Below are 143,005 nucleotides of genomic sequence, written 5' to 3'. Positions count from 1 at the left end.
GGTACTGTATCCTCTATCTCCAGAGAGGTACTCACGAAACATTTTTGAAATGAACAAACCAAGGAAATGCTTGTAGCTAAACTTGTCGCCAAATTCTGAACATTAACCAAAAGAACAGAAATATTAAATACATTCCACTAAGCGCCACGCATCAAAATTACACCAACATGGTGGCTGGTCACTTGGACCTTTTTGGAAATGAGGTAATCTATTTCTGCCCAAGCACTCAGGGAATTACACTCCCTTGAGGGGGGACATCTGAAGCAAACAGGACACCTCAGGCTCCTGAGGGCGTCATGACTGACTCTGAGGTAATGTCTTCTTTATGCAAACATGGCTGTTAAAAGCAAGAAAACATTAAGGTAACTGTTTTAACATGTTTTCTAATAATTTAAGACCTACTGGACCCTCCATTCTGCCCGTGTCACTGACACCTGTAATCTCGCTCAAGGAGAGGGCGGTGCTCTTCCAGAGTCACGTGGGCTAGGCTTTCTTTGCTTTTTAAAAAAAATTTTAAGCATTTCTTTATTTCATTACCTTAATATCTGAAAAGATTTTCCTGAGAAACAACATAAAATGAAAAAATTCACACATATAACAAAAACATAAATTTTTTCTTGCATTAGTTTCTATCATGATGCCTAAAACACCAAGAAAGTGATGTCCTAATATAATTTACATTGTATTAACTTTACTATTTATAATTTTTTTTGAGAGTGAATGACTTTATTTCTTTTGTTAATTTTAATTTCTTATTTTGAAATTAAATTTAACAGGGTGACATTGATCAAGAAGTGTACATAGGTTTCAGGTGAACATCTATCTCTATAGCATTTGAATTGCTGATTGCATTGTGTGCTCATTATCCGAAGCCAAACCATTTTCCATCACCGTATATTTGTCCCTCTTTAGTCCCATCCCCCAGGTAACCATTTCACTTTTATCTATGTCCATGAGACTCAGTTTTATATCCCATCTATGTGGAATATATATTTGTCCCTCTTTATTCCCCTCCCCCTAAACCCCTCCTCCTGTTAACTACTTAACTTTTATCTATGTCCATGAATGACTTTAATGCTAAGGTAATAAAAATTAACAATTTAATTATGGAATAGCTAAAATACCACAGAGCCTTATTAATTTAGAGTTTATTAGTACAGTATTTGAACAGCAAGAGTGCTATTTATACAATTTATGGATAAACAATATTCACAAGTTAAGAATAAACAAGATTTTATAGGGACTGCTTACTATTTTTTTCCTTTTTTTAAACTTTTTAATTGAATTTATTGGGGTGATATAATTTGATAAAATTATATATAAGTTTTAGGTGCATAATTCCATATTATATCATCTGTATATTGTACTGTGTGTTCACTGCCCCAAGTCAAGTCTCCTTCCATCACCATTTATCCCCCCAGCTAGGTTTTATTTAGTTCAAGCTTCACAAGCTTGTATCATTTAAAAGTCAGTTCTTAATGATGGAAGCAGTGCCACCAGATGCTTGGTTTGGTCAGGGCAGGGACAGAAGCAGAATGACACTGTTTAACAGAGGTGGGTTTGTTTCCAAAGAAAAAGTCTGAGGGGCAACTGAAGTGACCTAGGAGAAGTGTCAGAGTTGCACAAAAAGCTGGGCCAGACATATGTATGGCACCAAGCTGCCAAATACATATTTATAGATAAATGTGCATCCCACTCTGATTACTGCCTGCCTTCCTCATGGGCCTCCTGCCTGTTGTAGGGATAGGCAGACACTGACACAGTATTTCTGTCTTCAGAATGATAGGCTGGCATCTAGGGAAATGACCTTGATAGACTGAACTATAAATACAATATTAATCAGAGCAATTTGCTCTTGAATTGTGCCCCCTTTCTCAATATCCCAAAGCAACTCTAGGAGAGAGGCAAAAAAGCATAATAACTAGTCATTTAATGAGTGTGCAAGGGAAGGTCAAATACTCCAACACAGCGGGAAAATGACCTGAGTCCTGACTCCGGAGAGAGTTATTTCCCCAGATTGGCTGAATCTGAATAGATTCCACAGGCACTGCCTCTGTGTCTAATGGCCTTTTTTCTTGGTGTCATAGAGCAAGGTACTAAGGAAAACAAAATTAGGGATTTAATCCACATATAACCCATCACTTTTGAAATGGCTGTCCTCCAGAATGTCTGGGGCAGGGGAGGGCTGAGAATGAGGACTAGCCTATCGTCATTACTGGGAAAATGAAGCAGCAACTCACAAGAACAGTGTATTACAGGCCTGGCCGTGTAGCTTAGTTAGTCAGAGCATCATCCTGATACTTCAAGGTTGTGGGTTCGATCCCCTGTCAGGGCACATATAAGAATCAACCAATGAATACATAACTAAGTGGAACAACAAAGAAAGAATAGAGCATTACATTAATTCGTTCTAGACTCTCATTGGATGTGAGCATCATTTTTCAGGTCAAATAAATGCTTGATTCCTACAAGACCAATATTCTAAACATCCTGCAAATAAACGCCAGCAAAAGAATATTCCAGCCAGAGAAAAGAATATTCAGCAGAAAGGTTGAGCACAGAAGGGGAATCCCTGGCTCATCCTTGCGGAAGAGCCTGTGTGGCCACCTTGGCTGCTGTTTTACAAGTCAAAGGTGGCCTTTCAACCGCCAGCCCTGCTCCCACCACGTGAGACTGGAGAATGGAGGAGCTGCTCTTGCTCTGCCATCAGTGACCTGCTGAGTAATAGAGGTTTGTGGAGTTGCTTTGTTTCTTTGTTTTGTTTTGTTTTTAAATCAGAACTGAGCTGCCAGTCCTCCTGACGATGGGGAGGGCAGGGACAAGTTAAAATCCACCCCCGGCTCCCTCCGCTGGGGAATGAAGACGCTGAGGCTCAGTCCTGTCAGCAGGTGTGAGTCAGACACACAGGGAGCAGCCAAATTGAGCAAGAAGGTGCCATTTTGTCGTCCATGTTCCCACCACCACCGCACAGAAATAAATGGTTTGAGAAAATGATCCAGGATAAAAGAGCGATCGGGCCAGGAGTCAGACTGAATAGAAGGTTCCTATTGAACGCCACTTCATTATGCAACTTCTTTCACTGAGGGATTCCAGCTCTTGGTGGAACCAATTGTGACGGGGAAGTGCTGACAGCCCTGGGAACCAGCAAAGCTGGCCTTTGATTTGTGACTTTGAAGCCCAGGCCTATCACCGAACTGTCAGATGAGTGTAAGCAGGTGAACTTGGCCTTGCATCTCAAATTTAAATCTAAAAACTGGGATCTGTAAACTTTACTATCAGATTCTTGTGTATAAACAAACAGGCGAACTTTGGAGCTATTGTGGGTTTGGTCCGAGACTACTGCAATAGAGCAAGTATTGTCATCACGTGGGGCGCGTAGATTTTTTGCTTTACCAGTCCATATGAAAGTTATGTTTACGCTAAACAGTACTCTATTAAGTGTGCAATACTATTATGTCTAAAAAAAACAATTGTACATACCTTAATTAAAAAATATTTTATTGCTAAAAAATTCTAACCATCCTCTGAGCCTTCAACGCATCATAATCTTTTTGCTGATGGAGGGTCTTACCTTCAATTTGTAAAAGAAACAAAAAATGCAGTATCTGTGAAGTGCAATAAAGTGGGGCCCAATAACATGAGGTATGTCTGTATACTGCCAGAGTTAGAGATACCATCGTGCCCCTTGTTAGCCAGCACCCCAAACTTGCCCAGAGATGTTCTTATTTTCCTGTTCATTTTACACAGGTTTGCCTTTCCATCTCTTCTCTGTTGGAAAGACAGTGATTAGCTTGATGTTGAACATCAAAGGTACCTAATACACTTAGGACATAAGTGTCCCATAACCAATTTTCCAGTGACAGAGACTGGAAGTTAACCTAACAGCTTCATTCTACATTATTTATCATTTCTGTATGCTTAAGCTTTAACCGTTCAGTATATGCAATTCATTTGGAATACATTTTGAAAGGAAGACCTGCAGATACCCTAACAGTCTTTTTTTCTATATAGCAGCCATGGTGATTCTGTTCGAATTTGTCTAATCATTTCATTTCTTTGCTCAAAACCTCCCATTGCTCCCTCTTTCACTCAGAGTAAAAGGCAAAGTCCTTACCATGGCGTTTGGAGGGCTGCCAACCTAGAACCTGCCACCTGTCTGCTCCCTCCCCCCATTCTCTGGGCCTCTGGACACAGTGGCTTCCTTGCTGCCCTAGGCACGTTCTCATTGGACGTCCTTTGCATTGGCTCTTCTCTCTTTCAGGAAGTTGTCCTCCATAGACATCCACATGGCTAACTACATCATGTCCATCAAGTCATTGGTCAACTACCACCTTCTCTGGGACACCTTGTGACTACCCTGACCATCCTCTTTCAGTCACGGTCTCTCTCCTTCACTCTAACTCTCCCAATTGTTCTTATTCTGATCTACATTTTCTCCCCCCCAAAAAATACTTCTTATCTTTTATATATTATCTATTGTACTTTGTTTATTGTTGTTCATCTTCCCTGGCTAAATTATAAGCCCACAGAGTAGGAATCTGCATCTGTTTTGATTCTTAAGGTATTCCAAGCACTCAGAATAACACCAAGCACATAGTGAATGTGCAATAAATATTTGTAGCATTTAATAGCTGAGGATACTTGACTCTTCCGAGAGAGCAAACCAGGTAAGTGATACACCTTGTAGGATGCTGCCCCAAAGAAGCCCACTCCCAATTGTGTTTGCCACTGTGGAACCAATCACAGCTTAGGTGGTATGTTAAGAACTTTGCAGGGCTGAAGCCTACAAATGTCATAAAATTCACCACTCCTGTTTTTCATATCAAGAACTAAGAGCAGTTCAACTATTTCTATGCTGATAACCAAACAGCTCTATCAAAATAGTAGCAAAGAAAGTTCACTTGAGCTGCATGCCTGTGTGTTATTACATAGGAAATGGGGTGAAACAGGCTTTTGTCCTGTGACCCCTATGTGGGTAGGGGTCAAAATCAAGCCATCGGAAGGTCCTTTTCTGAAATGAGTTGGTAACATAAACTCAATTCATTGCAGAGAATGTGTTAAGAGAAAAATGGGAGAGAGAGAGAGAGATTTCACTTCACATATTTATTTTTATTTTATTGGACTTTATCACAATTTCCCCCAAAACGGTTAGCTCAGCAGGGCAGAGAGATCAAGGACATCATAACAGTGATCAGAGGCACTTACACTCACCACTGGGGGAAACACAGCCTGCAACACGTCCCCCCTCAAAGGACAATGATCTTAATTAGCCACACCATACTTCCCAGAGAACAAAAGCTCCCCACCCCTCACAGGAAAAGCTTTTCCAGGAGATATCTCGTTGGGGAAGCGCCAGGCACACAACAGGGAGAAGGGAACATACAGGCTGTTCTGAGCTCTGCAAAGAGACACAAACTCTGCATTCTCTAGGGAGATGCAGAGGTTAGCTGGCACATTTTTCGCCACGTGACAAACATGTGCTTCACATACCCCCGAGGTGGCTGAGTTCTGAGGGCCCCTTTGCTCCTCCCTCTCCCCAGTCACTAGCTGGGCTTAGGAACCTTGGGGGTGGGCAAATAAGCCGGAATAATATTCAGAATTGAGCATCTGGGGAGCAGGAGGGAAGGAGCGGGGAGTTTATTTCAGGTGACAGACATAGAGCAGGCTCCTATTTTTTTCCTGAGACTATAATAATATTTCTGGAATGGGGATGCTTGAATCATATGTCTCTTCATATCACTGTGTGGGAAGTCTCAGTTATAAGCCCAACAATGGCAGAGATATGGAGCTTTTAGGACTTTCTGGGGGGCTTGGAGGAGGCATGCAAAGGAGTGTGGAAGCATGCCGGGGGTGGGAGGTGGAGTGCAGGCAGAAAAGAAATTAAAGGGGAAAAAGACATCCAGGCTGTGGGGAACAGAGAGAATGGGGGCTAAAAAGTCTTCTCTCCACAAGTTCTGCTCCCCCTCATTCAATGTGTTTTTTGAAAAACACAGAGAGAAAAAAAATCTTGTTTAAGTGTTTCTTCCTGAGTCAGTCCACTGTCAGGAAAGGAAAATCCAAACGCTCAAATATTCTATTCTTTTTTTTTTTTTTTTTTTTTTTTTAATTTTTCTGAAGCTGGAAACAGGGAGAGACAGTCAGACAGACTCCCGCATGCGCCCGACCGGGATCCACCCGGCACGCCCACCATGGGGCGACGCTCTGCCCACCAGGGGGCGATGCTCTGCCCATCCTGGGCGTCGCCATGTTGCGACCAGAGCCACTCTAGCGCCTGAGGCAGAGGCCACAGAGCCATCCCCAGCGCCCGGGCCATCTTTGCTCCAATGGAGCCCCGGCTGCGGGAGGGGAAGAGAGAGACAGAGAGGAAAGCGCGGCGGAGGGGTGGAGAAGCAAATGTGCGCTTCTCCTGTGTGCCCTGGCCGGGAATCGAACCCGGGTCCTCCGCACGCTAGGCCGACGCTCTACCGCTGAGCCAACCGGCCAGGGCTATTCTATTCTTGTGCCCAGAGGCTCGAGGCCCTGCACACAGACTCTTCCTTACTCTGGAGGGGAGGAAACTGGACGTCAGGCTCCCTCGTCACAGAGGTCGGAACTGAGGGACCCGGTTACTCGAAGGTCTGTTCTCCAGGCGGACTCCATTTTAGGAAATAAGGGTCTGGGTGCAGGATGCGTGGGTACTGGCCTGAGGGTGGAGTTAGTAAAAAAAGAAGAAAGAGAAAGAGAGAAGAAAAGAAGAGAGGAAGAGAGAAAGAAAGGAAGGGAGGGAGGGAGGGGAGAAGGGAGGGAAGAAGAAAAGAAAAGAAAGAGAAAGAGAAAAGAAAGAAAGAAAAAGAAAGAGGGGAGAGGGAGGAAGGAAGGAAGGAAGGAAAGAAGAGAAAGAGGAAAAACAGTGCTTCTCTGATTATTCTCAGGCAAACAATTGGGACCGAGGCTTTAATTGGAAGCTCAGTCAGCTGCATTAATATTGTGCTTCTCCTGGTCATTAAGGTTTACTGCCATCACCTGCCTCTCGGCTACCATGTCGATAAGGATGGGAGGCCTGATTAAGAGTTTTATGTATGTTTTGATGTGTGGGCCAAGGAAGAACCATAAATTAGTAATAAAAGTAATAGAACAGCAGTTATCTAGGTAGGTAAGGCCTCTCTGTGTATTTTGTGCATTGATTCATAAGTTGGTTGTTTCCTCTTTGTATGGCCTTTAACCAGTTGGGGGTGGGGGGCGCCAAGGGAGGGCATCTCACCCAGGAAATGGGGTTTGGACCACTCTTCCTAACAATCAGGTGTAGCCCTGCCTCCCTCTCCACTTTGCTAGAGATGGCCTTTTATGAGGACCACAGGGTACCCCGAGAAGGGCCATCCAGCTTATGACAGTCACATCTTTTAGGCTACTCCTGTCCCTATGCTATTTGGCATGTGAAGCAGACCTTAAAAAGAGACATAATTTTTTTTTTTTTTTTTTTTTGTATTTTTCTGAAGCTGGAAACGGGGAGAGACAGTCAGACAGACTCCCGCATGCGCCCGACCGGGATCCACCTGGCACGCCCACCAGGGGCGACGCTCTGACCACCAGGGGGCGATGCTCTGCCCCTCCAGGGCGTCGCGCCTGGGGCAGAGGCCAAGGAGCCATCCCCAGAGCCCGGGCCATCTTTGCTCCAATGGAGCCTTGGCTGCAGGAGGGGAAGAGAGACAGAGAGGAGGGGGGGGGGGGCTGGAGAAGCAGATGGGTGCTTTCCTATGTGCCCTGGCCGGGAATTGAACCCGGGTCTCCCGCACGCCAGGCCGACGCTCTACCGCTGAGCCAACCGGCCAGGGCTGAGACATCATTTTAAAAAGGGTTTCCCGCCTGACCTGTGGTGGTGCAGTGGGATAAAGCGTTGACCTGGAACACTGAGGTTGCCGGTTCAAAACCCTGGGCTTGCCTGGTTAAGGCACATATGGGAGTTGATGCTTCCTGCTCCTCCCCCTTCTCTCTCTCTCTCTCTTTCTCTCTATCCCCTCTCTCTAAAAATCAATAAATAAAATAAAAAAAAATATTTAAAAAATAAATAAATAAAAAGGGTTTCCCTGAGCAGCTGGTGTTTGGGGATGGAGGAAGGAAACTGTAGGGATCCTCTTAAAGGAAAAGACTGATTCCTTTGGCTATGCTGGTGTATGAATATACCAAGGTAGCACTGACCCTGGCACAGGCAGATCCTTCTAAAATGCAGCTCTGATCATGGTACCACTCCTGCTCACAACCCTTCAATGGCTCCCCAGTGCCCGATGCCCAGATAACCCCGTGAGCATTTACAATGCTTCTCCTGAGCTGGCCTCTGTTCCATGTTGCTTAACACACACTCCCTCCCCCCACCCCCACAACTCACTACCATCCACCAGTTCTACCGAATTTCAGTTCCTCAAATATCTGCTTCCTTTCTTCCTCAACTTTCAAACACGCCTCTTCCTGTTGCTCCTAACTTATCCTTTAAGTTCCTCCATTAAACATTTCTACCCCAGGGAAGCCTGCCTTCACCACCCTGACTCTGGGTGAGGTTACTCACTCCTATAAGCTCCCACAAACCTCCTGCTTAACCTGGCACTTACACACTACTGTGTCATTACCTGCTTATTTGTCTGTCCCTCCTACTGGATTGTAAACAACTGAAGGCAGCACTGAGGCATCTGTCCTGCCCACGGCTGTCTTCCCAGTGCGTGGCTAGTCCGTCCTTGGCACACGGTAGCTCCCTGTAAGTATTTGTTCAATAAATGGGCTCCAGGCCATTAGGCCGTTCAATCTGGTGGTAATTTCCAGGCTTGCAGTGGCCCGGTTCATTTTAGCTAAGTGCCTGAGGAGACATGAGGAAGGGCCCTGAATTAGAAAGGTGCATTGCGGTCAGGCTGCCCTGACATCCCTTCTCCCTTCCCTCAATCTTTCCCAGGGATCCCGAGGTGCAGGTACCCCAGTCAGTCGGGGCTCCTGGGGGAGGTCCTTGTCTGTGCCTATATTGACACCTGTCTGTGTCTGATTTATTAATTTATTCTATTTTCTGATTGATTTAAAATAGATTCACTATTAATTATAATTATTTTCAAATGATTTCAGATTTATGCCTTAACCTTACCACGTTTCTCGAAAATAGAAAGAATGTCTTATCAATCGTTTTAATACCTTATGTTGTTGCAGTATACAATGTGTAAGGGTTCAACTAATAAAACCTAACAGCGCTCTGTGGAAATGCATGCTAGATATATCTGATGATGTGGCAATTGGACTGCATTTCTTAAAGGAAACTGGTTCCCAGAGGAACTTGGAAACTGTAGCCCAGAACTATGTGGGCGCTGCAGCCCTGGTCGGCTGGCAGAAGCAGGGAGCCCGCAGCTGGGAAAAAAAAATGTTGTTCCAGGGTGCCCTCTAGTGATCCACGGTACCACTAGGTCAGAAGCTGGGCCAGAGGCTCTTGAACTTCAGGAGGAAGCAGGATCATGGAGGGAGCCTGATAAAACTATATAGATGCCAAGATGCCAAGGCAGCCAGGAGACCAATCCTTTCAATCAGCATCTTCCCTGATCTAACACACTGTCCTTAGATAACACTTTGTGCAAGAGTGATACTCATCATACAAACAAACAAAAAATAAAAGAAAAGAACATTTTAGCTAATGTAGTTTGAGAACACCCAATCTCATTCTTCTGTTCATAGGGATGGGCCAGGGACTCCTTGCTGACTACTCGAGGGTGGACTTAAGTGACAGAGAGACAGACAGAGAGAAGACCTAGGTCCTCCGGTATGAAGTGCAGTCCAGGCACATAAGAAGAGTCAGCAGCATAAACAAGCTGGACCATTTTGCAAATGTATTAAGGAGAACTGTGTCACCTTCTCTCGATAGCTATTTTCCAGTGGGGCAGCCCTACTCCTCTGTTTGTACCTTTCCTGACAGTGGGCACCTGGTTTCTACTGGGCACATACACCATGGCCAACACTGTGTGTCAGACTGTTCTCAACTATCACTGCTGGAAGTCACTGGAATCATCGCAAATAGCATTCCCTAGCCTAGGCCGTACAAGCAGGATTGCTGGACAACCATTTCGAGCATAGGCAACAGCTAGAATTTGCTTTTGTGCATTCTGTATTTAATGTTCTGTTAAGCAGACTCACAGGAAAAGAACTAAAGCAACAACCTCATCTTTTTCTCTGTTGCAGAGAGAGCTGATTCCTGTTCAGAAACCCAATGGACAATGTCCATCAATAATTTAAAAAAAGAAAACGCATCTCTGAATCCACACCATACCTTTCTTCCTCTCACCTGCTCATTTCAATTGAAGACCGGTGCTTTCATTAGGGGCTGTTAGCACATTAAAATGTTTGTTGACTCTTGCAAGGTGATAAATACTCTGATTTGCAGTCTATACTCAGGTCTAATCATTTTCTTTTTCGTGTACTAATAGCACCTAATGAATTCAGTTAAACGGTGAAATCACATTGACTGTGTCAGGCTGTGGAAATATAAAGGAGGCCAGGTAAGGCTGAGTACCTCCCTCACGGGGTCAGAGCGTAGAGGACATTATCTCTGGTGCAATGTGATGAGTGCCCTAGCAGAAATATGAACCCAGGGCTAGGATAGCATGGGGCAATTACCTCTCTCCATGGGAACCAGTGAATAGAGAAATGCTATCACAGATACACTCTAATATTCTAATAATTCATGAACGTCACTATTTTTCAGGGGGATTGGGGAAAGCCACATCATTTATTTTCAAATTACTTTGGACGAAAGAGTTATCAAATCTGTCTTGCAAATAACAACGTTTTCTTTCATACCTCCCCCTCCCCATTACTGTATCTTTAAAACCAAACAGGAGGTGCTGGCCTGATGCCATTTGAGTTCAGTCCTGCTCATTTGCTTGTCCGGAAAACTTTAAGTATCGGCTCACAGAGTCCTTAATGAGAAAGCTCGTTAAAAAGCCCTCTGAAACGGGGAAACAAATTACATGCACAACACAGCCCACTCTTTTCCTCTTCATTTCCTTCTCCCCCTCCCAGGCACAGCATTACAAATGACAAAGTGAGTCATTGGGTCGGAAAAAGGCACTGCCACATGGTCTGTCTGTCTTTACCTTGCCACTTTGATGGACATTTATCTTGCTTCGTTGCAGCACTAAAATGTTGCCCCAACAGCAGGAGGGCCCTGTGCACTTAATGATGGCCTTGGTAAAGCCTTTGATTGTGTGTATTTGGATGGAACTTGAGCTTGCAATTGCTAAATGCCCACATTGTCTGATTTCAGAGACTCTCGCCAGAAAGCTTGCTTACTCCTGGGGAAGGAGGCAGCCTCTTTCCTTCCGGGTGTACCTGTGGTCACTTTAGGAAGGTTTCCTCGGGAGTATTACTTCAGGCTGGTAGTGATCCTATTCAGGGCTGGCCCTTCTATCAAGTGTCTTATAAGGTCACTCTTTACTCCTCTCAAGCCCGGGATATCGTGAGCCAGGGTAGGTTTCCTGCCCCGGCTCAAAAGGAAATGATGGTGGCATTGTCCACTGGGAGGAAGAGATGGGAGGTGTTTGTCTCTTTTTTCCTTCCTTCTCTTATCCTGGAATTTGCAAAAGGAAGGCTGCAAATACCAAACAAACCTTCCACACCTGGGAGCCAGGGAAATATCTGTGGGGAAAAGGAAATCCTTCCTACCACTTTAACCCTGGATTCAAACAGTCCTCTGGGGTTGAGGTACTTAAAATGAAATACTTGCAACCTGTGGTGAGTGAGGGAGAGGCTCTACACCCTTTAAGTCTGAAGACTAGGGTTTAGGCCTTGCCTTCGTCACTTGCTAGCTGTTTGACGCTCAAGGCTTTGCAAAGCACTTCTAAATCACAATGCCTACCATGTGCCAGGCTCTGTGCCAGGTACCGAGAATAAAAGAATAGAGAAGTCACTGGATTCACCCTGAAGTTTTTCATAACCTCCCGGGAGACAGAGGCATAAACAATCACAGCGTCATGTGAAGGGTGCTTTGCTAAAGCTACAGAAGAGTCACCGGGAAAACAAAAGGAAGGTAAGGTAGTGTAAGTTCTGGAGGTGGGGGCGGAGAGTGAGAGGGTGAGAGGTGGGGAGACCTAGTTATCAAAGGCCTCTTCAATTAGAAGATTGAACAGGAATTTGAAGAAAAAAAAACAAAAGAGAATTCACTTAGAAAGAGAGAAGGTAGGCTGCCTAGCCTGTGTTGGCACAGTGGACAAAGTGTTGACCTGGAATGCTGAGGTCACCAGTTCAAAACCCTGGGCTTGCCCAGACACATATAAGAAGCAACAATTACAAGGTAATGCTTCCCGCTCCTTACCACCCCCCTTTCTCTGTCTCTCAAATCAATAAATAAAATCTTAAAAAAAGAGAGAAAGATAAAGTAGAGTGATAGAAAGAACTGTCAAAAAAAGTTCCCCAAAAGAATATTTGAAAACAGAGAGACTTTAAACAGTTTGCAAAACAGGAAGATGCAGCCCCTGGCAGAAACTGAATGTGTGCTCTGGGAGGTCTCCTTTTACACAGAGCGCTCTGTCCAGGTTTTGAGTCTCTCAGGGTTTATGCAAATGAGGTTTCCAAACATGTGTAGTTCTACACTTGATCTTAGCCAAAGGCCCAGAGGTGATGCAAACTTGTACAGTTCTGATTTGTCCAAATCATGCAGCCCTGCCTGGTTGGTATTGTGTATTCTGATTGGTCAGCATAGATGCAAATGATATATCATTGTGCAGTTCTAACTGGATGGGGCAGGTCTCAGTCCATTGCTTGAAAGACAAAGCCAGGGCTTCTAGCAGTAGACTCCTAAACAAGCAGGGTTTAGGGCAGGGCAGGGCAGGGAAGTCCACAGTTTAGTCTGAGGTTCTTCCCAGTATACAGAGTATATGAGGAGCCCCTGTCAACAAATGGTCCCGAGACTATTACTATTTAAAATATTTGGGCTTTCAGTTGATCAGGGGAGTATATCTCAGCAGATAAATTCCTTCTTGGAGTTTACATCAAATGAATCTTTCTTCTCAGGGTCCATAGAACCCTGGCTGACATCATTAAAAGGGTGACAGAGGATGCAGAACTTTTGGACGAGACTGAGAAGGAATGGGCTAAAAAGTAGAAGAATCAGCAGAGACTGGCTTCAAATGCTAGAGACGTCAACAATAATGGGGACTGGCAAGCATTCCTTGAACTGGGCAAATGGGACATCACTGGTGACTTCAGCAAGAACAATTTCATGGGCATTTAAAGGAGAATCACAGTGGAAAGTGAATTAAAGGAAAGCAAGGGAGCTAACAAGCATCTTCTTAACCTTCAGTAGGCGTGGCTGTGGGTAGGAGATGAATTGGGTGTTGGCTAGAGGGGGATGAAGGATTACAGGAGTATTCTTGTTGTTTTTGTTTATGATTGAAATTTAGGCATAGTTTTTATACAGAGGCAGTGGATTGGGAGGAGTTAATTTAAAGGAGATGGGATTAAATGAAGTTAAATCCTGCTTTGTAGAGCCCTTTAGAGGATTAAATGAGAGTCCCCAGACAAACCCCTTGTTGTAAAGAGATATACATGTGTGAATATGATTACCCTGCTATTGGAAGAAAACCTGCATGCATCACAAGGTATTTGAGCTCACTTATCATTTGGCTGCTGAGATAGGCAAATTTCCCTCTCCATAGTGTTTTTGTGCACGCTGCTTTCCTATTTCCTCTCGCCATTACTTCAGACTTAGAGCCCAAGAATAAATTGAGCCCTCCTTGACATTTCTTCCTGCCAAACAACACAACTAACCAGCTCCCCTGGATCACAACAGGAAGCTGGGGGTTGATAAGTGAGAAGCGATTAAGGAAGGGGACGAGAGCCTCCTCATTGTTAGGATGTGGGACACACATCCAGACCTCTTGGAACTTTGCTCTGTCAGTATATTAGCTTTTCATCAGATAAGCATGGAGCCGCATGGGCTATGAAGTTGACTGTCCCCCCATGAACCCCAGTGGCTTCTTTTCTATCTCAATTCATGAACTGCATGTCCCAGCAGGGCAGAGATTTTTGTCTGTATTGTTCACAGCTGTATCCCCTGTGACTAAAACAGTGTCTGAGACATGGATGGCAGCTAATAAAAGTGTGAAGTGAACGAATTCACCCACTCATTCATTTTTACATTGACTCAATCCCAATGGGTACATACAATGGGACAACTACCAAGCTCATCCTAGATAAACAGAGATAAATAATATTTGTTACCATTTTATTTATTATTTAATTTTTTATTTATTGATTTTTTTTTAGAGAGAGAGAAACACCCACTTATTGTTCCACTTATTTGTGAATTCACTGGTTGATTCTTGTATGTGCCCTGACCAGAGATCCAACCCACAACCTTGATAAATGGGACGATGCTCCAACCAACTGAGCCATCTGACCAGGGATACCTGTTATCATTTTTAAAAAGCATATTCTGTGGCAAGCACTTTACATACATTTGTTTGTGTAATCACAATAATTTTATAATCGGGGAAACTGAGACTCAGATTGAAATCACTTGGTTGAGGATATATGGCTGGAAAGTAGTGAAGCTGGAATTCTCATTGCCTGATTCTAAAACTTATGCTCTTTCTACACTGCCACCTGCTTCTGCAGCCTCAACCCTCATCATTCTCCAGCTCAAACAGTAACTTCAGTTATAACTGACCACTTGCCGTTCCTTGAACATGCCACATTCCCTCTCACACACCCTTTGCCTGGGACAAACTTAGCTGTGACCTCTGTCTGGCTAATTCTTCATCATCTTCCCTCTGGGAGGCTTTCTTGAAATGATGTTCTCCCAATGGAGTAGGCTGACCTTCTCTGCGTTCTCATAGACCCCTTTGCAGCCCTCTATCATAGGACATCCCAAGCATTTTAGATGCCAATTTGTGTATCTCTCTCCACTATATGGGAGAGGCTCAAGGGCAGCAATTGTCTTCATGAGAGTTGCCATTTATTGAGTGATGCAACGTACTTACTGTTCTTGTTTAATTCTCAGTCATCACCTCAGATGGGTATTATTATACTTGTTTTACAGATAAAATAACAGAAGCACAGAGAGGTTAAATAACTTTCCCTAGATCATAATGAAGTAAATGGCTAAACCAGAAATTGAACATGGAAACATTTCATTCTAAGGCCCAAATTATTTTCACTTCATCTGAACCATCCCTAGTGCTCACAGCTGTGCTGCTGGGATAAACAGATAAATACTACCTGAACAATGAGCTTAGTGAGGGAATACAGGTTTACACAAAGTTCTTTGGGGGAACACATGAAAGGGAAGAATTTGTTCTTTCTGGGGGAGGTGGGTTTGGAAAGTCTTCATAATGTTCCCAGAATGTTTGGGACCTTGGAAACTGGATCCATAATGATGGTTCAAGGTAGAAAATAGATCTCTGTACCAAATACTGGTGGTTGGTTTTGGAGGCAACAGCAGCCATTGACAAGGTCACCACTGTTTTCAAATTGGTCCCTCTGGGTGCTAGGAATTTAGCCCAAATGCCTGCTTGTACCTGCTTAAGTCATGACTGGTAACCAGGCAACCCAGTCAGCAATTGATTCATTAAAATCACATGTGTGTGTGTGTGTGTATGTGTGTAAACTACTTTACATAATCACAGTTTAAAAATTATATACTATACTTTAAATTTAAATGACATCGCTACATTTTCAAGCTCACTACATGAAATAAGGTAGTAACTCCTAATTAAGTGCTAGCTTCTCTTCCTGCCCTTGTCCCTTAACTGTACAAGCATCCCTGAAGGCTGCTTTCTCTATATTCTCTCCCTCAGGGAATTCACCTATATTCTAGGCTTGAACTACTGAAAAATTCTTATAAAATTCATCTGAAAACTACAAGTGAAGCATGGCTTTGAAATGTAAGGTACAATACCTTCTTTGTCTGTTCCAGAAGGGTGTTTGTGAGGAAGGCACGGTAGGCGGCCGGATACTGTCGGGGCTCTGGGCTCTGGCATCAGGCAATGAGGAAACTTCTGAAGTGATCCATTTCCTAGCTCTGTGGCCTTGGGCAAGTTACTTAACCTCCTTCCAGCCTACATTCCTGATCTAGAAAAGAGTGAAAATAACAGCATCCGAGTAAGAGGATTATTGTGAGAACTAATGAACTAATGCAAAAACATGCAGTGACTGGTTTGCTATAAGTTGCCAGCAATTGCTAGTTGCAATAATTATTATTACTCTCACCTTTGGCAGGATTAAGCAATTTAGGTGACAGTGATCTTAAGTATTACTATTGTTGTTGAGTGAAATCCAAAAAGCTTGTTAGAAAGAGACACGAACAAGAAATAAGAAAAGCCAGATCCTAATGGTACTCCTGACACTACTCCTCAGTGTCATCTTGGGCCAGGTTCTCTGAGCCTCCACTTTCTACTTGTAAATGAAGCAGTTTGAATAATTATCTTTTTGGTGTAGGGGGGAAGCAAGAGGTTTTTTTTTTTTTTTTTTAACATTTTTTAAATTTTTATTTATTGATTTTTGGAGGGGGGGGAGGAAGAGAAAGAGGAGAGTGAGAAAGAGAGAGGAGAAGCAGGAAGCATCTATTCATAGTAGTTGCATCCTGTATGTGCCTTGAGTGGGCAAGCCTAGGAATTTGAACTGGCAACCTCAGCGTTCCAGGTCGACACTTTGTCCACTGTGCCACTACAGGTAAGGTGAGGGGTTTTTAACTTTTTATTATTATTATTATTATTTTTTCATTTTTCCGAAGCTGGAAATGGGGAGGCAGCCAGACAGACTCCCGCATGCGCCCGACCAGGATCCACCCGGCATGCCCACCAGGGGGCAATGCTCTGCCCCTCTAGGGCATCGCTCTGTTGCATCCGGAGCCATTCTAGCGCCTGAGGCAGAGGCCAAGGAGCCATCCCCAGCGCCCGGCCATCTTTTGCTCCAATGGAGCCTCGGCTGCGGGAGGGGAAGAGAGAGACAGAGAGGAAGGAGAGGGGGAGGGGTGGAGAAGCAGATGGGTGCTTCTCCTGTGTGCCCTGGCTGGGAATCGAACCCGGGACTCCTGCACGGCAGGCCGCCGCTCTGCTGCTGAGCCAACCGGCCAGGTTTTTAACTTTTTAAATTGCAGTTTGGGGCTTTATCCCCCCAGCTCTGAAATTCTATACTTTGATTCTATGTTGGAGCAAATAAGTTATGGAGCAAATCTTACACGGTCTTTGGAATAGGGGAAGTTAATATGTACTACATATATCAACTCTAAGGTTGATAAAAGTTAATCCCAACTGCAACAATCAGACAGAGCAATCTGGGGGAATTCAATGGAAAGGCAAACTACTTCAACACACCCCAGAAATCCTGGAAGACAACTTGTGGCAGAAGAAAATAACATATTGATAACAGCAATACAGAAGTCCCTCTCTTATCTGTGGTTTCGCTTTCTGTGGTGTTACTTACCGTACCTGCAGTCAACTGCAGCTAAAAATGTTAGGTAAAAAGCCCAGAAATAAACACTTCATAAGGCTTAAACTGCACCCGTTTTCTGAGTAGCGGAAAGAAATCTCGCGTTGTTTTGCCCTGTTCCGCCCATACGAGAATCATCCCCTGTCCAGCGTCTCCACGCTGTGTACGTCCCTGTCCCCGGTAGCTACATATGTACTTATAGCCATTTTGGTTATGGGAGCGACTGTGTGGTGTCACAGTACCTGAGTCCAAGTAATCCTTACCTTATGAATGACCCCAAAGCACAAGAGTACTGATGCTGGCAATATGGATACGCCAAAGAGAAGATGTAAGGTGCTTCCTTTAAGTGAAAAGGTATGAATGTATAGGAAAAAACAAGGAGATATAGGGTTAGGAACTATCTGTGGTGTCAGGCATCCTCTGGGAGCCTTAGAACGTATTTCTCATAAAGAAAGAGGGACTACAGTACTGAACTAGTCCAAAAAAAAATATCCAATTATGCTCAGCAGGAAAGGGAGTGCAAGACCCCTTAACATTTTTTGGTTGTGGCTTTGGACAGTACCGTGCTGGCCGCTCCCCCACATAGCTTGCAGGGCTCCCTGCTTCCTACCTTCTGGATATACTGAGTACCTGCTCTGTGCAGGTGTGGTGATAAACTGGGCCAACGACAGTCTTTTTCTCAATGTGCTGACAAACTTGGTTACTTGTTGTATGTGACTTGACGGGGCAAGCCCAGGGTTTCTCACCAGTGACCTCAGCATTGCAGGTCCACGCTTTATCCACGTCATTACCACAGGCCAGGCGAACTTCAGGATAAAGCATTTTAACTGCGGGTAATACCTTTATACTTTCTGCATGCTCCTGTATGGTACTTACATTGTTCATATGCTATTGTCTATTACTGTGTGAAAACATAGCTGCTTTTATAAGGTGACCAATCGTCCTCCTTTAGGGAGGACAGTCTTTCTTTTTAAGTTCCATCCTCCCTCAAAAAGTGTCCTCCTACATTCCTCCTTTTTGATATTAGAACACTAATCTGTAAATGTCCGTATTCGATCGATGCAGAGTTGATCCATTGCATGTGATATGACGTATTTGTATCTAAATGAGTACTTTTTTCTTACAATTATTATTAAAAATTAATAGGCATGTAAGCATAATTATAATATAAAATATTATAAATGTTTTTATTATGCATTTGTCATATTATAGTGTATTATTGCAATGAATAAAATGTTTTTTTAATTTACAATATTGTTTTCTTCAATTTATTTTTGTCCTTTTCATTGTAAAAAAGTTGGTGACCTTAGTATTCGGCTCTGGGTTGCTTTACCACCCTCCCCCCTCCAGCAGCTTCTGAATGTTAAATATTATTTGTTTGCATGAGTTGTACCAGAAGGAAGAGTCATCTGTCACTCTTATACTTCCTAATGAGCCCTTGAACTGGTTAGCAGGGCAGTTCTTATTTCTCTTTCTTCCCAGAAGACTGATCAGTTCAGATTTAGCTGCTTGGTCTTATTCTCCTTCAGGACTCAAATTTTATTCTTTCCACTTTTTCATTGTTTCCCCAAATAAAACAAAATAACCAGAAATAATAACAAAAACTAGACAGTATAGTATGGTGGCAGCACTTTGAGGGAGAGGCTAAATATTTCTTTTGCTACTACTATAGCAAGTACTATTAAATGTCTTTGGAAATATGAAAGCTATTTTACATATACTGTTTATTTGTTTACTTTTTAAGCTTTTTTTTTTTCATTTTTAGAGAGGGAGAGAGAGAGAGAGAGAGAGAATGAGGTGGGAGCAGAAACATCAACCCCCATATGTGCCTTGACCAGGCAAGCCCAGGGTTTTGAACCGGCAACTGCAGTGTTTGCAGGTTAACACTTGATCTACTGTGCCACCACAGGTCAGGCTGCTGCTGCTTCTTCTTTCAAGTGTTTCAAATTACTTCAGTTACCTAAGATACTTTCATCTCCCTCTAAGATTCTTCTGGAAGGAACTTTTATTATTTTCTTCTGATACTCTTATAAGTGTAGAATTCAGTATTGATTAATTTCTCCAAACTCACTGATTCTCATATTCCCTCAGCATTAAGGACATTATGAAGACCATCATAGGAAAAGATTCCCTAAAAAATATTTAATAAAAAATAAAACACTTGATGCTTAAAGATACTTCTAATTATCTGGAGGATAATGCAGGGCTCATTCAATAATTTGTTAGAGAAGCAGGTATTAAATTCCTGAAAGTGTTGCACTGTGCCAAGTACTGCAAACACACAGAGAAACATAAGGAGATGAGGAAGCAGTCGCTGCTTTCTAGGAGCTCCATTAAAAATTGTTCGCTTTATATCTTGTATATAAATAACCAATATTCTACAAAACATGTTTCGTGTATATAAATAAGGTGACCAACTTTTTTTACAATGAGGAGGACAAAAATAAATTTAAGAAAACAATATCGCAAATAAAATAAACATTTTATTTATTGCAACAGTAATACACTATATAATATGATAAATGCATAATAAAAACATTTGTAATGTTTTATATTGTAATTATGCTTACATGCCTATTAATTTTTAATAATTGTAAAAAAAAAGGTACTCATTTAGATACAAATACTCCACGTCACACGCAGTGGATTGACTCTGCATCGATCTAATACGGACATTTATAGATTAATGTTCCAATATCAAAAAGGAGGACATGTAGGAGGACACTTTTTTTTTTTTTTCCTGAAACTGGAAACGGGGAGAGACAGTCAGACAGACTCCCACATGCGCCCGACCGGGATCTACCCGGCACGCCCACCAGGGGCGACGCTCTGCCCACCAGGGGGCGATGCTCTGCCCCTCTGGGGCGTCGCTCTGTCGCGACCAGCGCCACTCTAGCGCCTGGGGCAGAGGCCAAGGAGCCATCCCCAGCACCCGGGCCATCCTTGCTCCAATGGAACCTCGGCTGCGGGAGGGGAAGAGAGAGACAGAGAGGAAGGAGGGAGTGGGGGTGGTGAAGCAAATGGGTGCTTCCCCTATGTGCCCTGGCTGGGAATCGAACCCGGGTCCCCTGCATGCCAGGCCGACGCTCTACCGCTGAGCCAACCGGCCAGGGCCTAGGAGGACACTTTTTGAGGGAGGACCGAACTTACAAAAGAAGGACTGTCCTCCCTAAAGGAAGACGATTGGTCACCTCAGTGTATAGCAACTCATTTTATCCTCAATACAATCCTGTTTTCACCCTTCATAAACTTGAGTTTTCTTATTGCTCACTGTTATTTGGCAACCAGAATGTTCACTGTGATGATGTTAATGGTAGTATTTCTTCATTGTTGCTGGTTTGATTTTATGTGCCTAATGACAAGTTTACAAAAAGTGTCTCACTGGAAATAATTGTTTTTTTTGTTTTCTCACTGTCTAGTCCTTGTTCCTCATAGGCATGAATTTCCTGCTGAGAGAGACAGAGGCTAAACTGACTTTCCAAATTTCCTGAGAGTGCTCTTAAGATAATGGTGGGGACCTGGTTCTTGGAGTTCTTTTCTTACCAAAGCTATAATCTCAGAAGTTCATTTCTCCTTCATACTTGTTCTCTTTCCTTTATTCCACTCCTGATCATTCCTTCCAGATCATTTGCTATCTTGGACTATTGTTTCCAGCAACAAATAGAAACAGAATTTGGCAAGTTGGGGATTGTCCTGCCCAATTTTATGAAGGAGGAATCTAGGGCCCACAGTCATCGGGTATCAATGCTGAAGCCACACAGATACATGGTAGAGCAGGGCTTGAACCTGAGAGGCTATAGTCGGACCAGGTGTGTTTGAAAGACATCAGGCTGCCTTTAAAGGTACCTGTCAAAGGAAACATACTTCCCCGTATATGTTTCTCTTATATAGCTATTTGGTTACTGTTGCAACAGAGGTCTCCTCAGTTTTGTAATATTTCACAGATTATTTTGTTATGTTTTCAGTTTTTCCAGAGTGTACACATTCATCTAGGAATTATGTGCTCATAGAATCAATTATTTACATCCAGTATGTGCCAGGCATAAAATAGGCATTGAAAACGAACAGGTTTTGGCCTGACTTTAATTGGAAATACTCTTTGGATTTGTGTAGGATCATTCCACATTGGTTTACTATTGTAGTGACCCTATAGTTTTTTGTTTTTTTTTTACAGAGCCAGAGAGAGGGGATAGACAGGGACAGACAGACAGGAACAGAGAGATGAGAAGCATCAATCATCAGTTTTTCGTTGCGCATTGCGACACCTTAGTTGTTCATTGATTGCTTTCTCATATGTGCCTTGACCGCGGGCCTTCAGCAGACGGAGAGTAACCCCTTGCTTGAGCCAGAGACCTTAGGTCCCCTTAGATCCAAGCTGGTGAGCTTTTTGCTCAAACCAGATGAGCCCGCGCTCAAGCTGGCAACCTCGGAGTCTCGAACCTGCGTCCTTCTGCATCCCAGTCCGACGCTCTATCCACTGCGCCATCGCCTGGTCAGGCATGACCCTATAGTTTTAATGTAAATGGTCCTGTTAGTTTGAGAAAATTGGTATTAAGAATTGAAGTCTAATAAAGGTGTTGAATACAGACATCAAAGCCTTTACCTATGCAAATAAGATTTCACACGTGCAGAGGACCCAAGAACCATCATTTAAATGCCGCCAAGTGTGGTTTTAAAGTCTTCCAAACTTGCTACAAAAAATGCAAACAGATGGGTAATCTTGGGTAATCCATTTCCTTTTAACCGCTTTCTTTTCTTTCCAGTGGGCTCCACCTCCAGGAAGCCTGCCAGACAAAGGGCAGCGTGCTCTGCGTGTGGGCTGGTCCAGGGCGTGGTCCTGGCCTCAGCAGCCAGCCTGGAGCAGCCAGCCTGGGGCAGATCGTGTCCCTGGACTCGTGGTCAGCCCCACTTCCGTCTGTGGGCGTGGCAGGGTCGGGGCTGGGGTCATCTGCTCTTCCTGTTCCTCTGGGACTTTTCCACTCTCGTTACTCCCTGTGCAGGGCTATGGCCACAGCCTTTTCGGGACGGTGTATCCCTCGGATATGGCTCCGCAGGTGAGACCGCGACTCTTTCCTAAGCCCCCAAAAGCAGCCGCGCGGGTCACTCTGAATAACCCAATCCTTGTCCTGTATTTAGGAGGGCCACGCTGGGCGGTGGCCGCCAGTACCGCGTTGCACTGTGCACCGAGTTGAAGCAGCCCCTGGTCATTAAGGAGGTCGCTCCCCGCCCTGTCCGGCCTCATGAGGTAGGGTGACTGGCCTATTTCGGGACCTCTTGACACCCTCACTCTCCCCTCCCCACCGCTCACTCACCGCAGGTTCCATCCTGGGTCAAATTTCCAAGCATTCCGCTAGGGGGCGACCCGGACTCCTGAGCGCAACTGCATCCTGGGCTACACGGGCCCCTTTAGGTTTCACAAAAGGGCCAAAGAGGCTAAAGAAAGATGGTTTCCCAAAGACACAAATGGAGGCCTCTTTCTGAAAGCCCCAGAGCTGTTGCCTTAGAAACAGAGAATTCTGATTTGCACACAATTCTGCCTAACCACCTGCAAGTTATTGATTTCATGAAGGTAAATGGACCCCATCCTTTGCCTCCTCTTCAGGGGTCAGTGTCTAAACATCCGCCCTCCCTCCTCTCCAAACCAGTGGGGCCACGTCCTGTATTTTCATTGGCATGTGGGCTTTGTGCTATCATCTGGTGTAATGTAGGGCTTGGGGATTTAGGGTTAAGGGCATTTCCATTGAAATGTGAAGTCATTTTGGCCGCTTGGGTTGACTACTCTCATGACACATGTCAGCTGCCGTGGAGAATGAGAACTTCTGACAAGGTACAGCAGGCAGCAAGCCTCAGTGTGGGGGACCACCGGTGAGAGGGAGAAATGTGGCTCCCATTCTGAAGTGCCACTGACAGGGTCCCTGTGGCTAAATGGATTATTTGAGTGAGCACGTGATGGCAGGCTTGCAGCTTCCCTGGACTTAGGTACTGACAGACATTCATCCTTGAATGATCCTGCATCAGGGTAGAGTGGCTTGAGGTCGTGTGTGTGCTGCATATATTAATAACTAACAGGTCATGCACACAAAGTGTGCAGGCTGAAGGCTGACTCCTTTGTTCTGTTATTTGCCCAGACATAGCTTCGGAAGGAGGTACCGAGTTTACCCACCATGAAATCTCCATAGCCTGGAATGGTGTCTAGCAGTTGGCAGATGCTTAAAACATTGTTGAAATGTCTTCTCACCAATATGGCCACCTCTACACTAAAGTGGAAATTTAAACAAACAAACAGAATGTTACCGACACTATCAGCCTTCGTCCCTCCTGTAATTCCCAGCCCTGTTGAGATGGGTTGGTCTATGACAAAAGAGCTCTAAGTTTAGCCTGCCTCATAATCACTTGGGACTTGTTAAAACAGTTTGCTGGGGCTTTGTCCCCAGAGTTTTTGATTTAGTAGGTCAGGATGGGGCCTGAGAATTTGTATTATTAACAAGTTCCCAGGTGATAACTAATGCTGGCAGTCTGGGGACCACAATGAGAAGAACAGGCTTACAAGGTCTAGAGAAACTGCTGGCTATGCTGCTGCAGGCCTGCCTCAGGTTCAGCACTGTCATGAAATACAGAAACTGGTGATCTAGGACTAGCCTCCAGGATTTCTGATTCCCAAGACAGCTGATCATGTTACTCTCCTGCTTAAAATTGTTTAACGGCTTCCCATTACTCTTACTATGAAGACTAAGATGCTCAATCTTAGTCTATAAACCCTTGCCTGGTGTGGGCCCTGCTCTCTAACCCCATTTCTTTCTCCTCTTTGTGCTCCAGACTTGCTGATTTTTTTGTCCTCACCACAGAGCCTTTGCATATGCCATTGCTTTTGACAGTGTCAGGCTTCTGTCTCTATTTTGAATAGTTAACTCTAGCTGTTCTTAATTCAAGTGCCCTAACCAGGAGTTCAAGTGCCCTAAGTCAGGAGAAATTCTCAAGGATTTCTCCTGACTCCTCCAAAAGGTCGTCCCCCATTATATGTTTCATAGTATTCATAGTACCTTATCTATCTATCTATCTATCTATTTTTTTTTTTTGAGAGAGACAGGGAAAGAGAGACAGGAATATTGAGTTTCTCCTGTATGTACCCTAACTGTGGAATCCAACTGGCAACCTCTGTGCTCCAGGATGACACTCCAACCAAGTTATCCAGCCAGGGCTTACTTAATTAATTTCTTTGTGACATAAAAAGAAGGGGGGGAGTGGGAGGGGAAAAGGAAGCATTAATTTGTTGTTTCACTCAGTCGTGCATTCATTGGTTGCTTCTCATGCGTGCCCTGACCGGGGATCGAACCCAGAACTTTGTTGTTTCAGGGCGACTCTCTTAACTGACATACATTTTTATTTTTAACATTTTGTGTAGGAGTTGTGATTCAGTGTATAAATCTTCACAATCATTTGGTTAATATCTGTCTTCTCTGCCATACATTTTGCTCCAGGAAGGCAGGAAATGTGTCCATTTTGCCTCACGATTGTACACCAGGACTTAGTTCAGTACCTGGGAGGTACTAGGTATTCAGTAAACGTTTTGGTATAATTGAATTACTGTTTCCACAGATACATACTGCTCTGCTCTGTTTCCTTTACAGGTCAGAATTGATGTCCATTTCTGCGGCATTAACTTTGCTGATATTTTGTGTTCCCGTGGTCAGTATCAGTACAGGCCTCATCCTCCCTTCATACCTGGTGAGTACGAAGGGGCCAAGGAGCTGCTGCAGGAAAAGAGCACAATTTTCGGAACCATGTGCTTCATCTCCGGCTCTATCCCAATGGTGCTTGTCCGCTGTCAGTGTCATCTCAGATGTGTAGCTTCACCACTATTAAACACTAGATCGTGGGCCCCTTGAGGGAAATTTCTATGACTATCTTACCCTCATCATATTCTCCAGTGTAGCATTGTAACTGTCTCATAGTAGATGCTCAATAAACACTTTAAAAATGAATAAATGAACAAATGAATGTTGACATATCATTATGTTCATCAGAATTCTGATCCCAGTCATCATTGGTCTTATTCATTTCCTTTTATTCCTTAACATTGCTTCAATTTTGTTTTTTTGCTTAGGGATCACAACCATCTGTTTGTGGTTAAAACTCTTAATCTTCACAAACACATTCCCAAAGAAACCTAGTATCAAAGGGTCAGAAAGAAAAAGAGTTTATACATTTCTAGCAGCCCACTGTAAGATTTTCATTATACCCAGTCTGATTACATTTAGATCCCAAATATGTGGACAAATGACTATTTTTTGTTATTGAAATTTGTTTAAAAAGGTATAAGTTTAGCTCAGCTTACATATGGTACATATATAGTCTACACAAATATGTACTATTAAGTATATAGTTGCAAAATAGTTGCTTGTTTTGGCCTTAGGGTGTTTGGTTGTGTTTCAACAGATGGAACCATTTCCCTCTCTTAATATTTGCTGAAATGCTGAATAGGGGGCAGATGTCATGCTCGATTGAGTTATTCCTTTGGCAGCTCAAGTGGGAAATGTATGGTCATTAAATTCAGAAATTTCGGGGGTGGAAGAGAAAAGGGAAGATACCACCACTTTATTCGTTTGATAAAAATACTGTATGAATAAATGTGGTTCATGCCCTTGAGGGCCTCGCAGTCCAGAAGAGAAGACAGCACAACAGATAAGTACAATATGATGAACATGGTAATTAGGGTGCTATGGGAGCCCAAGCCCCCAGTGATCAGGGTCAAAAGTACCTGTGTGTACCTGTGATTCTCTGTTCTTTTGTCCATTCTTGAAATTTTAATTTGTGTGCTGGTAAGAATGGGGCTGCTTTAGCTTTTCAGGTTGTGCTCATGAAATTTTTTTTTTTTTTTAATGAGAGCAGGGGAGGCAGAGAGACAGACTCCTGCATGCGCCCTGCCTGGGATCCACCCGGCAAGCCCTCATGTGGCAATGCTCTGCCCATCTAAGGCTTGTTGCTTGGCAGCCAAGCTATTTTTAGTGCCTGAGGGGAAGGCCACAGAGCCATCCTCAGCACACAGGTCTAACTCACTAACTCGCTTGAATCTATTGAGCCATGGCTATGGGAGGGAGAGGCGGGGGGGGGGGAAGAGAGAGAGAGAGAAGAGGGGAAGGGGTGGAGAAGCAGATGGTCCCTTCTCTTGTGTGCCCTGACTGGGAATTGAACCCGGGACATACACATGCTAGGCTGACGCTCTACCACTAAGTCAACTGCCCAGGGCCACTCATGAAATTCTAAAGTTCACTTTCTTGTGCTTTGGGTACAACACTCTTACTTCTCTACTGGATGGGTGTGGGGGGCACTTAAACCCCTTCAGTTTCAGAAAGCTGGTAGGATGGCCCATGGATCAGGATTTTCTCATCTTCACGGTGCTGGGCTTGACAGATGACCTAATCTTGAAACTATTTGTTTTAGGGATAGAGTTTTCTGGGACAGTGTTGGAGACGGGCACAGATGTCAGCACAGTTAAAGAGGTAAACTCTGAAATCTAGGAAATTGATGTGTGTGAAGCTATGAGAAATGTGCTAACTCCTTTGTAGCCAAAGGGTCTTGCATCTTCTAGCCTTTGCCAGCAGACACCAAGGGGAAACTGAGATGGAAGGGAAAGAAGCAGCTTCTGAATGGGAGGCAGGAAGGCAGTAGTAGTGCCTGCCTCATTAAACTTTCACTATTAATAAAAGGCAGCACCTTGATCTTTAGTTGCTAAGAGGACCGGAAATACTCGAGTTTCAGCCTCTTGTGGAAGAAATTAACACTGAGATTTGAATTCATACCCAAATTCATATTCTGATTGATGACCATGGCATTGTTCAAAATGTGCTTGGCAACCCAGTGGGGGTATTGAAAAAAGGCTGGATTATTTATTATATATCAACTCTGAATGGATAATCGGGCAAACCTGAGTGGGTGGGTGGGGGTCTTTATGGAATCAGAAAGATGAATTTGAACCTACCCTTAATGATATTTTCCCTTCAGGGAGATCGAGTTATTGGCCTGAAGGGCCCTCCTGAACTTAGTTGTATGGCTGAAGAATGTATCATTGACCAGAAGGTAAGATCACTCCCTTTCCATATTAATGCTTGGGCATTTCAAAAGATTTACTTTCTTTTCTTTAATTTCCACTTATCCTTTATTACTCTTTCTCCTCCCTGTTCCCCCTGCCAAAAAAACCCCACCATTTCTTTTTGTATTTGTTTGGTCAGATCTTGTTTCTTAGCCAAGTACTTCTTTCTTTCAAATGCTGAAGTCCTTTTCTATATGGGGGTGACCACCCTTGCACAAAACTTTGTATGGAATGGTTTAATGAAGAAACATTTTGTTTTCTGAGTCCTGGAGCAACTGGCTGGCTTGTCCAATTGGACCACAGTTGGATAGTTTTGGTTGAAAAACTGGTTTGGGCATTGAGCTGGATGTGATGGGTTTATCTCCAAAACGAAGCTTGTGAAAGAGATAGCCCTGGGAATAGAGCCAGTCCCCCGGGGGGTGGGGGGAGCAGATCTGGTCGTGTGGGATGTGCATGGTGTCCCCTAGTGGAGAACAATGCATACTTTTCCCCACAGTTTTATTGCGGTAAAATTTATTTAACCTCCAATTCACCCGTTACATAAAGTACAGTGGTCAGTGTTCTAGTCTTCATAAAGCAGTTGGTTTCTTCCTGAGCAGATGCATCCTTAGGATTTAAAAACATTTTTATTTATTGATTGATTTTAGTGAGAGAGTTAGGGAGAGAGAGAGACAGGAACATTGATCTGTTTGTTCCTGTACCCTATGTGCCCTGACTGGGGATCAAACCAACAACCTCTGCGCTTCAGCACGATGCTCTAACTAACCGAGCTATCCAGCCAGGGCATCGTCCTCAGGATATTTGAAGACTGATGCACCCAATTTTTGAACTCACCCACAGGCTGCTTGGTCTTGACTTCTCCTTGGCTTGTTTCCCTTCGCAAACCAGTCACTTAACCAAATCATAATAATCACTAACAATCAGCCTTTATGAACAAGTACAGGTGCTCAATCCCTAAACCACTGTTAACTCTTTTGTAGGCACTGTGGCAGATTCCAGAAAAGGTCTCCCTCCGAGAAGCTGCTACCCTGCCTGTAACTTATGTTACTGCTATCTTGGCCCTGGAGCATCGGGCACGTACCCAGCCTGGGTAGGCACTGTGTAGACAACAGAGGGCTAGATAGGACCCTTCTCTGATAGCAGAAGTCCCCGAGGCCTTGCCCTTCCTTTTCCTTGCCTGACCATTAGCTCATGTTCAGTTAATCTTAGGAAAGGCTGAAGGAAGGTAGTGGCCAGAGACTGGGGTCTGGTAACGGTGGGGGTATGCTTTTGTCTGAGAGGGAATGGTAGATTGTGAACTTGGCCAGCATGAATTTGGAGAAATATCCCTCTCAAACCTGACAACCCTGGATATCACCTCCTAGAAAACCTTTACATTTGGAGAGTTGGTTTATTTAAACTCGCTTCCCTCTGGTTTTAATGGAGGCCTGTGGGATTTGTTTCTGTGAGGCTTGGTTGGACGGACCCACTCTACCTGAAATATAGCTGTGGCTGTCTCTTCTCAGAGAGCCTCAGAATCTCTCTAGAGAGATGAGTTCAGTTGAGCAGTGGCCATTACCCAAGCACCACGTTCTGAAATTTGGCAGCGTTTTGTATGAGAATGAGTTAGGATAGAATTTCTGAAGCAGAAATTGAGTGCTAGCTCAAAGGAAGAGGCTTCTTACAGATATTAAGGAATATTTTTCCTGGGAAGTTTTCAAAACTGGACTAAATTAGCACTGTTCTAGCCATCACCCAGCCCTAAAGGCTAGAGAACCAGATGTACATAAAGGGTTGAATGAAATGGTCCCTAGATTCTCTTCTTGCTTTAAAATATCTTGGTTTCAAAATAGTCATGAGATCACATTGCTGGATGATTTTTGGTTTCTGAAGTAGTGTTTCTCTCTCTCTCTCTCTCTCTCTTGCACAGAGAAACTGTTTTAGTGACAGCAGCAGCTGGAGCCACTGGCCTTGCAGTGATAGATGTGGCGACAAATGTTCTTCAGGCCAAGGTATTTGAATGTTAGATTCTCCACTTCAACAAATAATGCTACAGTACATGGTTTCCAAGCATGGAGTATATTCATTCATTTAGTAAAGACCATGTGCAAGGCAGGCACTGGGGATACACAGTCACCTAGAGGAGGGCCTTGCCAACTATTTGCTTATGGACTAGCGAGAGGACCGAGGAGTAAATCCCTGTTCCTTCTGGTTACTGGAACCTGCAAAGTCCGACTTGCTTCACAGCCTCTGCAGCTGTTACTCTCTCCACCTGTGATACTCTGAACTGTCCCTTCTACCCCGCACTTTAAACTTAAATGTAGATGCCTAGGGAAGTATCCTTTGTCCCTCAGGAGATGTTAATCCCCTCCCCTCACTATTTGTATATGGTTTCAATGGCATCCTATCCTTCTCATTCATAGTACACACCTTACACACCTCATTGTATGCTTAGTCCTTTACTTGTGTCATTATTATATTAATGTCTCCCTGTCACTCGACTGGAATCCCACGAAGGCAGGGACCGTGTCTGTTTGGTTCATTACTGCAGTTCTAGTGCCTGGCCTGGTGCCTACACCACAGTTGGCACTCAATAACTATTTCTTGAATGAATGAATGAATGAATAAACAAATGAAAGAAAGCATCAATCAGAGAAGGAGGATTTCTTGGAGAAGGTGGACATTTAAGCTGAGATTTTAAAGAACTGGTAGCAGTTGAATAGGGAAAGAAGGGAAGTGAAGGTCATTTTAGTGGTGGGAGGACCTATTGGAGGACAGAGAAATATGATGCATTCAGGGAATAATTGCGAATAGCATCTGTGGAGCAGGGGAACTGTGTGGGAAATGGTGGGAAATAACTCTATAGAGCCGGGCAGAGTAAGATCAGGAGATGCTGGAGAATTTGGAAGCTAATAAGGGTGTTAAATAGGGAAGTTACATGATCATCTTTGAGTTTGTAAAGTTAATTCTGGTAGCAGTGGGGATGAGGAATGGGCCTAGGTCAGGCGTGTTCTGCCAGTGGTAGGGCAGACTTGTGACCACTCCCAGCCAGAGGGACTGGTGCCTGAACCAGGGCGGTGGAGGTGTTTTATTGAAAGATACTAAAGTGGAAGGAAATTGAGAATTTGGCCACTGGAGAGTATTCTGATGTAGTTGAAGGAACAAGGACTTTGAAGTTAGCCTCACCTAGGTTCACATTTTAGCTCTGTCTTGAGCTTAATCGCTCCAGTTTCCTCATTGGTAAAATAATGTTCTCCTTATAGGGTTGTTGTGGGAATATTGAAATTACACATGCAACGTGCACAGCTTGTCGGTAAGAATCTCTTAAAAAAGGGATCCTGTTATTATTAGATGTTGAGTGGGAAGTAACAAACTCGGTTAACATGTGGATTTTCCATTTACGAGGATTGAGAACACAGGAGGAAATGGAGATTTCAGTTTTGGATGTTGTTGAGCAGAGGTTCCCACGGAGCGCGCAGTTGGGGTATCCAGAGGTACCGGCACATACAGGCTTGGAGATAATTGGACTGGGCTGGAACTACTGTAGGTGGCACCTCTCCTTCTCACATCCAGTCCCTTTGGGAAGGGCATGTGAGCTCTGAAAACAGTCTTAGACACCAGCTCCCTGTGGAATATTAATGCACTTCATGTCAAAAGCAAGGGCTTTTCTCTTAGCGGGGAGACCAAAATTAGTGTCATTATCCAGAACCACTGACTGTGTAATATTTCTAGGAGGATAAATTGTGCCCTTTGTTTTAAATAGTGATAAGCGGTTAAGTAGAGAGAAAAATTCAATTCAGATATCAAAATTAAGCCGCATTATCTTCAGCAGCAATAATCTTTTTATGCAAAAGCAAACAAATAATGTCATCATGTCATCTACTTGGAACAGGTTATTATGATAACGGCTTCCATTCACAGCATCTCCTGGTGCATTCACAGTGCCTCCACGGCTGTTATCTGACCCCTGATCCCCACAGAACCCCTGCGAGATGGGTAATGTGAAGTGTTTATTATCCCTACTTCTCAGATAAAGAAAGGGACGCACTGAGAGAGAAAATGATTCACACTGGTCTCACCGGGGTCTAGTGAGAGTCCTGGGATCAGAATCAGATGCCTGACTCTAGCCAGGTGTCGCCTACTGTGCCATTGAGGGCTTATAGCAGCTATTTGAGGGTAGCTTTCAGTTTCAAATAGTTATAGAGGATTTTGGATTCTTTTTTTTTTTTTTTTTTTTACAGAGACAGAGAAAGAGTCAGAGAGGGATAGACAGGGATAGACAGACAGGAACAGAGAGATGAGAAGCATCAATATTAGTTTTTCGTTGTGTGTCGCGACACCTTGGTTGGTCATTGATTGCTTTCTCATATGTGCCTTGACCGTGGGGCTACAGCAGACTGAGTAACCCCTTGCTCGAGCCAGTGACCTTGGGTCCAAGCTGGTGAGCTTTTGCTCAAACCAGATGAGCGCACGCTCAAGCCGGCGACCTCGGGGTCTCGAACCTGGGTCCTCCGCCTCCCAGTCCAATGCTCTATCCACTGCGCCACCACCTTAAGAGCACTGATGTTCTTGGGTGTTCCAATAGAAGTTCTAAATGTCACCGTGGGGCCAAAATGCTTGGGCTGGTGGCTGCTGCCCAGTGATGAGGTGCCCCTGGGCAATGCTTGAGTATATATTTGAAACTTTTCTGGAGACTTCCACACTACAGACCTCCTCATAGTATGCCCTGCAGTCATCCATGGCATCTTTGCCATGCCTTAGGCATGGTTTTCTCCCAGAGGGATGGAGTAGAAAAGCATGGGTTTTGGAGTCAGGCAGCACTGGCTTCTACCTCCTACTATCTGGTTTGCCTGAGGTTAATTACTTAACCTCTCTGGGTCTACATGTCTGTGTATAGCATGGAAGTAATTATACCTCCCCATAATGCTTTTATGATATTTGAATAGAATAAGTGATTGCATGTGTGCGTGTAACAATAGATTCAATTTATCTAACACTTTGTTTTGCGAGTGTTTTATATACAGTAGTATTCCACCGAATTCTTTGTTTAATTTTTGTTTATTGATTTTAGCCAGAGAGGAAGAGAGAGAGAGAGAGGAACATCAATCTGTTCCTGTATGTTCCCTGACCAGGGATTAAACCAGCAATCTCTGGGCTTTGGGCTGATGTTCTAACCAATGGAGTTATCTGTCCAGTACCCACCGAATTCTTAAAGTAAATCTTTTTGTATGAATGAGGTAACTGATACTTAGAGAGGTAGGCAGGCAGTATAGAGAGGTTAAAAGCATAAAGTCTGAAGATGGATTACCTGGGTTTGGCTTCCAGTTCTGTCTCCCATTAGCTGGGTGACTTTGGACAAGTTACTTAAGTTCTTTTGCCTCAGTTTCTTTATCTCTAAAATGGAGATAATATAGTGTGTATATATCCTTGTACTATTAATATAGTACATTATTGATCTATATATAGAAAGAATTTAGAATAGTGCCTGGCACACAGCAAGTACTGTGTTAGTGTTAATTCTTACTAAGTAATTGCCTTAGGTAACAGGTGGTTAGTAGCAGGGCCAGGATTTGAACTTAGATCTGTCCGATTGAATCATATTTGACCCTCTGGGAAGCCTTTCCTGATCTTCTAGGTCTAAGTTGAGTATTTGTTTTATGCACTTCGGGAACCCTCTCTACTTCCCCATCACTCTGCTGTAGCTTGCTTTCTTGACTCTAAACTTTGTATTTAGTTTGTATTTTTACTACCTGACTTAGAGTAGATGTTCATTAAATGGTGGCTTTAGTTTGCATTTAGAGAAGACTTACTGAGTGTCTTCTGAACCATTCCTAGCTAGACTCCCGTTGGGGTTCCAGGATTCTTAGAAATGTGGACCCCGTGGCCAGTGGAGCATGGAGGGGCCAGTGTGAGGGTGCCATGTGTTAGGCCATATGTTAAACGGAGGCTGATGCTAGGTCAGCAAGGTCCCGTTGGTTTCCGTGATCAGCACCCTTTGGTTGCAGGATGAGTAGGTGGTGTGAGCCCCTCGTGGTCCATATTCTGGAACCTCAGAAGCTTTGCATTCTTTGCACAGGTAATAGCTGCTGCTGGAAGCGATGAGAAGTGCAAGCTGGCCATGCAGAGGGGCGCGCAGTCCAGCGTGAACTACAGCCGGGGCAGCCTGAAGGAGGAAGTCAGGAAGCTGGTGGGCAGTGGTGGCGTGAGTGTGGCCATCGACGCTGTGGGAGGAGACATCTTTCTGGACACTCTCCGCTGGTGCGTGACAGGTCTTCCCAGAGTCGGCTAGTCCTGGGGCTCTACTGCAGCCTTGCCAGATCTCTGCCTACCTCCTGGCCTTGCCTCTCTCGTCTCTGCTGCTGGCTTCCCCTGCAGGCGTCAGCACCAATGAGAACAGCTGAGTGGGGGCGTGGAAAGAACTAGAAGCAGAGGGAAGATCAGGAAATGCTTAAATATAGCAACAACAAAATATCCAACTGGAAAATATCCAAGAAATGACTGCAGACTCTTTAGTTGGCAACATCAGATGCTTTAGAAGTTCTACATGTGTTCAGTTCCGCTGTGCCGGCCCCCACCAGCTACTTGATGTACTCGGCGTGGGTCATTCTCGAGGAGATCATTGTTCACATGGTAAATGTGCACACTCTTTTGATCTTGCTGGTTTTTGAAGTAACCAGCAGGGCAGGTATCGCTTTGATTTGTTTTATTTGAAAAAAAAAAATCACTGGAGATTTAGTGGGACTGTTGTCTCTGTACCAGTTCTCATCCTGCTTTCACCTGGGGGCTCTGGAGTGCTTTGTAATGTGGATTTCATTTCTCGTGTTATCCCGGCAAGCACAGTTTTGTGGTTTATCTCAGTTTTTAAAGCAGAAGAAATAGAAGCAGAGAGAGCAGCATGGCCACAGGGGGGACCCAGTGGGTGCTGTATCCGTTGGGCAGCACTGCAGTGTGTCCTCCGGTGCTGTGCTTCTGGAAGAAGCTACGGAGGGGAGGGAGTGGGTGGACTAAATGGAGAGGCAGGAGAGACAGCTGCTGGTACTCCCCTTCGCTGGCCTTGGGATAATAGTGTTCTGACAACAGCTTCTCCGTTCCCTTCTAAAGAAGAAAAGCAAACACCAAACCAGCATATACATATTTCATATCAAAGATGTTTACAAACTCGAATTTTAGAACTCACTGCTTAGCATGCCCTGTGTGGTACTTCTCATAAGGGGCTGCAGGAAACTTGTGTGAATTTTTGGTGATTGTTCAAAACTCTCTAGAGAAGCACCTAACTTAAGGAGTCCTAAGATAAATCTTTGTGTAAAGCAAATGATACTTCGTTAAAGTAATCTATCTTCTTATTCCTGCTTCCCAAGTTCAAGAGCTTCAGACTGAGTTGTCTCTGAGTACAGGACATGAAGTCACATTTGTTTACACCGAGTTTCCTTCCACAATGTAGTGGAATCGTTAAACAGACAGTCTTGACTCTAAAGTAGGCCTGCTTGTAGAACTGGCTACTTCTCCTGTCCCTACTGCCTTGCTTATGGCTTATATTTATATTTTGCCATTGGAGAACCCAAAGTGATAAAGGGTGGGTCACCCCTGCCAGTTTGTCAGCTCAAGAGGAGTTCCCAGCTGGAGGTTTAATATGTTTCTTTAAAAAAAAAAAAAAACTGTGGTAAAATATACATAACCTAATTTTTATTATTTTAACTATTTGTGAGTGTATAAGTCAGTGATATTAAATATGCTCAGTGTTGTGTAACCTTCCCTAACAAAATCTCTGTACGCATTAAACAATAACTGCCCCTCTCCCTACCCCCATCCCTGGTAACCTCTGTTTTACTTTTTGCCTTGAATTAATATGCATTGCTTTTTTTATGTTTTTTTCATTCTACATTTTTTACTGTGGAAAGAAAATTATTTAACCAATGTGCTATATTGGCCATTTTAAGTATACAGCTCAGTAGTGTGAAGTATATGTACTTCACTAAAGTACTTCTCGCAAAAGTACTTATACACATTGTATGGAACAGATCTCCGTAACTTTCCCATCTTGCCAATCTAAAGTTCTGCACCCATTAACCCACAGCTCCCCATTTCTCCCTCAGCACATCCCCTGGAAACCACCACACTCTTTTCTGTTTCTATGAATTTGAGTTCTTTAAACACCTCATATAAATAGAATCATACAGTATTTGTTTTATTTTATAACTGGCTTATTTCACTTAGCATAATGTCCTTAAGGCTCATTCATGTCGTAGCATGTGACAGAATTTCCCTCCCTTTTAGGGCTGAATATTCCATTGTCAGGTATAGACTCATTTTGTCAAACCAGCCATCAGTTGATGGAGATTTGGGTGGCTTGTACCCCTTGGTTATTGTAGACAGTGCTGCTATTAACATGGGTGTGCAAATATCTCTTCGAGACCCTGCTTTCAGTTGTTTTGGATATAGAGTCGGAAGTGGGATCACTGGATTACACTGAATTCTATTAATTTTTCTTTTGCGGGCCCTCCATAATGGTTTGCACTGTTTTTACATTTCTACCAATAGGACCTGAGGGTTCCAGTTTCTCTACATCCTTGACAGCACTTCCTTTTTTTCCCCCTTCTGTTCTTTTGAAGTCATTGCTATCCTAGTGGGTGTGCATGTATATTGCTTTTAAAATTTCTTTCCCTTCTTCCTTTCCCCTCAGCCTGGCATGGGAGGGCAGAATCGTGGTGCTGGGTTTTGCTGGAGGAAGCATCGCCTCTCTGCCAACCAATCTTCTGCTCCTGAAGAACATCACTGCCATGGGGTTGTTCTTTACCCGATACCGAGAGCAGGACTTTCCTGTCTTTTCGAGGAGCCTGTCCTCGGCCCTGCAGTACTGCCAGGAAGGGCGCCTCCAGCCACACGTCGGAGCTGTCTTCAAGCTAGAGGAGGTAAGATGCTCTTACGGAATGTGGTGTGGATAAGGCCAGGAAGTATTCTGTGTCAAGTGAGCAAATAGCTCAGTCTGGGCACTATAAATCCTCTTTTTACAGAACGAAAAGGTGACAATGTAATGGAATAATGGAGTCTCACAGGCTGGAGGCTCACAGGATTTCTCCCAGTCCTACGGGTTGTGTGTCCTGAGCCTGTTGATCCACCTGGGAAGCAGGATCTGTGATGGCCATGCAGGCGGTGGGTTCTTTTTTTTAGATTTTATTTATTCATTTTAGAGAGGAAATGGAGAGAGAAAAGAAGGGAGGAGCGGAAGCATCAACACTTATATGTACCTTGACCAGGCAAGCCCGGGTTTCAAATTGGTGACCTCAGAGTTCCAGGTTGACACTTTAACCACTGCGCCACCACAAGTCAGGCACAGGCAGTGGGTTTTGGTGGTTGTCTCTACATCAATGGTGTGCAAAACAGAGGGAAGTGATGATGCTTCAGGAACTAATTTATGTGTGTTGATATGAACTCTGAACTTCACAACATTCAAGTCTAAGAAGGAAGCACTTAACTTGACCTTTGATTTTAGAATACAGACACTGTAAAGTACAACCAGATGATCTAAGCTGGAGTTCTGTGAGCAAAACACAAAATCATGCCTGTCATCATAAGACTACTATTCACCCATTCGTCTCTGGTATTAATTTGTTGTTTATTCACTCTCTTGTTTCATCTCCCCACAGTCCCATTAATGTGGCTTAATCTTCACCAGAGTGTGATTGTGTGCATGCATATGCAAAATTGTTGTGAATGTGAATCTGTTAGGCATTCACTGTGAAGTCTTTTTTTTGGCTTCATTTGTTTTCATGTTAAAATAACAACTGTTTTGGTAACTGTCTTCAGCCGTGGACAGAGGCAGCGTTTGTTCACGTGCGGATGAGCGGGGCTCACGCTGTCAGGCCGGACCTCACTGCTCAGCAGCCTTCCATGTCCCTGTTTTTCTCCACAACGACGCTCTTGCTCCTCAAACCCAGTATACTTTCTCATCTGTTTGGCATGTCAGTCGAGAAGGTGGCAATCAGAGAAGCTGACTGGCCATCAGAAAACTGGTTGGTGTCTGTCCCTAGCTTTGGCCTCTTCTGTTTGCGCCTTTGTGGGAGTCCTTCACCTTTCTGATCCTCAGTCAGCACATCTCTAAAACTGAGGGGTAGGACAGTATCTGTGGCTTTTGGACTATGCTTTGGGAGCCACAGTCGGAACTTGGGGGTGGGTGGTGTAGAATTAAGTTGCCTGGGCTCTGGGACCCCATTCTGGCTGGGGCTAGGGTAGCTGTGTGTTTTTACTTCTTTCTTTATACTTTTTTTTTAAGACAAGGTGTTGTGGTTTAAAGCTTGAAAAGTGGCACTGGCTCATTGGCTCAGTGGTAGAGTGTCAGCCTGGCATGTGGATATCCTGGGTTTGATTCCCAGTCAGGGCATATAGAAGCAACCATCTGCTTTTCCACCCCTCCTCCTCTCTCTCTCTCTCTCTCTTTCTTTCTCTCCCTTTCTCTCTCTCCTCCCTTTCTATAGCTATGGCTTGATTGGTTCAAGCACATCTGCCATAGGCACTCAGGATGGCTCCATGGAGCCTCTGCCTCAGGTGCTAAAAATAGCTTGGTTGTGAGCATGGCCCCAGATAGGCAGAGCATCGGCTGCAGACGGATTGCCAGGTGGCTCCTGGTTGGGGCACATGCAAGAGTCTGTCTCTATCTCCCCTCCTCTCACTTGGAAAAGAAAAAGAAAAGAAAAACTTGAAAAGCACCAGTTTAGAGAATTTTTGGGTCACCTTCCAACTAGTGGCTTTTTTCACATGACTTGTACACTAAGGTTTGCTTTATCTGAGGCTCAGGTATATCTGTTGATAAAGAATGAAGACAGCTGGGCAGCACAGGAGTGGAAACACGTGCTGGTTTGAACTGTCTCTAGGTTGGTGGTTTTCAGCCTTTTTATACTTGGCTACTAGTGAAAATAGGAGAATTATTTTGGGAACCACTAAGGCAGAAATCGCCCCAAGCCTCAGCGAATTAGGCTAAGAGCATTTGGTCTATAATCTTCATACAACATCAGGGTGGTTAACTCGTAGACTGGCACAGAATTTCTGGCAGACTGGTCCGCAGACCGGTGGTTGAAAAACACTGCCCTGGTGGCGCTCAGGCACCAAAGAAGCCAGATTACCTACACTGAAGTTCTCTCTCCTCTTAAACATGAACTAATTATCTAACTGCTGACCTCCTGCCAGTTTCTGTTTGCCCTCTCTTTTCCCATGAGGGCTCTGCACGTCGGGTTTTTCTGGTTCTTCCCACTCTGTGGACCTTCCTGTTATCAGCTGGCTCTCTGGGACCCTGCTCCATAACAGTTTCAAGTGCCTCATTCACACACCACCCATTTACTATATATATTTTCTCTTTCCATTTCTCTCAATATCGAACTATTTAGAGCAGGGGTCTCAAACTCGCGGCCCCGGCCCGCCGAACAATTTTGTGCAGCCTGCAGACTAATCCACGGGCTTACTTAATTTTATTCAAAGTATTTTGAACTTCGTGGATTAGTCTGCGGGCCGCGAGTTTGAGACCCCTGATTTAGAGGAATGATAATAATAATGGCAGCTCCTATACATTAGGAGCTTACTGTGGGTCAAGAACTGTGCTAAGTACTTTACATGCATTTTCTCATTTGATCTTGATAACAACCCTTTGAGAAATGAACCGTTTTTTATGATGTTATGTTAGAGTAGGCAGTTAGACAGACATGGGCAGGCTAAGAACGATAGGTCAGGTACAGAGAGGGTCATCAGGGCAGAAAGCCCCAGGTGCCAAGCAATGGGCAAAACTGGGAAAACAAGTATATTGCAGGGTGGGACCTCACCCCCAGGTGACCTTCCTTCCCTAGCATATGGCTGACCATGCAACCATTAAGACGAAGGGCCCGGTGTGTACTCTCTCTCTCTCTGGAGTACGTCTGCATTTCCCCCCCTCGCCTTCAGCCAGACGCATTTTCTTTACCTTTCTCCTAAGCTCCAAGGCCCCCCTCCCCACCCCCTTTTTTTTTTTTTGCCTCTGTGACTTATTTCCTGAGTCCACGCAATCCAGCTGGCTCACTTCTTCTACCTCTGTGGCTTCCTGAATAAACCTTTGCTTATATTTGAGCTTTTGACTCTAAATTCTTTCTTAGCCAAACTTAAGGACTGAGGTCTTACTTTGCCAGTAACATCTGGTGCCATTCACCGTTAACAGTCACAGATGAAGAAATCAAGACTTGTAGAGGCCAAGGCACCTGCCCAGTACTGTGTCATAAGTCACAGACCTGGAATCCAGTCCATGTTGGTCTGACACCAGAATCTGAGATCCTTATGGCCATGTCAAACTCTCTCTTCAAACAAGGCAAGAAGTTGCTTCTTAGAAACCTTATTTTAGAGTCTGAAGTTTATCTATCAGAGAATTATCTATGTGAAAGAACTATCTTACAGTTAAAAAGACTGGGAATCTTGAATTTTCCTGAATAGTCCCAGAATTTATATATTTTGTTCTTTTAAACTGATGATGATTAAATGAATATGTAATTAATTTCACCCAATTTAAAGCCTGAGTAATATTTTTGCACATAAATCAGTTAACATATTAGAAAAAATTTTTTGTCAAAACTTGCTTGGGCTTGGAAAATGACCACTGTGTGTATGTGCATACTGTCTATATCTGTCTCTCTATCTCTGTCTCTTTACCTATCTATATGTATCTATATATCTATAGATACAGTACCAGAGATACCGGTGATTCCTAGCTTTTATTTTCTTCTGAATATGTGGACTCACAGGTTTGACTTTGATAGTTGATAGTAATATGACCACGTACCATAGCCTTTTTAGTAGGCACACACACAGGGTATGAGCTTCCATAGTCCTCTGTGTTTCTACTTAGAATTACTTGTTTGATGCCTATTATTGCCACAGAGCATAAGCCCCCTGCAGGCAGGGGCCATGTGCTGTCCCACCTCCGAGTCTGCAGATTCTGGCTAGGACTCACATATCTGTTGAATGGTGGATAGAGAGTAGGGTAGCCTGGCCCACCACTTCCCTGCCTATGGATATATTACTTACAATCTTTCTGCCTTTTTTCTTGTGTGTAATGGAAATAGTAATATACTATACCTACTAGGATAGTTATGAGGATTAAATAATCTAATACACATAAAAGCATATAGTTAAACTCTTAGTGTACATATATATTTTTAATGTTTATTTCTTGACTTTAGAGAGAGAGAAAGGGAGAGCTAGAGAGAGACAGGAACATCAATCCGTTTCTGTGTGTGCCCTGACTGGGGATCGAACCGGCAACCTCTGTGCTTTGGGATAATTTATGTATGGTAAAATTCACTCTTGAGCTTTGACAAACATATACAGTCATGTAACCACCCCACTACAGTCAAGATGTAGAACATTTTTGTCACCCCCAAAAGTCCCCTTGTGCCCCTCTGTACTCATCCCCTTCTCCTACCCCACAGTCCCTGGCAACCACTGATCTGTTTTCTTCCCTGTTGTTTGCAGACTGTCATGTACATGGAATCACACAGTATGTAGCCTTCTGCTGTGGCCCCTTCGGCTCTGCATAATGCTTCTGAGGTCCATCCCTGTTGTTGCACATGTCAGTAGTTCGTTCTTTTTTATTGCCGAATAGTATTTCATTGTATGGGTGTACCACAACTTGTTTCTTTGCTTATCAGTTAATATGATATCAGATTATTTTCGGGTTTTGGTGGTTCTAAGTAAATCTACGAACATTCATGTTTGAATTTTATGTAGGCATTTTTCCCCCCAAAATTTTAGAACTGGAATTTCTGGGTCATGTGTTAAGTGTATGTTTAACTTTTTCTTTTTAAATTTACACAGTCGTTTATTTGTCTTTACTTGGAGAGCAGAATCCCCCTCCTCCCCATTTCCAATGGTGGCTAGATAACATCATTAGATAAGAATGTGAGTTTGAAGAAATCTATGTGGCCTGACCAGGCGGTGGCACAGTGCATAGATTGTTGACTTGGGATGCTGAGGACCCAGGTTCAAAACCCTAAGGATGCTAGTTTGAGCGTGGGATCACTGGCTTGAGCGTGGGCTCATAGATATGACCCCAGGGTCACTGGCTTGAGCCCAAGGTCGCTGGCTTGAGCAAGGGGTCACTGGCTTGGCTGGATCTTCCCAGTCAAGGCATGTATGAGAAGAAATCATTGAACAACTAAAGTGCCACAACTATGAGTTGATGCTTCTCATTTCTCTCCCTGTCTCTCTGTTCCTGTCTGTCTCTCTCTCTCTTGCTCGCTCTCTCTCGCTGAAAAAGAATGAAGAAAGAGAGAGAGAGAGAATGAAAGAAAGAAAGAGAGAGAGAGAAATAAAGAAAAGGGAGGGAGGGAGGGAGGAAGGAAGGAGGGAGGGAGGGAGGGAGGGAGGGAAGGAAAGAGGGAAGGAAGGAAAGAGGGAAGGAAGGAAAGAGGGAAGGAAAGAAAGAAAGAAATAAGTAAGTCTAGGTGGAATCCTACAAGTAACTAATGTTGAAGTTAGAAGGAGCCACCTTGACTGTATCAGCAGCTGGCTCTCTAGGCCTCAGTTACTGAGGAGCAATTCTGTTGCAGTCTCTGCAGACCATGGTTTTGGAGAGGAGGCCATTCCTATTGCATTCCTACCAAAGCCTGTGGCACATAGGGTGTGTGTGTGTGTGTGTGTGTGTGTCTTGAGTAGAAATTGGGGCTCCAGAATCACTATCTGTTTGAACATTTCAGGACTTTGTACCGATTTGCCATTCTGTGTTTAACTTTTAAGGACGACCAAACTTTATCAAAGTGGTTGTCTTATTTTGCATTCCCACCAACAGTGTATGAGAGTTTTCGTTAACTTTCCATCTGTCAGAATTTATTATTGTTAGTTGCTTTCTTTAATAATAACCATTCTGATAGGCATGGAGTAGTATCTGATTGTGAGTTTAATTTGCATTTCTCTAATGAATAATGATTTTGAGTATCTTTTCATATGCATGTTTGCCATCTGTATATCTTTTATGCTGAAATGCATTGATTGACTTTTAAAGGAAGATTCAGGTCAACTTGTATCAGAACAATGATATGATGAATATAATTCAACTATGACAGTTGTATTAGTAACTAAACGTTTTTACCTTTTAAAAACAATCCCACTCAGTCCCAGATATATTCGTTCATTCATTCATGGTTTTATTTTATTCATCACATGTTCACTGGGTACATTCTGTATACCAATCAATAAAAAGTAAGACTTAAAGAATTTTGGTGTTTTGTTTTTTTTTAATTGGAAAGATCTCAGGACAGTGCTGTGATGGGGGAAGAGCTGGTTTCTAATAGGAAGTATGAATCAGCATAATATATTTAGGGAGCTATAAGTTACTCTGATTTTTCCTGCTTGATGAGCTAATTAAAAATTACAACAGCAGAACCTAAAACAGAAGCAGTATCTTCACCCTGCCCCCAGATCCTAGGTTGCATATCTTCAGAGACATATTTAATTATGGCTTCATTTACTGCAAGGCAGAGAACCAGGGTTCTGGGCACAGCCTGTATATCTCTCTGGGCCTTAGCATGGAGAGCCTCCCTCTCTGAGGGTCTACAGTACAGGAGGAAAATGTCCCCAGGCACCTGCCTGAATTAGCTGTCGAAAGTCTCTGGCCTGACGCCCTGCACTTTGCTTCTTAGTCTCTCATTTGGAGCCTAATCACTCTTACTGAGCATTCAGTTCTTACTATCCCCAGTTGTCTGTTTTCCCAGCCCCGATAGAAACCATAGGGTAGAAAGGGACCGAGCTAAGTTATTTTTAGAAGCAGCTATAATCACAGCAGAGGTGGAAGCTGGACACAAAGAAAAGGAACAGAACATCAAAAACAGCAGGTACAATAATGGATGTTCAGAATAATGAGATTCCTAACTCACGAGACAAAAATGATGCCTTCCCCCCACCATTATCATTTAAAGAGGTCAGGTAAATATGTGCTGCCTTTTTAATAAATGTTTCTGTGCAAAATGATTAGAAACACACGTTAGCGTCTGAAGTGACAATTTTCTTTTTATGTTAACATAAACCTGCAGGAGACTCCTCATTTCCGTAGCATGCCAGGTGAAAAAAGTATCAGTATCTCCAATTATGCTTGTTTGCCCAAGTATTTTTGTTGCTGGGCTCCGAGAGGTCTTTGGGAACAAGTGACTTCTAACTGACAGGGAGAGTCATGCGGCTGTGAGTCACCAGGAGATGTATCTTTGATTGATTGGCGGGGCAGGGATGAGTGTTTCAAACATCTGTCTTAGACCTCTTCCACCTCCTCCGGAGGCATCTAAATTTGTGTAGATTGGAAAGGGCTCTGTAAGGCACAAAGCCCCGAAAGACACAGGATTTTGGCACCAGCTGCAGAGAGATTGCCACGATTGATTTGTTTGCCTGCTTTTTATTTATTTATTTTTCTTAGATGCTTTGGGGAGGATCAAGTGGAACGGGTTATTTAATCATCATTCTCATTCGAAAGCAGATTTTCATCTTTGCAAGGCCCCTCTTCTGCTTTTATGTCTGCATATTTATGGATGTCTGTATTTACTTATTCCCTGTATCCTCATTCCCCATACCTTTTCCTCCCCAGAGTCAGTCTCAAATTACATAAATATAGAACAGCATAGGGTTGTGCTGTAGATCTTACTCTTTTTCTGAATGTTTCACTCGGTGCTCTCTTTTCAAGATCCACCTGTGTTGCTGGCCCTGTATCCGGTTCGTGGCTTTCCACTGCCGTGTAGGGGTCCGTGGTGTGCATTGGCCATGGCCACGGTCACGGTGTGTTTATAGAGTCCTTCCCTAGGACGAACATCAGGGCTCCCACCCTCTGTTTTGCCTTTTATGTTTACGTGTGAGATCCATTTTGAGTTGATGTTTGTGAAAGATATAAGGACGGTGTCTTAATTCATTTTTTGCATGTGAATGTCCAGTGGTTCCAGCACTATTTCTTGAAAAGATTCCCCTTCCTTCCTTGAATTGCCTTGGCTCCTTCGTCAGAAGGCCAGCTGACTGCGTCTGTGTGGGCCGATTTTTGAGGCTCGCTAATCTGTTCCATGGACCTGTTTGTCTGTTCTTGCACCAATATCACACTGTCTTGATTACTGTGGCTGCTTTTTAACTTATGTTTTTATAGCTGTACTTCTAAATAAAATGAATTTGAGATAGATGGCAAGTTCAGTTACACTGGAAATAGGACGGTTTTAATAAAAATATACAAATTATAAAATATTAAGTTATTGAGTCTCCTGCCAGTGGTTCCATTCTTTGAAAAGTTGGAACACAGATATTACAATAGAGTATGGACAGGCCTGAGGATGTCTTACCTGCAGTCGTTTGACAACATTGAAAATTATAGTTAAGACAAAGAAATCCTGAGGTTGGGTTAGTCTTTTTTTATTTTTTTTGTGAGAGAGAGAGAAAGAGAGAGGGAGAGAGACAGGGAGGAAGAGAGATAAGAAGCATCAACTTGTAGTTGTGGCATTTTAGTTGTTCATTTGATTGGCTTCTCATCTGTGCTTTTACTGGGGGGCTCCAGCTGAATCAGTGACCCCTTGCTCAAGCCAGCGACCTTGGGATCATGTTGATGTTCCCACTCTCAAGCCAGCAACCCCACAACTTTGGGATTTTGAACCTGGGACCTCAGCATCCCAGGTCAGTGCTCTATCCACTGCAACACTGCTGGTCAGGCAAGGTTAGGTTATTCTTAAATAACCCAATTGTTTTCCTTTGAGTTTGTGGTGTTTATTTATTTATTTATTTATTTATTTTAAAAGAAAGTGCTTTTTTATTTTATTTATTTTTACATTTTTTTATTTATTCATTTTTTTAGAGAGAGGAGACACAGAGAAAGAGACAGAGAGAGGAAAGAGATAGAAAGAACAGAGGGATGAGCAGGAAGCATCAACTCCCATATGCGCCTTGACCAGGCAAGTCTGGGGTTTTGAACTGGTGACCTCAGTGTTCCAGGTCATTTTTACCCACTGTGCCACCACAGGTCAGGCTGTGGTGATTATTTAGTTAGTATTACATAGTTAGCTATGTAGAGTTCATTGAAGACACCTCTTAATACTTTAGTTGTTTTAAGAATTGAACCAGCAACAAATATTTGTTGAAATATACATGTATGCAAATCTATCCACATATTTTGTTGTGTTTTTTTTTTAGGTCAATGATGCCTTCCGACATGTGATACAGCGCAAATCCACGGGCAAGGTGCTTCTCTCCTTCAAATGACTCCTCCCCTCAGCTGCAGACTCAGCGTGTCCAAAGCCAGACTCGGCTTCTTTTGAAAAACTGATTTCCCTCCCGCATTTCTACAGGCGTTACTACTTTCTGTATTAATTCAGGTTCCTTTGAATCTTTTTTCTTATTCTTCCTACTTAGTGTGATCATATACTTTACTGTCCCAACTCGGACCTGTTTGAGAGGGAGAGGAAGCTGTCAGTAATGACACCAGGAAAACCAGTGTCCCATGCAAACCACGACGTATGGCCGCCCCATTTATAATGCCTCAGTGGCCAGGTTCTGTCATCCCCACCTCTAAGATATTGCTCACCTCCATTCTGACTAATTATGTCTCATCTACTAATTCCAGAGACCTGATGGGCCCTTTGTTATACATTCTTGCCATGGTGACCTTCCCGAAGCACAGCCACAGCTACCGTGGCTCACTACTGCCACATGGTGGAGGTCAGACTCCTGGAGCTATGTTTTATTATTATGACCCACATTTCCCTCCTTTTCTGCTTTCTGGCCTTTCATTCAACAGCCACACTGGTCCCCCGGTACGCACTATGTCCTGCCTGCCCTCTGCTCTGCACAAGCCATTTCCTCTGCTCCCTTATCAACCAGGCATAAGCACCCTGACCTGCGAGACCCGTGCCTGCACTGAGCCTCTGCCTCAGGAGGGTGGTCCTCTCTTCTCTTCCCCTTGTGCCTCCCTGCAGCTTCTTCCCGGGATTTGTCACACTCTGCCTTGCACCAAAGGGAGCAGCATGTCTAGGGGAATGTACACAGGATTCTGAATCCAAGGTTCGAATCCCAGCCTCAGCTCTTTGGAGGTGGTTACTTGAGGTCTCTGAGCCTTCACTGTAGATATTACATTATCTGCCTCCCCAGGTTGTTGTGAGCAGTACGTTCAGTGATTAGGCAAAGGGATGAGCAAATTCTCCCTATTTCCATTCCTTTCTTTTCTGCTTTCCTGACAGAGCATAGGTTCTTTGAGAGCAGGTACCATGTTGCATTCACTTTTGTACCTCCCACAATGCCTAGCATAGTCAGTTAGCTTTGGTAAATACTGAATAAATCAAATTGAATTTGAATTATCTGCAAGTCTTTAATTTTTAAAAAAATTATTGATTGATTTTAAAGAGAGAGGAAGGGGGTGCGAGAGAGAGAGAGAGAGAGAGAGAGAGATCGGTTTGTTCCACTTATTTATGCATTCATGGGTTGATTTGTGTAGGTGCCCTGACTGGGGATCGAACCTGCAACCTTGGCTTATTGGGATAATGCTCTAACCAAACTGAACTACTCAGCCGGGGCTGCAAGTCTTAAATTGTAGAATTAAGATAAGACTATGAAACAACCCAAATGTCCATCAACAGATGAATAGGTAACCAAAATGTGGTATATACATATAATGGAATATTATTCAGACTTAAAAAGGAAGGAAATTCTGACACACATCACAACATGGGTGAACCTTGAAGACATTATGCTAAGCCAAATAAGACAGTCACAGAAGGACAAATACGGTATGATTCTGCTTACACGAAGAACCGAAAGTAGTCAAGTGAATAGAGACAGAAAGTAGAATGGTGGCTGCCCGTGGCTGGGGCCAGAGAACACAGAGTTAGTATTTAATGGGTACAGTGTTACAGTTTGGGAAGATGAGAAAGTTCTGGAGATGGTTGGTGGGGATGGCTGCGCAACAATGTGAGTGTACTTAATGCCGCTGAAATATTGACTTAAAATGGTTAAAATGGTGGATTTTATGTTGTGTATATTTTACCATAGTATAAAAGGTTTAAGAAAAGAATACATTACATTCACATCTAAGTGAGTCCATGTGAAGAAGAAAACAGTGAGGAGAGTGCCTTGTAGGTTGAAGTGAGCCATAGTCTCTGCCTCAGTCTTGGTCCGTGGTGAACGGTCCTAAACCTCTGCTGGGGGTTAAGCCTTGTTCTTCTACTTCATGACTACTAATCCCCAAGGAAGAGTGTGGGATGGGGATAAAAACAAACCTGATACTACAGGGGTGAGGGTACTTATAGTTATTCTTGATGAGGGGCCTCAATATGGTCAGAGTCTTTGCTTTCTGGTAAGTACCTCAGGCCATTTGAAGACACCCATCTTCTCTGTTTTCTTACCAAAAAAGCTTTTGGAGGAATTCAATGGAGAAGTAGGGAGTAACTATTTTGGGGGAAGGAATGTGGAACTGAGAAATTGGCAGAAGAAAGGGGGCAGGGGAAGATGTCAGGGAAGCCACCCACCTGTCTGTTGTGGGACCATGTAGTGCTTCTGGAAGGGTCAGAGCACACACATGCTGTGGTCTCTTCCATTTAATGATGTACCTCTCCTCACCTGCCTTCCCCCAACCTTACTTATCATTAATGTTAGCCCTTTTTGAACTTAAATGAAAGTTAGGTTTCAAAAATAGCAAGACACCAACTTGGAGGCTAATTTCAGTATTTCCTCGCCCCCTTTGGGATGATTGAAATGCTGGAAAGAGCTCAGGAGTGAAAGGGGGTCAAATTGGGATTGGGAAAGTGCACAAGCCCACCTGGGAGCTGCCTGTCCCACGGTTCAGAGCTGATCGGGTGTCACTAGTAATAAAGATCGATTGTCCCCAGCTCCCTAACGTCAAAATGACTTAGATTGAAAGAAGCAGTCATTAAGGGGAGCGAGTTTCTTCAGGTTGAACAAGTACTGGCTAGAACCCCTAATGACCTGTTCTCTGCTTGCCTACGTTCCTGCTTCACTGGGATAATTTGTTTTGAAAGCATTTGACTCATATTTTAGTCATCGTTTGGTGGTTCCACCACCTGAGCCATTAGTCTGAAAAAAAGAATCAATATAGCTCCAAGCGACAGCATTTATGCTGTGTTTCACAGACTGTCCCCAGCTCGCCCTGGTAAGCTGGCTGCTGGAAGAGTCACTCCTACACACCTGCCTCCCCCCTTCCTGTACTGGGGTCGCTCTCAACCACCAAAGCAAGGTTTTGTGCTAGTAGCTGTGGAATAATCCTGTCTACGTGACACCAGCATATCTGTCCCTGCTTCTTTCTCTGTCATCTTGCATGGCTTTAGGAAGCTACCTTTTCTTTCTGAACTATGTCAAAGACAACAGAAGGTTTGTTATTTGGCAAGTGAAGGAAAATAAAGATGTCTCCGCATAATCACTTTTATTTAACAACAACAAATATCTAAGTCAACTAAGAAACATTCACACTATTCTTTCTTTCTGTTATTTTTCCTTCTACTACTGTATAAGTAAATCTGAGAGCAACTGAGTTTTAAAATATTTGTTTTGTTTGTGAAAGTCCTGTTGGGGGGAGACCTAGGCAAAAGCACGCAGGTTCATCTAATTGTCCTCTTCTGTTTCACCCCTCTACTCCAGCTTGCTGCTAGATGGAAGAGCTGCACTGGAAATAGGCTGTTTCTTGGAAGTTTATCTTTGTCAAGGAATCATATACAAAGTAGTTTTTTTACTCTTTTTTGCTGTATTTAGAAATGGTTAGTTTCCTGAACTTAAGTGAATTGCATCATTATTTGGAAAGTGGTATTGTTAAAATAATCACAGCGATTCCATATGGTCATTCAAAAGAGTCAACCAGGAAGAAGTGTGTGAATAGAAATGGTTACCCTGTTTATCTCTCTCCTGCCTCATTCCCATTCTCCAGGGCAACCACTGGAAGCAGTCCTTCAGACCTTGTCAAACACATACACATATGCGTACACACAGAATTTGTTTGTGTGTGTGTGTGTTTTAATAAAGACATACATAGGTTTTTAAATTAACGAATCATACCCTGGCCAGGTAGCTTAGTTGGCTAAAGTGTTGTCCTGGCATGCTGAGGTTGTGGGTTCAATCCCTGGTCAGAGCACATACAAGAATCAACCAATGAATGCGTAAATAAGTGGAACAACAAGTTAATGTTTTTTTTTCTCTCTCTCTTTATCTCTCTCCCTTTCTTTCATTCTGAAAATTAAAAAAAAACTGACATACTCTGCATAATGTTCTGTAATTCACTGTGTTAAATCAGTAATATGTAATGGACATCATTTCATATTAGTAATTTTTTCCATTGATTTGAGAGAGAGGAAGGGCAGAGAGGGAGAGAGAGAGAGAGAGAGAGAGAGAGAGAAGCATCAACTCATTGTTTCACTTAGTTGTTCCATTTAGTTGTGTGCTCAATGATTACTTCTTATAAGTGCCCTGACCAGGGTTTGAACCTCTGACCCCTGGTGCACTGGGTGGACACTTGATCCACTGAACCAAATGGCCAGGGCTTTACTTCTTTCTTTTTAACAGCTGTTTAGTATTCCATAGTAAGGATGTTTATCATGTGCTACAACCGTTTCCTCATTAGTGGGCTCATTTATTTATTTACCAAACATTTACTGATGTGCAGTTATGTGCTGAGCTCAGCACCGCACAGGGGACACAATGGTGAGCAGGAGTTTCCAAGTGTAGTGGGGAGACATGTTAATTACACTCACAAAACCATGCCAAGCCAGTGCTGTGTAAACTGGGATGGGAGAATTGAACTCAGGGAGGTCGAGAAAACTTTGCCTGAGGAAAGATCCTTGAATCTCTATCTGAAGATAGAGCCTTTCAGGAATCTAATTCTGGGAATTCAAATAGGGAAAAATATTCTAGGACACGGTGGCAAAACAAACAAACAAGCATGGTGAGGAAAAGGGACTGAGTGAGGGCAGGCGGGGCTGGAGCTTGAGAAATGGAGGTGAGTATTGTGAGATGAGGCTGGAGGCGGGGACCAGATCAGACGGGGACTTATGGGCCATTCACAAGTGTTTTGCCTTCACCCTAAAAGCAATGCGATGCCATAGATGTGTCCTAAGCAGAGTGGGTTGGGGCGGCAGGACCGGAATGGCGTTTTTGGAAGAACTCCTCCGGTTATATCTAGTGGGGAGAAAGGAGTGGAGAGGAATAGACCAGTTAGGAGTCAATGCAGGTAAGTCCCCATGAGAGATGATGGGATCATGGAATAAGGTGATGGTGGTGGGGAAGGAGAGAAGTGGACTGAGCAGTGAGCTACGCAGGAGATACATGCGAGAGGACTTGGTGTTAGAGTGGGCATGAGCGGGGGCAGGAGAGGGAGAGGGAAATGTCACGGTGACTCCGAGGTTCCTGGCTAGGTGTTTGAGAAAAGGGATGTCAAAAGAGAATTGGATCGAAGCCAGTCTCTTTTAAGGGGTCTGGTGGCCTCTGCAAGCTTGCTGCGATGTGGTTCGAGATTCTCCCCGGGCTTGCCGTCATGGGCATGTGCTCACTCTTCCCCAGAATGGCCGCCACATGCATCCTCAGGGTCACTAACAGGGACAAGGAAAAAAGAGTTGCCTATTATTCCTATCAGTGGACTTGGATGGAAAGAGAGAGGCACATCTCTGGAGTTCATCATTACTACATGTCGAAGGGTTTGGAGAGTGTGGATTAAAGCAGCATTTTCCTCACTGATGAAAAATAATTCAGTTATGCTCATCCACCTCTGCTAGAAGGTTATGCAGTACAGTATATAACATACAGTGTATTATTTACTGTGTAGTAAAAATTAAAAAGTAGAAAAAGAATTGGGTTTTCGCAGTGGAGGGGAGTATGATGGGATAGGAGATGGGAGCTTTGCACATACTGAGACATAAGGAGCTATCAGGTGTGCAGCTCTGTACCTTGTCTGGGGCTCAGAAGAAAGGGGTGGGCTGGAGACACACATTTGGGAGTCATCTGCAGGGAGGTGATATTGATACCTGTGTTGTGGCAGAGACTTGCCCTTGGGAGCAGCATGTAGACAGAGAAGGGAAAAAAGAGGGTCTACTCTAGACCAACCTTAACCATCTTTTCTTTCCATTAAACCAGAGAATATTTAAAATAAATCAAAAGTGGTGATAAGGAAGGTTATGCTGCACAGTGAAGAGAGCATCTTTCTTCACTGGATGGAGGGCCCGTGACTGGGGCTCTAAGTCCAGCTGCTTGACCTTGGCTGGACCCATCTCTGTACTTTTCTCATGTGAAAAACGAGGATAATAATACGTGTTTTCATTCTTACGTGGTTCGCTTGAGGGTCCAATGAGGTCATGTATGGGAAAGTGCTTTGCAAATTGCCATTTTCATAACAGATGGTAAGGTTGCTTAGTACCAGTGTGCTCAAACTCATTTCAGAGTCGAAGCAAGACGTGTATTTTTTCAGCCTATGACATGGAACAAAATAATGTTTGATTTTTAAAAGTGTCTCTAGTATTTCTACATTTTATCTTAGCTGAAGTCACTGTGCTCCTTGATACAGAATAATGGACAAAGTGGTGGGGGTCCAGTGAGCTCATGTACCTCGAAGACATACAGAAGCAGACAAAGGCTGGAGAAAGATGCCTAGATTGATGCAGAGAGCAGAGAGAATTTTTGTGACAGAGGATAAAAGAATCAGGGCTCTTCATTCTGGAAAGACGCAAGCTAAGGGGAGAATATGATTGAAATTGATAAAATAATGAAAATCACAGGATAAAAATATGAACTTATTAAATCCCAGAGCATAAGAACGAGGGACAACTTTATCATTTTAAAGAAATAGTTTTAGGGCAAATTAAAATTAGCACTTTTTTACACAGAAATGAATGGGAAGCATATGTGACTTACTCTCAAAGTTTACAAGGGCTAGAACCAGCTATTCGGAGGGGAAGATTGAGATTGTTGGAGGGTAGATTCACGGGTGATTATAAAATGAAATTAAGACTATTTGGGGCCCTGGCCGGTTGGATCAGTGGTAGAACATTAGCCCGGTGTGGTGGATATCCCAGGTTTGATTCCTGTTCAGGGCACACAGGATAAGCACCCATCTGTTTTTCTACCCCTCTCCCTCTTGCTTATCTCTCTCTCCCCCCCTCTTTTCTTCCTGCAGCCATGGCTCAATTGGAGCAAGTTGGCCTTGGGCACTGAGGATGGCTCCATGGCCTCCACGTCAGGTGCGAAGAAGAGCTTGGTTGCTGAGCAATGGAGCAGTGCCCCAGATGGGCAGAACATTGCCCCCTAGTAGGCTTACTGGGTGGATCCAAAATGGGGTGCATGTGGGAGTCTGTCTCTCTGTCTCCCCTCATCTCACTGAATAAAATAAAAGGCTATTTGGGTAAACTTCCCTAATCTTGGAAGATGATGTCAAAGAGGTACCAAACAAGCTTTCCTGCCCTTATCTGGCACCCTTGTCCCATCAGGGCTCCTGATTGGGGTTCTGGCAAGGACAGAGCACAGAGTGTGAGCTCCAAAAACACAGGCTGCAAGTTTTACCTCTCTGACCTTAGGGAGTCACCTCTTTTTTATGTACCTGTTTCTTGTTAAAGAAATGAGAAAAGTAATATCAACATTAATATATGCTTACTCTTGTGAGAGAGTCCCATGAAGTGATATTTCTGAAAGTGCTTTGTAGTTGATGAACAGATACTATCTTTGTGAGCATAAGGATTTCCATGGTGGTTTTTGCATTTTTAGTTCTCTGCTCTCCAGGTGGGTTGACCTTCACTTTGCCCTTCCTGATCCTGGCCTCGTTAGGGAACAATGTTTTTTAACTCGGAGATGAAGAAGGGGAAGAAGGTCCAGGAATAATTTCTGGTCCTCCTGGAAGCAAGAGAGTGTGCAGGCATCCCCTTCTCTCCTCCCACCCCTGCCCTGCAAAGATCTGCTGGAGAACTGAAGGTAAGAGAGCTTTGCAAGCATCTCTTCTCTTTCGGATGCTTTGCTGGTGAGATGCCACCTGAAAGATGGATCTTCTGGTCTCTGGGTGACGTTGAGGGGTCTTGCGGGTCTTCAGAAAAACTCAAGAAGGGGCCAGTAGAGGGGCTGGAGGAGGAAATCATGGGAACTGGTTTCCTGTGGCTTCTCACAGGACTAGGATTTGAAGGAGAGAGAACAATATGACTGAGGTTTTCTTTCAAGATGGCCATTGCAGTTCTTGATGGCAGGAAAGCTGCTGGAGGTTTGGAGAGAGAGAGTTTGTCTTGCCTGGAGCACCCTCTGAATTTTATGTTGCCCTCAGGAATCTAACTTTGGCAAAGATGGGGAGTGGCAACGTCAGGAAGAGAGAACTGGTAATGGAATACCTTCTCATTTTCTCCAGAGAAAATGGGAACTGCTTCACCTGGCTTCTGAGCACTCTGCCTGACCCCGCGGCCCAGGGGGCAGAGTTCAAGGAGTATGGCCCCTGAGCCAGGCAGCGCTGAATTCGAATTTTGGCTTTACCACTAGTTTGCTGTGTATGGGCATAGGTTCCAGTCCATCAAAGGGTGATAATGGGGACCCCCTTTGTCCTTGAGTTGCAGTGAGGATCAAATGATATCTCATTTGTGAAGCACTTCACATGGTTCTTGGTAAATCATGGGCCCTGAAAAAATGTCAGCTTTCGTCACTAGCACCCACCACCCTCTATGCTAAGGAGACTGATGGCCAGACGACCAGCTCTGGGAAGGCAAGGACCAGGACGTGCTTTGCTCATTTTTGTGTCTGTGGTCCACGCACAGCACCTGAAGAAACAAATCTCTCTGCACCAAGAACTGCCATTCCCTTGCTGTACGAGGTGCATCTGCATCTATTCAGGGCCCAGCTCCTTGATCGTATTGATCTTGCTGTTCCAGGAACTCCCAGAGCGCACACTTTGGCCCTGCAATGGCCATGGGTTTGCATGGCAATCTTGATGCATCGTTTGCTAATCTTATCCTTCAGTGATGTCCAGTATTTAGTGAACACTGACTGTGGCCAGGGCCCTGGGTTAGAGACACACCCAGGGAGCAGATTCTTTAGATGTAGGTCCTGTATCTGACAGGTTTTTTTTCTCCCTGCAGGGGCCCCAGTGTTGCCTGAGACCCTGGAGAAGCCTGTTCTTTGCTGCCTTTGACATGACCCAGTGGGATGCTTTGCAGAAACCTCTCATGCTGAGGTCCTGGGAGACATATGTATTTTCTGGCACTCCTAGCTTCCTCATTCCTGGTATCTCTGAGTTGATGGGAAAGCTGGGCAGGGGGTTTGCATTATTGCTGATTCGTCTCAGAAAAACCTCAAGCAGCACTTAGAATATCTCTCGGAAGAACAGCGTTCACATGCCAAATGGTACCCCTTTCCTGGAACACGAGGTGATTGCTTAAAAGATTCCCCCTGCCTTTCCTTTTGTTCTGAAATTGCAAAAGCCAGTGGTAGAAGCTGGAACAGGTCCCCGAGTTTCCTTCTCCCTTTCTGCTCTGAACACAGGAACAAAGGCACAAAGCAGTGCCATTTCACAGGCAGGTATGGGGAAGGGTGCCAGCCCCTGCATGCCTCCTGCCCTCGGTTTCTGCTGTGCTCCAGCTCCACTTTCTGATGTGGATTCTGGGCCACCTTCTCCGTTCTGATGGGGCCCAGAAACACTGTGACCCAGCAGGGGCCTGTCCCTGCAGGTTCTAAGTCAGGGTCAATAGCCCAGCTGTTCCTATTGAACAGCTTGTAAAATTTCTCATATCATTTTTTCATTTTTATCTTCCTTTTCTTTAAAGGTTTTTTTTTTTAGTTAAAAATAACTATAAGGAGACCTTGTGATCCCCTTTTCACTGACCCAGATATTTTAAGAGCTGAGGGATTGACAGCCATCTCATCTGGCTGGCTTTTGGGAGCGAGTTAGATAAACGTAATAGTAAAAAATGAATTCTATTTTTTACACATAAAACACCTTCCTTGTTTTACCTTATCTAGCCAAACCCGACTCACCCTTCATTGTGTTGCAGGAAAAGCCACGGGCTTGAGAATAGAAGACTTGGGTTCAGTTCCTGACTTGGAGACGGAAAAGCTATCTGACCTTGGGCGAGTCACTTTCTGTGTATGAATCCCGGTTTCTTTGCCTGTGAAACAGAGATGCTGCAAATCTCATGGGATGAGGATTGAGGGTCTAGGGTTCAGCCCAGTGACTGGGATATGAAGAATGGGCTCCAAAGATGCACTTGTCAAACTCCAGAAAGCCTAATTTGACTAATCCTGGAATTATGAAGCTCTCCTATTTTCGTATTTCTATCCTATTATTGAGTCTGTCTTTGTCATACAACTTAACAATGAACTATACCTTGTCTTTTATTTTTTTAAGCAAGCGAGAGAGAGAGAGACAGGAAGGGAGAGGGATGAGAAGCATTAACTCATATTTGCAGCACTTTAGTTGTTCACTGATTGCTTTTTATACGTGCCTTGACCAGGGGACTCCAGCCAAGCCAGTGACCCCTTGCTCAAGCCAGCGACCTTTGGGCTCAAGCCAGCAACCATGGGGTCATGTCTGTGATCCCACACTCAAGCCAGTGACCCTGTGCTCAACTAGTGAGTCCGCGCTTAAGCTGGCAATCTCGGGGTTTTGAACCTGGATCCTCAGTGTCCCTGGTTGACACTCTATCCAATGTGCCACCACCTGGTCAGGCATTTACCTTGTCTTTAATCTGTGGCTCTAGTTTCTTCACATCCTCAGCTGGTGGGTACGTTCTTTGCAGTTTACTTTTCTTGTGTCAGTGTTGCCATGCTAGACACTTCATCCTTGATAAGTGCTTGTAGTGTACCTTCCCTGTTAACCAAATTCGGGTTCTGTAGCACAACACAGGTTGTTTTCTTTGTCTTTAGCTCTCCAGTTTCCCTGGCTGCTGCTAATGGTGAGAGAGAAGGGGACCTTTTTAGGCTTTCCTTGCCTTGTCAATGTGTAGCTTCTTGTCAAACACATGTTCTTTACTCATATTCAGAGATACTGCTGACCCGCCATGAACACAGTCTATTTGAATTGTTTATCCACTATGTGGATGGGTTTTCCCCAAGCCAACTTTGTCTTCTCATAGGCCGGGTTGAGGACAGCCCACCTGCTGCATGTGTGCCTGGTGAGGTGCCCTTCCCCCGCCCGGGGAACGGAGTTCCATGAAGGAGACCTGCACCCAGTTCTCCTCTGCTGTACCAGGCTGTCAGAAGGTTTAATAGGGGCCCAAAGAGCACAGGCTCTTTGGGGAAGGACAGTATTCCTGGCTTTCACATTACCTCCATGAATTTCCTGCTGTGGACTGAGTTGTGTACCTCCCCTCAGAAGGTGTATTGAAATCCTGGCCAATAGCACCTGTGAATATGATCTTATTTGGAAATAGGGTCTTAGAGGTAATGAAGTTAAAGCCGAGGTCATACTGGATTAAGGTGACCTTAATGCTGGTGCTTTTATATAAGTAGAAGGAGATTTGGACACACAAACAGAACGAATATCTGACCATGGGAAAACTGAGGCAGACATTGGAGTGATGCAGCTACAAGCCAAGGAATGCCAAGGGGTGCCAGGAGCCCCTACAAGCTAGGGAGAGGCAAGGAAGGGTTCTGCAGAGGGAGCACGGCCCACTGACACCTTGATTTCAGACTCCCAGCCTCCAGAGCTGCGATGATGAAAATTCCTGTTGTTTTAAGCCACCATGTTTGTGTCAGTTGGTTATGACAGCTGTCGGGTATGAAGGCATTGCCGAAGAGTCTGAATAAAATACAAAAGGGAGACTCTGATCAGAATCAATTAATCATCTTCCCCTGAAAGCCCTGGGTACTAATCCTGTCATGCCTTCCCTTGTGACCTCAGTCCCAGACCCCCAGGCCCTCCTTGCCCACATAGTTCTGCATGTCTACTTATTTGACTTTATCTCCCACCCTCCTTACCCCCAGCTCCCCCACCAATGTCCTCAGCATCTTCTCTGAATATCTTCCTCACCTTCTTGCTCTGATACCTTACTTACTCCTGGGGATCTGGGGACACCCCCTCAGATGTCCCAGTGCCTGATGGCAGGGGAGGTGTCTGCTTTGCTTCTTGTGGCCACTCCTAGACCACTGTTTATCCCTGACCCTTCCCCACCAGTTTTGAAGGACAGGTCATGCTTCTCCATAAACCACTGTGCTGTGGTCATCCACCAACCTGCACTTACTCTGCACCCAGTGAGGCCCTGAGCCCTGCTGGCTCGCTTCCACCCGCTTCATCACCGCTCTGTTCCCGCACATGCTGGCTGGCCCTCTTAGATCAGGTGGTCTCAACCCTGGCTGCACTTTAGACAATTATTTGGGAAGCTTAAAAAAAAAAAATTCCAGGCATTTATCCCCCCACAATCAACTGAGTCAGAATCTTTAGGGGTTAGAGGCCTGTGCACTTTTTAAAGAGCTCTCCAGGTCCTTCTAGCTTGTGACCAGGTTTGAGACCACAGGTGTAGGTGATCCAAGGATCCTTCTCCTTCTCCCTTCTAATAGTCCTTCCTCTGACCTCAGCCATGTTGATTTCTTGCATTCTACTCTTACCATTACCACCTCACTTCCTGTAGAATCCCAACTCCAGCCTGGCTGGTTGGCTCAGTGGTAGAGTGTTGGCTTGATGTGTGAAAGTCCCAGGTTCGATTCCTGGTCAGGAGAAGCAACCATCTGCTTCTCTCCTCCCCCTTCTCCCCTGCCCTATTTTTCTCTCTCTTTTCCCTTCCCACAGCCATCGCTCAAATGGTTTTAGCAAAGTTGGCCCCAGGTGTTGAGGATGGCTCTATGGCCTTAGGGCAGTGGTTCTCAAAGTGTGCACCAGAGCGCACTGGTACATCCTATGGTATTCCAGAGAAATACGTGCCTGTTGGGGACCAAAAAACCAACAGGGTTTTTGGAGTTTAGGTTTTTGGGAGACAGAGGTGTGGGGAATTGGTTGTAAGCTGACAGTCTGCCCAACCCCCAACATCACTTGCCTGATTAGGTTGCAAAAGGTTGTTAAGCTGTGGTGCTGGATTGTTTACACTACCCACCATGTTCCCGGGAAAGACTGGAGGCAAGTTTCTTCTATCCTTTGTTTGGTGTAAAGTTAAGATGATATGTATGGTGGCAGTTTTCTGCACTTAACACAGAGTAGAAAGAGAGGAATTCTTCAATGTATTGATGAGGAAATGAGAGTTTGCCTTTCAAATATATGCCCAAACATTGAAGAAATCACTAGGACACATCAGGCTCAAGTTTCTCATAAACATAAGAATGAAAAAACAACACATTTGTGCCGGGACCTGCCGAATTTACTAAATCATACTAAGAATCTATCTATCTATCTATCTATCTATCTATCTATCTATCATCTATCTATCATCTATCTAAAGATAACTATTTTGTCATTTTTTTAATTGTTTAACCCCTATTTTTTATGAATTCTAAAAAGCATAACAAAAAATGTAACATAAAAATGTTTTTTAATGTTAGAATAAATTTAATTTTGTTGTATTTATTTTGTTTAATTACCATAAAAGCATGCTTGGACTTTATATTTTTTTCTTTAATATTTGACTTAATTATTATAACATATTTCTCAGAAATTTGTATATAGTGTGCCTACAATTATTTGTAGGATTTTAAATGTGCCCCTACTTCAAAGAGTTTGAGAACCACTGCCTTAGGTGCTAAAATAGCACAGTTGCCGAGCAACGGAGCAATGCTCCCAGATGGGCAAAGCATTACCTGGTAGGGGGCTTGCCCAGTGGATTGCCATTGGGGTGCATGGGGGAGTCTGTCTGCCTCCTCACCTCTCACTTAATACAAAAAAACAAAACCCAGTTCCAGCCATTTTTTGACCTCACGAGGTTCACCAGTCCATTGTCCTCCACCTTCTCACTGTCCATAGTGGCCCTTAAGTGTCACCCTCCACCTCACTCAGCCTGTGTCAGTGGCCCAGACCCAATCCTCTGCTGTGCTCCCCTGTGCTGCCTTCACCTGGCAACCCCCCAGACCTGCTAACCCTCTACTCACCTCTTCACATCCACACCCTGGCACCAAATCTTAGAATGTGGCTCTTAATTTTGTGAAGGTAGAGCTCAGGTGAGTTCTCGGTGCTGCCTGGCAGCACTGCCCTGTTTCCCTGGTGGGTCCCTCTCCTTTGCTTGGAGACACTCTTTCGCATTTCTCTCCAGACCAGCCCCTTCTGGCGTCTCTGGCCTTCTCACTCCAGTAGGTCAAGCTTGTTGCTGTCTCAAGACCCTTGTGTTTCCAGTTCACTCTGCCTTCCACACTTTCTTCCAGATCTTGGCATGGGACATCCTTCCCCGGATTCTTCTCACCTTCACAGGAAAGGAGCCCTGGGCTCCCCTACCTAGAATGGCCTCCCACCCGGACCCTGGCACTCCATGTCCTCTGGCTCTTCCTTATTTTCTGTATAGCACTCACCACCGTCTGCTGTTACACGATGGGTTTATTTTTGTTTGCTTGTTGTCTCCCTCACCTGGATGGAGGTCTCCTGAAGGCAGTTCTCTCATGGTCTGGCTGATTCACATCTAGATCCCCGGCCCCAGGAACAGGGACTGGCACACAGTCAGCTCTCAGTGACTGAGCAAGTGAGCGAGAGGAAACAGGGAGCAGATCTATGTTGTGTGTTTTTGAACTGCTGACTCGGGAGTCAGTATGAACCGTGATTAGACTGTTGTGGTTATGGATGACTTTGTTCTTTGCTTCTTGTGTTTTTCAGGTGTCTATTATATAAATACATGTTGACTTTTATATAATGTTATTTTAACCCCCCCCCCACAAAAAGAAAAGTGATTAGTTTAGGACAAGCTTCTGATTGATAACTAGCTCTGGATTCAAAGTGTGGTTCTCCCCTTGCTGGCTGTGGGACTTTGAGCAAATTGCTCACCCTCTCTGAGCTACAGTGTTCTCACTTGTAAAGAAAAAGGATAATAAGAGCTACTCCATAGGGCTGCTGTGTGGATTACATAAAATTATATATGAAAAACGCTTAGCCCAAAGCCTGGCACATCACAAGCAATCAACAAGTTTCATAATAATAAGCTTAGCTTGATATATTTAATAATTAAAATTAATCCTTACCAGAGCACTTTTCTAAATGCTTCACCGATAATAACAATTCAGTTATTCTTCACACAACCCTAGAGATTGTTACTGTTAGGCCCACTATACAGATAAGGAAACTGAGGCCCAGAGAGGGACAGAGCCAGGAGCCCGGGCTGGCAGTGTGGCTCAGTACTCGTGCACATGACTGTTGGGGTGTGCTGCCTTTGCTCAAACAACGGGCCTCCCACCTTCTGTGTAATCTCTGCTGGGGACTTCAGGATGCTTTACCAGTAGCGACTCCATCTTGTGGGCAAACATGAGGCTTCTGTTCTGTTGTATGTAAGTAATTTAGTTTAAGACAGCGATGTTCAACTTTTTCATCTCGTGGCACACATAAGCTACTTACTAAAATTCTGCGGCTACACCAAAAGATATATTCTTTGCTGATATGACAAAAAAAGTATAATTTTGATTCATTGACACTAGACTGCTATTGTGGTGTTGGCTGTTATCATTTTTTTTTAAATTTGATGATCTAAGGGAAAAGAGATCAGTGCCCCTGACTAAATAGTCAGGTATTGCATGTTTAAAAATTCTTGCGGCATATTGGTTGAAAATTGCTGGTTTAAGAGATGGAGCTTAAAATTCTTTCAATAAGAAACATTTGCACTTGTTTTCTGCCATAGTGTTGGTTCAGCGATGTCTAAGCGAACACTTTCCATCTGCTGACAATATTGGAAAGTCTGAGTCTACGAGACCCGAAAGATTTGTGTTTGGGAGCACAGCAGTGACTGTATTTTTACTTTTAATTCTGTGGTTTAGTTACATACAGAGAAGTTCAGTGACTTTTTAAATTTATCCAAGATGTCTGAGCCAGGGAAAATGCAGGCTTATGAATATATGGATGTTTCTTTTTGCACATTTTCCCAATGTGTCTCTGTTTAAGTAAGGGAAGTGTGTGGGAAATGAGAGTGCTCGATTATCTTTGGATTGAGGTCACAAGTTTCCTGTAAACTAAGGTCCAATGCCATCAATAACAGCCTGAATAGAACTGTTCTCAGAAAAAACCCCTCATATTTTGAATATTCTTTCCTATCCCTTTTTGCATTGATTTCTTTTCTCCCCCCTCTCAGCATTGCTTTAGGTTTATCTCCCTCTCCTGGTCTGTCACAGCACTGGCTGCTGGCATCACACGCTTGGCATTTATTTTCACTCTGCTATTTATCTATCTATCTATCTATCTATCATCTATCTATTTATTTCCTTATTTATTTATTTATTTATTTATTTTCCTTTCCAAGTGAGAGAAGGTAAGATGGAGGGACAGACTCCTGCATGTGCCCTGACCAGGTTCCACCTAGCAGCCAGTGCTCGCAACCAAGCCAATTTTAGTGCCTGAGGTAGAGGCTCCATAGAGCCGTCTTTACACCTGGGCTGATGTGCTCAAACCAATCGAGCCATGCCTGCGGGAGGAGAGAGAGAGAGAGAGAGAGAGAGAGAGAGAGAGAAGAGGGAGGGTGAGAGGTGGAGAAGCAGATGGTGGCTTCACTTCTCTTGTGTGCCCTGACCGGGAATCAAACCCAGTACATTCACATGCCAGGCTGACACTCTGCCACTGAGCCAACCAGCCAGGGCTTACATTCTGCTTTTTATGCATGTCTGTATCCTTTACTTCATCTAAGTTGAGTGATTATTGATAAGATAAAGGAGTAATCATGACACATAATGGCAAATGCATATCATGTTTAACTACTCTGTATGAATCCAAGGATATATTCTTTGTGTACAAAGCAAGAATGTGGTGATTATGAGTTAGTTCTGGCAAGTCAGCTCAGGCTGGATCTAGTCTTAATATTTACAGCACAATGTTGTCTGATGACTTCTGAGAGCCAGAGCCCTAAATTCTACTGTGTGACCTTGGGCAAGTTATTTAACCTCTTTGGAGCTCTAATTATATCTATCTAATATGATGAGTTGAATTAAAGATACTTTTAGGATAAAAAGTTTTGAACTATATTTTGGATTTTTTTTTGTAGTTCAAAGTAAAAGAACAACACATCTTTTTCAAAACTTCTATAATTTAGAATTTTACCTAAATCAGATCATTTTCCCATTTAAGTTTAAAACTGAGAGCTTTTTTCTTTGCAGAACAATGAATAAATACATACAATATTTACCTTCTAATTCATACATATATCTACTTGACACATAGCCCTTATGGTGATGGTACATCTTGAATTTTCTAATATTGCCCCAGTTAACAATGAAAACACCTTTGTGTTGTCAATATAATTAAAATCAGTTAATGTCCAAGTACCTTCATGTACCTCATTCATTTTCATTCAGAAATTGTGGCCAGTGACTACACAGTGACCTTTCCCATGTTAAAACAAATTTTTTTTTTTCTGTTGGTTATTTGGTCATTGATCAGTCAATTTATTTCTCAATTTCTGTCTCTGTTCCTGGAATATAGGGATGAGGTCTGTCCATTCCAATCCCCTTCTTCTTTTCCTCAGTTGCCATTTTCCCAGATGGTTTCTGAGCCACCTCTAGAGGCATTACATGCGGCAGTCTGGCCGAAAACCACTGTTAGCAACATTTCCGTGCACACGTGTGCTCCCTCTGCACCACACGTCACAGAAGCGTGTGAACATGAGACCCGTCTCTGACATCAGTCTCAAAGGAGAGGAGGGTTGTGTGAAATCTGGGCTGGAAGAATTATTTTACATTTCTCTTTGGCATCCAGATAAGCACAAGAACATCTGTAGAATTCTTGAGTAGATTTGGAGTAGAGAGGCAAATCCCAAATCTGTTTAAGATTTAGCAGAGGGATTCAGAAGCGTCAGAGTTCAGGCTAGTTACCAACTGGTGACTATTTTTACATAATACAAACAGGTTTATTGTTTCTTCTGATTATATAAACACATAAGATTGTAAAGAATGAAACAGAAGTCATCTATACTTCCACCACTTTAAGATACCTAATGAACACTTTTGTAAACTTACACATACTTCTCTTTACGCACATACACCATTCCCATATAGGTAATTTTATCTGGGATGGAATGTGATTAAGTGCTATGTTATTGTTAAGCCCCTTAAACAGTTACTTCTACCCTCACCCCATGTACAATATTCTTGTACATTTTTTTCCTTTAAACGAAGGAATCAATAACCAGGTACATATCTTGTATATACTTTTATCTATATAGATACATAAATACTTAGATATAATTATATATTATTAGCTATGCATATATAGTAGCATATATGGGATAATATACTTTTTTACTTGATAATATGTCATAGAAACCCCAAATGGTATATCATACTTTTTTTTTTTGCTCAATAAGCCATAAAAATCCCTCAACTAATGTAGTTATAACTTATTATTTGTTATTAGAGACCCTAATATTCCATGACAGAAATGTCTATTCAGCCATTTCCCTATTTATGAGCATTCACTTTTTCAGTTTTTGGCCACTCCAACATCATAGTTTTTTAATGAACTGATACCCATAATACTAATTAGAAGTCATTAAATTTAACTTTTTCAGTTTCTACTCCTGGTTCTTTGGTCTGTTATTAACTTGCTGTCATGCTTGTTTAGAAAGTTAATATGCTATTTAAGTTCTCCTTGAAATTCTAATTTAGTTACAAGAAGTGTTTTAAGTGGTGTCTTTCTGTAATCTCTGGTAGTGGCTTCTTTGACTCAGACCTTCTCAAGATGGCAGTCAGATCATGTTTCCATCCTCAGGGTCCACAAATGAAATTATTCCGTTGGGAAACCATGGCCAAAGCAGAAAGGTTCCGGACAGCTGACGTGGCATCACAGTTCACAGTGTCTGCCAGCTGTGAATAACAGCAGGCTGTCAGGATGAGATAGCACAGAAGCAGCAGCAGCAACTCCTGATTTAGGGGCAAACAATGTAAGTACTTTTTTTCACCATTAACCAATTAACCCAAATCCAACCCAAACTAAAGAATGCTAAGACGGAATATAATTCTTGTTAGAAACCCTTCTAGCAGATTCATTTGAGAAGCTGTTGGTTTCAGCCAGAGTAGAAAGGCATCAAGCTGACACATGGTTTTCAGCGAAATGGTGGACTTCACTGGGTCTTGTTTGAAACAAACTTCAACTGTAGCTCATGCCACTTTCAAACCTAACCCCTTGAGGTGCCTGCAGACTCTGGCCAGGGCTGTCCCCTGAAGATTGGAATGCATTGAGAATGTGCAAAAGGACATATGATTTCAATTCATGTAAAAGTTTAGGCGGGTTTGCTTATGGGAAGATGAAAGGAAGCTTAGCAGTTACAGTGTTTAGGGGAGAGGAGAGAGCCTGTTAAATATTTCAAGGAGAATTCAAGTTGGTTAGAGCTGACTGAGAGGCAATGTGGAAACTTTTGGTCTCAGGCTGCAGAGATGGCTAGGGGCGTGGCGTCTGCCAACCCAAGGAGTAATGAGACCCTGGCACAGATCCTGTTAGTGGGAGGTGGCTCTGTAGCTGCTGTTCCCAAGGCTTCCACCCTAAACTCACATCCAGAGTCCTGGGATTCTCAGAGTTCATAAACCATGTGTTTATGGGTTGGTGACTTCTTTTTCTTCTGTTGAGAACTTTGATGTTCGGCTCTGCATGAAGCCTCACGAATGACCAACAGCAGTGCACACTGGTTGTAGTTAACCTACTAACAGATATTTGGGTTGTCACCTCTGTGCTGAGGACACCCAGCTGAAGAGGTCCCTGGCCCTGCAGAATTTTCTGTCCCGCAGGAAAAACAGATGTTATGAGAGGAGGAGTGAACAGTGGGAGGGGAGTCAGGAGGCCTGGATTCGAGTCTTGGCTTTGATCCCAATTGACCATCTGGCACTCTGGGCTTCAGCTTCTGTGCTCTACAGTGAGTGGGTTGGAAAGGGTAACCCCTTCAGTAGTTGATTCATCACCTAGTGTGAGTTTTTCCTTTCCTCAACGGCTTTTCACACAGCATTGAATTTACGCCCATTTAGAAATGGGCGCTTTACTGATGAACTGGATCTCACCTGTCACCAACCAGGGTTTTTCAAACTGTGAATTTCTATAACAGAAGCTTGAAGCATCCCCGTATGTGGGCCCCCTTACAGTGTGATATGGGTAGGAGGAAAGGTGGCTTCCAAGAAAGATGTCTAAAAGGTAGCGGCTCATCTTACATATCTGAGTTTCTATTTTCAAATGGTTATTGATTGTAACAAATACCTGTCCAACAGCTGCCAACTTTTGAGGGACAAAGACACAAAGCCTGATACTAAGGAAAATGAAATTGCTTGAAGTAAGTATGACCCACAGGCTACAGTTTGAAAGCAATGAAACTAGCTCAAAAATAAACCAGGCTGTGTTCTCAGAATAGAAAATACAAAAAGAAAAAGAAAAAAAAGAAAGAGAAAGAAAGAAAGAAAAAAACCAAACCAGACCTACCACCAGTGACTATATGATGCATCCCTCATCACTAAAATTCATCACCATTAACTCAGTCATTTTTGGCTTTGGAAATTGTGGAAGTCTCATTAACATGTTTTAATAGAATGATGGATAAAGTAAACTTCTTTAATATAATGAGTATGTATACTTTTTCCCCCATCAGCCTGGCCTAGCCTAGCTTTCAAAATTATCCACGTAGGCATTCATACATCTCTCGCTACCTCCCTTCTCAATGGCAGAAGTGTGCTCCCAGACCTCTGAGTAATCCCTTGTCTTGGGCTATGAGCACTGTCCCCATTGGCTCCTGAGAGACCACATCCATCACTCATTTTCTGTATTTCCCTGTCTCTTCAGTTTCTCTTCTCACTGACTTCCCACCATAGGTAGTCATGTTTGAAGGTCTCCCATTTTATACCAGCCAGCCAACCAACCAGCCACTCATGGTCCCTCCTTATGGTCCTATCCCTTTTCTGACTATCCCAACAACTCTATGGAATCCAGTAGACACTTCAGTTCTTATATAACTTGATCTCTTGCTGTATCTCTTCTCTTTACCTCTTCTTTTTTCTTGACACTCCCTCCATCCTGGCCTCCTTGATGCTATTTCAACTCTGCCTTCTCAGTCTTGTGAACTCCTCTTTCTCTACCTTTTACCTTAAGGTTTTATTTTCTTATTTTGAAGTCTGTGCTCTTCCTTGACAATCTCATCCATATCCATGATTTTAATGATAACTTGTGTGCCAATAAAGCCTAAATCAAACCTGATAACACCTACATACAAATCTTCAGGAACGAAGCAATGTGTTAAGGAATAAATACCACCCACCACACATGGTGAGGGCCCTCTTCCAAGCTAATAGACAGCTGTCATCCCACAGTGTCCTCGCATGGCAGAAGGGTGAGGGAGCTCTCTGGGGTCTGTTTATAAGAGTCATCCTACCATGAGGACTCTGCCTCATGACCGAATCACCTCCCAAGGACTCCACCTTCTAATGCTGTCACCTTGGGGATTAGGTTTCAACATATGAATTTTGGGGGGACCCAGACATTCAGTCTAGGCTCCAACCACACTGAAACTGAGCCCGCTGATGATGTGCTGAATGCTCAGGCCCTCCTCCACCTCTGAACCCATGGTATGCATTCTGCTGGGAGCATCCTCTCTCCAGCTCTCCTCCCCTCCTTCCAGGCTCCTGCCCTCTCATCCTGCAGGGCTCAGTTGAGATAGCTTCCTGCCGGGAAGCCTCCTCTGACCAGATTTGGCCTCTTGGCTGTGTGCTTCATCTGTTTCTCACTGCCTCCTCTCCTGGCACTGCCCACTGGACCTGCCCATTCCCTTGTTTCTTGTCTGCATTTCCATTAGGCAGTAAACTCCGAGAGGATAAGGAACAAGCTTACCTTGGTCCCTTAGAGTGGCCTGCAGTCAACACTTGAAACGATGCTTGACACATAGTAGTCACTTAATAGATAACACGAATTACTTAGTTTCTCACCCTTTTCTTGGTTAGTCAATAAAGGCACATACCACTTTGCTGGTTATGCCTCTGCCACTGTTCATTAGACAGAAATAGCCTGAGTGTGTGCACAGTGTGAGTGCATACATGCATTTTAATGGCTCCTTCTACATAGTCCTTTATGAGAGAAACTATAGTCATTTCATCCAGGGGAAAACTATTACAATGAGTAGTAAATGAATATTTGTCTAAAATATTGTTTGTGGCCTGACCTGTGGTGGCACAATGGATCAAGCTTCAACCTGGAATGCTGAGGTCGCCAGTTCAAAACCCTGGGCTTGCCGGTTAAGGCACATATGGGAGTTGATGCTTCCTGCTCCTCTCCTCCTTCTCTCTCTCTCTGTCTTCTCTAAAATGAATGAATAAATAAAAATAACTTTAAAAAAATAAATAAAAATATTGTTTGTGGAGTGAAATAAGTAATTTTTTTTATTCCAAGGGTAAAGCTGTATTCCTCAGTCAGATTGATTTAGTGATATCATTCATTCAATGAATGATATTTGGACCAGCACCAGGACATGGTGTCTTAGTGTCATAATGTCAGGAAGCGTAGAACATAATGCATCCTTAGTGAAAAAAGAAATACTCTTAGGAAGCTTGTATGGAAATTATGCCATAGAAGCAATATTGGGAAAGGCAGTAAGTATTTATCTACTCAGCGTGCAGAGAATCTGTAACATCATTTATGGAACGCTCCCAAAAAATAATGCACTTTGGTCATCTCCCTTGCGATGGCTGCAGACATACATTTATGCTTAGAAAGGAAACTTCTCCATCATCTTGTCATGCCCTTCAGTGTCCTCCTGTCCTCCAGGAACTGAAGTTTGAACTTTGTCTTCTGTCCTCATAAGCAGCTCCTCTGGAAATTGTCCTGATGTGCTAAGTTTTGCATTAAAACGGCACTCCTGGGGGTCTAAACTCTATCTGCAGCCACTTATTCCAGACTGAGAGAACAGGATGTGAGAGCCACTGACGTGTGTATGCTCTCACGCTATGCACACACATGGGGCTGGTTCTGTCCATGAGACAGCGGGCAGAGGCATAACCAGCAAAGTGGCATGTGCCTTCATTGAATAACAAGTGGGACAAGAACATCCAGAGATTGATCTTTGAGTTCCTATTTTTATGATTATATTCTGTGTCTACCAGGTCGAGTGAACCTATTTCCACTGACTGGTAGCTCTGAAAATTGTAGTCATTGGAATGGACTTTTAAATAATTGCATTTTTGCATTAATTAGATCATGTGGCTATTGTGGTAAGCTTTTCTGAACAAAGCTTTGACTAGAAACTCTGATTTTCCTCCCCTTGATGACTGATACTGACACTCTGTGCCTCCCCTTGATGACTGATACTGACACTCTGTGAGTTTGGTGCTACCTCTTACCCTTTCTGGTTTCACTTTTACTGTCCCCAAGTGGAAAAACTCTCTACCGATGCTACCGGTTAATGAAGCCAATGAGCCAGGGCTGGCATCTCTGTGGAGGACAACTGTGAATGCCGTGTATTATGATGGTAGAAGAGAAGGCAGAATGAAAATGAAAAACAATAGCCTCAGATTAGAGACTTAAGTCAATGATAAAGAACAGCCAAGATAAAAATTAAATACGAAATGCTGTTATAAGTGCTAAATAAGAATGTACTTCCTAAACAACCTAGAAAGTAATCCTTCTGCTTTGCTTTTTAAAGCAACAACCCTGACCATTTCTGGAACACTCACTGTGCAGGCATAGAGTGCTTTTCCTAGAGTCACCTCTTTGTCAACCAGTAACTGAGCAGCTACTATGTGCTATGAATATTATATTATCTCATTGATTCTACCACAACCTTGTGAAGAGATTATTACACAATCAATTAACAAATGAAGATACTTAGCCTGACAGGTTAAGTAACTGGCTTGAGGTCTCCTAGCTAGTCTGTGGAGCCACTAGGACTCAAATCCACCTCTGACCCCAAAACCTGAACTCTTGAACACCCTGCCATACCACACTCGAGCTTTGTAGACAGGTTAGCTTGTCACACCTTTAACAGAATATAAGAAACCTGCGCAAGGGAAAGACAAAGACTTGCTGAAAGCCCACTCCTCTATTTAACAGGCTCCTTGGCGTTTTCCCATACATTATTCCATTTCATCCACGTCACAGCCCTGTGAGGTACTTTCTAGACTTAATTTCAAAGTTAAGGGAGCTGTTGCTCCTAGCCCTCGAGCAGTCTTTTCCCTAAAGGCACAGGGCTGGGAACTGGCACAGTTTAAACTAAACCTAGGTTGTTTCAAGTCCTATTTCCTTTCCCCCAGGCCTTTGCTACTCCCCAGAATGATTGAGGGAAGGACATTCTGTAAGGCACATAAACAGGACTATGGGAGCTGGAGAGGTGAAGGCTGCTGTGTCATGTTGACCTCTATGCAAAGAGAAGAAAGAGTTTCTTCTATTCAGAGAGCTTGAGCCATACCTGTGTGTTGTGCATCAGGAAGAGCCTCTTGGCTCTGAAACATCAGGGTGTGTTTCTATAAGGAGCCCGAGGACCTTGTTCCACCAGAGAACAGATGCTTTCTGTGCCAGGTAAACCGAGAGAGTCCTACACAAGGGAGAGTTTTTATGCAGCGGTGCAGAACTTAGAGTGCAACCGGTCTGTCCAAGAAAGCTGCGTGCGCGCGAGGGCCGCGTTTCCCTCGCTCAGACACCGTGTCACTTGCAGGGATGGATTCTTTCTAGATCGTTGGTTCTGTGTTTGAATGTCTGCTCTTGTTTGGAATGAGTCTCTCAAACATTCCCACCAAGCAGCAGGGAGAGACTTCGGGGGGGGGTGCAGGGTAAGAAAGTGTGTGTGTGTCTGTCCCATTGCAAATATAAAATTTCTTTGACGTCTCCTGTTTCTTTGTAAAAACTAACACAAATTTGAATTTTATACCATAATATTCAATAATGTAAATTTATGTTTGTCTAAAGTGAAAACATATTTTGTACTTGCTTGTGCGATACAATTGGTGCTTGTCCTGCGGCATCCTGCGTTGTCCCTGGGGTTACATGTATGCACCTGTCAGAAGCATTGGGTTGCACTTTCTTGAAGTTGCTAAATCTGATGTTCTTACTTTAAGTAACCCATTCTTTATTTCCTGTGTCATCATGTGACATGGATTCTCTGTGTTCCCCTGATCTCATGGCTCAGAGGGGGCACTGGGTTAAGTGTGGAGGAGAAGGAAGCATGGATGTCACAGCAGAAGTGGGTACTCAGTTTATTCCTTACTGATCATGTGTGCAGAACATGTCTATGCACTTTATAGTGTGACCAGAGAGAGGTGACAGTTAACATTTATTAAGCATTTACTGTACACAAAGTACTTTGTAGGTTTTTAATCTAATTATACTCTTAGAATAGCTCTGTGGGGTAGGTGCTATTATTATCCCCACCATACAGATAATGAAAAGGAGCTACAGCATAACTTGCCTGCGTTCACGCTCCCAGCAGAGAATGGGGGGAAGATTTACAGACAGGCAGCCTATTCTGGGGCCCCTGAGTGGTACTGCTCCTCTGGGAATATGTCCTCTTGGCCTTGGGGGCTCGGAGAACACTCCAAGCACGTTAAGGCCCTTTATTTCCTTTGTTGGGTGTGTGAGTCACTGTGTGTGTCCGAGCTGGTTGTGAGGTCAGGAGTCATAGCTGTATCTACCTGCCACCCCACTCATCCTGGTGCACGGGCAGCAGTAAGGTGGGAGGGGTGGAGAGGAGTGGGGGTGGGGTGGGGAGGGCAGGCTGCTGCCAGCCCCGGGCTGATAAGGAAGAAGAGAGTCATTCTCCCTCCTGAGTGATGTTGCTTCTCTAGTTCTTGGCAGCACAGGTGGCTCCAGGGAGGGCAGGTTTGCAGGCAGCCTGGTGGGTGGCGTTTAAAGGAGCCCTTTCATCAGGACTCATACACAGGATTCCTCAGTCTGTGGGAATCCTGTGGGAAATCCACTTTGTGCCCAAGCCTTCACTCCCGAGATTGTGCTAAGAGCAACAGCCCCAGGATTGGCACTGGCAGCTCACCGTGCCTGGGCCAGGCTAATCGTCTCTGGCCCTCAGACCTCGTTTTCCAGGCACACATCCTTCCTGATAATTGGACTGCTGAGTGGCACACGCTGCGGTGCGTTTTTTTCTGACACCCAGCTCCCCTGAAGGAAGGGGTCACAGCCTTGGCAGCCAGTCACTGGCCGGGGCCACAGGCTCTGTCTGTCCGAGGCTGGCTCCGAGTCATGGTTCTGCTGGAGTCGAGGCTGCTCTCCACTAAACCTTGACCCCTTGATTCATTCTTGGAGTCAGAAATATGAGCTGCTGGCTGACTAAGGGAGCCTTGATGCATCAGATGTTGCTGGAAACGCAGTGTGGACATTATCCACTCATTCCCACTTTAGCTAAGGTTTTTAAAACTGTGATGAGTGGTTTCCTTTCACTGTCTTGTTGGAGTGTGTCTTTTGGGTACACGTAGTTTAACAAAGTATGCAGGTAATTTCTTTCTGGCTTTGTCTCAGGTATGCCCCACATAGAATTGCTTTGGTCAATCTCCAGCCAATCCCCTTAGCTCACTGCTTCAGCATTCTCTTTATCTTTCCCCAGAAACTTCCTATCAAAGTTTAACTCTACACTCGATGTGAAAACTCCTGGATGAAATCATGCAGTTAGGTTGTTGCTGTTAAAAAAATGTAAGGTGTTCATTCATTTGCAGATGACATCTTTATTGGGTTCTTGTCACATGTCTGGCACTGTTCTTGGTACTGTGGTTACAGCAGGGAACGAAGCACAGATGGTCAAATCCCCGTGGAGTGCCAAGTCTGTCCAGGTGTCCCAATGATGGCTGCAATTCTAAGCCACTTGTTACCCTGAGGACATGTTCCTAGGTAAAGCCCACCCCTATTTTCTGCACTGGCCAATCCAAACCTTCATGTTTCTCTAGTCTCTTACCAAATACTGACCCTGACCTGGTGGATAGAGATTATCAGCATTATCAACAGTGATAATACCTTTGTTAGACAGGTGTCAAACCCGGGTAGTGACTCCTGTGTGAAGCAAGATCCTCATCGGTGGTCTGGCATTTGGAAAGGAAAGTCATATAACTTAGCAAGTGGCCAGGGCTCCAATCTGGCCAACAGTTGAAATGCAAAGCAGGAATCAGGCAGGAGGACAGGACACTTGGGGAAGGGACAGTATGAAGCTGTTCCAGCATAAAGGTTCCTCTGAGATCACGCGGGGGCACCGCAACCAGGACGTGGGTGGCAAGACCAATTTTAGTCCTCCTCCTGGTGGGGATGAGCAGCTACTGTGTTTGTCAAACTGGGTGAATTAAGTTAGAAACCAGGAGGAGTTGAGCCAGGTTGAAAGACTTAGTAACTGCAGATGTGTGGGGCTGGACAAGGCAGACTGATACATCCCAGACCTTTAGGAGTAGCGAGATCCCACCACGATCTACGTCACTCCATGACCCATAGAACGGTTGCATGCCATATGTCTATAAAATAATTAAAGCTAGTTAAAATTAATTTTGGTTGGTGAGTGTTTGAGGAGTTCCATAATGACTCTTGAGATAATTAGAGATGCTTTGGGATGTCACAAAAAGGAGCATTTGAAATAACTGAGCTAGATGTTTAAACTAGAGATACACAATGAAGGCTGTGACAGTTCTGTGGTCGAAAGAACTCTGAATTAGGAGCTAGGAGTTGGGGGTTGTAATCGTATGCTGGTAAACCGGCTCTCTGAAAACAACCGCAACCACCTGGATTTACGGTATTAGGCAATTTCTTTTCTTTTTTTTTTATAGTGAGAAAGACAGAGATAGAGATAGAGAGAGGGACAGATAGGGACGGACAGACAGACAGGAAGGGAGAGAGATGAGAAGCATCAATTTTTTGCTGCAGTACCTTAATTGTTCATTGATTGCTTGCTTTTTCATATGTGCCTTGACCAGGGGGCTCCAGCCGAGCCAGTGACCCCTTGCTCAAGCCAGCAACCACTGGGCTCAAGCCAGTGACCATGAAGTCATGTCTATGATCCCACGCTCAAGGCAGTGACCCATGCTTAAGCATGAATGACCCATGCAAGGTTGCTCAAGCCGGCAACCTTGGGGTTTCAAACCTGGGTCCTCTGTGACCCAGGCCAACACTCTATCCACTGGGCCATTGCCTGGTCAGGCGGCACTAGGCAGTTTCTATGTAAATACGTCTACCATGTTGGATTTCCAGTTAGCAAAGGCTTTATTACTGGCTCACACAATTCCTGCATCTGTAGTAATCAGCCCTTGTAAAGTCAGTGCAAGACAACTCCTGTACACCAAGGTCACCCTAGCTGAACCTCTGGTTAGCTTGATGATCTTGGGTAAATTATTTCACTTCTCAGGATCTTAGTTTTATCATCAATAATGGGAAGTTGCAGAGTTAACATCCCAGTAATGTAGTGGTGTTACTGGGCAGGACTAATGTTGAGTTATAAGCCAAAAGAGTTGTGTCAGGTTTTCAGCAGTGTTAGTGTGATATATCAGACCACTTGATTGAATATTATCTGAGTCTGTGTCATAATCAACCATGTTCTTATTCCTGCTGTCCACATGTGTCCTTCTCCGGTACCTCTTCCTAGGATGATTGAAAACGGCAGCACAGCCGTGAATGAGCCAACTTCAGGGCCCACCAGTGGGGGGAGAAACCATGTCCATGGTCAGAGGGTTCTATACTTGGTGGCCAGGTCCTAGGAGTTTCTTGAGGGGCTGAGACAAAAGTGTAATAGTTTAGGGACATTAGCATATCTGATCATGAAACCTGTGGTGGTCTTTCCTGGACTAGTAGCACATGGGAGGTTAGTTTGCTCCAAACTTTTTGTAGGCAAGGACTCTGTCCTTCATATTCATGTGGGTCAAACCCTGGTATCTTATAAAGACTAAGTAAGTGTTTGTTGAAAGGAAGAATAAACTTTGTAGAGCAAATTCTGAATTTTGTTGTGCCCCCTACCCCCAATTTATTGAGAAATAATTGACATATAACATTGTATAAGTTTAAGGTATAACAGATGATTTTCTGCAGTTTAAAGTATTATATTAATTTTTTTTTTATTTTTTTTTATTTTTATTTTTATTTTTATTTTTTGCACTTTTCTGAAGCTGGAAACAGGGAGAGACAGTCAGACAGACTCCCGCATGCGCCCGACCGGGATCCACCCGGCACGCCCACCAGGGGGCGACGCTCTGCCCACCAGGGGGCGATGCTCTGCCCATCCTGGGCGTCGCCATGTTGCGACCCTCCTGGGTGTCGCCATGTTGCGACCAGAGCCACTCTAGCGCCTGGGGCAGAGGCCACAGAGCCATCCCCAGCGCCCGGGCCATCTTTGCTCCAATGGAGCCTTGGCTGCGGGAGGGGAAGAGAGAGACAGAGAGGAAGGCGCGGCGGAGGGGTGGAGAAGCAAATGGGCGCTTCTCCTATGTGCCCTGGCCGGGAATCGAACCTGGGTCCTCCGCACGCTAGGCCGATGCTCTACCGCTGAGCCAACCGGCCAGGGCTTATTATATTAATTTAAAAGCAGGCATGATGACACCCTGGGCTTGCCCAGTCAAGTCACAAACCGGAGAAACTACTATGAGTTGATGCTTCCCACTTCTCCCCCTCCCTCTCTAAAAATCAATACATAAAATCTAAAAAAAAAAAAGACAGGCACAAGCGCATTTTTTTACCTTAATAATGCTGAAGAAAAATGTATTTTGTGAATGCAAGAAGTTATTTTATTTTTCTTTTTTTTTGGTATTTTTCTGAAGTGAGAATTGGGGAGGCAGAGAGACAGACTCCTGCATGCACCCGCCGGGATCCACCTGTCACGCCTCCTGGTGGGAGGTGATGCTCTGCCCATCTGGGGCACTGCTCCGTTGCAACCAGAGCCATTCTAGTGCCTGAGGCGGAGGCCATAGAGCCATCCTCAGGGCCCAGGCCAGTGTAGCCTTGGCTGCGGGAGGGGAAGAGAGAGACAGTGAAGAAGGAGAGGGGGAGGGGTGGAGAAGCAGATGGGCACCTCTCCTGTGTGCCCTGGCCAGGAATCAAACCCAGGACTTCCACACACTGGGCCGACTCTCTACCGCTGAGCCAGCTGGTCAGGGCCAAGAAGTTATTTTCTTTATTTTTTTTTTTTTTCATTTTTCTGAAGCTGGAAACAGGGAGAGATAGTCAGACAGACTCCTGCATGCGCCCGACCGGGATCCACCCGGCATGCCCACCAGGGGCGAAGCTCTGCCCACCAGGAGGCGATGCTCTGCCCATCCTGGGGGTCGCCATGTTGCGACCAGAGCCACTCTAGCACCTGAGGCAGAGGCCACAGAGCCATCCCCAGCGCCCAGGCCATCTTTGCTCCAATGGAGCCTTGGCTGCGGGAGGGGAAGAGAGAGACAGAGAGGAAAGTGCGGCGGAGGGGTGGAGAAGCAAATGGGCGCTTCTCTTGTGTGCCCTGGCCGGGAATCGAACCCGGGTCCTTCGCACGCCAGGCCGACGCTCTACCGCTGAGCCAACCGGCCAGGGCAAGAAGTTATTTTCTTAAAGTGATAGGAAACTTTTCAGTGCCTTTGGTTCAATATTGGGCATTTAAATTTGCTTTCCTCTAGATAACAACACACTTGATATACAATTGGAACCCGAAAAGAGAAACATGAATGAGAAAAAGACCGTGAATGAGGAAAAAAACATGAATGAGACAGACTGGGTATTTACAACCCACCTGGGGGTGCTTCTGCTTCAACCAGGGGGAATCCCTCCCCTCCTCTAAAAGGAAAGGATAATACCAATGTGTAGTGCATACTTATTTATTCGTGTGTGGTTTTTTTTTTTTTTTTTTTTCATTTTTCTGAAGCTGGAAACAGGGAGAGACAGTCAGACAGACTCCCGCATGCGCCCGACCGGGATCCACCCGGCACGCCCACCAGGGGCGGTGCTCTGCCCCCCAGGGGGCGATGCTCTGCCCATCCTGGGCGTCGCCATATTGCGACCAGAGCCACTCTAGCGCCTGAGGCAGAGGCCACAGAGCCATGCCCAGCGTCCGGGCCATCTTTGCTCCAATGGAGCCTTGGCTGCGGGAGGGGACGAGAGAGACAGAGAGGAAAGCGCGGCGGAGGGGTGGAGAAGCAAATGGGCACTTCTCCTATGTGCCCTGGCCGGGAATCGAACCTGGGTCCTCTGCACGCTAGGCCGACGCTCTACCGCTGAGCCAACCGGCCAGGGCTCGTGTGTGGTTTTACCAACAATCCTCCTAGTGACCCTCGTGAGTTCAGTATTGTCATTCCCCTTTCAGAGAAGAACTGAGACACTCAGGGGTTAAGTCATGGAGCCAGCCAGCCAGGGGCAGAGCCAGGAATCAGTGCCCCACAGTGGTGTTTTTCTGGCCCGGCCAGGTTGCCTGTGGGTTTGCTGGGTTTTCTCTTTCTGGTGCCTCTTTCCTTGTCTGTTGGGGGGTTTGGATGCTTTCACATGTGAGCGGGTCTGGCTCGGCCCACAGCCAGGCAAACGGAAGCACAAACCCCGGACAGGGTTCTGAGCAAATACGCCAAGTCAGGTCTGTCCCGCAGGCGGCAGCCGGGCTGTACTTTGCCCCAGCGAGTCAGTTCCGCGGAGGTCAGGCAGTTGCAAAGGTAAGTGACTGGCTGTAGGTCTGGGGGGCCAGGTGAGTCTTGGTAGATGTGGCACCTGGACTTTGACAGTCAGCACGGGGAGAGGAGGCAGCCTCGGGCCGGGTTCCTGGAGCGGCGCTGGAGGAAGGTGAGGAGGCCTCAGAGCAGGTGTGTGGGAACACTGGCTCCCTTGTCTCCTCTCTCCTACCTGTGCTTGCTGTGCCGGCACATTAGAAAAGGCAGTGTGCCCTAACCGGGACCGGGGAGGGTCATTTCTCTGAACGCGCAAGTGTGACTCGTCAGTGTAGATGTAGCCTTTATTCTGAAAATCGTAGGTGCTTTCGGCTGTTGTTCTTAATTATAACCCGAGGCCTCATATTCTGGAGTTGATACCTCTTAGCAAGAAAGTGATGTGATTTTGGCGAGGAGAATGGGCATTGTGACTTTGTGGGCAGGGAGGGCTCTCTAGTGAAATACCTGGGACAAGGCGAGCGAGACTTCCAGGCTTTAAGTATTGAGTTTCATGGGCCTTCAGGAAAGATCCACACACTTTTTTACTGTGTCTGGGGCATGCGCCATTGCTGGAATTCCCTGGGAAAAGCCTGCTTTTTTTTTTAGAGAGTAGGCTAACACGGGGAAGAGGGGGCCCGCGTCCCTGGGCTGGCGTGGATCCTAAAGGGAGGAACTCCTGCACCCTGCTCTCCTGGTCTGTTCTGTGTACAGCTCCCGGCTCCCAGCGCTGGACCCTGGCTCCATGGCATCTGAGCTGAGTGACATCTCGATTTCAACACATACCCTTTGAGCTTTTGTTCCGATAAGAAGTTTGATTTCAGGCTGGGAGTTTCAGGAGTGGGAGCAAGTTAATTGGATTTCATCAGACTTTTTCAGCCAGAAAACGGTTCCCAGAGAAGGAAACACACAGGGTCTGGCGAAGCTGCTGCCCCCCTGACCCTGGGGGACCCCTGAGCAGGAGGAAGGTCAGTGCGTGCTCTTCCTCTGGACACAGCTGGGAGCCGGTTCTCCTCTGGGCAGGGGCCCGAGGAGCTCAGGAGGCAGGCTGACCTCTGGAGTGTTCTTCCATTTTGAAGACTAAAGTAGGGAAAATCAATTTTGTTCTGGGGAGAGACTTCCAGGTTTTTAAATCTCCATAGACGGGGTTGGTTATGGAAGCAATCCCAAACTTTTGTCCTGTTGGCACCCTGGGGGAGCGGCGGGGAGGGCCGTGTCAGAGGGCTGAGTTCTAAGAGGTGAATATAGGGTTTCAGAAAACATGTCTCTTGAGGTCAACTCTTAAGCTTCTTTTTGTTTAGGAAATGTCTTCAAGCTGCTCACACTACCCCAATCTTTATCTCTTTACACTCACTACTATTTATTGAACAATTATCGTAGACCAGGCAATGAAGCGGGCACTTTATAAATTATCTCTAATTCTGACGGTCACCCTGCAAGCTAGTCATTATGGCTAGGAAGTTGAGGCCTGAACAAATTAACTAGCTAATAAGAGGCAGAGATAAGATTTGAATTCTGGTCTATCTCTAAGGCCCATGAAAGCGTAAGGCCTTCATAGTAAATGTTGAATAAATATTGGCTAGTGGAATAAATGAACACTTTTTTAATTGCAATACTTTGAAAGTGTTTTGGAGCCTGGTCTATTACTGTTCTGTCTCCCATGCCTTACATCTATTATTGCTCCAGCTAACGATACCTTTTAATTTTTAAAATAATATCAATGGAGTTGTCCAGCCTGTTATTTATTTCATATATCTGTTTGAGGTTATTTTCTCCCTGAAATTTCTATATCAGTGTCCACATAGTTTGTTTCAGATAGAAGATTTTGAGGACCCTACATGCTTTTTTTCACAAAATCCATCAACCATCATGTTTGGCTATAAACCTAAAATAATGATAATTTTTGGGAGTCTTTTTGTTTTGTCTACAGGAAGATAAAATACTACACAACTGACTCAAAATAAGAGAGAACCCCCGAAGGTCGGGGATGGAACCTTGGATTCCCCAACGGCTGCCGCAGCCCCGCGGGAGGCCCCCGGCACCGTCACAGGGTCCAGACCGAGGCCTCCGGAGGGACGGATACTTTCGACCTGCTCCTCGCTCTTGGCACAACGGAGAGAGGTTCCGTCAGTGGCAAGACTTCCGCGGGAGCCCCCAGCCACAGCAGGACCCCAGGGCAGACCAGGAGCCACCTCAGTATGTGGCCAGGCCCGGGGAGTGGCAGCCGCCTGTGTCCAGGCTTGACTATTACGAAGGTGGCTACCCCACTCAGCTGTATTCCAGGTATGGTTTCAAAGCTTGGAATTGACCCAGCTCTCCTGAGCGCCTGTGAGCAGATTGTTCTTTCCTTCTTCCTTTTCCTTTTATTTCTCTCTCTTTCTTTTCCTTCTCTTCCTTACTGCATTGATTTAGCTAAACCCTTTTCTCTCCCAAATTGGGTTTTGATGACTGAAGAGAGTATTTCCCCCTTCTGTATCTCGTAGTGGGGCTCCTTAAGGAAGAGTGTGATTGGGTGTTGGAGGAGGGGGAGAGGGTAGAAAGAAGGAAAGAACGGTGAAATTCAAGAGAGCAGATGGGACCCTCTTATTCCAGAACTGTAAGAGGCAATGAAGATATGTAGACAATGGAAAAGCTCTTCCTAGGGACCCCTGTACACACCTCCTCATTGTCTGTGGACCACTCCAACCCAGGAGTAGCAGGAGAAGAGCCCTGGTACCTAGAACAGTACCTAGAGTGGGGTAGGCATACAGAAAACAGTATACGTCTATACATTGGATGAATGAATGGGAACTGTAAAAAAAAAAATCAACCTCAGAGAAAGCAGATATAAGCTTGCAGGCTCCAAGTTCAGAAGAAAGGGGTCTCAAAGAGGTCATTCTGGGTTGGAGAATCTAGGATTCCTGATCCTGAGTTCTAATTGATAGTGCTGGACTTATATAATATTTTATGGAAGGTTGGATGCCATCTGAGTTTACCTTAGCTTTTCCAGGTGAGGTGGTCCTTACCTGCCTACAGATTCAGGGTTGAAATGATGACAACTATGTTAAAGAATTTTGCCCCTCTGGAGTGCTAAAGGATTTTTAATTGATAAAAATACTAACAACCTGACATTCCTTTTACCCAGTCACTCTGTATCGTTGAGTTTTTCAAAGGAAGGTCTGTTAAGGACAGAGGCAACAAAGGCAAGCAGATCTAAGACAGTCCAGCCTGACATTTTCATCTCATTTCCATCGGTGACATGCATGGGATCACTGTGGCATGCTGGATACTCACACAGGCGCCTCGGAAGGGGCTTTCCGAGACAGTATCTTGTGCGGTCGGTGTGCGTGCCTGAAGAGTAACAGGGGTCACAGAGGAGAAGAGGGACACTCTTGGCTACGGTTTTTTTTTTGTTTTGTTTTGGTTTTTTTTGCATTTTTCTGAAGCTGGAAACAGGGAGAGATAGTCAGACAGACTCCCGCATGCGCCCGACTGGGATTCACCCGGCACGCCCACCAGGGGCGACGCTCTGCCCTACAGGGGGCGATGCTCTGCCCATCCTGGGCGTCGCCATGTTGCGACCAGAGCCACTCTAGCGCCTGGGGCAGAGGCCACAGAGCCATCCCCAGCGCCCGGGCCATCTTTGCTCCAATGGAGCCTTGGCTGCGGGAGGGGAAGAGAGAGACAGAGAGGAAAGCGCGGCGGAGGGGTGGAGAAGCAAATGTGCGCTTCTCCTGTGTGCCCTGGCCGGGAATCGAACCCGGGTCCTCCGCACGCTAGGCCGACGCTCTACTGCTGAGCCAACCGGCCAGGGCTTGGCTACGGTTTTGCTACAGAAATGCCAGCCTTGTTCTGAAACAAAGATCTTACTCCTGCTCTGAATCTGGATTTTTTGTTTACAGGATCTAGACTTAAACTGTGGCTTTTAAGCAGATCCTAGATTGGGGGTCCCCATTCTGTCCTCCGAGGTTGTTTAATTTGTCCCATCTTCCACTGGCTTCTTGCTTTACCACCCATATCCTTGCATGACTGGCCTTCTTCTTCTTTTTTTTGTGACAAAGAGAGAAACAGAGAGAGAGAGAGAGAGACAGAGAGAGAGAGAGAGACAGAGAGAGGGACAGATAGGGACAGACAGGAGGGAGAGAGATGAGAAGTATCAACTCTTTGTAGTGAAACCTTAGTTGTTCATTGATTGCTTTCTCATATGTGCCTTCACCGGGGGGCTACAGCAGAGTGAGTGACCCCTTGCTCAAGCCAGCAACCTTGGGCTCAAGCTGGTGAGCCTTGCTCAAATCAGATGAGCCTGCGCTCAAGCCGATGACCTAAGGATTTCAAACCTGGTCCTTTGTGTTCCAGTTCGACACTCTATCCACTGTGCCACTGCCTGGTCAGGCTGACTGGCCCTCTTTTTGACATTTTAGGCCAGGCGCTAAGGATCCGTATCCCAGCTACTATTCTCCAGCTTTAAGGGAAGACTATGCTTATGGAAGTCATTACTACCGTGGACACCCACAGCAGCAACAAGAAGAGAGAGGTATGGCATAATCTCCCAGAAGCCTTTGCAGTGGTACAGCTGAGCTGACAGGTGGGGCAGAGGCCAGGGGAGGCAGGCTCAGAGCCTTACCGTGAGCACCTGCTCTGCTCAGGTAGAAAGAACTCCTGCCCTTTGCCCACCTCTGTCTCAGCCAGATGAGGTCACAGCAGAGAGATGACTGCCTGTTGTCTCCAGGAGAAGAGATAGAAAGCAGTCATTTTTCTTCGTGCGTGCAGATGATAGCACTGAAATGATCATTATGTTGCTAACATTATGGATAGTTTGCACTTCATCCACATTTTTTTCTTCTACTTCTCATTATGGCCAAGATGATAGTCTCTGACTAAGTAGCAGTGAAGTCATCAAGGGTGTGACTGGACTGTAATGAGTCTGACCATCGTTTGCCAGAGGGTACAGATAGGAATTCATAACCTATACAAGAGTAAGGTTTTAGATACATGCAAATGGCTGCTAACAAAGAGAAGTCTGTTTCAGCACTGAACACACACACACACACACACACACACACACACACACACACGATCCCCTCCACTGTACAGTTGTATAGAGCCATGCTGATTGGTTCAGGGAGGACTGTCATGATTTGCTCTCACTTATCTATTTCACTGTTTGGCAAACATGTTTTGTACCTACTGTGCTCTAGTAACCCAGCCTCCCAGCTTGGTTAGACACACTTGCCAGCGTCTTTCTGAACCTTCTGGAACAGGAAGTGACCGGATTAATTTTGTTGTTTTTTTTTCTGAGGGTGCAGCGCCAAGGCAAGCGAGTCCTTACATCTGGCACGAAGATTATCGCGATCAAAAGCACCTCAGTGAACATCACCGTGAGAACCAGAACAGTCCGTTTGGAGCACATAGTGAGACCCAGTTCCAGTAAGTGTGGAAGGAGAGGCCAGGCTGGCAGGATTCAGCTGGACTCACACTGTGTCCGGGAAATCTCAACGGCGTCTGGTGCTGGGCCCTCCTCTTCGGTAGCCCGTCTGCTTCTGTGGTGGGGACGTGGGAGCTCTGTTCCCAGGATGAAGGTGTAGCCCAGGATGGCCCAGGCCAACTGCTCACAGGAACCCTGGGAGCAGAGATTCCTAACGCTGAGATGTGGTTCCCAAACCTAGGCTAGTCCAGGTCCTGTTACTTGAGGTCCATTCTAAAGGAGAGCTTGCCTGACCAGGTAGTGGTATAGTGGGTAGTGCATTGGCCTGGGATGCTGAGGACCCAGGTTCGAAACCTCCAGGTCGCCGGCTTGAACACAGGCTCATCCAGCTTGGACGCAGACTCACCAGCTTGAGTGGAGGGTCGCTGGCTTAAGCCCAAAGGTTGTTGGCTTAAACAAGTGGTCACTGGCTCGGTTGGAGCCCCCCGGTCAAGGCACATATGAGAAAGCAATCAATGAACAACTAAGGCACCTCAACTATGAGTAGATACTTCTCATCTCTCTCCCTTCCTGTCTGTCCTTGCCCATCCCCCACCCCTCTTTAAAATAAATAAATAAATAAATAGGTAAAGGAGGGCCTTACTTCTTTGTTGGCCTCAGAACAGATGTGGCCTTGTCCAAGTTCTTATGATTGGGTCCTTTCTGGGCTGGGATGCATCTCCTCTGCCCACTCTGTGCCTTGAGAAAGGGGCATCCTTTGGGTTAAGGTAAACAGGGAAAGGAAACAGGAACAGCCTTTGTATAAGCACCTGTCCTGGTGCCCTTAGGCCTGGCACCTTTACCCTGGAACTCACCAACCCAAGTGCTCTGATTTAAGCCGTTCCAGGATGTCAGGCTGCAGGGACCAGCCTTTGTCTGCAGGGTTTGGGGCAGCATCTAACCACTGCACGGGGGAGCCCAGGAGCCCCTAGTTGTCTGGTACTAACAGATGGGCATGGCGGATGGAAGGACAGTGCATCTTCCCGGCACATGGGCCAACCTGCCACCTGGCCCCACTTTGCAACTGAGCCGCCTCCAGCAGAGCTCAGCTCAGCCTTGCTGGCTGGCCCAGGACCCCCTCTCACCTGTCCCTGTCATTTTGCTGCAGATTGCAGAGCGGGAACCCTTATAAAGACAGTCCTGCTTCCAACTCTGGACAGGAGAGGCCTGAGGACCTGTTTCCGGAGAGCCTGTTAACTGGGGCCCAGACAAAGAAGGTAACCTGAAGTGACGTGGGGGCTGGTGGCCTGTGACAGCGCCTCACCCCTGACATTGTCGGCAGTGGCAGGGCAGGGCCCTCGGGGCTCGGGGTCTCCAGCAGCTGGCAGACTGAGGGGTCCAGATCCCCCCCTCTTGGCAGAATCCTCATTCCTTCCTCCCCCGTTCCCTGCTTCCTGTTTCAGTCGAAGGGCCTGGGGCCCTATCTGGCCCTTTTGCATTTTTGTCAGTTTGGCTGGATCAGGAAATGTCTCCCAAGTCACTCAGAGGAGCTGGGAAAGAGGAGAGGAGGCTGCCGCCAGCACCCCAGTGATCTCGCAATTTGGTTCATGCAGGGCATGGGAAGTTGCTGGAATCTTTTCATCCAGATCTGGAAAGAAGAGCTCAAAACCTTCACTGAATTTTTAAAAGTCCTTCTCTGTCTTCTAAAATCATACTGTGTGTACCGCCTGGTCCATATAATGGCGCTCTTAACATTTTTTTTTTAAATGAACTTTAATTTTGAAATAACTTTAGATTTATGGAAAAGATGCAAAGACACTATAGAGACAAGTTCTTAATTTTTGACAGTCTTGTATAAATTTTGTTTCTCCAATTGGAGTTATATGATTTTTTTTTTTGTATTTTTCTGAAGTTGGAAACGGGGAGGCAGTCAGACTCCCACATGCGCCCGACCAGGATCCACCTGGCATGCCCACCAGGGGGCAATGCTCTGCCCATCTGGGGTGTTGCTCTGTTGTAACCAGAGCCATTCTAGCACCTGAGGCAGAGGCCATAGAGCCATCCTCAGCGCCCCAGCCAACTTTGCTCCAATGAAGCCTTGGCTGCGGGAGGGGAAGAGAGAGACAGAGAGGAAGGAGGGGGGGAGGGGGGGAGAAGCAGATGGGCACTTCTCCTGTGTGCCCTGGCCAGGAATCAAACCCGGGACTCCTGCATGCCAGGCCAATGCTCTACCACTGAGCCAACTGGCCAGGGTGGAGTTATATGATTTTTGAGAACAGTTTCTTCTGTATACCTGATGCTGGACAGGGCAGGACAGGGCACATATTATTAGGACTAATAGGAACAACAATACAGTAACAGCAGCCACACACAGGTACAGCACTTTGTAGAGTACAGAGAGCTTCTGCATTCAGTGTTTTATTTGTATACTCCCAGGAGGTAGGTTCCATGAACCTCTTGTATACTCCTGTAATCCCAGAGAAAGCATAGTGCCTGGAGCATAGTAGGTGCTCATTAAATAGTTGGTGAATAAATGCATGATGAACTATGCAGGGTAGATATACTGTAATGATCTATATAACGATGATGGTACAAAGCTCAGGGGAGCCTAAGTCATTTGTCACTAGGTCCTAGCAGCTCGGTATTGACAAAGCTGGGATTTAAACCCAGGCTTCCTAGTCCCAGGGTCTGCACTCTTTCCACTGGGCCATATACATCCGTTAGCAAACACTTGCCAATTGAATTATCCATTCTTTTCTTTCAACACATCCTCATTCACTGTACTTATGCGGAAGTTTGAATTCTGTTCCTCCGAAGGACTATCTCTCTGAAACTGCTGCTGATTCTTTCCACGTGTTCTCATTGTTTCTGACTTCCAGCTGTCACTGACCGGTGAGTCCAACCTTCTGCAGCAGCACGAGTCTGGCCTCAGCTCCAGCGGCTACGAGCTCAGCCAGTACATGGCAGATGCCACTGAGCTGTATGACCCCGTGGCCTCAGCGGCTTGGAGACCAGTTCCGGCTGGTGGGTACTGAACGGGTTGGGGGCGCTGCTTGAGTCTGATGGGAAGAGGGCCAGGGGGTGAGGCAAGCCTCTTGAAAAGACATCTTTCCTCTGGTTTCCAAGAGTGGGTCATTTGTTCGCCTCACCTGCTCATGTGGGGCTCCTGGGCTGAGAGGCCAACTTGGCTCCATCTCCCACCTTGTCTCTTGTACTGGCGATTGCATCACAGCTGATTCTTGGAAGGGAACCCTGCCCCTAGCCATCACCAGGCACTCCTAGGTGCTTTTAAGTAGCAGGTGAAGGAAGTGAGGACTGGAGTCACTTTGGTGAAGCGAGGGCAGGCCGCCACGCGTGATTGGTTTGTCTGCGTGTGGATGACTTGTCAAGAGTGCCAGCCTCTCTCCACCACTGAGAGTCTCCTCGTGCATCATTACTGTTTGGACCAACCAGTCGATCTCGCATTGTACTCTGACATATTCTCGGGGCTTAAATCTGACTTGAAGCCTCGGTGGCTTCTGAGGATGTAGCCCACCCAGCATCTTATCCTGGTCCCAGGTGGAATTTGGACAGAAATGTGTCTGTGGCATATTTCTAAATAAAGAAAAGCATGCTGCCTGACCTGTGGTGGCGCAGTGGATAAAACGTTGACCTTGGAAATGCTGAGGTCGCCGGTGAGAAACCCTGGGCTTGCCCGGTCAAGGCACATATGGGAGTTGAGGCTTCCTGCTCCTCCCCCCTTCTCTTTCTCTCCTCTCTAAAGTAAATAAGTAAATAAATAAATAAATAAATAAAGAAAGAAAGAAAGAAAGATAAGCATGCTAACAGTGTCCGCCTGTGTCTGTTGGTCAGAGGATGTCCCGGCAGCTGGTCCCAAGGCACCCATGAAGTTCTACATCCCCCACATGCCTGTGAGTTTTGGGCCAGGAGGTCAGCTTGTGTTTGTGCGCCTCAGCTTTCCCGGTGATGGGCAAACGGCCCTTGTTGAACTGCACAGCGTGGAGGTAAACAAGGGTTGTGCCCCTGACACACCAGCACACTGCTCCCTGCTGTGTTTTGCCTGAGGCTGGGCATCTCCAGGATGGGCTGTGCGCCCTGTGGGTCGGGTGGTGTGCGCAGGAATGGGTAAGGCTCTTCTCTGTGAGAAGTGGTGTTAGGCTTGTGTTTTCTCTGAGATACTGTTGGCTCCGTTTCAGCAACGGGAGAACTCACTTTGGTTCCCGCTTTCTCCATGTGGCACCGAGGCACACCTCGTGACCGCAGTTTTGGGTCCGGATACTGAGCTTGACTGAAAGGGGCATTATTGGGTGGACATAGTCTTTTTTTTTTTGGATTTTTCTGAAGCTGGAAACAGGGAGGCAGTCAGACAGGCTCCCGCATGCGCCTGACCGGGATCCACCCGGCATGCCCACCAGGGGGCGATGCTCTGTCCATCCGGGGCGTCACTCTGTCGCGACCAGAGCCACTCCAGTGCCTAGGGCAGAGGCCAAGGAGCCATTCCCAGCGCCCTGGCCATCTTTTGCTCCAATGGAGCCTCGGCTGCAGGAGAGGAAGAGAGAGACAGAGAGGAAGGAGAGGGGGAGGGGTGGAGAAGTAGATGGGCGCCTCTCCTGTGTGCCCTGGCCGGGAATCGAACCCGGGACTTCCGCACGCCAGGCCGACACTCTACCACTGAGCCAACCGGCCAGGGCCAGGTGGACATAGTCTTGAAGAGCAAATCTAATTTTTGTTCCAGGTTATTCTCAATGATTCTGAGGAACAAGAAGAGATGAGAACTTTCTCAGGACCTCTGATCAGGTAAAGGACCACGTGAGCAGCTGAGGAAGGGCTTTTGGAATCTACAAAGTCCTCCGGTTCAGACTAGGATTTCGGGGGATTTGTTCTCGGCTTCTTTGGAAGAAAATGTCTCTCCTTATTGGAGTAGAATTTCTCTGCTACCAGACAAAGCCACATGTGGACCTGTGCCTTTCTGACTAGCATTTCAGTCATTGAGGGGCAGAAAGAAAACTTAACATGACGGTTTACAATTCTGCAATCAGTTCCACTCTGCAGACGCTACATGGTAGGAACTCTTAGCATTCCACATACTTACCAGACACGAGGGGAAAGGTAGAGCACAGCCTGGGAAGTCACTCACAGGTGGATCACTGGGGAAAAAGACTTGCCTTTTTCTGAAGAGATAACCCGGTCCGTGTGAGTTCCTGGAGGGTGTGCAGGCCTGCCCTCTGCAGCATTGAGCTAGAACTGCTTTTCAATGCCTGGTCACTTCTAATAAATATTCAAGATGCCTTTTGGTATGCAGTCTCAGCTGGTGTCAGAGGACCTGGATCCTAGCTCCAGGCATCCTACTAACTAGAGATACCTTGGTGGATGGGTCAGTTAGCTCTCTCTAGCTATAGTTTCCCCTTTAAGAAATGATGGAACGGAACACTAGCCATTCCTACTCCAGGGAAGGGCTGTGAGATGCAAGTCGGAATGCACGTGGAAGCCCTTTAAATAGCAACACCATTATATAAACGTATTCTTTTCCTGAATCTTCTCCTCCAAGAAAAGCCCCATCTAGTATGTTGACAATTGCTTAAAGTGAAATGAGTGTGTCTGTTCCTTACACTCAGGTGTGCAGATTTGGGCAGAGCACCGGGTTGGCTATTTGGTGCTAGGGTACTGGTTCCAACTGGGCATTAATTTTATTGAATGGTCTCAAGCAATTAATACCACCTGTTTATTGAGTACTTTATATATGTTGCACAATTTGCTAATTCCTTTCTTTTTGTAGAGAGGTAGGTTTAAAAAAATTATCCCTGTCTTAGGGGAAAAGGGGAGGCTCAGAGGAGGTAAAGTTTTGTGAGCTGAAGTGTGGCAAGCTATATATAAAATCAGGGTTATCTGACTCCAAAGTCTGTGCTCTTGCCTGCTACTGTAGGCAGTGATTTTAGATCTTGGGGCCTCAGTCTTCTCAGCTGTAAAATAGAGAGAGTGTACATGAGAATATCTGAAGTCCCTTTCTGTTCCACAAGGAAATGGCTGTCCTGTAGCTGCAGGCTCATCGCCCTTCGTCCTGGTCCTGGGTGGTCGGGCCTCATCTCGGTCCCCACCCAGCCAGCACCCTTGTACTGGGGGAGGGGCCCGCGGTCCTGTACGGGCAGGATTCTGCCTGCTCACCCCTCGCTCCCTGAAATCCTTCCTCAGGGAAGACGTTCACAAGGTGGACATCATGACGTTCTGCCAGCAGAAAGCCGCTCAGAGCTGCAAATCCGAGACACCGAGGAGCCGAGACTCTGCCCTCCTGTGGCAACTGCTGGTTCTCCTCTGTCGGCAGAATGGGGTGAGCTTGGCCTCTCTGCTGGGTGGGCAGGAGCAGGCAGGGCTGAAATGTAAGCCCTCCTGGGATAACTAAGATTTGGCTTATGGCATGATCATAAAAGGTAATAGTAAAGAAGCAACCCAGTCCTCCCTGCCCCATTGCTCAACCATCAATGGCAGTGTGCCTGGGTTGTTGTGTCGTTGTTGGGTTGCGCACCAGCCAGTAATACACCTGTGGGAGTGTGCATGCCTCTGGTGACCTCTGTGGCACCTGAGTCACAGAGTCAGCAGTCCAGAGCCGGCCTCCTCGTGAAGAAGGCGGGCGCTCTGCTGTTGACCTCTGCAGCCTGGGCTGCCCCCCGTGAGGACAGAGAGGGCCCTTTCTCCCTCAGGATGATCCTCTTTGCCTTGCAGTCCATGGTGGGGTCCGACATTGCGGAGCTGCTGGTGCAGGATTGCCGGAAGCTGGACAGGTACAAGAGGCAGCCACCCGTGGCCAACCTCATCAACCTGGCCGACGACGACCGCCCGGCACTTGGCTCAGGGACCCCGAACCTGCTCACCGGGGAGGTCCCCCCCAGTGTGGAGACGCCTGCGCAGGTCGTGGAGAAATTCACCAAACTGCTCTACTACGGAAGAAAGAAGGCAAGCGCCCCCCCGCCCCCACCCCAAATCAGGCTTTTAAAAAAGTAAGCACTGTCTGTCCCCACTGCTCAGCCTGCCTCCAATTAGGTATTATATTCTTATTTTATAGCACTTTAGCTCAGGAAGGTACAAAGGAGAAAATAAAAGCACCCATAATCCTGCTATTAAAACATAACCCCTGTTGCCCTGGCCAGTTGGCTCAGCGGTAGAGTGTCGGCCCAGTGTGTGGAAAGTCCTGGGTTCAATTCCCAAACAAGACACACAGGAGAAGCACCCAACTACTTCTCCACCCTTCCTCCTCTCCTTTCTCTCTGTCTCTCTCTTCCCCTCCTGCAGCCAAGGCTCCATTGGAGCAAAGTTGGCCTAGGCACTGAGGATGGCTCTGTGGCCTCTGCCTCAGGCGCTAGAATGGCTCTGGTTGCAATGGAGCGATGCCCCAGATGGGCAGAGCTTCACCTCCTAGTGGGCATGCCAGGTGGATCCTGGTCCAGCGCATGCAGGAGTCTGTCTGACTGACTCCTTGCTTCTAACTTTGGAAAAATACAAAAGGGGAAACCCTCCCAAACCCCCATAACACCTGCTAATATTTTGATGTTTACCTTAGCATTTTTCTATGCATATATGTTCAAAATCAAATTAAATCATATATATATATATTTCTTTTTTTCTGAAAATTATATGGTGAAATAATCCCATGGCATTAAAATGCACCATTTAAAATATTCCATCATATGAGGCATCGTATTTTATTTAACCAATTCATTCTTGTTGATTATGTAGGGTGTCAGCAATTTTGTTACTCATTCTAAGTTATACAATTTGAATATCTTTATTTTTAAATGTCAAGAATTTATTCTAATAGTTATAATAGATCCTGCTCTTGAGGATGACAGAGAAATGGGCTGTCAAAGGGCTCACACGGGTGACTCAGACCTAATATTAGATCTTCCTGATCAGAAAGAATTAAGTGAATGATAACTTCTATCTCTCTCCCAAACCTGCTTAACTCCACAGAATTTCCCAATTCAACATTTTTTTCCATTTTTCACTTCAGGTATCATTTAGGTAACTAGAGAAATAAATTTTAACATGAGACAAATTCTCAGTGTGAGGCTGACTAGAGCTTTGCTCTGGTTCTCTGAAAATTCAAAACAATTTGAACATCTGTTGCATAAGTCTTTAGGATTCCTAGAATTAAAATTACTGGGCTGAAGGCCATGCCCTTTTATAAGTTCTTCAAGTATATATACACTAAATTAGTTTTCAGGAAGTTTGTTTACAAACTATACCCCCACCAGATAGATCTAAAGTATGCCTACCAATAGTGAATACTTTAATTCTGCAGATGAACTGATATCTTGCTTAATTTTTTGATATGTAAATTATAAAACTATATATTAAACATTTTTATTGAGGTATAATTGACAAATGAAATGGTACTATATTTAAAGTGTACAAGATTATGTAATATATATGATATATATATATACATGCTATATATACACACATTGTGAATGGATCCTCCCCACTGAGTTAATTAACATATCCATCACTTCACATACTGTATTTACCTATTTTTATGGCTTGTTTAATTTTGAAGTTGAACTCACATTTTACAAAAGTTTTAAATTAACTTAAATATTTGAATATATGATTAAAATCAATTTGATTAAAAAAATCAAAAGACAAAAAGAGATACTGTGGAGACATGGTGACCCCAGCCCCCGGCCACTCAGTTTCTCTCTGAAATATCCAGAAATAGTTTATGTATAAATGATTATTTTCCTTCTGTTTTATGCATACTATTTACCACTCGTCAACTTCTGTTTTCCACTGAACAAAGTATCTTGGCGAGCGCTTTCTGTGGAAGGACAGGCAGTAAATATTTTGGGCTCCTGTTGAAATTACTCATGTCTGTGGAAGCAGCCACAGACAACATGTAAATGATGGTTGTGGCTGTGCTCCAGGAACACGCAACGGACACAGAAATGTGAATGATATATGATTTTCATGTGTCATGAAATAATATTAATCATTTAAAAAAATGTAAAAACTGCTCTTAGCCTGCGGGCTGAATGTGGCCTTCAGGTCACATTTTGCTGACCCTGTGCTCCTTACAATGTATAAAGATCTTATTCATTATGTCTAATGGCTGCACAGGTGTCTGTAGATAAATTATAATTAATTAAACCCTCATAGGTTGACATATAGATTATGTCCAGTCTTTTGCTATTATAAACAATGCTGTAATGAAGAACCATTGTCACTTTGCCTTGTGTGAGATAATATATGTGTGCTGCATTCCTAGACGTGGAGTTGTGAGGTCAGAGGGTAGATGGTTTGCACTTCTGGTAGGTATGGAAAAATCGCCTGGTTAGAGGTTGTGCCAATTTATCCTCCAGCCGTGTATGAGGTTGGTTGGACCTGGGGACGTGAAACCACGGATAAGGAGGGCCAGTGCATCATGTTGCTACTTGAATTTTGAGGCTCAGTCCTTGGGGTGAGGTGCTTCCCTCGTTTTGGTACTCAGGTTCCTAAAAGTATCATGTGGCTTTTGCTAGCGATAAGGCTAACGGGAAGCTATGTTTGAGGGGAGCTAGTGAAATAGCATCATGGATTTTGGCCAAGAGGAGGCTGGAGAGAGGGACAACTTAGAAATGCACGCCGGATAAAAGCCAATTTCCCACTATTCCTTTTTCATGTTCACATGTGAGACTCAAAGAGCCTTTGGGAAGCCCCGCCTCTAGTGCTGGGGCGGGGGCGGTACCTAAGCACGGTACTTAGTTCTTGCTGTTAGAGGAAGGCGAGGGAGGCGACCTTGAATGTGATGGTTTGCTTCCAGGAAGCCTTGGAGTGGGCCATGAAGAACCATTTGTGGGGCCACGCCTTGTTCCTCTCCAGCAAGATGGACCCGAGGACCTACAGCTGGGTCATGAGTGGGTGAGCTGGGGACTTGCCACGGATACCAGTGGAGCAGGGTGGCCGCCCCAGCGAGTGTGGGGGTGACGGTGGGGAGAAATGCAGGATGCACTGAGAAGCCCAACACTCCAAGCTGCCTTCCAGCTTCTCTATTCTGAGCCGAACACAGCACATCCCTTCTCCAGGTGCTTATAATCTGGGCACAGGCACATTCTTTCTACCTGCGAAGCTGAGTAAAGCATTTTAGTGATGTTTCCCGGAGTCAGGGTTTCTAAAAAATAAGTGGGTTTTTACATTGCTGTAGTCTTCTCTCTTTGGGAGGGGCTTTCTGGATAGTTCCATCAGTGAGGGAGTAGGAACGATCACTGAAGGTTAACTGAGCCTGAGGACTGAGAGCTGGTGCGTGTGCTGCTTGGCCTTGCAGTGGAGATATGGGTGCTGAGAAGGAGGCGGGGTGCGGGGGAGCTACGGCAGGAAGGGGGGTGTGGGACTGGGAATTAGATCCGGAAGTCTTCTTCTAGACCAGCGGGAGATGACGAGACTGAAGGGGTCCATTTAGTCAGAAGTCACACTGGCACATCGAGATCGGGTGCCAGGTGGACCAGGACAGGTGCCCAAACCAGGATGAAATAGGAATGGAGGTGTGGGTACGCAGCCAGCAGTCTGGAGTCAGGTGGATGAAATAGCAAAAGAGAACCAGGATCTAATGGAGGTGGTAGGTGTAGGGGGTGCTGGGGAGGGGTGTTCGAACAAGTCCTTTAGGCTCGTTAGCATCCATGGGACAGATGTATGGCAGGAACCCTGGGGTAGGGGGACACTCCCATAAGAAGCAGGCTTGGGTCAGACAGTGAGAAGGATGTGACCTCATAGTAGTCACCTTCTAGTGTTGATGAGCGCTGTGAACTACCCTTCTCGCTTCACTTACATATAAATTCACCGTGCATCCTGTTGAGCACAGACTTGGCTAAGAAGTTGGACACTTTCCTCTAAATTCAGTCTGTGGGGCTGTTGGCTGTCACACTCCCTGGGAGCCCATTCTTCACGATGCTATCCGTGGAGTCTGTCTGTTATTCTAGCCCTGAGGCTTCCCAGCGCCCAGCACCACCACTGTGCACCCCATTCTGTTCAGGGACTTCCATGGTAAACGGCACCGAAGCTTCGTCAGGATACGAGCTCTGAGTTGGCCAGGCAAGGGCACTGTTCAATGAAAAGACCGTTTGGGGAGGGATGATTTTCCTTTGGGTTTTGGAAATGAGCACGCCACCACTCCACATTGTAGCATACATCTCTCTGCTATAGACTTTTGTCCTGGGCCATTGATTTTCGATAGCACCCAGTGAATTGTTAAAAATAATCTTTTTCTGAGTATGTGTAAGCCTCAGATCGGCGACAGAGCTGATTACACCCCTGTTGAGCGTATCCCTTGGTCTGCTGGTGCCAGGACCATTGCTGGTCTCTGCTGTATGCCTCTTTGGTTCCTGAAAATGGTTATTTAGTGCTTGTAAGCAAAAGCACTATAGACCCAGGCAAGCGATGAGCTAGAAAACCCACTGTGAGGGCTGTGGGCTTGCGTGGGGGCTGAGGGGGCTGGAAAGGAGGGGCCCGCAGAGAAGAGGTTCAGGGTGAATACTGGGGCTCCCAGGGCTCTTTGGAGTGTTGGTGGGTCCCCTCCGTGATGGAGGAAGGCCTGCAGGAATGGTTCCTTGAGAGTGAGGGTGTCTGTGTCAAAGTGCAGGAAGTGTCCCCAAACAATGAGATCCGCCTGGGGTGTGTGCTGGAGAGAAAATTCTGTCTCCCCCCGCTAAAAAAAGTGGGTGTGGCAAAGGCACAAACCAGAAAGCAAGGTGAAAGTTGTTCCAAAAGGAGCTGCTAAAATCAAATGGGAATATGTACGAGGCCTGCGCCCCTCTGCAATGGGTCAAGGGTCTCTTGGCTTGGTCCACACTGACAGTTGCCTCTCTCTGCAGCTTCACCAGCACGCTGGCGCTCAGCGACCCACTGCAGACCCTCTTCCAGCTCATGTCGGGGAGGATCCCACAGGCAGCCACGGTACCCTTTGTGACAGGACGCCTCCACCACCCCAGCAGCCTAAGGGTTCAGGGGGTGGGACTGCTCTGGAAGCAGGGGATGGCTTTGAAGATGTAAAAGTCAAAACCACTGTTGGTTAATCACCTACCTTTTGCTAAGCACCTCTATGCACATTATTTCATTGAATGCACGTAGGTAGTCATTACTGTCCGCATTTTGCAGACAAGAAAACTAAGGTGCAGAGGTGCGCAAGGAGCCACCGTCCCAGAGCTAGTGAGCCGTGGCGTCAGGATCGGGCCAGGAGTGTCTGATTCCAGGGACCGTGCCCTTCGCACAGCGGCCCAGTGGCCTGCTTTGTTGTGAGACTGTTCTCCAGGCTTCCCCGGCCTGCTCTTCTCCTCCTCCCCTGCCCCTTGACCCTCAGTGCTGGACACACTAGATTTTCCACATTGTCTAGCGCTGGGTCTGGCTCAGAGGATGTCTGATGCAAGCCGTGTAGTTTTTCCATCTTGGTCGTCTTTGATCCCACCATTTCTTCCTTATCTTTGAAGTCCAGTAACTAACTACGCTACATCTGGGTGGGCTCTCTGTCCCGGTCCGTGTTTTCTTGGGACGCAGCGTGCTCTTTTAATATGTGTGTTCACATCTTACAGTTCAGAAAAGTTTTTTTCAATTATATCCTTCAGTATTTGTTTTGTTCCATTATTTTGATTTTGTTCCCCCCCCCGGAACCCCATTTATACATATTTCATATATATAACTTTCTCTTTAATTCAGATACTTTTAAAATTTGTTTTATTTCTTTATTTCTTCTTTTTTACTTTCCACCCCTCATGTTCCTTATTGTGTGTGTGTTTGATCAATGTTCTTTTCTTCTTTGTCCTTATTTCTTTGTTTTTTGGGGGTTTATTTTCCTTACACTTCCTCCCTGAGCTCCGCAGGTCACATTTATCCCTTTTGCTCCCACCATCTCTTTCTTGAGCATTTATAACTGGGTTTTAGGCCCTTGCTTCATAGGAGTTGTTTCATTACTTTCTTTTACTTAAATTCATGATGAAATATGTTTTATGATAACATTTTTTTTCTGGTGAATATTCTTTCTACTTTCCATTTATTATTTTTTATGTTACTTCTCTCCCTTTACCTCTGCAGTATATCTGTACAGACTCTTTAGAGAAGTCGAGTCTTCCCTGGTCCAGTTGTTTATGGGAGGTTTGTGCTGGGAGGGACCGGGGCCCCATTCCAGGCTGTCCGGCGTTTCCGGCGCCTCCTGGAGTTTTCTCGGAATGTCTGTGCAGCCTTTGCTTCTCCTCAGCTGGCCGGTGAGATGGTGTGGGGTCCCCCCCGTCCGGTGTTCTCTCTGCTTCCTCCTGAACACACCTCTGTTCTACTCACCATCACTCCAGCAGCTTCTCTTGTGTTTCGAGGTTGGGGTTTCTGCTGACTCCTAGTTTTAATGAAAACAGACTCGACACTTTTGCTTTTCTGTTTTTCTTATTGCTCGCGCACAAACTCCACCAAACAGACAAGGGAAGTGATGGCTTTTGTGCCCCATCGTTAAACCAACTGGTTACACTGGAACGCAGAGCGTGCCGCACTGTTCAGCTAGGTGCTCTGCTCTGCAGCGAGATTGCATTGTGTCATAAAACGCAGGAAATGATGTCGTCAGCGTATGGTCCCTTGGGTCTCAGCGTCATGGTAGAGTTAGCTGCATGTTCCCTGTGTTTAGGTGAGCAAACTGAGGAGTCACGGTGACGTTCCAATGCCCCGTTTGACCTTCGTGTTTGAGAGTTTCCCAGCATCATAGCATCTAGTAAAATGAGACTTCAGTGACTTGCAGTGAGTGGTGCAGTGGGAAAAAAGCATGGCCCCTGGGAAACAGACACGGCTTCTAGCACAGGTGGAACCTCCACCCTGCTCCTCACCGCGCTGTGAACTTGGCCTTAGTCCTGATCTCAGGGCCTCCGTTTCTCATGGTGGTAGGCATTTGGATGCCTAACCAATAGAGTTATTGGGAAAATTAAAGGAGAGAGAATATCTGAACCCGTCAACCACTATGCTTGACTCCTTGAAGTTAAGTTAATATGTGTTTACTCCCCTCCCCCACCCCCAATTGGTCTGCTTTACAGTGACTTTTAAAAACCACTTATGTTGGAGACAGAAGAATGACTGCTAAGTTGTGTTATTTTTAGCAAAGGCTTTTCTTTTTCTGGTTTCTTAAGTTCCAGCAAGAGAGGGCCTGGCCCACATGTTACGGTGAGGATAATAGTAGTGCCCAAAGTATGTGATTGTTCCTCAGAGGAGCGCTTAGCCCTGGGTGTGGTTCATGGCCAGAGCGCAGTAGGCGACAACTGCTGTTAGTGCTGGGCTTTATTATCATCACCATTGGCTCTCACAGGGCACTGCCCAGAGAAACAAAGCCTAACTGTAAAATGGAGTTGAACAGAGCATCTTGTGTTCTTTGGGATCATTACAAAGACCAAGTAATTATGAATTGTTCTGACCTCCAGAGCTTAGTTATTACGGCCAGTCTCCTGGTCTACCCACTCTATGTAACAACCGGAAGATAGACTGGTCTGCAAATCACCTTTTTCCTTTGCTGGGCTTGTATGTGTGCACGTGTGTGCGTGTTTATGCCTATATGGAATTTATATAAAGCGCAAGCCCAGTGTGAAGAAGCACTATGTTACATGCGTTACCTGGCTGTCTTATTTTACAATCATCAAGAACCCTCTTAGGTAGAAATAGGATCTCCATTTAAGAGATGAGGAAACAAAGGTTTAAAACACATTAAGATACTTGCTCGAGGTCAAACAGCTAGTAGGAGGCAGGTCTCCTTCACCTGAATCCAGGGCCTGTGTTATTTCTGTGACATTGTGTTGTTTCTTTATTGATGTTTCCTGCCCTGAATTTCCCTTCATTCAGGAGGATAGCACAAGAGCCAGAAGATAGGAAAAGCACCCGCTGTGTGGGGATTCTTCGAACTTCCACTCTTTGTTTACGCTCTACTGCCCCCTGGTGGAAATTTTCTGCCCCTGCATTGTCACTAGAGGGAGGATGGCATAGCCCTCGGCTGGGAATGAATGGGGCTTGAGTGCTGGCTGGACCACTTGGCTTGGTTTATTCCATTCTCCAAGTGGCTATAGAAGTTAGATTTCATAGGGCGGTTGTGAAGATTAAATAAGGTGATGTATGTGAGAGGGCTTTAGAAAACCAGAAAACATTAGCCATTTGTAAGGTATTAAGGAGTCCACTGTTCCCCTGACTTCTATCAGGCTAATGTAGACTCCTCTCCTCGTGAGCCCAGGGTGTTTGACCTTCCTTCTCCCACTGGAACATGAGGGTTTTATTTTCATTTTTGTCCCTAGTTGTTGGGATTGGGGTCACCAGGAAGAAATTTGAAACTTAGAGACTAATAGTGCCCTTTTATTTATGTATCTTATCCCTACGTATGTATGTATGTATGTATGTATATACATATGTGTCTCTCTGTCTGCCTATCCATTGATCGTTCTAGGGGTTTCACCTGGAATCAATAAACGGCAGCTTTGCAGGCAGTATAGTAGGCGTTCCCTGAACTCCTCCACACCAGGAAATAGACAGCAACCTTTACCTCCCTTCTGGTCCGTGCTCCGTTATTCAGTACATCTTCAATTTTTTCCCCTTGCTATCTTTCAGTGCTGTGGGGACAAGCAGTGGGGAGACTGGAGACCTCACTTGGCTGTGATTCTGTCGAATCAGGGCGGGGACCTGGACCTGCAGCAGCGCACGATTGTCACCATGGGGGACACCCTGGGTAAGCTGCAGCCAGAGCCGTCCCCTTCCTCTCTTCCAGGGTGGCCCCGGGCCTAGCACATCCCGTGCTTCGGTCCTCAGGTTGTGTGTAGGGCCCGGGTCTACACCTCTGGCTTGCCTTTTACCCAGGAGCCTCCGTGTGTTGGGGACAGGAACTCCAGGGAAAGGAGTGTCCTTTTGGCCTCTCTGTTTCGCAGAATTTCTGCGGCAAGCCAGTGCAGGCCCTGGGCCTGGGGTTCTGCTGCCATGGGAGGTTCCTTGGAACAGGGCATCTTCTATCTCTGGGTAGATTTCCCCGAAGATGAGTTAGGACGTGGGGCCTGTCGGCTCCTGTTGCCATTAGTCCCGCAGGACCCAGCTCAACCACGCAGGAAGTTGTATTTGTGCCTGCACTTCCCTAGGTACTGTGTGGTCTTTGTTTCCGTCATCTCGCTGTGAACCTGGCCTCATAGAGGCTGAGGGGCTATGGAATGTTTCAGATCAGTGGCTCTCAGATTTGGTCAAGGGGCAGGACATCTGGAGATCATGGCTCTTGTTGTGGAGCTTTGTGAACTATTGTTCTGTTAAACAAGAAACAGCTTTGTGTGAGGTTGTGGTGAGTCAGATGGGGGGGGGGGTCACTCCTCAGCCAGGTATGAGGGGAGGCTGACGTTCGTGAAACCCTCCTTGGGTGCCGGGCTCCGTGCGAGGTACTTTTCCGAGTTGAAGTAACTCGATTTGAGGTCACAGAACATGCATGGCAGAACATTTTAAAGCGGGGAACAACTTGGTAATGAAAGTGATTTTATGAACACCAGGAAAAGCCTTCTCTTGTCTGGTTTCAGCAGAGAGTGCATTAGTGCCCCAAGAAGCCTGCTTTAAAAACCGTTCCTCCCAATGCTCCACGTCTTTGCTCAGGTGTAGGTCTCCCTACTTGCTTCCCACCCTCCTGAAGGACTACAGTGCTTAGAAAATTCCTAATCAAAAATCCATTAGGGGCCCTGGCCGGTTGGCTCAGCGGTAGAGTGTCAGTCTGGCGTGTGGGGGACCTGGGTTCGATTCCCGGCCAGGGCACATAGGAGAAGGGCCCATTTGCTTCTCCACCCCCTCCTCCTTCCTCTCTGTCTCTCTCTTTCCCTCCCGCAGCCAAGGCGCCATTGGAGCAAAGATGGCCCGGGTGCTGGGGATGGCTCCTTGGCCTCTGCCCCAGGCGCTAGAGTGGCTCTGGTCGCAGCAGAGCGACGCCCCAAAGGGGCAGAGCATCGCCCCCTGGTGGGCAGAGTGTCGCCCCTGGTGGGCGTGCCGGGTGGATCCCGGTCGGGCGCATGTGGGAGTCTGTCTGACTGTCTCTCCCTGTTTCCAGCTTCAGAAAAATACAAAAAAAAAAAAAAAAAAAATCCATTAGGAGGGGAAATAGTGCCTTATTCTGGCTGATGAGAATCGAAATGCAATGTCCGAGGCCAAAAACATGGTAGGAGAGAGGCTGAATGGGGGTCTGGGGTCTCTTCGGGGTCAGAGGCTTCTGCCCTCTGACCTCTGAGCCCACACTTCATCTGTCTCCCCTCCCCCTCCCCCCAGAGTATGGGCCCCCATGTGGGCATTTTCATGACCGGGGCTTGTCTTCCTCCTGCAGCTGGGAAGGGGCTGGTGGAGGCAGCCCACTTCTGCTACCTGGTGGCTCACGTGCCCTTCGGCTACTACACCGTGAAGACAGACCATCTGGCCCTGCTGGGCAGCAGCCACAGGTACGCCCTCTTCTGGGGCAAAGGAGAAGCGGGAAGGATATCTTCTAGGGGATTGCTTTAGCTCCTGCTAGGCTTCATGGCTCCATTTTTAATTTTCTTGTGTGAATCTCAGCTATTGCTGGTCCTCTGCTCTGCAACTGTGTTCTGCGGGGGTCTGGACAAGGGGATGCCCAGCGGGGGCCGCGTCACACCACTAGGGGAACCTTTGTTGGGAGTGGGTGCCCTTGGTTGTATTGTGCCCCTATGGCCACTCGGTGGCGCCCTGGCACCGTGACTGGGGACTATTTCTTACAAAATGTTAGTGTGAGCGCTTGCGGCTCTGTGTTAGGCAACCCTTGGGCAAAACTGAGAAGTGGAAGAAGTTTATGTTTAGCTCCTACACCCCTGCACTGACTTGGTGCTCAAACTCCTCAAAGTCTCACCTTTCCCTTACACTCTGTTGGCTCTAACATTAAGCTGTCACACAGAAAGGCTTTAATAAGCCCCTAGACAATGAATAAATAAAAAATCCAGTTTGCTTCCCTGCAGTCCTCCACACTCTGGACCTCTACTTCCTGTCCCAGTAATAATTAAGATTTCCTGATCTCCTACGTTGTGCTGGTCATTTTATTAGCACCATTTGCTTCCATCACTTTTACTCTAGGAGGAAAGTGCTATTTTTAATCTTCACTTTATAGAGAAGGGGAAACCAAGGCACAGAGAGGTTAAGTAACTTGTCTAAGATAGCACAGCTGGTGTGGGGTCAAGGCAGACGTGGAATCCAGACTGTGCAACAGCAAAGCCCTGACTTTTAACTGCTGCACCAAACTGCCTACAAGTGTAGGATCACACATCTTCTTGCCGGTTGTCTCAAGGCTCTGGTCTCCGGTAGCACGTGGCTCGCTTGTCAGAGCAGCCTGTCTGTGCCGAACCTGACGATCAGCGTGTGTGGGCTGTCTGTCTCCCTGCTATGTCATGTTGTCTGAGAAAAGGTCTGGAGGTAGAGGTGTAACCCCGGGAAGAGCTGGTGAATGTGGCAGCTGTTGGGGAAGAGGCTAGGGGCACGGGGCCGCTGATGGTTCCTCAGGTCACAGTCACCCTGTCTGCCTCCTCCTTGGCTGAGTGGACTCCCAGCATGGGGACCATCGCTGGTGTTTGGCTCAGTAGCCCTCCCCATTCTCTGCCACGCCAGCTCTGTCCAGAGTTCCTGGAATGCCACCTGGCCCTCACTCACTCTTCCATGCCCTTTGGCTCAGGTTGGGAGGGGCCTGTGACAGGTACACATCCTTGGCTTTCAGGCCTTCAGAGGAGGACCCAGTGCCCCGTCCAGCTGGGAGGGACAGCAGCCTGTCATAAAGACCCTCTAGCAAAGAGGGCAGGGGACCCCCTGCTGCAGGTGGCACCCCGCCCGTCCCCGCAGGGCTGTGTCTGGTCCTGCCCCTGGACAGAGGCAGAGCAGAGGACAGGCCTTCCTGCTCCCTCTCCTCGGCAGGACGGGAGCTCGGCTGTGGATGGGTGCAGCTGGTGTTCCGCTACCCACCGGGTTTCAGATCCTGCCCTGCACCCCCACCTCAGTCTCTTTTATTGTTATTTCCTGATTCCAGTCAAGAGTTTTTGAAGTTTGCAACCACGGAGGCTATCCAGAGGACGGAGATCTTCGAGTACTGCCAGATGCTGGGCCGCCCCCAGTCCTTCATCCCTCCCTTCCAGGTAACTGAGCCTGCGGGGCTGCGGACAGCCGGCCTTCCCCTCTGCCCTTGGCCGCTTAGGAGCTGCGCTGTCACCGCCCAACCTCTCCTCGTTAGCACGAGCGTGGGAAGGGTCAGGGTTTATTTGTAGGTCCCCTAACCCTCTGCACCTTAGGGCAGAAAGGCAGAACGCTGCAGCAGCCTCTGCTGGAATCCCTGGCCCGGCTCCCGACGGGTGAAACTCCTGCCTGGGGTCCTGGCCGGGCAGCGCTCGGTCCCCCTTGTCCTGGGCCCCACCGCCACCCCACCGGGAGTGGACACGGATGCCCCGCTGGGGGGCAGCGGCCATACTCCCTCTCCTGCCAACCTGACCTGGTCCTCTGCTCTGTCCTCTCACTGTGAAGACCCTCCCGGCTCCACCCTGGCCCTCACCTTCTTTCTCCCCTTACACCCTCGGGGCCTCGGCTGTGCGGGTGGCGTGTCCTCACGAGGGCTGACCTCCCTCCCCACCTTCTCCACCCGCACCCTGTGGTCACTCTCAGTTCTTCAGAACTCCTTCAGTGCCCGCTTTGAGTGACACGGCAGCAGCAACACACAGACACATAGACACAGACACAGACACACACACACACACACACACACACACTCCCCGCAACACGGGACACAAACAGAACCTTGACAGTGAGTGCAGTACTGTGTACAGAACGACCCTATTAGTACCTTCTTTCCGAGCTCCCCCCACAGCCTCACCTTGTCCTCCAAACCAGGGCGGAGCAGCTCCTCGGGGTGCAGACTTCAGTCCCTTTCTCTCTGCGCTCTGACCCGCAGTTCTTGCCGTCTCTGGGCTGAGGGTAATGAGAGGAGCTGGTTTCAGCGAACATGCCCCATGGCCTGGCTTTGGGCCATTATGCTTCTAGTGTGTTATTTTGAATCCGGTGAAGCTGCTGTGATGACGCCCTTTCCTGAAGGGGAAACCGAGGCTCGGTGCTGTCAGCTCACATCTCCTGCATGTCGTTTGTTCTAAGTACTATACATAGATTATCCATTTCGTGTTTGCAATAACCGATGGCTAGATAGTATTATTATCCCCAAGTGTCAGGGAGGAAATGGAGGCACAGGGTGAGGGTGACTAGCCAGAGTTCCACACCCAGGACGGAGCTGGGATTTGAACTTGGGTCTGTTTGATTCCCAAGCCCTCATGCTCCGTCATGCCCTGTCATGTGTGCTTCACGATTGCTGCCCATGTTTGTCTGCACGCTCCCTTGGGCTCTAAGCCCCTGCCTGCACCAGAGCCATTTCTCATCTATGTCCCCCTGGCACCTGGTCCTGCACCCATGTACACGGGGCTTTCCAGGAACATGGGCTACATTTCCATGGTGGCCTGGGCCCAGGGAGACTGAGTGGATGTGAATTCCACCCCTTTCTCTGGGAGCTGAAGGCTGAGTTTGGACGTGAGCCCGTGCACAGATAGAATGCCACGAATGGCACAAGGCCCTCTTTGATATTTCGATGCCAGAGCTAGAGGAACCTGGCAGTCAGCTGACTTCAAGAAGTCTTCTCTCCATCTCTCTCTTCCTCTCCCTGCCTGGGTGGACGAGTCATTGGCCCTGCTCCTCTTCGCAGGTGTATAAGCTCCTTTATGCATCCCGGCTGGCGGATTACGGCCTTGCATCCCAGGCCTTGCATTACTGCGAAGCCGTTGGCACAGCCCTCCTTAGCCAGGGAGAGGGCAGTCACCCTGTGCTGTTGCTGGAACTCATCAAGGTGAGCTTCTCAAAGGGTTCTCTGCAGCTGTTTTATCTTCAGCGTTCAGAGCGAGCTGTTGTAAAGCAGCTTAGACACGACATTTCATCTTCTTTGAGCTTGCTGTGAAGCAGGAACCCACAGCCGCCTTTGACCGTGCATGCATGCCCAGATGTGATAAGCCGAGGCCCGACTCTGTGCAGAGAAGGTGCTGTGGGCGGGGCGCACGGGAAGGAGGGACCGAGAATGAGGCGTGTGCAACGCAAGATGTTCATTCTTGCATCTGCCTTCCTGGTGCAGTAAAACTACATGTTTAGGTGAAGCATTCTAATTATAAAAGCTGGGCTCAGATAATATATTTTAGTGATCAAGACAGGAAATGTTCTTTACTAAAATGCTTTTAAATGCATGGAATATTTTATCGCATGTGGGATACAGTTTAAAAAACAAACAAACACATCATCTTTCAGTTCCTGGGGAAGAAAACAATCAGGCAAAGAGTTGTTCCAATTAAGTGAAGAAAAATGCATTAGCTGGAGAACAAAAAGGCACCGACTGTCTGTGTTTGCTTTGCTTTAGACGAGGCCCAAGAGTTGGGCTCTGTAGCCAATGGCATCGGTGGTGCTGAGTCTCCTCACTCTGAGGTTTCTGCCAATAGGATGAGGCTGGGAGTGAGCTCAGGCACCCAGAGTGGAGGAGTAGGAAAGTTTTGAAGCTTAATAATAGAATAGAGTCTTGCAATGCAAAGTAGTCCCTGGACCTGCAGCCTGGGTGTCCCTGGGGGCTCGTGAGGAATGCAGAATCTCAGGTTCCACCTTGAGTTCTGACATCAGAATTAGCCTTTTACCAAAGTCCCCGGTGGCCCAATGAGCATGGAAGTTTGGGAGGCACTTCCACAAAGCAGAGAGCTTTGCAGCGACATAAAACCAAGTACCCATTTCTCCTCCTACTGCACTTAGTATCAAACACCAAGATGGGTTAATTGGCCTGACCAGGTGGTGGTGCAGTGGATAGAGCATCGGACTGGGATGCGGAAGGACCCAGGTTCGAGACCCCGAGGTCGCTAGTTTGAGTGCGGGCTCATCTGGCTTGAGCAAAGAGCTCACCAGCTTGGACCCAAGGTCGCTGGCTCCAGCAGGGGGTTACTCGGTCTGCTGAAGGCCCACGGTCAAGGCACATATGAGAAAGCAATCAATGAACAACTAAGAAGTCGCAATGCGCAACGAGAAACTGATGATTGATGCTTCTCATCTCTCTTCGTTCCTGTCTGTCTGTCCCTGTCTATCTCTGCCTCTGTAAAAAAAAAAAAAAAAAAAAAAAGGATGGGTTAATTGTTTATGTATGCTGCCATTTTGGGGACAGCATCTACTGGATTCACTCTCTAGATAATGCTTTATAATCTAATGTACAAGTTGAGTTAAAGCACTTTCTCCTTTTCCCTCACGACATGTTCCCCCATCTTCTCTCCATCTTTCTATTTCCTTCCCTCCTGTCCCTTCTTGTGCTTTCTGCCCCGACCCGTCTGGCAATCTGGCACAGCTGGCAGAGAGACTGAAACTGTCAGATCCTCTGCTGTTAGAGAGACGCCGCGGGGACAGGGACCAGGAGCCGGGCTGGCTCGCGCACCTCCGGAAGCGGCACAAGGAGCTGGAGGTGAGCAGGGCTGGAGCAGGGTCAGTGTGTGGACCTTTGTTTCCCCCTGAGCTCCCCTTGACACAGAGGATGCAGGCACTGACCTTGGCAAGCCCCCAACCATGGAGGGCCACGAGGACTCTCGTCACCCATGAGGCCCAGCCCGACGCAGGAGGGGGTGGCACTGAGCTTCCCAAACGCGGCCTCTTTCCTGGGCGGAAACGGTTTCCTGTGTTCACTTGTGAGACCATGGGACCCTTGTCAAACTCTTTCTTGCCGCCCTCTCTATGGTCCCAGAAAATATGTTTTATGACGATCAAGGCCTCCGTCTCTCTGTTAGGAACAATGGATCACAGCAGACCTGCATCACTTTCATGTAATGCAGGGCAATTGCTTAAAAGACTTCCAGGCCTTTCCTTTTTTGTTCTGATGATTCCAAAAGCTGCTGGTAGTAATTGTAACAATAATCGGAACAGGGTTTCTTCAATTTTCTTTCTCCCACTCCGTCTGAGAAAGGACTGGGTGGGTTCTGTTAAGGCGAGCACGGCCCTTGCTCCCTCACGTGTTGCACGCCTTGGGGACACTGCATTCCTTGTCCTTTGCGTCTTCCCAGGGGAGACACAGATGGCCCTGGTCCCGGGGCCCCTGCCTGCTCTGAGGAAGGGCTGAGGCTGCCACCCGTCCTCCTTACTTCCCCCCCCCCCAACTCCCAGTATTCGTCTGAGGTTCCCTCACCTTGTCACTCCCTCTGGTTTATTTTTTACTTAATTCTTAAACCCTGTTCCCTGTTCTTGTTTCTCTTTGTGTTGCTTAACGGATTTTCCTTTATTTCAAATAGCAGAAGGTATCCGGAGACATGGGAGATGCCCGTTCAGTGCACTCCGTTATTTCTGGAGCCCGCGGAACAACAGGTATCCAAACTGAGGAGCACAGTGTGTAAGTAGGTGACTCTCAGGGTCTAGTTATTCACGAGACCATGGCTTAAAATGCCGTTGCCCCTCCCTTCCTGGAGGGTGTCCTGGCTGGTGTCAGTCTGACCCAACGGTCCAGGCACCTTCTCCACAGCTCCTGCAGCCTCGGTCATTCTGACACTTCTGAGTTCCCATGTGAGTAGAGTTACTGCTTCACATTCAGGTTTTAATACTTGTTACAGCATATTGTTATCTAATTCTTTCAACTCTGTCACTGCCGTTTCCCTGGCTGAATACATTTCTCGAGGCCAGAGATGGGCGTGACCTCTGTTTCACATCAGTGTTGGGGACATTGGGAGCCATTGAGATTTTGGAGCTATCGGGTGCCGCATACATGTTCAACATGTTTCAGCGTGTTTCTGCACTCGCCTCCTCTCCCCTCGGATGCCTCTGGGTGTTGTGTTGGCAGACGTGACTGCTCCCAGTTAAGTCTAGTCCCTTTCCCCAAGTCACAGGCCGCTGTGGAGCCAGAACGAGACCTCGTCCCTGCACTCCCGGCCACCCCCCGCGTGAGCTCTTCCCGCAGGGCTGAGTGAGGGGAAGGCAGGCTGGGCAGGTCCTGGTTTGTTTCCTGGCTCTGCTGCTCTGTCACAGAGCCTGTGAAGGTGAAGGGCTGGAGGGTCGCCAGGCAGGGTGTCTCTGAACAGTCACTTCCGTGAGGTCTCCTGTCACCCAGTCCAGCAGGTGTGTCGGCCACCCACCCTGATCCTGTGACCTCAGGCCAGTCACTGTACACGTCCCACTGGCAGAATGGCAGAACCGGAATGAGCACCACCAGGGGCCCTGCCATGGCCCACCCTCCAGTTCCTTAAAGGCAAAGCCCTCGTTTCTGTGGCCTGATTTGCATTTCAACTGGAGTCTTTCTAAGTTTTATTTTTTATTTTTTTGTATTTTTCTGAAGCTGGAAACGGGGAGAGACAGTCAGACAGACTCCCGCATGCGCCCGACCGGGATCCACCTGGCACGCCCACCAGGGGGCAACACTCTGCCCACCAGGGGGCGATGCTCTGCCCCTCCAGGGCGTCACTCTGCCGCGACCAGAGCCACTCCAGCGCCTGGGGCAGAGGCCAAGGAGCCATCCCCAGCGCCCGGGCCATCCCCGCTCCAATGGCGCCTTGGCTGCGGGAGGGGAAGAGAGAGACAGAGAGGAAGGAGAGGGGGAGGGGTGGAGAGGCAGATGGGCGCCTCTCCTGTGTGCCCTGGCCGGGAATCGAACCCGGGACCTCTGCACGCCAGGCCGACGCTATACCACTGAGCCAACCGGCCAGGGCTCTAAGTTTTAAATACTCAAGCCCATTAGTAAGTCCTGGAAGGAGAAAGTTTATCCAAAAATAAAATAGTGTAGGCTTATATAAGATAGCAATGTCTGCCCTCCTAACTCACTGGTTTAAGGCTCAGAGGTCATACCAGGTCGTGAGGGGAATGCTTTTATACACTGTAAGTCATAAGCAGTGAGCGGTGTTGCAGCAGCTGCTGTGTTGGACCTGTCCCCACATGATGGCAGCCACACCCGGGGGCCTGTCCTCGTGACTGCTTCCCGAAGAGGGTATGGGAAGGGCCGTGCCTGGTGTGATTCGTCCACGCGTATGTGACATGTCAGGTCTCACTTCTTTCTCTTTGCCCTGTGTCCTTAGAAAACACTTTTTTGGGACATCAAGGTGATTTGGAAGCCACTGCGGACCCCTCAGCCATGTGGCCAACGGCGGAGCCGATGGGCCCGGCCCGGCCCAGCCCACAGCCGCCCTTTCCCTTCCAGCCAGGCTCCTACCCAGCAGGAGGAAATCCAGAGCAGACAGGGGTCCCGGTGCCTCTTTACTCGGTTCCTGAGACCCATCTGCCGGGGATAGGTGGCAGCGTGGCGCTGGCAGAGGCTCCCGGGGGATGGGCCTGGGGGCAAGCCCAGCAGACACCACCGCCCCCTGGTAAGACCTGCGCTAGGCTGGCAGCTTGGGGGGAGGAGCTCTGGAGGGGGGAGGAGACAGGGGAGTGGCAGGGACCCGTGGGCAGCTGGTGAAGACCTGATGGGGGTGTGCACAGGACGAGGACCACCTGTGCGCCGGCCCGGTGGTGCCCGTGCTCGGCACACACCCGGGGGGGATGGCTGTCTCTGTTCCACTCAGCCCTCAGCTGGACAAGCGTGGCAAGCCCAGCCACAGTTCCTCCTGACCTCCCCGGGATCACATAGTTTCTAGGAGAGAGGCTGCAGGGTAGACAGGTGCTGCCTACACCCCGAGCTGCAGTGAAGGTCAAGTCCTACGAAGGAAGTCCCAGAGCTCACTGCCAGCAGAGGCCTGATGCTGACCCGGTCCCAAGTGTCTTAGGCCCAGCAGGCCTTGGACGACAGGGCTGAGTGGGGTGAGCAGTGCTGAGCATCCCCAGGGCAGTGCTGGAGGCGAGCCCGGAGGTTAGCTCATAGGCCTGAGATAAGAGCCCATCCAACATGGGACACTCAAGTGGAGGGGATGGCCATGGTGGACCTCTGTGTCTTAGCTCCATGTGGCCCCGATTTCCAGGACTTCTAAGGAACAAGCAAGGTGTTCAGGGTAGAGGAAGAGTGACCAGCATGTCCTGGGGCAGCCATGCAAGTGGACCTCACACTGCGATCTGCTTATGGTTATGGATGTGGAGTGCCCGCCGCTTTGCGGCTCGGTTAGGAAAGCCAACTGTCCCTGTTACTTCCCCAGGATGGATGGAATAGGTTCAACTGCAAATCACAATTTTTGTTTCTTTTGGTGCCACAGGAGAGAACACAGTGTTTCAAGAAACCTTCCAGCATCCTGATGGTGAAAACATGGTTTCCAAGCCTCAGGTGAGAGATGGAGCCCCCTCTTAAGTGGCAGGTTTTGTTCACGCAAACTCCCTCCTTGCCTGGCACCAGCTCGCCCTTCCCCGAGGCACCTCGTTTCGTCTTGTGTCCTGTGTCCCCACCAGCCCGTGTCCCCGGGACAGGGTGACAGGGCACTGTGCAGTTTTGGCCTCACAGGTCTGCTTGGCCGACACATTCTTCTCACCATCACACCAGACCTCACCATACCCTGTGCTGTCCTAGAAGATTCTGGTTATTTCTTTATTTTTATTTCTACCTTGCTTTACTTCCAAGAAGAGTCTACATCAGTTAGGCTGTGAGGTCTCAGAGGTGACTTTGTCGAATTAATCATTCTATTAACCTAGCTGTTGAATGAATGCTCCCTTCCCCCAGCAGTGGGTGGCACTGCCCTCAGCTTTGCCTGGCTGGAGGGTCACATCACGTAACTTTCTCAAGTAGGGACACGCTACAGGCCTTAAAAACTTTTATATTTGACTTTTTTATTTTTCCAACTGAAAAAGTAGTGAATTATTATTAAGAAAACTTGAAAAATAATGAAACAAATATCACTTGTAATCCCAAAATCAAATGTTTTGGTTTTCTTTCAATACTTTTTCCATGTATTTATGTACATATATCATATATATATATAGGTGTGTGTGTGTAGGTACATATATACACACAAATGTGTGGTTTTACATGGCTAAGAGCATGTGTATGAAGTTTTATTTCTTATTTGTTATTTAACACTATAAAATGAGATTTCCCATGTCATTCATAAATATGATTTTTTTTTTTTTTTCTGAAGCTGGAAACGGGGAGAAACAGTCAGACAGACTCCCGCATGCGCCCGACCGGGATCCACTCGGCATGCCCACCAGGGGTGACGCTCTGCCCACCAGGGGGCGATGCTCTGCCCCTCCGGGGCATCGCTCTGCCGTGACCAGAGCCACTCTAGCGCCTGGGGCAGAGGCCAAGGAGCCATCCCCAGCTCCTGGGCCATCTTTGCTCCAATGGAGCCTTGGCTGTGGGAGGGGAAGAGAGAGACAGAGAGGAAGGAGGGGGGGCGGGGGTGGAGAAGCAAATGGGCACTTCTCCTATGTGCCCTGGTCAGGAATCGAACCCGGGTCCCCCGCACGCCAGGCTGACGCTCTACCACCGAGCCAACTGGCCAGGGCCATAAATATGATTTTTAACATCGGTATGGTGAAAGCCATTGTATGGAAGCACCATCATTCACTCATCCATTCGTTTGTATTTGTTCACAGATACTGAGCTCCTCTTCTCTTTAATTCCAGGTGCCACTCGCTCCCAGAGCACGACATACTTCCGAGAGCCCCGCCCTTTCCACTAAGGAGGATGACGAGGAGTCCTCGGATGAGACCGATACAAAGTCTTCCCAGAACACTGCCCAGAAAGAAAAGGTAGGAGGCGGGGAGAGAACACAAAAGTGGGGGGACTAGGCCTTCTCCTCCCAGCAAAGGGGGGTCTGGGCTTCAGCTGAGTCCTGTCCCCGTCTCACCGCCATCACATTGTGGGGGGCTAATCTCATATGCAGAAGGAGACGCACACTGACAGTAGGCCTTTGACTCCCCCTCCCCCCAGAGCTCAGGGTTTGGCTGGTTCAGCTGGTTTCGCTCGAAGCCTACCGAGGACACGTCCCCCTCCGGAGATGACGACGACGATGACTCTGACAGCCCAGACTCAGAGGTGAGTGATGACTCTGACAGCCCAGACTCAGAGCTGAGTGGTGGAAGCACAGGGAGGCACCATCCTCTGTGGGCCTTCCGGGGACGGGGATGGCTCCTCAGCACCCAGAGGGCCAGAGGTAGTGCTGGACTCCACCCCAGCCTGGATGGAAGGGCAGTTTTGTGAAAGGGCAGAGATGATGGGAAATAAATTGGTCCCATGAGGGGAAAAGGCAGACGATGAAAGGCCTTCGAGGTTAGAATGAGGAATTTTGATTTTAGAGGACCCGTGATCTTTGGGTTATTGAGCAGGGAGTGGTACAGGGCTTAAGGGAGGAAACCCCACAGCGTTGCGGGCACTGCAGGGCCTTGTCAACCTCTGTCACCGTTTTTCTTTCTCCACTGGGCAGGAGACCCACCGACCACCTCCTCCTCCCCAGGCTGGCTCAGGCCTGTCACGGACACCTCTCCCAGAGCCCCTGTCTCTGCCAGGCACCAGTGCCTTCCCCAGGGGCACAGGTATGCCAACCTTATGTCCTCTGGGCCATCGGAGGTCTGCTCTGTGCTCCCCAAGGTTGGGGGGTCCTTCTGTGAGTGGGGACTCCTCGGTCCTGAGCAGTGGAAATAGGTCTCACTCGTTGCTATCTAGGTGGGGGTGACGTCCGAGGACCAGTGTCCGGTGGGGGATCAGCCGAGGTCACTGGGAATGGAGACGTGTCTGGGCCCCAGGTGAGCAGCCCACGGGCTGGAGGCTGGGCCCCACTAGATGCCTGGGTGTACGAGGACTGACCCTTCTGTGTGGGGGCCCGACTCATGGGGAATGTGAGGAGAGTGTCTCTATGTGTTTGCTGAGGTTGTCATGACAAGGGGTCACAGACTGTGCAGCTTATACAAAGCCACAGACATTGACCGTATTTCCCCATGTATAAGACACTCCCAATTATAAGACGCACCTTAATTTGGGGGCCCGAAATTTGCAAAAAAGTGTATTACATAAAGTTATTGAACTCGTTTTATTCATCATAAAAAGCATACAACTCCTCATTACTGTCAAAACTCCCACCCAGTAGCTTGTCCTCAGGTGTCTGATGATGAATCACTGTCTTCAACAATGAGTGCAGCCTGACCAGGCAGTGGCACAGTGGATAGTGTTGGACTGGGATGCAGAGGACGCAGGTTTGAGACCCTGAGGTCACCAGCTTTAGCGCGGGATCATCTGGTTTGACCAAGCCTCACCAGCTTGAGCCCAAGGTCGCTGGCTTGAGCAAAGGCTCACTCGGTCTGCTGTAGCCCCCTGGTCAAGGCACATATGAGAAAGCAATCAATGAACAACTAAGGAGCTGCAATGAAGAATTGATGTTTCTCATCTCTCTCCCTTCCTATCTGTCTGTCCCTATCTGTCCCTCTCTCTGACTCTCTCTGTTTCTGCCACAAAAACAAGACAAAACAAAAAATAAGCGTGAAAAAGCGGGAAATGCAAGTAAAAATATTGACAACCACTGTGTAAGATTCACCCAGTTTTTAGACCCCAAACTTTTTGAAAAATGGTGTGTCTTATGCATGGGGAAATATGGTATTTCCTCACTGCCCCAAAGGCTGGAAATCTGAGATCAAGGTGAAGGCAGGGTGAGTTTCTCCTGGGTCCCGCTCCTTGCCTGGGAGATGTTGGCCTTCTCCTGAAGTCTTCACCTGGCCTTCCCTCTGGGTGTGGCTGTATCCACATTTGCTCTTCTTACAAAGACACCGATCAGTCATGCTGGGTTAGGGCCCATCCTAATGACCTCATTTTGTCTTCACTACCTCTCTAGAGACCCTATATCCAAATACATTCTGAAGTACTGGGGTTTGGATTTCAGCATATGGAATTTGGGGGGGGGGACATGATATAGCGGATACATGCTTCCACAGAAGAAATCTGCAGAACTGCCCGTGTCCCAGGAGGGGCCAGAGTACCCCAGCATCTTTGGCAGGGGTTGTAACGCATTCTTGATGAATCGTTGTACTGGTTCGCTTTCATGCTGATTGCTAGGAGGACATTTTTATTTCCTGTGGCCTGGTTAGAGCACTCATATAATACTTTTGGCCTTTCAGAGATTATGATATGACTTTTTATGGTGCTATCAATATAACTGATGGTGGCTTTTCCTTCTTGCTCCAGAGCCTCCACGTAGCCAGTTCAGATCCGGGGGCTGGCTGTGCCCACTTGAACCATGCTTGTCTGCTCAAGGGTCCCTGAGTTCTATCAAGAGACCCTTCCCATTCGCATCTCCTGACTAAAGCTGACATTCAGGGGAGCCCTTGGCGTGCTGGAATCTGGGGAACGGAGGCTAATAGGATTTTCTGTTGTTTCCTGTCACAGGGTGTTTCCTCTGAGTGCTACTTCAGCCCTGGTGGCCTGCCTCCCCCACCGCCCCTGACAGGGTCTGTTCCTCTCTACAACCCGTCTCAGGTCCCCCAGGTAAGGAAGGAAGCCTGGAGGGACGGGCTTAGCACGGGTGTTGGATTTAGGAGACTTAGGTTTCTAATTCTACTTTACCACTTACTGTGCATGAATTCTTGAGCATTGACTGACCCTTTCTAAGTCTCAGTGTTTGCATCTGTGAAATGGGCTTCAGAGTACTAGTTATCTCACCGAGCAGTTGTGAGGATTCGGTAGGGGTGCTGTGTATGTGAACTGCCTGGTACACAGAAGAGGGTCAATCAATGTGGCAATTATCAGTATTACTCTTGACCTTTCCTAAATCTTGAGACTGAAGGGACACAAGTGGTGTTGACATCAGTGGTGTGCGTGCACAGTCCCTCTGTCCTGGGGTGCGGGGGTCATTGCAAACGTTGAGAGAAGCTAAACTCCCTGCTCCTCGGGCACACTGATAGCTCTAATGCGTCCCCTGGCCTCCCCTCTTTATAAAATCGAATTTCTTTTGCCTGATCTAAGAGGTGAGGGTGGAAGTGAATCATTAGAACGTCGCACGAGGAAGCCAGATGCAGCTGGGGTGTCCCAGACCCCCCGGACGCCCTGCTCAGCCCCAGCAGCCGGCCCCGGGGGGAGGCAGGCTGGGGGCTCTAACCCAGGGCGCTGTGTCTCCTCCTCCAGCTCCCCGCGGTGACCAGCCTGAGTCGGCCCAATCGGCTAGCCCAGCGCCGCTACCCCACCCAGCCCTGACGGACCACCACCATCCCAGGCGGGTCTCCCTGGAGCACAGCTTCGACGTCGCCCTCCTTTCTTAGCCTCCCAGCCCCTCTGCCATGTGGGGGCCCCTCGGAGGGTTGTGCTGGCCTATTGGCTCCACTGGGCACAGAGAAGGGCAAGGATACATGGTCCCCCAGGATACAGATCAGCCCAGTCTCCTAAAGATCAGCTTCCCCCGATGGAAATTACTTCCTCAGATGGGAAAGCTGGGCTGGCTAGCAGACTGGAGGCGAGCAGGATGGCCTGGTGGCGGCACCGAGGACGGCGGCTCAGGGTCTCAGGCAAGTCAAGACCTGCAAATTCCACTGCTGGAGTTACCGAGGACACCACGGGCCTTGCAGCAGGGAATTATGGGAGGGCACCGAGAGCAACACCCTGGACTGAATTTGACTCCTTCCTCCACCTTACTTATAGACCAGTTCACGGCTCCTTAGCAAACGTTTTTATACGGAAACTTGGTTCTTCTTGTCATAATTCCCTCTTCAGCGGCACATCAACAGTTTCCCTGTTGGTCCTCGTTTGGGGCACATTTTTATGTGGTTCAGATTAATTATATTTCTCTCACTTTCTTAGCTGGTCCTATTTTCCCACGTTCTGGCATCTGGCTATCAAGTTAGATTGCTGTAGGCATCTACAGCATATTGTCATGGAAACTGCTGAACCTAACGATGCAGATGGATGGAGCATCAGTCTAATAAATGATGGAAAAACATTTTCTAAAAATTCACCCCTTTCCCTAAGAGAGGAGAAACGAGTGTGTGATACTGCTCATCTCTCCCTCCCTGCTTCGGGCGTTTGCAAATCAATGTTCAGAGGGGAGGGTCAGCGGAGCGCGAGGGAGGAGGGGGGATGTCTTGCAAATTTCCATTTGTTTTTTTCAGGTCCCAAATAGTAGTGACTCTTGGTGTTTTGTTAGATTTGCTGAAAAGTGCCCCTCACAAAGAACATTTTTTGTAAGTGTAATTTGTACATACAGGTTTTCTACTCTGATGTGCCACACTACTAATGTTAGTAGCGATTAAACCAGATGATTTTATAGCAAATGCTTGTCTGCGGCTCACTGGGCGGTCTCCTTCCCTGAAGTCTCTCCTGATGACGGTGTCACCGTGTGGCTGGCCGCTCAAGCTGGACAGAACCCTTTGTCAATGAAGAATCGAGGGACAGACCCTCCTAACTTCCACGTCTGCTCTAATGTTGTTATTTTATTCAGTTAAGAAAATATGGACAAGAGCTCCCCTGGTGCAACTCATCACTTCATTAACTAAATATTGCATATTCTGATTTTTCTAAATAAGTCTGTTCATCTCTCAGATTAAATTAGGAAGTGCATGCCTAAGTGTTTTTGCATCTCGAAGGCCCTGGGTAAATGCCGCTCCCCTTTCTTCCCGAAAAGACCGCTGCTTCTGCAGGTCGGGATGCTGGGAGGCCGGCACCCACGGCTGCACAGCAGCAGTGGTGGTCCCCGGGAGTCACCCGGCTTAGACCTGGGTCCTGGCTCACGCCCAGGTCACCTTGTCACCTTGGCCACGCTTACCAGACTGGCCCGTGCCTCTCATCTCTAACACAAGGTGGTAATTGCGATAGCACCTTCCACAGAGGGATGTTCGGCCAGAATGAAATGAGTCAAGTTTGTAGAAAAGCACCTGGTACATGCTAAACACTATGTAAGAGGTTTTTAAAAAATTATCATTATATAATCTATAAGTAAAAATCTTGACTGTCTTGTTGCCTACCAGATTAAACTATGGATTTTTCATTCTTGATAGAGGTATATAACAGAAACAGTATTTTGAAACTACCCAATATATGTCCTTATTACTAAGCTTGTCTCTTTTCCCGCATCCCATCTGCCACCAGTGCTGGGTCACACGGCTCAGTGCCCCCCTCCCCCGGCACAAAGACGTAGGGGGCAGTCTTGCCCCCCATAGAAAGAAGCGCTTTAGAGGAGGAGAGTGAGGACCGAAGAGGAAGGCGAAGACGTCAGATGCCTGCCTGTGACCTCACTTCCTCCTCCTGCTGGATGTATAAATGGAAAACCAGTGACAACAGTATGAACAGAATGAGCACCGGAATGGGTTACTTCCCAGGGGAAGGCGAATGCAGCAGTGCGCACATTTGCGGAGGGGGCACATTGGGGGGTTTTATACACTAGCGAGGGAGGAGGTCAGGGCATTTACACAGTTCATGATCGAAGGCTTGTGCTCTGGCAGAGTCAGAATGCCCCCGTTCACCTGCGCGTGGTCGGTTAAAACAATCCTGTGGTTCGTTGGTCAGGAGAGAGCCCTCAGTTGGGTCCAGTGAGGGTGCGGAGAACTGGGGTCACTCAGAGGTCTTAGTTGTTTATTAGCGTTTCTTAGCAATGGTGATGCTGATGAGGTGGCTAAAGGTCACAATCGTTTTATAGCTTCAGCTGGTTAAAACCAGAAGTGCTAAAACTGAGCCGTAAGAGAAAAATAGTATTTTCTTCCTTTGTGAGACAGAAGTTTGGGGAGTGGAGCCGGTAGTGATAGAAATACATACGCGTGGGGAAGGCCCCCCCAAACCCCGAGAGCATGGGGAGCCTTGGCGGCATTCCTTGTCCAGCGCGTGGAAGGCTTGCCAGCCTTGAGGAGGAGCTGGCTCTGGCTTGGTCTCTTGTCCAGTGTGGCTTGGGAGCCTAGCGGCTTGGCCTTGGGGGGGACTATGGTCCAAGGAAGGGCCTGACCTCACTGCAGCCTGGTGTATGTGGACTCCTGTAGGGGATGATTGCACAGTGTCCCAAAAGGCCACAGGGACCCCAGCAGACACCAGGTCAGGGCAGGGCCAGACCAGTTGCCCAAAATGAATAGTTAGTGCCCACTGTATTGGCCCATTACCGTTTGGGGAAAGAGAATAAACAGACTTCTCTCTTGAAACAAAGGAATTTCCCAAAGACACTGTTTAAAAGGAGAAGAGAAAGATACTATTAACTGGCAAGCTTGTTCCCCCCTGCCCCACTCCTCACTGGGGTGCGATCTTGGAGGAAGAATAGCTTTCATAAGTAAAGACACGACATTTTCCTTAAAACATTGAGTGGTAATGGGTGAATTTGCGATCTTGCAATATACATATAACTTAGTATTTATACGGAAACATTTAAACTTAATGTTAAGTAATTTGGAAGAGAACAAACCGTTAAATTCCATTTAAGTGTCTTTATTACATATAACCATTCCAGCCTTCTGTCCAACCCCCTTGTGTGGCTATAAACCTGCCAGCGAACCGGGTTTCCCCAGTCACTGTACGGTACACACTCCCCCCACCCCGCCCCCAGCCTTCACTGGAGCCCCGGATGCTCAGGGTCAAAGCTTCGGCTAGCTCCACCCACCCCCAGATCTCCTCTCTCTTTGGTTTCTCCCTCTGAGCAACCAAGAGGAAGAGCAAGAGATGGCACTCACCTCTTCACTAAAATCAGAATATTTTCTTCCTGAGAGGAAATATGCAAAACACTTGGGCTTGACAGGAATAATAGGGGTGTAATTTGGGTCTGCCATTCCCAGGAGTTTCTGGGATGCAGAGAGTGCAAAGGAAGTGTCCTCCCTTTCGTTGCCATCTTAATCTGCAAGCACATTTATCATGATTTTCAGACAATAGGGTGTTAGGTGCTTCTCTGAGATTGCCTCTAAGCATGGTCCCAAAGGCGGTGCACTCCCAGGAAGTAGTTCTACCAGGCACTGTTCATTCGGGTCCTTCAGAAGTGGCTTCTCAGTGAGACTGAATGTTATTCTGAATGAGGACTAGCAGCATATTAAATGTTTCATTGCAGTCTCACTAAGCAGGGGATTCTGCTTTCTACACTTTCTTCCTTTTTTTTTTTTTTTTTTGTATCTATCTCCAGGTAATAATAGTACTTGGCTGAAACTAGGTCAACAGCAATGCAACTCAAGCTTGACTGATCTGGGCAAGCTGCTTGTTATTTTAATGTGAGATGCTTTCCTGGCTTTTAACCATCTTGGAGCGAGAGCCGATTAAGTATCCAATTTTTAAAGAATCTCAAGAGAGGGGGATTCCATGGCTTCCCTTGTAGCTTCAGCCTAGAGTGTTATACCTTCAACATTAGGCAGCTATTCTTAATACTTTATACCCAGATCACTCGTGTGGCTCTTTTAAGACTCTCAGCTGCTACTCGGTGAAGATGGAAACAGCTGCTCACCACCACCTGTGCCTGGAACCCCTTCACATTCTCCAAGGCCATTATATCATGTCTCAGCGTATGAAATGAAGGCTCACAGAATGGCTTTTTCTTGACTAGAGTTGGGAATCCAACCACTAAACACTTGGAGGCTTTGGTAGCTAGAGTGCCCACACATTTTTATTTTCAATAGTAATATTTATTGAGTATTTATTTTGTGTCAGGCACAGTGGTATGCATTGTATGAAGTATATATTATTATTTCAATGTGTTATAGATAAGGCATCTGAAAATACAAGGGAGAGATTAAGCAATTTATCCAAGGTCATACAGCTACTAAGGATGGAGCTGGGGTTGGAATCCAGGTAGTCTGACCTCTGAATCTGGGCTTTTAGCCACATTGTCCCTGGACACGTGTACATTTATCTGTTCTGTTATTCATCAAATATTAATTGAATAATGTGTCAGGCATTGCACAGCTTTCCTAACAAGATGATCTTGACACTTAAGATATTCACAGTCTAGTGAGGAAGAGAGACGTATAAATACAGAAATGACTGCCTAATGCGATAACAGTTATACTTAAAGCTATATTCAGAGAACTTAGTGCTTTGCCATCCCTTCATAATATAGGGGTTTCATCTACTTATATAATTTGGGGGCTGATATGGAATATGGTCAAGTTGTACCGCCTCTTGTTGGTTAAGACCAAAGTTCAGTTTGTTGCTAGTGTGTAGAAGAGCGAATCTGTTGGCCAGAGTTCAAGGTGGCATTGAGAATCGGTGGGTGTGTGTAAAGTTGGAAGGAACAAGGGTGATCGTGCACTGTGATCACAAAGGCCACGGGGTGGCATCTGAAAGGGAGAACATGTGGTTTAGACTCGCCAAACGGCCATGAGAGAGTCTCTTCTGGCTTCTTCCTGCCCCTTTCAGGATTCTGAGGCAGGAAAAGACTGAGGATTGCAGACTAGGTCTCCGAAGGAAAGGGTCCAAGGTGGCGAGCGTGTGTGACATGGTGTGTGTGTGCGCGCATCCCTTTAGGATCTTTCCCCGGAGGTATCTTTTCACCTAAGCTCCTCCCCCAGCCCTTTGTTTCCTGTCCGTCACAATTGCTGTGTACTGCCAAGGGAGGAGAGAAGACAGGCTGTGCGTTAAGCATCTCCCAGGTGGCTGAGACTGTGTAGCTTCCCACGGAGTCTGCTCACCAGAAGAGGATGCAACAGATCCTGTGTCGGAAACTCAAACTTTTGGCTAGAAAAGTGTAGCTAAATTTTAATGTCCCCTGCTTCTTGGAAATCAGAGGCCTTGACTTTTAAAACTTGTCCCTGAGTTCTAAGAGCCCATTTTGGAACATAAAAGAGAATCACTGTTCCTTTCTCACTGTTCTTGTGCTCCACAATCATGATCTGTGGTCAGGATGAGACCTCGTTTTCCTGGATGGAGTAGAAAGCGCTTGCGTTTTGGGTTTCAAGATTTCATTTCCCACCTCTCTGGGTATTTGGATGGATTCCCACTGAAATAAGAACGCGCCAGAGTCTCACCGCCGTGACTTCTTTATACAGTTTTTTAGCTTCTTTGCGTTGTAGGCAATGACAATAAACCATTAGTCATCCCGATAATGCACATCACTTAATATCCGGAGTCAGGATGCAGTCACACTTGCTTTGTGAACAGGTATACTCCCGACAAGTTGCAGATACATTGACATTTGCTGAATTGAATTAGTTTTTGAATGCACTGGAGTAGCTTGCAATTGAAAAGGTAATTGATGTTAAATCCCTAAAATAAAGAATTACTTGCAAAAAAACCACAATCATTCTCCTCCATCACTTTGTCGAGGCTGACTTTGTAGTCTCGGGGAAGACACTACTAGTCACAATAAGACTTTCAGCTCTAAGCTCACATTTCCCAGTGGTTAATCTGGTGACTTTATGTAAGTGAATTGAATTTCTTAGCGTCCCCAAACTCAGCTAATAAATTGGAGTTTCTCATTCAATAAACATGGATTTAGGACCTCCCATGGGATAGATGGGTGAGAGTCATTTCTCCAAGAGCTCATGTGGGACAATTGACCCATATGTCCCAGGGTAACTGTTGCTCTGGGTGCTCCTGCCGTGTGGCTAAGGCTCCTGCTTGACTGGGAAAGTTCTGGAAGGGGGAACCTTATCAATGAGAAGCCCATAGCCTGGAGAGGTTAATCAATTTTCCTAAATCCTTTTCTTTAAAGTTCTGATTTCCAGGCTGGAGGTTTTTTCCTTTGACGATGGAGGACACATTGTCAAATGAAGTGCTTTTTCATGATTACATTGAGGGTGTGTTTGTGGTAATGAAACATCAATAATAGTAACTTACATCTTGTACATGTACTAGGTAGACATTGTTGTAAGAGCTTATAATGTGTTTGTGTATTCAGTTCTCTTAACTTACAATGAAGGAATTAAGCGGAGAGTTAAAATAACCTGACCAACATTTCACAGCTAAAGATGGAGCTGAGAAGGAACCATGCTTCATCCTTTACACGCTGTCTTCTTTAACTCTTAGCAAAACTCAAAGAGGTGGCTTTATTAGCTTCACTTCGCAGATGGGGACATGGAGGGCTAGAGAGTTCAAGTGACTTTTCTGAGATCACAGAGTAAGTGGAGGAGCTGGGATTTGAACCTATACACTTGAGCCCAGAGCCTAGATCCATACCTCTTGTTTACTTAAAGCAGGACCACTGAACCTTTTTCCCAGTTCTATGCTGCTGTCTCAGCTAGGGTGAATCCATTCCTCTGTTTCCCATCTGCCGCTGACGGATGCTACTCATTATCTTATGTATTTATGCATATGACTAGTTCTGCCATTACACTTGTGACTTCTCAGGGACAGGGGTGAGATAACTTACTCATCTTTATATTTCCAGGACCTTGCCCGGTGTCGATGCCTACTAAGAGCTAAATATTCAAAATAGACCCAAATGAATAATTGCCCATCATTGAGAACCTCAAAACTGTTTACAAGAAAATGTCTATAAATTATTTCTGGCCTAGAGGAGGCCACTGGGGGTGGGTACATCCTATTGTTAGACTTTGATCCATCTCTGCATCTTTTAGAAGCCGAGACAAGTCTTGGTATATACTACATGCTCAAAAAAAATAATCTGTGAATGAATGAATGGCTCAGTAAGGGACACAAAGGAGCGGATCATTGCAGCTTTGAAAAACTGATGGAGATCTTGGGAAGAGGGAGCCCAGGGCTCCTTGGAGGGACACCAGGCAGGCAGCACTCCTGACAGCTGATGGAAGGGAAGTGCTTCGCTTGAGGTCAAGGCAAGTGATGTCCTGCATTTACAGCTCTTCATTTGACCCTCACGGGTGCTCATTTCTGGCAGAAGCATTTCTTGGTTGTAAAAGGTACTTCACCCCTTTACAACCTGTGTAATTGCTATTGGACTGCTTTGCCCCAGTAGTGTCTTAATTAGGTCAAGTTTTATACCCAGGGCTTTCACTTAATGCTGCATTTGCAAGTCTGAGACCTGGACTCTCAACACTGCCCAGAAAACATTCACTTTTTCCAGGTGTGGGAAAAAGGGGCTAGTTCTGCACTCCTCTAGGGGCTGGGCTGGCGAGGGGGTCCAGGGGAACTCGGCCAAAGGAGATGTGTGGGCCAGGAGAATCATCTAAATGCGTCTAGAAAGAAAACCCGTCTCTAAGGTACCTGGTTCCAAACTCTGCTTGGATGTTGTTGGGTAATTGCAGGATGCAAGGCTGTTCATGTTGAGTTAAAATTACACAGTTTTGCTCTCTGTGCTTTTTTAGACACTACCTTCTAATTTTCTGCCTTTTACCAAGCAGAACACGCCCCGGAGAGTCACACCTGTCCTTCCCTACCCTGCCACCCCCGTAATGAGAAGTAAACCATCTGTCAACCCCCCCCAAAACAAACACGATATAAAAATTACACAAATACATAATCCCCGACCCAGAAGGGAAGGAGCAGCTGCCACCTGGTACCAAGCAGAAAGGGGCTGAATATTTATCTGGCAGAGAGGATCCTCACCAGGCTGACACTGCTCTGTAAGGTGGGGGTGGGGTGGGGAGGGGGTGGCGGGAGGTCAGGGATGGAAATCAGCCTCGCAGGCCCGGCCTGAACAGGGACAGGGCGGAAATTAATCCAGCCAGCTCAGTGTTGCTGTCCCTCGTCACAGGGTGCACTCAGGAGGCACCTGAGGAGGCCATCGATCTGTCACCAGAAAGGGGAGAGATGGGAGGTGCAGAAAGGAAGTAATTGAAATCGAGCGTCACTGGGGATGGAGACTTTCCCTCCAGCTGGGGGTGTAGCTAGAGAAATAGGGAGCAGAGCCATCCCCAAGGTAAGGGACATTGGGGCTTTTGCCACTGGCCTTGGGGAGGGGTATCTGGGAGAAGTAAGTGACAATCTGCTCTGCTCTACAATGTTTCAGACAACCCTCTTTGGTTCTGGATTGGGATAAAAATACCCCCCCACACCTAAAAGGGCCTTGATAGGTGTAGGCCTTGTACTGATTTCCATATAACTAGTATCTAATTCCTTAATCAAACGCTTTCTGAAGTGAATAGAAATTCCGTGATTAGAAACCGTGCCATGCATGGAAGCTAGTCAATCTTCCGTTTTATTGACAAATTGGATTGTTAAAAAACAACTACGCCGGTCGACATGACAGTTCTTTCTAAGAAAGAGGCAGTTTCCAGAGCTGTGCAAATCAGAAGTGTCCTTAAACTGTGATTGGGGAGCCATGATTTGGCAAAATGTCTGCCAGTAAAGCGGAGGATTACAGCAAATTACCTGTCTTCTCCATGCAGGCGAAGCCCCGTTTCCCTCGCGGTGTCTGAGAGCCAATAAAGCTTGCAGGTATGAGGGGAGCCAGTACTTCTGCCTCTGTGCAGCTGTTTATCAGCAGCTTTTTAACACCTTTTCACATATTAATGAGGTGGCAGAGCAGTCCCAGAATTAGAACAGTGGGATGTATCATTGCCTTATCTGCAGCTACGCCTGCTGTCAGCATCGTTACCAGGGTGTGCGCAGTGTGAGATGGGAATTGTGGTGGGTGCAGCAGGCACCCACGATCCCTCCGTCCCCATGCCCTCAGAGCCCTCCTCTCTGACCACACCCGCATGGGCCCCCGCACTGCTCTTCACAGCTCTTGTTGTGTCTTGCAACTTGGTCACCATGTTTCATGACTTATGTGTCAGCGGGGCTTGGAGATTCTTCTTTGCTTCTCTATTTCTTAAAATAGTCCCCGGTATTCAGTCAGCACTCTTTACACGTTGAATGAATGAATGAATGCATGCATGAGTATGTGGGTGGATGAAAGTGTTTGTTTCCTCAGAGACTACTCTCTGCAGGTACACCCTACCTGTCATGGTGGCTTCAAGGAACAAAACAAGTATGTGGCGTGGCTTTACTTGAGTTTGCACACAAATGGTAAAATGGCAAATGAGATCTCTGAACTAAGAGGCATCGGAGACCTTATTGAGCATTTAACCCAAGATTTCCAAACATAGGTCTGCAGCTAGGGCAAGGACATTCATTGCGAAGTTTGCACCAGTTGGCGATACGAAGAGAAAAATGAGAACAACATAGTGAGTTTCCGTGAAGCTCCATGAATTCTGTTAGAATCCCGAGATTCAGCCCTTCTACTTGATTTGACATGAAAATACTCTTTCTTTTATAAATTGAGGGCAGTAGTAGATGATAGCATTTTGAAAAAATGCCTTCACTTGGCGAAACTAATCCTTTCTGAGTCCCTCATATTTTTGGGGGGGAGAGGGAGGGGAAGTTTGATTGTTCTGTGAAATCTCATTGCTTTAACTCATCTCTTTCTTTTTGGGGAAAAAAAATTCAAAATCACTAGCTGGCCTTAAGTGAGACAATGACCTGCTTAAAAGAATTTTAGCTCATTTCAGCTAATGATAAGACGCTTCAAGCCCTCAGAGTGCTTCCCTGCCTTGTCTTTTCGGAGCAGGGATCCAGGCTGGGCCACGTAAGTCTTGTAGTAATGCTGTCACTAAGCTCGAGGAGATTTCTGAAATCCAGGTCAGGCACTGGAACAGAGTCTTCATGTCTAAGGCTCTCTCTCCTGTGGCTGGAGTCGCAGCTTCGTCCTTAGGTAGAGGACATGTACGTGTGACCTCTGACTGTAAATGCAGAGCACCTCCCCGAGCCACCGGGATCCTAGTTGGTATAAAACGTGCGTGTGTGTGTGTGTGTGTGTGTGTGTGTGTGTGAAACACTCTGCCTAGACATAGTTGCTTTCTCTGAATTCCCCAGCTCTCACTCCCTGGGCTACATGGCATCGCCCTTGGATTTTGCATTGTCGTCTGTTCTCTGTCATTCAAGAGTCTTATCTCCCCTGAAGAATGAGAACACTCTGTTTGAATCCTGTTACTAATTGATAATTTTTTTTTTTGTAAACACAATCTTTTCTGAAGGCTGTTGGCCGCTAAGGGTCCTACCTGTCGGGAAGATCTGAGATTCTGTTGACCTGGTTTCCAGCCCTGGCTGCAGGACTGATGGTTGACAGGTGTGTGAGTGGGTGAGTGGGTGCTGAGTCTTAGGGCACCCGGGTCCCTGTCGCTGGGAGGGCGTAACGGTGCTGACCTGCCTCCCTGGGGGAGGTGTCATGTGCATTAACTGCCTAACAATGCCAACGCTCTTTGAGAGTACACACAGGAAACATTATCATGACGGTTAATACTAGTCTTTGGGTTAAAATGTTCTTTTCCTCAAGGAGGGAAGGCAGAAAGGTTATTTAAAGAAACAGTGAGTAGAAGGCTCTGGTTTGTTCTTAATTCACGATGGATTTTGATGGGAACGGCACGCGCAGTAGGACGGCAATCTTAGAGTCCTGCAGGTAATTCTTTTTCCTCCAGAGCACGAAGTCTTCTCTTTGTCCTCCCACCCGGGGAGAAAAGAAAGGAAGAAAAGGTTAGGAAAACGAGTGCTCTTAAGAAATAAGATGGTTTCTATCGGCAGGCCTGGAAACAGTGTCTTCTAAAGCTCTAGCCACAAAAGAGACCCAGCTGGGTGGACAGGAACTGGCACAGAGCTGACCTCAGTCTCCGACATCTTGCCATGGAAGGAGCCAGAAGCAGAAGAAGCTGAAATAACTTTTTAAAAAAATTTTTTCTGAAGTTAGAAACAGGAAGGTAGACAGACAGACAGATTCCAGCACCTGCATGCATCCGACTGGGATCCACCCTGCATGCCCACCAGGGGGCGGTGCCCATCTAGGGCGTTGCTCCCTTGCAACCGGAGCCATTCTAGCACCTGAGGCGGAGGCCATGGAGCCATCCTTAGCACCCGGGCCAACTTTGCTCCAATGGAGCCTTGGATGTGGGAGGGGAAGAGAGAGATAGAGAGAAAGGAGAGGGGGAAGGATGGAGAAGCAGATGGGCACTTCTTTTGTGTGCCCTGGTAGGGAATCAAACCTGGGACTTCCACACACCAGGCTGACGCTCTACCATTGATCCAACTGGCCAGGGTGAAATACCTTTTTAAAGAAGCCCCTTTAGTTTCTTTGAATTTTAAGAGTAAAAGGATTTTGGAGATCCAAGAATCCTTGTCCAGTGTCCTCACTACTTGTGACAGGTGCTAAGGGTTTCCCAGTTGTATCCGTCTTCTTTTACTGCTGTAACAAATTGCTACAGACTTTGTTATTGTGGCTAAAAACAACAAAATTTCACCATCTTATTGTTTTTGAGGCCAGACATCTGAAATGAGCCTCAGGGGGCTGAAATCAGTGTCTCAGCAGCGCTGCTTCCTTCGGGAGACTCCAGGGGAGCCTCTGTTCCTTGCTTCTTCTAGATTTTGGTGACTGCCAGTTTCCTTGGCTTACGGCCACACCACTCCAATCTCTGCTTCCATCCTCACAGTGCCTGCTCCTCTTCTTTTCTAAATCTCCTTCCGCTTCCCTCTTAGAAGATGCCTTTTGATTACATTGCACCCCCTATTCCCATCCAAGGGGAGAGCAAGTGTAAGGGTCCTGGGGTAGAGAATGCTTGGTGTGTGAATGGCAGCCAAGAGGCCAACATGCTGGGGGTGATGCAGGGGGAGGGGGCTGTAGGAGAGGATCACAGAGAAGGGAGAAGGGGCAGGTCATGTAGAATGTACAGGTCAAGGTCTTTACTTTCCATGAGAGGGAAACTGCTGACAGGTTTTGAGCAGAGTTGTAACTGGTATGATTTGACTTACACCTTCCAAGGATCATTCTGGCTGTTGAGTGAAGCCTGGACCCCGGGTGGCAGACAGGAAGCTCTTGCACTAATCCAGGCCATAGATCATGGTGGTGGGACCAACCTGCTAGCCATGGAGATGGGAGGAAGTGGTAGAGTTCTGGATATATCTCAGGGTTGGTTGAGCTATTAGGATTGGCTGTGGGAGAAAGGAGTAAAACCCTATTCCTGGACATTTGGCTCTAGCAGCAGGAAAGTGGGGAAGACTCTAGGAGGAGCAGGTGTGAGGAGAAGGTCAAGAGTTCGGTTTGGACATTTTCGGTTTGGGATGTGATGAGATTGGCAGGTGCAGATGTGCCATGTCAGTGCAGCGGATTCTGTAGTCCCAGGGCCACGGGAGAAGTAGTGAAGAGTCCTCAGGAAAATAAATACTCAATCTGTAATGTCTGCTTATGTGTCAGAAGACAGAGGCCACACCCTTTAATGCAACAGTTAAGGTTTTCAGTGCACTGGTTTCAGCCTCGTCGCTCACTGAGCTTCTCCTACGCCCACTGCTTCGATCACTGACCGTCTTCAAAACCCAGTGCCCTTTGGCACGTCATAGTCTCCCTTGGCCTGAAATGAGCTTCCCTCCCTTGCTGTCAAAATGCTGCTCGTCCTTCAAGGCCGGTGAAGCCTCTTCTGATTGCTTTAGATGAAATCCATCATGCCCCCCTCTGTGTTCCCAGGTGGACTACGTGTTCTCTGTAACCTTACATCTGGCCACCTACATTTAAGTCTATGTCCCCACCAGATTGTCAGTTCCTTAAACATAGGGAAGGACCTTGATTTATTGATTTTTATATCCCAAAGCTGTCTCCAAGAAGGATATTGCCTTGGATAGGATCCTGAAAACCCCAGTCCTCAATCAGTCACTGTTCACCGCAGCTGGGTTTGAGGTAGATACACACAGAGGACATGGCGGATAATAGTCATGACAGTCACTACTGATTACCACTGGGTGGTGACCAAGACCCTCACGTGGAACCCATGGCCTGGGTGAGCTGGCTTCACTGGGTGAGCCATAGCTTCTTCTTTGCCTCCTGAAGGGATCAAGAATTGGACTAACAACAGGCCTTCTTGGTCCCTTTTCTGAGGCTGCGTTCAAGTCTTCGCCATTCCGAAGGGAGGAGGACAAGGCCAACTGAATCTTACAAGGAGACAGGGAGATACAGCCTTGAGCAGAGCTGGCCTCAGTCATTCCCCTGGGAGACATGGCAGAAGGTGTTGGTAGGAAGCCAGAGGCTTAACATCACATAACCAAACATGAGGGCACAATCTGAAAATAAAAGGCAGGGACTAAATACGGAGGAGAGACAGCAGGTCAGGGATGCGAGAGTGTCTAACTTCTTCCTCACCCCACAGAACAACCCACCTGTCCGCTGGTGTTCTCAGCTGCGTGCTGTCTCAGGGCACCTCCTCCTTGGGATTGGGCTGCAGTGAGGAGGGCCCTGACTCCCACACCAGGTGGAGCCCATTCCTGCATCTAGCCCCGATGTTCACCTAGCTGGTGCTCAATATGGTTTCATTGTGTTGGCTGAATTGGATAAATCCTCAGGCACACAGGAATATCCCGTGAAAAGACTTGTGTCAATGACAGCAAGAGAGATAAAACGTAAGGGTGTGTCCCTGGGACCCTAATAGCGACACTGTGTAGCGTTGTGGGTAAGAGCGAGGGCTCTGGGCCTGTGTGACCTTGGACAAGTTAACCTTCTGGGGCCGCAGTTACCTTCTTCATAAATGGGAGTAATGATCTTTTTCATATCATAGAATTTTTTGCATTGATTAGAGTTAATACTTGTAAATACTTGTAATAGTGCTGTTTGATTCATTCTAGCTGTTTTATAAAAACGGGTGAGCTATAGAATGGCAGAGAGCCACTGAGTCAGAAGAAAGGTCTTGGTTCTGAGAAGGTTTGAAGTTTCCAAGGAAGAAACACACAGCCTTTATCACATCGTCAGTCTCTTTTGCCTGAGTATTTTCCCCTGCCTCTTAGCCCATATCCCGACAGCAGAAATGACCCTTCTTGTCCAGTGGGAACGTCTGCTCAGCGCTGGGGATGGGGGCTGTTACTCAGGTAGCTGCTGTTTGGCGAGATCCCAAGTGAGACATTTGAGCTGGCTTGTTCCTCAGGCTCAGAAATCACCTGGCTGATGTCAACCCCGGTGGTCCCAGGACGCTCAGCTGGAGTCTCTGGCTGTGTCACACCAAGCAGGTGGCTGGGGACAAAGGGCATAGCAGCTGGCAACAATGGTTGTTGGAAGGTTATCAAGGTCCAGGAACATTCTCAGCAGCCCTGTGTGTGTGTGTGTGTGTGTGTGTGGTCTTTCTAGAGGGGGATGGAGGGTCTTGCTAGGAATCTCTGAAGCAGCATTTTCTTCCCAACTTTCCTGGCCTGCATTGTTCAGAATTTCATCGTTGGCTTGGTAGCCTGCTCTTTCTCCTTTCTGTTAGTATTCGCCTGGCCCAGCAGAAGTCCAGCCTGGGAATCCTACACGCCTTTCTAATGGCGTCCTTTTAACTCCTTTGTTTACCTTTTTAAACCACATTTCCCCTCATTTCTATGGAGATCATCCCCAGAAGTGAAATTCTTTATCGTTAAGAGGCACCTGGCAGGGGAAGAGGGACTCTTAGGTAAATAAAGGCTTTTGTTTTGATAGCTGATTAATTCAACCTCTCTCTTCCCACATTCCAGTGTCAACAACTTCTGTCACTTCCGGAATTCCAAGAGGAGGATTTACCTTTGGAATCAGAATAATAACAACAAAAAAATCAATGCTGCCTGACTTGTGGTGGCACAGTGGATAAAGCCTCGACCTGGAATGCTAAGGTTGCGGGTTTGAAACCCTGGGCTTGCCCAGTCAAGGCACATAGGGGAGTTGATGCTTCCTGCTCCTCCCCTTCCTCTCTCTCCCCCGTTCTCTAAAAAAATGAATAAATAAAATCTTTAAAAAAAAAACAACCAATGCTTATAGGCGTCTCTCTTTTGAACCCTATTTAGTTGGGTCAGTTATAATCTTTTATTTCCTATGATACAATTTACATACGAATTTAAAAAATATTTCCTATGGCCTGGTTCTAATATTGACAGGACCTATAAACTGTATATCTTTATCTCTGTATCTATCCACACAATACAGATTCGAACCAAATCGAGGAGACACGTATATGCAGAATTGAGAGACAAGGGTGAGAAATGGTGTCCCAGGACCTTGTGACTTTTGCTCAGTTTGTTATGAAGAAACATCTTTTTCATCATTCTGATGTCACTAAAATGGCTAAAGCTCCCACCCAGTGTACTCGTTCAGAGGGGGCAGCTCCGATGTGCCCCATTCCCAGGTATAGTGGCTCAGTGCCCACAAACCCTCTGGGACGCACTTTGTGGCTGCCAACAGGGTGGGTTCCCTGCCATCTCCTGGCTCCTCCACCTGCTGGGTGCCTTTGGGTGAGTTACTCAACCTCTGTAAATTTCAGCCTCATCATCTGCAAAACAGAGCTAGTAGCACCCACCTCGTGATGTGAAAATTCAAATGACACATAGATAGATGTACCTCATGTGGTATATAGAAAATGAACAGTTAGTGTGAATTCCCTCTGTTCTTATACCGAGATTTACTTTGTCTTTTCTCTTCTCTTTTTAGTTTCCTTTTCTTTTCTCTGTCAGTGGAGGCGAATGCCCGCATCATTTTAATGAGTCCTTCTGGGTTCCAGGCACATCTGAGATTAACATCAGCCAGAACGCAAGCATTGTTGCCAAATCGAAAGCTCCCTCTGCTGACCCGTGGACCACATGATGTGACTTTTCTCAGTGCTAGGTGATGCTAATTGCCATATGATCTGAAGCCAGAGTTGCTTTCCTTTGTTTAATAATTTATATCTTCTCTGAGAACCCTGAGCTAAAGTTTAAAATTACAGGAAGGGATGATTTATCTAAATGCCAACAAAGCTGAACTGTAGTACAATCACCTGGATACTCTTTGTGGTCTGCCATTCACATGCCACCTGCAATACCAGGTGGCATTTGAGGGAGTGCACACACACGGTAGCAAGAGAGTTAAGCTCCTGGGGAGGTGAGGGCTCTGCCAAGCCTCGTCCCATGAGTGTCACCATCTCATGGTGACTGAGAACCCTGGCCGGGCTCATGGAAGCAGGCACATTGCGGGACATGCCCACTGCACATCACCACACTGCAATTCCACTTATCAAGCATTCATGGAGTACCTACTATGGGGCAAGTCCTCTGCTGGGCGTAGTTACAGAGTTGGAAGTTGCCGGTGGTAAGCTGTTCATGGTCTGATGCAGAACACATACATTAAAAATCACTCATACCTTTCCTCCCCTCCCCCACCCACGCTGCCCTAGTATCAACAGAGTAGTGCCTCCTCCAGAAGTTTCCCTTGAAGCATTTTGGAAGGGTGCAAGTTGGGGAGGGGGAGGGAGTAAGATTGGAATAGCCATTTAAAGCTATTATAGTGTACCAGGCATAGCACTGGGCATTTTATATATACCTCATTTAATGGCGACTTCCCTGAGGGAAAGAGGTGGGTGATATTTTCTCTAACTGAAGTCTCATCTTCCTGGCTGACCCCCTCACTGCTTCAGCTGATGTGAGGATCCCTTCTCAAGCAAGTCTTCCCTCCGCATTGGGCTTATTACGCTGAGCTCCCCTATTCCCTGGCATTCTTTTTTATTTATTTATTTAATTTTGGGGGGTATTTTTCTGAAGTGAGAAGTGGGAGAAGCGGGGTTGAGGGGGCAGCAGACAGACAGACTCCTGCATGCGCTCGACCAGGATTTACCCAGCATGCCCACCAGGGGGCGAGGCTCTGCCCATTTGGGCTGTTGCTCCATTGTAACCGGAGCCATTCTAGTGCCTGAGGCAGAGGCCACAGAGCCATCCTCAGTGCCCGGGGCCAACTTTGCTCCAGAGGAAGCTTGGCTGCAGGAAGGGAAGAGAGAGAAAGAGAGACAGGAAGGAGGGGGGAAGGGTGGAGAAGCAGATGGGTGCTTCTCCTGTGTGCCTTGGCTGGGAATCAAACCCAGGACTCCTGCATGCCAGGCCGATGCTCTACCACTGAGCCAACCTGCCAAGGCCGCTCCCTGGAATTCTTGCCACAGCGGTTTCCTCTGCAGCACAAATCATCTAACATCACATACTCTACTTGTTTATGTTGCTTTTTCACTTGTCTCCTCCGTCTCACCCATAAAAGCTAAGCTCCCTCCACAAGCTCTGGGGGTCTTGTAGTTGGTGCTTCTCTGCTGTGTTGTCAGCGCCCAGAATGACACCTGGACCGGAGCGGGTGATCAGTAATTATTTGTTGAATGGATTAACGGCCCGACGCTATTAGGAAGAAATGGCTTTGTGCAGCCTGAGGATGGAGAGAGGCTTTTTGCTACTAGGGCAGGATTAGAGAAGGTACCATTCAACGTTGATTCATTCACCTACTAAGTATTTGTTGTGCAATTCAATTGTGCGTGGCATGGTGCTGGGCTTTGGGGTAACAGATATAATGAGACACGGTTCTGCTTCCAGAACTTAGTCGGCTGAGGGAATGGACGCATAAATAATACTAATTGTAATAATGATGATAGCTCATTTAATGGGGCGTACGATGTGCCAGGTGTTATTCTAAGCATCTTCATGCATATCAATTCTTCTAATTCTTGCAACAAAATGAGGTTATAAGAATCATGCTCAATTTGCAGATGAGGAAACTGAGGCACAAAGAGGCCACACATCTAAGTGTGATGCAGTGTGAGAAGTGCTCTGAGGTGTAAATGGGGTGATAAACAGCTTGTATTTGAACTGGGCACTCCCAGGGTGGGCAGGGGCAGGGGCAGGGGCAGGGCGTGGCTTGGAGAGGCCCAATTGTCATCATCACTGGCTCTCCTACTCCTGTCTCCATTGGCTGACACATCTATCCTCTCTCACTCCAATTCCTGCTGCTGGGAACCCGGTCTCCCCTGAGCTTAGCCAATGCTCTCGTTTCAACCCTCATGATTTCTGCTGCGTGGACACTGAGACTGCAGAGTCCTCCAGTGCTCTAATGCACAGATGGCTCAGCTCGGACGTCCCAATTCCCCACTCTGTGCTCTCAAAGTTGTGACCTCAGACACCTGCCCTGAGTCCTCCTGCCTTCTGCAGAGAGGGGAGAGACTGTGACCAGCCCTGATGCCACTCTGCGGGGCCCATGGAGGTCTGCATCCACTGCAAGGGTCTTTGGGGAGTCTCTAGAAGGAGGAAGTTTAACACCTTCAAGCCTCTCACCTTGTCTTCTCTCCCCCACAGTCCTTCTGGGTCTTGGGTGGCCACCTTTGTGTTTCAAAAGTCTTAGAGGTCACTTGTCTTCCTCGCCTAATGATGTGTTACAGAAAACAAGCTTTCATGACTTGCGAAAGTGTGACGGGAACATGAATATTAATAACTCCCCTGGGTTTCCTGCAAACATCTATCACCATGGCTTAGAAGGCTTGTTCCGACTTGCTTGGCATGGGGGTAACTGCTCAGCAGAACAATAATAAAGCATTCATGAACCCAGCTTAGGTGGAGCTCTTCCCGGGGCTTTGAACTGCAGCGCTCCTGCAGGGCTGAGGTGCGGAACGCGCCCTCCTCCACCTGGGTTCCAGCAGGAACACGTCAGGAACACGACTTGGCAGATGTGCCAGGACCCAGTGGAGCTGGAGCTGGGATTTCTCTTTATCAAAAAGGAAGGTCTTGGTGACAGCATCCTTGTAATCAGGTGCATTGGTTCTAAGACAAGTCAGGTTGGTGTGATGTTGGAATTGGGGGCTGGAGAGCTCAGCACCGACCCACGGAACTTCAGAGCTCCGAGCTCACCATTCTGGGTAAACTGAGAGCACATAGGAGGCAGTGGAGTCAGTGTCAGGGCCAGGAGGTGACCGTTTCCGTAGGAGAGTCTTGGGGCCAGGGACATCAGGAAAATATTACCTCTGTCCTTTATTGAGGGTTTCCATTGAAGCCTACTGACTTATTCTTCTCAGTAAATGTCCTTTGCTCCTGGAAATCTCAAAGTAGATGCCACTGTCTGCTCCATGGGCCTCTGGCTACCTGCAGAGGATCTGACAGGGTTGACCCAGGCTGTGACAGAGCTCATAGGGTCCCTGTCTCGGCCAGTCCTGTTCTTGTCACAAGTGCTTCCGGGACTCAAAGGGGATTTCTGTGAGGCATAGACTAGATAGAGTGCAGGAGACCAGAGGTCTTGGCGTTGAGCAACATGACACCTGGTTTCTTGGGTTCTATTACCCAGGTACCCCATATGGGGTTCAACTTTGGGGGTTGAGCCCCTCATTTGATGGTTGCTCAAGCCCACAACAGCCTGGGCACCTAGCTGAAAAGCCACTGCTGAGTTTATTTTAATGGCTATTATATGTGCTCTTCCCCCTGCCTCCTCTTATTTAGGATTTAAAAATCATCCCTCTCTCTAGCTCCCAAAAATAAAATTAAAAATCTTTGGAATTTTCTAGAGAAAAATAATCTTCTTAGGCAATTTCAATGTGAGCAAGGCAGCATCTCTTTGGCTGCCCTTGAGGTCACGCATTAAGTCTGTGGTGTTAAAGAATAGGCTCATTTTCTTGGGCAGCAGCATGCAAAATCTCTCCGCTGCACAATGAACAGTGGTGTGGGACTCTGGGCCCCATCCTCTTGCCACTAGGTTTGCTTGTAGTTGCAAGGCCGATGTCTTGCACCAGAGCAGCCCATGCCAATGAAAGTCACAAAAACAGTCATGGCGTTCTCCCTAAAAGACTTGCCTGCAGGAGGTCATTCCCCTGCAGAGCTCTGACGTGGGATGCTTTGGGTCACAGCAGCCTCTGCTTAGCAATGCTTCCTTGGGAGGCAGCGTGGTATCATCACGGAAGTTAGAGGGAAAGAGTTGAAGCCAGAAAAATCGACACAGTGAAGCTTGGCTCTGAAATGTGGTCGCTGTGTTATTCTGCCCTGTCTGAGCTTCGGTTTTCCCATGTGGAAAATGAAAATAAAAGTAACAATTGCTCTTTTTACCTTCTTTTCTTTTTCTTTTCCTTTTTTGTGACAGAAACAGAGAGACAGAGAGAGGGACAGATAGGGACAGACAAACAGGAAGGGAGAGAGATGAGAAGCATCAATTCTTTGTTGCGGCACTTTAGTTGTTCATTGATTGTTTTCTCATATGTGCCTTGACTGGGGTGGCCACAGCAGAGTGAGTGACCCCTTGCTCAAGCCAGTGACTTTGGGCTTCAAGTTAGTGACCTTTGGGCTCAAGTCAGCAATCATGGGGTCATGTCAATGATCTCACACTCAAGCTGGTGAGCTCATGCTCAAGCCAGATGAGTCCGCGCTTAAGCCAGTGACCTTGGGGTTTTAAACCTGGGTCTTTTGCATCCCATTCCGATGCTCTATCCACTGTGCTACTGCCTGGTCAGGCTCTTTCTACCTTCTTGACTTGTCCTGAGGACAATATGAAACTCTTGCATTGTGAAAGGGTTATTGTTTTGGTTGGATTCGTGTATAGAAATAGAGTTAGCCAAAGTTTTTCTAAAAAAATTCTTTCTAAAAAAATTCAAAGTGGTTATGGGGTATGTGCAATAAAAGCTTATAATAAAGGAAGGCTTTTTCTCTAGTCAGAAAGAAAAAAAATGGACATGGTGATTATAGCAGATGAGGTTGGCTACCTATTTTATGTCTTCCATTGCTTTTTTCTTCTTTGTTAGAGAACTCTGATTTTGCTTGCCTGTCCACCATCATTCATCATAACCACATGTTTCAAGGGAGGCGGGCTTTAACTCAGAAGCAAGTCTTGATTGGCTTATGCGAGTGGTTCTTAAACTTCAGTGTGCATCAGAATCACCTGCAGGGCTTAACATGTCAATTGCTGAGCTCTACTTTTAGAATTTTTGATTTAACAGATCTGGATGAGGTCAGAAAATTTGCATCAGCTGATACCACTGGTCCAGAGACCATGCTTTGAGAGCCACTGTCTCAGCTAACCATGGTGGGAGGTCCTATTTTCCTTGCCAGTTATTGGTTAGTTATAGATACATGATGCAGTTCTGGCCAATGAGATGCAACAAGTCTCCTAGGGGATTAGGGGAAAGGTTTTTCATGCTTCAAAAGAGACACAGGGAGAGATGGTTCTTCTACCTCTGGACTGGTCTATGGATGGAGCACCTGGGACGGCTGCAGGTAATTTGGGGCTATAAAGGGAACAACTCTAAAGACAAAGTGGACACTCTCAGAACGACCAAGCAGAAATGAGGAAAAGCACCCCGGTTCTTAAGGCTGTTACTGAGTTGCTAAATTAGTGGTGGAGCAGCCCACCTGTTGTTTGTTGAGCCATTTTGAATTGGCATTTTTTATTACCTTCCCTCAAATGGAACTTAATGGATTAAGTGACAACACTGAAATCTCTTTTCCCTCCTGGGGACATGGGACTTAGGTGATGGGAAAGGAGCCCTGAGCCAGCCCAGAGGAAATGGAGGCCCCTGGTGCTAGAGATTACCCTCAGCCACACATCATGTACCGACGACAAGGTCCAACTACCGGGAGAAGAATCCGGAAGGGAGCCATGTTGGGAAGGGCTGGTGTCAGGTTCCCAGCCTGGGAGATGCAACCACATTAGAGTAGGTTGGGGGCACATGTGGGGGCGGAAAGGCGGGCTCAGCGCCCAAAGAACAGCAATGTTCTGGGGATCTTGTGGTCTGAGAGGGACATGATGGGTGGAATGGGGAGCCCGGGACTGGGAAGAAGAACTGAGGAAAGGCATGCCAAGGGGATTAGAACTGGAAAGCAGAAGAAAATAAAAAAGGCAAGGGGACTTGGCAGCTTGTGTGCTGACTGTGAGTCAGTCAATACCCTCAAATGATACATTATTTTCTATTGCAGTGGTGGTCAGCCTGGTCCCTACCACCCACTAGTGGACGTTCCAGCTTTCATGGTGGGCAGTAGCAGAGCAACCAAAGTATAAATAAAAAGATAGTTTTAACTATAGTAAGTTGTTTTATAAAGATTTATTCTGCCAAACTTAGCAAAATCCGACATAAAGTACTTGATAAGTAATTATTATTATATGCTTTAACTTGCTGTAACTCTGCTTTATAAATTTTATAAAGTAAAGTTACTTCCCTACTTTATAAATCACCATTACTGTGGAACTGGTGGATGGTTAGAAAATTTTACTAACAGAGATACAAAAGTGGGTGGTAGGTATAAAAAGGTTGACTACCCCTGTTCTATTGTTTTGACATCAGAGAAGTTTTTTCAATTAAAAGACAATAGGGCCTGACCTGTGGTGGCGCAGTGGATAAAATGTCACCTGGAATGCTGACGTTGCCGGTTCGAAACCTGCACTTGTCTGGTCAAGGCACATATGGGAGTTGATGCTTCCTGCTCCTCCCGCCTTTCTCTCTCTCTCTCTCTCTTCTCTCTAAAATGAATAATAATAATAAAAAGACAACAGGGCTCTGAGGTGGTCTTTGTGCAGAGGTATGTCCGCCCTCCGGGGAGCCACTGATTTCACAGTAATTACTAAGAATTCTCTTTCCTCAGGGCCCAGAGTTTGTTGCAAGCGTGTTCTTCCATTACGTGTGGGCCTGACCTGTGACTTTCTGGTCTTTGTCCCATTTCTTTCCTCTTACTCGTTGAGTCTCTTCACTGGGCCATTACCTACCAGTGCTACCTGTAAACGTTCCCTACTGTGGTTCTGCCCCCTTCCCAGTGCCGGGCCCTGAGGGTCTCTGTTCTCAGCGCTGTGGTGCAGTAATGAAAAGCCAAGAGTCTTGTTCTTAAGATGCCCACGCTGTTGCAGGTTTGATTCCGGGTTAGAGCACATGTAAGAACTAAGCAATGAATGCATAAATAAGTGAAACAACAAATCGATGGTTCTCTCTCTCCATCCCTTTCCCTCTCTCCTCCCCTCTTTCTCCCCCTTCTCTAAATCAATACAGAAAAATATTTTTTAAAAAAGATGCTCAGTCTAGGGCAGTGCTGTTCAGTAGAAATGCAACACAAGCCACATTTCTGCTTTTAATAACTACATTAAAAAGGTAAATAAAATAGTGGTATAAGTTTTAATAATATATTTCATTTATCCCAGTGGTTCCCAACCAGAGGGGTGTTTCTTCTTCCAGTGGGCACTTGCGAATGTCTAGGAGCATCACTAATCAGCTTTTGGGGGGTGCTCCCCTCCAACCAGGAGGGTGCTCGTGGCAGTTTATGGTGAAAGCCAGGGATGCAGCTAAACTTCCTGCAGTGCACAGGGGACAGCGTCCCACGACAGAGACCTGCGCAGCCCAAAATGTCAATATTGCCCTGGTTGAGAAACTCCGATCTAACCCCATGTGTCATCAACCTGATACTTTACGTATTAAAACATTCTAAGTTTTAAAATCTGGTGTGCATCTTACACTTATACCACATCTCCATGCAGGCTCGCCCTGTTTCACTTGCCCTGTTGGCACGTGCAGCTAGCAGCTACCCCGCAGGCCCGCAGGCACAGGGTGTGCGTACTTAGAGTCCAGGTGCTCTGTGACCCCACTTTCCCGCATAGCAGGTGTGGTGAGATGCAAAGCCCTCTGAGTGAGATGCATGTTCCCGCTGCCTTTGAGAGAGCCTCGTGGGAAAGGAATGGGCGTGAATGGATTGCACGGGGGCTCTGCGATGGCTCAGCTGGGTAGGGATGCAGATGGAGTCAGAACTGCATCTTTCTAACCTCTTGCCATCACCCTGAGAAATGCCATCAAGAGGTTTTAGTTTCTTATTCTCTTGAAGCAAAGGTCAACGTAGCCCAATGGGAAAACGAGAGAGAGAGAGAGAGAGAGCACTTTAAATGCAGCTCTGAGGATTTAGGTATTGATCACGAAGGCTTTCATGCATTTAAAACAAACAACCAGGCAGCACCGCTGGCCTCCTCCAAGGCACTCTATAATTTCTTTCCTTTTGAAGAACGAGAAATGAAGATTTTCCAGGTTAAAAAGAAGGGGATTGTGCAGCAATCAGAGCTTTAGAATCCTGCAGACCGACCTCAGTGCCACACGCCGTACTCTGTGCTCCCTCACGCGAAGGCTCTGCGGCATCTCATTAGTCTGGAGTCGTGGGGCAGGTAATTCTGCACTGAGTGAGTAATTAAATGTGACACGGACACAGGTGAATGGATTAGCGACAGACCCAGGGGCTGCTCTGGCTCTGAGGGCGCCGCGCCTTTCCTGTCCCCCCCCTTTCCCCGCCCGTGAGGGAAGGTGTTGGGAAGTTTAGCAGAGTTCCTGCGAGGGGAATATACTGGTGCAGAGCAAAGCAAGATTCAGTGCATTGTCCGTGGGCTAGGGTGAGGTGCCAGGAAGTGTGGGGACAGCACTTCTGGAAGGATCCTTATGGAAGCCAGTCCCCCTCAGGGAAGCAACAGGGTCACCTCTGGTGCTGTGCATCCTTCCTGGGCCAATGCTGGATATCTGGCCTCAGTTTCCCCAAGTGGCCTGCTCATTCTGTCCTCAGTGAAGAATGCCCCCCATTATTGCAGAGCCCACTGACACCTGAGCATAGCTGACAAAGCCGGCCTTGGTCTAAAATGAAGGAAAACGAAAAAGAGCATTTTCTCATATTGATACTTATTTTCGTAGCATGGAAGGCTTGGGCAGGGACTCATGTATCCATCTCACCTTTCTGGTTCCAGAAAAGACTTCCACACAGCTGTCCCACACACCTGGAAATCTAACTTATTTTATAATGTCCAGCGAAGGAGTTTATAAAAATCTTTCTGAAAACAAACTTAATATCTCGTCAGCTCCCAATGAACACAGAGCAAATACCGACTCTGTGTGAGGAATTAGCCAAGAGACTAAAGCAGGGGTCCCCAAACTTTTTACACAGGGGGCCAGTTCACTGTCCCTCAGACCATTGGAGGGCCACCACATACAGTGCTTCTCTCACTGACCACCAATGAAAGAGGTGCCCCTTCTGGAAGTGCAGCGGGGGGCTGGATAAGTGGCCTCGGGGCTGCATGTGGCCCGCGGGCCATAGTTTGGGGACACCTGGACTAAAGGAAAGAGCAGACACGGCTTCTGCTTTGAGGAGCTCATGAGAGACATGACAAGGTTGGGGTGAGGAGTGCCTCGTGACTGGCAGAGCAGTGGCACCTATAGGATTTAGAAGAGGACACATCTGGGGCTGGGGTGGGCAGGAAAGATGACCTACAGTAGGTGAAGTTTGCATTAGTCTTCCAGGGTTGGATAGAGGGGGAGGGCTTGGTGTGAGGAAACCCCATTCATACTCTCCTTTCTTCTGTCCCCCCACCCCCTTTTAAAGTTCAGTCACTACGCATATGCAGTGCAAGGCACCACAGCTGAAGATGGACCAGGCTTGGTCTCAGCCTCTGGAGACACACAACAGGCCAATGTAAATTTCCGGAAACTTGATTTCCCATAGAGATGTCATCCAAGGACTCACTTGCTCACCCACTTAACAAATATGTATTGAACATCTATTCTGGACCTGGTCCTGTTCTCAATGCTAAGGATACAGTGGGAAACAAGACAGATACACGCTTGCTTTATGCAGCCCATGGTCTTAGCGGGGCAGAAGACCACAATTAGTTACAAGTGCTATAGGAAATATGAAAAGGGAACCACAGGTTCTGTGGGAATGTAGAGTAAGGTATTCCACCTGGGCTGGAGAGAAGGCTCTCCTTGGGAAGTGGTGTTTAAGCCAACAGGTGAGTGAGCCAGATGAAGGCAAAGATGGGAACAAGGGCAGGAGATCGTGCCCATGAGAAGGAACAGACTGCACAAAATGCCATTGTGGAGAGAATGTGGTGCTTTTGAGGAAATAAAAATTATCCAAGATGGCTGTGGTAAGGACAGAGAGGAGAGGCTGAAGCATTTGGGCAGACCTTTCCTGGATGGGAAAGTGACCACGTGCTCCCTTGGCACAACGGGCAAAATAAATCAAAGCTAAACAGACATCCTCCCATCTCCCACTGTTGGGGGTAGGAGAGGAGGCTTCTTCCTTGCACAGCTGTGGAGGGCTGTGAAGCCCATGTGTGTCTTATCTACGTGGGGCCCTGCCCTGCTCCCGGCACCTGCCGCTTTCCCACCAGCCTCTCATCACGGGACCCACAAACGCCCACCGCTTACAAGCTCTGCTCCATTGGCCCCGGGACTAACTCGGACTGTGAAGGAACTTCATGAGACTGGGAGCGCCTCACATGCCTGGCAGGCAGGGCACTCCGTGGGTGTGCATGTGTGCTGCCCAGGAGAGCTGCCCGGTGCTGGGCTGAGCCCTGCATACCTGAGAAGGCTCCAAGCAGCAGTCCTGTTTAATGCCACTGAGCTAGGTCATAATTAGGCTCTGCCTCAGTTTCCCTGCTTACTATTCCAGTGACCGGTTGAGGCTGAAGTTTTGCCTAGAAACCCCAGTCCCCAGTGTTCCTGAGACTGTGTCAAGATATTGAGGACAGTGTGCAAAATTTAAAAAATCCCCGCACACCAGAAGACCTGGCCCCTCATCACCTGCATCTGAGTGTTCCTAATAACTTAATGAGTTGGATTATCATTAGTGTGTTGGAAATGTGAAAATCACCTTTTTATTACCTCAAAGGAAAAGATGACTCTAATTATAAATATGACACTTTTAGTAATTTCTTCCTTTGAAAAAATTTGGTCTTTGTAGATGCCAACAATTGCTTCTTTCTGTTTCCAGTTGACAGCAGTTTTAACATTCGTTACATTTTAATGTTTTGAAATACGCAGGAAGTACAAAGTGGCATTGGTTAAGGAGCTGTCACAGAGTTCAAAGTTCTTGACATTCAAAGCCTCTGACCTCCTTCTCTGACTCCTTTTTATGTTCTTGACCCTCTAGGCTTTCTGATCTATGTTTTTGCAGAAACCTTCCCTTCTGCCTGGAACCTTCTTCCCCCTTATTTCAAGGGCCCCCATTCTCTTCCCTGCAGACCTCTTCTCTTCCATTTCCCTCTACTTTTCCTCTTCCTCCTCTGACTTCTTCCTTGCCCCCTGGGTCCTCATTTTCTATACTTTTCTTTCTGGTCTTTCACTGGGTCCCCTGCTCAGACTTACTGTTCCCATAAATCACCTGTGTATAGCTACATCAGTGTTTGAAGACGAGCCTAGCAAGTTCATGGCAAAATATCTTCCTGATTCTACAATGAAAGCTTTCTTTTTATAGTTGGAAAATAAGAAATGTACAAAGGACACAAGGGTCTCCACTGACTAGGGAGGAGTGGTCAGGAGCACAGGTTTCAAACGAGTATTCTCATCTGCGAAACGCAAATGAGAAATCTCAGCTCGAGGGCTGAAGATGAATATCACCTGTGTGCTGCGTGTCAAACGCTTAGCAGTTTTTCGCAAGTCCATAATGAGCACTCCGTACTTGGTAACTGTTGTTATTATAATAACCATGGTAACATTTTCAACTCTTATTTATGAGGTTATTTTTATTAGAAATACTTTGCCAATTCAAACCAGCAGTCTTGTGAGCAAAGTTTGGATCCATTCCATTACCAAGCTGTGGCTGCTGCTTCTCCAGGATGGAGAAATGACTGCCCTTGCATCACAGAAGCGTGGACAGGTGTCACCAGGAAATGGAACAAACATACTTGACTCTCTTGTTTGTGCCTGAAGATCGTGTCAAGCAGCCGAACACAGTCATTTTTGGTGTGACACCAGCAGAAGGTGAGTACGGAGGGTTCAGTCACTTGTTTCAGTGACAGGTGCTGTTTATAGCACCCAAGTTCTTTCCTGGAAGCTCTTCATATCTGTGACATGGGCCATGTGCTAAGAGTGCACGTATGCCACATTTTGTTGCAATATGGCACTTCCACGTTTTGTCACAACGTGACACACAGTGCGACCCTCCCAGCCTTTCATTTAGACAATGCGAGGGAACCGTCCACTCTGAGCATGGGCTCCTTCCTGCTCACCCCCCCCTTCCCTGAAACCTCCCACCCTGTGACATTACGGCTGTCAGGGTAACTGGCTCCCATCTCATTAGAAAGAATTACCATGATCACTAATGGGTAGTTAGGGACAGCGTTCCAGTTTAAAGCATTGCATGCACCTTGAAAAGCTGTGAGTAAATAACCATTTATCAGCCAGTCACAGAGGACGCCTCATGGAACAACGTTACCGTTGTGGACTTCTAAACACATAGAAGCCATATATCATCTTGGAGCATGAAAGTCACGTGTGAATGGGCTGTAAAACTGCACAACCGTTTACATCTCCAAAAGTTTTATTTACATGCCCCCTGGCAGATAGTTCAATGTGCTTCAGACGGGCTGGCTGCTGGTCACAGCTTCGATCAGAGTCTGCTTTAGAGGAAGCTACCTCGGGTAGGCGCCCATTGGGGTGCAATATCTGGGGCCCAGGGAAGAACTCTTGGGCTCCCTCCACAACTCATTTGGCCTTGACGCTTGGAATTTCTTGACACTCAAGCTTTATTTCTGCAATTACATAAAATTCAAATTGATGAATTCAGCATTGAATTCGATATGAAATACCCAAACTGCCACGCTCTTGACAGAGTGCTTCCATGTGTGGAGCCTTGATTACCCACAAACAGTCCAGTAAGTTGAATCACTGCCCCCAGTTTTTAGGGGGACTTTTGACTCTTGGCGGAGTGAAATGGTTCATGCAGGGCACGTGCAGGTCCTGGCAGCACGGGGACTGGAGTCTGGTGCTCCTGAGGACTCCTTCCTGGGGACCCTCCCGCTCAGGCAGGCTCTAGCATTCAAGACCCTGCAAGGGGAAGGAAGTTCCTGACTTAAATTTATACCATCCTGAGAGCCAGTTTGGAAAGGTAGAGCTGTGAATGGAAGAGTCAGGACAGCAGGCCCCAAAGTCCCCTGCTCTGCAGTGTCCTGTCCCCCCTCTGGGGTGGCGGTGGACCCATGACTGTGCACACACTTCCTCTGAGCTTACTGAGGAGATTCCATACCACACTTGTCTTCCCTGCTGGGACTGCTGTTTTGTTCTGAGCCTCAGTCTCTTTGGCTAAAGTCCTGGAAGCCTGCTACTTCCCTGTGAGTCCTTTCACTGGGGGA

The 143,005-nt window shown here is 46.6% G+C and overlaps 2 protein-coding genes and 1 pseudogene across 6 annotated transcripts; all 3 read left to right on the top strand.

The window, feature by feature from the left end:
* The first annotated feature begins 22,183 nt into the window (after positions 1–22,183).
* Positions 22,184–46,806, top strand: LOC136325977 (quinone oxidoreductase-like protein 2). The gene is made up of 10 exons (XM_066261222.1): positions 22,184–22,481; positions 22,564–22,672; positions 25,056–25,152; positions 26,869–26,927; positions 27,430–27,504; positions 28,498–28,607; positions 29,427–29,508; positions 33,573–33,754; positions 36,177–36,405; positions 45,650–46,806. Exons 1-10 carry the CDS (start codon positions 22,432–22,434, stop codon positions 45,716–45,718), a joined length of 1,062 nt encoding a protein of 353 aa, XP_066117319.1. The 5' UTR covers positions 22,184–22,431; the 3' UTR covers positions 45,719–46,806.
* A 4,145-nt stretch (positions 46,807–50,951) lies between these two features.
* Positions 50,952–51,164, top strand: LOC136323287 (NADH dehydrogenase [ubiquinone] 1 alpha subcomplex subunit 1 pseudogene; annotated as a pseudogene).
* Positions 51,165–76,962: 25,798 nt separating this feature from the next.
* SEC16B (SEC16 homolog B, endoplasmic reticulum export factor) lies at positions 76,963–115,304 on the top strand. 5 transcript variants are annotated; one of them, XM_066261220.1, is made up of 26 exons: positions 76,963–77,098; positions 79,017–79,369; positions 81,487–81,599; positions 82,372–82,492; positions 83,638–83,746; positions 85,349–85,493; positions 86,322–86,473; positions 87,205–87,266; positions 88,659–88,794; positions 89,187–89,417; positions 92,260–92,357; positions 94,304–94,385; positions 98,043–98,160; positions 99,772–99,883; positions 101,467–101,572; positions 103,174–103,314; positions 104,833–104,946; positions 105,764–105,836; positions 107,531–107,818; positions 108,638–108,705; positions 110,001–110,126; positions 110,308–110,412; positions 110,801–110,909; positions 111,040–111,119; positions 112,750–112,848; positions 113,485–115,304. In XM_066261220.1, exons 2-26 carry the CDS (start codon positions 79,074–79,076, stop codon positions 113,551–113,553), a joined length of 3,153 nt encoding a protein of 1,050 aa, XP_066117317.1. In that variant the 5' UTR covers positions 76,963–77,098; positions 79,017–79,073; the 3' UTR covers positions 113,554–115,304. The 5 variants fall into 5 exon arrangements, with proteins under 5 accessions (XP_066117317.1, XP_066117315.1, XP_066117318.1 ...); XM_066261218.1 differs by lacking the exon at positions 76,963–77,098 and adding an exon at positions 77,103–77,225; XM_066261221.1 differs by lacking the exon at positions 76,963–77,098 and adding an exon at positions 77,114–77,245 and having other exon boundaries at positions 105,767–105,836.
* Positions 115,305–143,005: the final 27,701 nt, after the last annotated feature.

Source organism: Saccopteryx bilineata, chromosome 2 (genome assembly GCF_036850765.1).
Source record: "Saccopteryx bilineata isolate mSacBil1 chromosome 2, mSacBil1_pri_phased_curated, whole genome shotgun sequence".
Taxonomy (NCBI): Eukaryota; Metazoa; Chordata; class Mammalia; order Chiroptera; family Emballonuridae; genus Saccopteryx; species Saccopteryx bilineata.
Note: the sequence above shows the minus strand (reverse complement) of the source record. Positions and strands in the feature narration are given on the sequence as shown.

Bases quoted from the DNA above. Each gene is read 5' to 3' on its own strand.
- LOC136325977 (XM_066261222.1), top strand. From the start codon at position 22,432: ATGGCCACAGCCTTTTCGGGACGGTGTATCCCTCGGATATGGCTCCGC. The intron at 26,928-27,429 runs GTAAACTCTGAA...TTTTCCCTTCAG, and splicing joins ATGTCAGCACAGTTAAAGAG to GGAGATCGAGTTATTGGCCT. The intron at 36,406-45,649 runs GTAAGATGCTCT...TTTTTTTTTTAG, and splicing joins CTGTCTTCAAGCTAGAGGAG to GTCAATGATGCCTTCCGACA.
- SEC16B (XM_066261220.1), top strand. From the start codon at position 79,074: ATGGAACCTTGGATTCCCCAACGGCTGCCGCAGCCCCGCGGGAGGCCC. The intron at 79,370-81,486 runs GTATGGTTTCAA...TTGACATTTTAG, and splicing joins CCCACTCAGCTGTATTCCAG to GCCAGGCGCTAAGGATCCGT. The intron at 110,127-110,307 runs GTAGGAGGCGGG...CCCTCCCCCCAG, and splicing joins ACACTGCCCAGAAAGAAAAG to AGCTCAGGGTTTGGCTGGTT.